The sequence below is a fragment of the Eulemur rufifrons genome, chromosome 29, assembly GCF_041146395.1.
Source record: "Eulemur rufifrons isolate Redbay chromosome 29, OSU_ERuf_1, whole genome shotgun sequence".
NCBI classification, from domain to species: Eukaryota; Metazoa; Chordata; class Mammalia; order Primates; family Lemuridae; genus Eulemur; species Eulemur rufifrons.
In genome coordinates, this window is record NC_091011.1 from 88,321,349 (window position 1) to 88,465,527 (window position 144,179).

General features: G+C 43.3%; 3 protein-coding genes and 2 pseudogenes across 3 annotated transcripts in view; 3 read left to right on the forward strand and 2 right to left on the reverse strand.

The window, feature by feature from the left end:
• The first annotated feature begins 16,807 nt into the window (after nt 1-16,807).
• On the forward strand, nt 16,808-16,883 carry LOC138377635 (small nucleolar RNA U3; annotated as a pseudogene).
• A 30,748-nt stretch (nt 16,884-47,631) lies between these two features.
• On the reverse strand, nt 47,632-86,958 carry SLC37A3 (solute carrier family 37 member 3). Its single transcript, XM_069461446.1, has 15 exons — nt 86,899-86,958; nt 79,049-79,210; nt 77,404-77,512; nt 72,774-72,866; nt 69,830-69,913; nt 67,713-67,858; nt 63,568-63,664; nt 60,943-61,027; nt 60,145-60,323; nt 57,407-57,548; nt 55,716-55,817; nt 55,065-55,112; nt 53,937-54,088; nt 49,388-49,453; nt 47,632-48,159 (listed from the first exon to the last, which is right to left on the reverse strand). The coding sequence occupies exons 2-15, from the start codon at nt 79,135-79,137 to the stop codon at nt 48,067-48,069; spliced, it is 1,485 nt and encodes a 494-aa protein (XP_069317547.1). The 5' UTR covers nt 79,138-79,210; nt 86,899-86,958; the 3' UTR covers nt 47,632-48,066.
• Nucleotides 86,959-91,939: 4,981 nt separating this feature from the next.
• Nucleotides 91,940-102,153, forward strand: RAB19 (RAB19, member RAS oncogene family). Its single transcript, XM_069462404.1, has 4 exons — nt 91,940-91,967; nt 93,831-94,054; nt 96,262-96,445; nt 101,885-102,153. Exons 2-4 carry the CDS (start codon nt 93,854-93,856, stop codon nt 102,151-102,153), a joined length of 654 nt encoding a protein of 217 aa, XP_069318505.1. The 5' UTR covers nt 91,940-91,967; nt 93,831-93,853.
• A 2-nt stretch (nt 102,154-102,155) lies between these two features.
• LOC138377017 (large ribosomal subunit protein uL16-like) lies at nt 102,156-118,417 on the forward strand (annotated as a pseudogene).
• Nucleotides 118,418-123,645: 5,228 nt separating this feature from the next.
• MKRN1 (makorin ring finger protein 1) overlaps nt 123,646-144,179 on the reverse strand; it is a 25,719-nt gene continuing 5,185 nt past the window's right edge. Inside the window, exons 2-8 of the mRNA XM_069462599.1 lie at nt 138,970-139,098; nt 130,228-130,457; nt 129,531-129,757; nt 127,267-127,481; nt 126,414-126,524; nt 125,724-125,862; nt 123,646-125,358 (exon numbers count right to left, since the gene is read on the reverse strand). Of these exons, the coding sequence (XP_069318700.1) occupies nt 125,146-125,358; nt 125,724-125,862; nt 126,414-126,524; nt 127,267-127,481; nt 129,531-129,757; nt 130,228-130,457; nt 138,970-139,098 (1,264 nt within the window). The 3' untranslated portion in view covers nt 123,646-125,145. The remainder of the gene's footprint in view (nt 125,359-125,723; nt 125,863-126,413; nt 126,525-127,266; nt 127,482-129,530; nt 129,758-130,227; nt 130,458-138,969; nt 139,099-144,179) is intronic.

The window sequence follows — 144,179 nt, forward strand, 5'->3', positions numbered from 1 at the left end:
TCCCTCTCCCCTGCCCTGCCCTTCTGAGTGCAAGGACGCACAGGCTGGACTCAGTCCTCTGGGGACAGGCGAGGCAGGAGAGGTGGCCAAGCCGCAGTAGACACCCTGACCTTTGGTCTCTGCATTTTCCTCCCTCTTTCTTTCCCAGGTGACATTTCTTGCAAGATGGGAGACTGTCCCCTTCATCTTGGGGGTGTAGAGAAAAAGCAGGCCATCTGGACAAAAGCTTCCCCTGCTGTTTTCAGAAACAGAGAAATCCTTAGTGTGGGCTGTTGGTTACAAAGACCTAACAGATTGAGTTCAAAAGCAAACCCTTGGCCCAGCCTAGACTGTTCAGAAAACAATGGGGAAAAACAGTCATTAAATGGGAGGTGGATTATAAAGATCCAGGATTAACTCTAGAAAACTAGCTGGGGAGATATAAGTTCATTTTTTCCTTCATTATTAAGTCATGATTATATCCCCACTGAATGCCATGGGCTGAACTGTGTTCCCCCAAACTCACGTGTCGGTGCCCTAACCCCCAGTGTGACTATATCTGGAGACAGGACCTAAATCAGACAAGCAAGGTTAAATGAACTAGAAGAATGGGACCGTGATTTGATAGGATTAGTGTCCTTGTAAGAAGAGACACCAAAGAGCTTGGTCTCTCCCTGTCCTGCCCCCATGTGAGGACACGGAAGAAGGTGGCCGTCTGCAAGCCAGGAAAACAGCCCTCACCAGGAACCAGACTGGCTGGCACCTTGATCTTGGACTTCCCAGCCTCCAGAGCTATGAGAAGTTTCTGCTGTCTAAGCCACCCAAGCTGTGGTATTTCGTTACGGCCGCCTGCTCCTAAGAGCGATGACTCTGTGGATCCTGCATCAGAACACTGCCTCGTCCCACAGGGCTGACCCGCCAGCCCTAAAACTCCCTCCTGAAGCTCTCTGGAGACAAAATTATAATAGCTACATTATTCTGCCTGACATGTAATATCTCATCATCCACATGACAATTCTACATGGAGATCCATTTTACAGGTGAGGAATGAAGCTGCTAGAAATTAGATAACTTGCCCATAGCCACACAACTGGTCTGTCCTCAGACGCCTCCATGCCAGGGGCTGGCTCTGGTCACTCTGCAGTCCTGCCTCCCCCAGCGCTGGGAGACACTTCTCAAGCCCCTGAGTACTTTCGTCCTATGGCAGCACCCAGACTTGGGATTCGGACACTTGGTAACAACCTGGCCAGGGTAGAAATTTCTGGGCTCCCTTCCGGATGGAGACCCCTACTGTCTGTGATGGCATCTCAGTAAGCCCTGACCTCTCAACTGCTGGGAGGCCAAACCCTCCCCAACCCCACGTGGAGGAGAAAACACTGTCTCTCTTCTAATCAATCTGCCTTTCCAGAGGCGGGAGACGGGTGACGGGTGATGCTGCAGGAGAGGTGGCTGCCTTTTAGGAAGCCTGGCAGGGATGGATCCGCAGCCTCTTCGTGGGAAGTGTGGGCAATTATGTCCCATTGTCTTCATTTGGGGGCTGGAGCTGAAAATGCAAGTCCTCATCCTACTACCTGCATGTATATGCTTTCTTCTTTAAAAAAAAATCAGAAATAGTAGCATATTATACACACTGTTCTACATCTCAATTTTTTCCCTTTAAACTGTATGTTGGAGATGATCTCAGGTTAGTCCACAGAGCTGCCTTGGTCTTCTCAATGCTTTCATGGTGTGCCATTGCATTGATGCCCAGGGTTTATCTAACCATGCCCCTACTGGGGGTTTCCAAGCTTTTGGAACACTGTAACAAATATACATATCTATTAATATCTATCTATGTCACTTTTGCATGTGTTTATCTGTTGGAAGAATTCCTAGAAGTGGAATTTCCGAGTCAAAGGGTATGTGCGTTTGTTATTTAATAGACACCTGTGTTGACAAATTGCTGTCCATAGAGTCGAATCCACTTGCATTCCCTTCGACAATGTTTGACACCACCTGTTTTCCCATGTTCCTGTATCTTCTCCAACACGCCAACAAAGTGTTATCAAACTTTGCCCAAGTGATAGGCAAAAAATGTAGGCCCTCATTCTACTTTAATTCGTCACTCTGTACCGTGAGTTAGGCTGACTGTCTTCTCACATGTTGAAGGGCCACCTGTCTCTTCTCTTCTTCTCAAGGCTAGAGTTAGGCAATGCAGCGTGGTGGTTGGCACCGTGGACTCTGGAGCTACTGGAGCGGCTGGGTTTGAGTCTCGGCGTGGCCGCTTGCGAGCTCTCTGAAAATTCCTTCCCTGTCTATGCCGATCTCTCAGGGGGACAATAACAGTGTGTACCTCATGGAGTTGTGGGAGGATTAAATATGTTAATTACGGCATGGAAAAGTGCTGTGTGTAGTGTAGGTGTTAGCCTTGTCCGTTTTATTTCCTATTAGGGTACAGAGCTGTAGGAGTTTTTATATATGTATTAGAAATATTAGTATTTTGTCTGTGATGTGAATTATAAACTCATTTTCTTTACAACACTGTCTTTTGGTTTTGTTTTTAGCTACACAGACCTTTTTTTATTGTGTAAAATACACATGACATAAAATTTGCCATTTAAACCATTTTTAGGTGTATTATTGAATGGGATTAAGTACCATAGACATTTTTTATTTTTGTGCTCAGCTTTTTTCTTCTATGATTTATGGGTTTTACTTTTTTTTTTTTTTTTTTAGAGATGTGGTCTCACTGTGTTGCCTGGGCTGGACTCAAACCCCTGGGCTCCAGTGATCCTCCTGCCTCAGCCTCCCGAGCAGCTGGGACTGCAGGCACGTGTCACCATACCCGGCTTTACATCATTTTAAAAGGCCTTCCTGCTATGAGAGCTTTTAAATCTCTCATATGTTACGGATACTTTTGTGGTTTCCATTTTTACATTTTAATATCAATTAATCTGCACCTTATTTTAGGTTGAGATGTGACAAAGATCCAATTTGCTTTCCAGATGGCCAGCGCAAGTCCAGCTCCATTAATTGACTAGTGGGATTCCAGGTGTCCACCACACATTATAAACTAATTTCCTGCTTCTAAACTAAAGCCCTGTATATTTGGTTCCATTCTGGACTTTTGAATTTATTCCAGTAAGTGGTCTACCCATTCACAGGGTAGAACCACATTTTTAAAATCAGTGTAACTTTAAAACTTGTTTAAATACCTGGTAGAGTTAGTCTCTTACCATTGATCTTCTTGTTCATTTGTTTTTTGTTTTTTTCATATGAACTTTAGAATCAGCTGGGTATTTGTTTTTCCGTATGAACTTTAGAATCAGCTGGTCAAATTTAAAAGGTTCCTATTGATTTGGGTGAGAGTGGGGAGTTTTGGCCCTGCTTAAAGGACCAAGTCCAGCCCCATCTGCTCAGCTTTTAGGTGCCTTGAAGAGTCCCTCCCCCAACACCTGCTGCTGCCATGCTCACGTCCAGCACAGGCACAGATTGTGTGGGGTGACCAGGACCTCCAGCTCATCCATCTGGGATAGATGCCGCACCCTCCAAGCAGCCTCGGACCTACATGTGGGTGGTGGCTGGAGTCAGCACGGCTGTGGGGCTGGCCACAGCTACGGCCATGGCCACAGCCAGCCAAGGCTGCAGCCCCTACAGCCCTGACCAGGGGACCCGAAGGCCCTGCCTTGCTCACAGAGTCATGGGCCTCCTGGGGGGAGGCAGTGAGACCTGTCTGGGTGCACCACACCCACGTGCCGGCCTTAGGCAGGAGAGCTGCATCCCCATCTCCACAGCCCACTGGGCGCACCTCAGGCCTCGGGTCACATGCTGCTCCTTTCCAAACGGCGGGGCTTCCCAGGGTGACGCACCCAAACTAGAATAGCACACTTTCTTTCTCTTTATGTTTAGTACTTTTTCTGATGTTAAAAGAACACAGGATCCAAACAAAAAACAATATATGAAAGAAAATTAAAATGACCATAATTGCCTGATCCAGAAAGAAATGAGTAACCATTTTGTGTATTTCCTTCCAGTTTCTTTTTCTATGTGCATATTTGCTTTTTGTTTCAAAAATCATATTTATTTTTTATTTCACTGAAATATGAGTACACATTCTCGTTTAAAAAAAAAAGTTCAGTTCAGCCTTCGAAAGGAAGGAAATTCTAACATATGCCACTACGTGGATGACCCTTGAGGACATTGGGCTAAATAAAACGAGCCAGTCACAAAAAAGACAAATACTGTTCAATTCCACCACTATGAGGTTCCTAAAGTTGTGAAATTCAGAGACGGAAAGCAAAAGAGCAGTTGCCGGGGGCTGGGAGGAGAGGGCACAGGGAGTTGCTGAATGGGGAGTTCCAGTTTTGCAGGATGAAGAGAGTTCGGGAGATTGGTTGGACAACAGCATGAATGTATTTGACATTACTGAACTGGACGCTGAAACACAGTTGAGGTGGTACGTTTTATGTGTATTTTATCACAATTAAAAAATTTTTAAACATTTAAAAAGATAGATTTACATTTCAAAATAAAAAAGATAGTACAGATATAGTGAAGTCCCCACTTGATCACTGTTACCAGCTGAGGTATATATGCTTCCAGAACTTTCCCTACATACTAGTGTGACCACATAAAAATATACTGTTTCGTTTTGTGTGGGTGCGATTGCAACTGTAACATTAATGTTTTCTGGAACTCCCAGTTTTCACCAAATACGTTTGGGAGATGCTGCCTTATCGGCACCGCACGCATTACGTCCCGTGCGTGTCGGCAGCACAGCAGAAAACCACATTCTGTTTTGCTGCTCCCGCCTTTCCTCCGTCACTGGACATTTATAGCACTATCATTTTTTTACCTTATAAACAATGCTCCAGGAACATCGTTAGGCACACTTCCTTGAGCACACCTGCAAGTAATTCTCTGAGGAAAAAGTCCAAGGAGTAAGACTGCTGGGTGAAAGGGTACGTGCATTTAAAATTTCACTGGATTTTGGCCGGGCGCGGTGGCTCACGCCTGTAATCCTAGCACTCTGGGAGGCCGAGGCGGGTGGATCGCTCGAGGTCAGGAGTTCGAGACCAGCCTGAGCAAGAGTGAGACCCCGTCTCTACTAAAAAATAGAAAGAAATTATATGGACAACTAAAATATATATATACAAAAAATTAGCCGGGCATGGTGGCTCATGCCTGTAGTCCCAGCTACTCGGGAGGCTGAGGCAGTAGGATCGCTTAAGCCCAGGAGTTTGAGGTTGCTGTGAGCTAGGCTGACGCCACGGCACTCACTCTAGCCCGGGCAACAGAGTGAGACTCTGTCTCAAAAAAAAAAAAAAAATTTCACTGGATTCTGCGAGTGGCCTTCCACAGTGGCGGTGCCAATTCCTACTCCCTAGTAAGTGTTTGCGCTTGCCCACAGCCCACAGCACTTAATTATATGTACCCCTTTCTGGGTGTGAGCATTTTTTAAAACTGATTTTAATAGATATATGTATAATTATATATATATATATGTCTAGATGTATGTATGTATATAATTTTTTAATGAAAAAAAGCCACTCCCTAAGCCTTCCCACCACCCGGATCCGTTTCCCAGACGCAGCTGTTAGCAGCTCTTCTAGCTGTTTTCTCTGGTATTTCTCTCCATCGTTGTGAACACTGTGCTTCCTCTGCTATTTGCTCATTCATCGTTTTTAGACATCACTCACTGACGTGGGTGGAGACTAACTCCCCTGCATGTACACCCACCATCACCCCCCTCCCCTAACACACAACATAGCTCTATCACATTTTTGGAGGAATCAAGAGTCAATATTCATGTTATAACGACCACGTGCGTGTTGCTCACAGCTGAGCCAGCTGCAGCATTACCTGGCTCCATTCTTCTGCAGCAATCCAGTATTCCTAAAGTTAATGATGGCCTCATTTTTTATTCACTTTATTTCCTATTACTTATCATTAGTGTCCTCTAAAATGCTTAACATCTCTGCCAAAGGCCTTTCGGGGATATTTTCCTTATGCGTCAGTTCTATTTCTGCTTTCCTGGAGCCCCCTCAAGAGGCTGCCTCCCTCCTGGAGTCTGGGCTGGCTGGGCTCTGGCTAAGGCTCCACTGTCACCCTGGGACTCACCACCCTCCGGTGTTGGATACCCAATAAATACCCTGTTTGGTGGGTCCCGTGTCTCTCTCGGGGTTTTGTTTGTTTGTTTGGTGTTTTTTTGTTGTTGTTGTTTGTTTGTTTGTTTGTTTGTTTGTTTGGTTTACTCTCTCCTTTTGATAAAGCATATGCTCTGGTAATGTCCTAATAAAGTTACTTAGGAGTGTACTTGGAACATGTTGTACTTCAGTGAAAAGCTAGGTATTATTTAGAGCACACCCTTCTCTGTTATCTGATTCTGATTATATGCGGCCTTTCATTGCCTTTGAGCTATTTTACAACTCTAAGTTGTAGATAACTGATAGAAATGCAAAATAATTCTTATCTGTAGACACGCAATAAACAATCCACAGCTCTCTCCCCATCCTTCCCAAAAAAGCCAATTTCATATCTATTTACAAATTTGTTTCACAATTCCTTTATTCCATATAAATTTGTGCTTCTTTGACTTCTATTTTAAACTGGCTGTAACATCTACTGGTTTCTTCGTTAATAGTGAGTTAAGAAAGGTATTAACATATGTTCATTTTCTATATGTATGAGAGTCATTTTATCTTTTTTTTTTTATTGCCGTTTAACAGAAGTATATTTTTGAGTCATTACAGTCTGAAAATATCTTTGCTCTACCTTCACATTTGATTGATAGGTTGGCTGGGTATAAAATTATAGTTTAAAAATCTAACGCTATTTCACTCCTGTTTCTTTGCATATGATTCATTTCCTGCCCTCCTCCAACCCCAGGGTTTTTTTTTTGGAGGGGGGGTTCCTTTATCCCTGAGATTCAAAAATGTCATGATAATATGCCTTGGTGAGGGTCTCCTCATTCATTTTGCCAAGCAATTTCATGGAGCTTTGTCTGAAAACACCTGTCCTTCAGGTCTAGAAATATTTCATATTATTTCTTTGATGATTTCTCCTCTTAATTGCCTCTTCTCTCTCTTCCTGGATTTCCTTATTTGAATGTTAAGTGTCTATGTTGATCTTGTATTTCTCTTATCTTTCATGCTGCCATTCTCATTGTTGTATTAATTTGTTTCCCTGTTTATTAATGAAATTGAGTAGCGTTCTATATTGAATTGACCATTTATCTGATTATTATTTTTCTATTATATAGAATTTTATGTAAAACAACTGAATATAAACAAACAACTTGTCAGTATATCGTTATATTTAAAAGGATACCAACTTCGAGCAAGACTTATGTTTATCGACTAGATAAAGTTGGTACCCTACCGGTCTTGCCAGTCACAGAATCCCAGCATCTTGTACAAAGTCCAGCACATAGTAGTTGCTAAATATCTCTGTTGAACCTATCAACTCATAGATTACTACTAAAATTAGTGCTTCCTCCAGGGTTAAATAGTAAGTGATCTTTAGCTCTTTGTTATAGAAAAATTTAATGTAATACTTGTTGAACATTTACTATTTGTCCCTGTTCTGAACTCTTTAGGTGTGATAATTGATTTAATTCTTACAACAATACAGGGAGATAAGTACTCTTTATTTTCTGCATTTCACAGATAAGAAAACTTATCTGAAAACTTAAGTGGCTGAGCTGAGCTCCAGAGACTACACTTTAACCACTGTGCTAGGTGCCTCTCTCCTTGGCTCAGTGCACAAGCCAATTCTGATCCATTTATAGTAGTTCTTAGGCACACACTGGTGAGAAGAATTCTGGGGCATCTAGGTCCCCAGGGGGGTGGGTGGGGGAGAAGAAATCTGCCTTGATTGATTAATGATGTCTGCCGCAGGCCCCGGAACGGGGAGTTGAGTCACTTTTTTTTTTTTTTTTTTTTTTTAATTCTATTGAGTCATTGCTTAGAGAAAAAAATTATCTTTGGGGTTATACACAGCTCTAGTGCTTTCGAAATTAGGGCATGTTGACATCCAGAGTGTCTAAAGGCTGCTCTGTTTCGTTGGTGCAGCAGGAGCATTCTTTAACTGCCTGTTTATAATTTATCTGAGGGAAGTGCTGGTAATTAGGCATCTGAGCTCTCCTCCCATCCCCTCGCTTCTTCCTTTTCCTGTGGTAAAAGCAGAAAGTCAGAAAAATAATCACATTGCATCACGATACCAGCGGGCCATATAAAGAGCCTGTGATGTTATTTTTCCGATCATTGGTTTCCTCGGCAGCCAGCGTTCAGACCATTCCAAACGCCCCTCCCCTCGGACCGTTAGAAATGACCGTGCAGTTGGTCTCTTTACTAACCTTGCCACATCCCAAACAGTTTTACAACTTGGCTGCAGCTGCAGGGCAGCCCAGCTTTTAAAGGAATTGCGTCCTTTTCCCAGAATGTCCATTAAATAGAACTTAACACAGCTTTAAGAGAAAGATATGAAGCGATTTTCCTCCAATCTCTATCCCCTTCTCCAAGTGCACTCTTATCTTACATTCAGACCCAGTCTATTTGTTTGAATCGTTCTACAAGGTGTGCAATATTCACGTTCCTATCCTTTAAAAATGTTTTTTCCCAGCTAAAGTAATACACATGTACTGAAAATTCCTTGGGATGGCTATGTCCTCTCACCACCAGGCAGGAAACCATACAGAGAAAAAAATCATGTGTCGTGGACATCAACACACAGCTAGTGACGGAGAACCAGACGTGGTCTAGGGCTGTGACAAGCGCCTTGCAGACGGTGTGGCTGCTCAGGCCGTGCCCACGTTGATGTATTCAGGGCTCTTTCTTAGCTATTCCCAAAGCAGCTCCCATCAGGCCGGAAAAAAGTGACCCTCTGGCTGCCTTCTGCACAGGAAGGCCGAAGCCCCAGGGCGGAAGCTCAGGCAGCCCCCAGAGAACTTTCTGAGTGACACCTGGACGCCCCGCCCCACAGACGGACTCCCCGCTTAGGCTCCCCAGTGCAGAACCTTCCCCAGGAGGGTACACCGCCTGCTGCCCTGGGAAGGAAGGGCACCTCATCTTCTTGTGGACATTACACCGGCTAGAATGTTGCCTGGCCCGGGATCACACGGAATGTTCGCTTGCGAGACACGGAGCTCCAGCTATCTGTGACATTCAAGTTGACCCCAGAAAGTCCCCTTCTGCACGTGCCCTACACCAGCAGACAGTGACATCCCCCTGCTGCAGTCTTGGTGCCCAAAGCCAACTCATAGCCAAATGTGCCCGTCCTGAACTTATCTCCAAAGCCCAATCACTAGATGTTCATTTTTTGCTGTTTATTTTTACTTTTGTTATTGTGAAATCATATATGTACATAAAACATGTATGTGCAGTTTAAAAAATAATAAGGCCAACCCCCCTGTACTCTTAACCCAGCTTATGAAATAGAACATTAGTAAAACCTCAGGCACCTGTATTAGATTCCTAGGCTGCTGAAACAAGATACAGTGTCACAAACGGGGGGGCCTTAAAGCAAGAGAAATTTACTCTCTCACAGTTTTGGAGGCTGGGAGTCTGCAATCAGGGTGTCAGCAGGGCCATGCTCCCTCCCAAGGCTCTCGGGGAAAATCATTCCTTACCTTTTCCTAACTTCTGGTGACAGCCAGCAATCCTTGGCGTTCCAGGTCTGTAACTACATCACTCCAACCTCTGCCTCCATCATCACATGGCCTTCCTCCCTGTGTGTCTGTACCCAGATCTCCCCTCCTGTATCTTATAAAGACACAGTCACTGGATGTAAGGCCCACGTTCATCTAGTCAGTATGGCCCCATCGTGACTTGATTACATGTGCAAAGACTGTTCCCAAGTCAAGTTACGTTCACAGCTACTGGGGCTTAGGACTTGAACATAACTCTTAGGGGGACATGATTCAACCCACTACAGGTTCCCATACATGTTCTTCCTCACTCACATCCTCCTCCCTTCCCCAAAAAGGTAACCACTTGGCTGACTTTTATGTTAATCATTTTTTTACTTTTAAAATAGTATTTTTTTAACCACCTAACTGTATATACCTAACCAAATATTATTGAGTTTTGAAAAGCTGGGTCTGAAGCACAAGGCTAGCTCAATAAGGAAAGGGCCTCATTGCCACTTCGAGAGGAAGGCTCCCAGGATGACATTTTCCAAATGGAGTCCCCAGGTCACAGACTGGCTTCGGCTTCCCTGAGGAAGACAGTGGCTAATGCAGGGCTCACCTGGACCAGGGCCCCTATGCAGACAAGACACTGAGCCCCTGGCAGGAAGACGGTTGGGTAAGCGGCTGCATTTGTCTGCATGGTTTGGTCGGCAGCCTCCAACATGGCCCCAAAGCTCCCCCTCCTCGCCCCACCCCGGGTCCCTGCTGCTGCCTGTTCCTGCACCTCTTGAGGATCCAGTGGTGTCGAGACGTTGGTTCTTTGCTTTTCCCAATGGCCACTTGTGACTCAGTTTCCCAGGTCTGCCTCTTCACCTTCCTCATGGGCTTGCATATTATCATTTAAATCCCTTTGCTGTAGTTTTAGTGGGATTTCCTCAGGAATAAGTTAGATGCACATGTTCAACTCACCATCTTCACCTGGAAACCTTTCTCTTGGTTGTACTTTTCCACTGAGCTGTGTTGTAAGATTCCTTTATCCACTCATTTGCCAAATATTTCCTGAGCTCCTGATGTCTGCGAGGCTGGGATATCAGGAGGAAGGAGACTCAGCCTTGGACAGCTCACACCCTAGCGGGGACACAGGCAAGGAAACAGGCCAGGAGCTCCCTGATGTCTGTCAGGAAGGCTGTGCCCCAGGGGTGCGCAGGAGTGAGCCAGGGCAGAGCCGGGATGGGGAGCTGGGAGGGGGAGCCGCTGGGGCAGGGGCTCGGGGCAAAGACCGGGGGAGGATGAAGCCTTAAGGTGACCGAGGGGCCATCACTATTGGAGGTGATGGGAACCTTGGCTGGGGGAGAGCGCCCAGGAAGAGTATGGAAGGGAAGGCTGCACCGGCCAAGCATGGAGGAGGGAGAGGCAGCACCTGGGGGCTGACACAGGCAGGAGACCCCAAGGAGACAGAGAAGCAGCAGCTGGAGACGCGGGAGGACGGCGGCGTAAGAGCTGACGGCCACCGTGAAGCTCTCAAAAAGTCCCGGCTTTCCAAAGGAACACAGAAACCAATATTGCATGATTCCACCTAGAGTCGTCAAATTCACAGAAACGGAGAGTGGACGGGCGGCTGCCAGCGGCTGGGGGAGGGGAAATGGGGAGCTGTTTAATGGGCACCGAGTTCCAGTTTTGCGAGGTGAAGGCCTTCTGGGAATTGGCTGGACGACGATGGGAATGAACTTAGCACTACTGAACTGTACACTTGGACATGGTTAAGGTGGTAAAGTTTATGTTGTACATTTTTTACCACAGTAAAAAATAATTTGGAAAAAAAGGTAACACAGAAACCAGAGCCTGTTTCTAACCTTCCAACGTTCCTTGATCCTTTACTGTTTTGTGATCAGGCTGGCTCAGTGGCCCAGTGTCCCCAGATGAGGGACAGAGCCAGTGTCCTGCTCATCCCCACTGCAGCATGAGCGCCTTCGCCTCCCCCACGTAGGCACGAGCACCGTCAAGCTCCACCTGCCTGGACACGGGCAGCCTAAGCCAAGCGCTGCTTGCTGTGCAGATGCGGCTCCCAGCCAGGCCTCTTGGCATCCTGCTCCAACCGCATTGCCGCCTTCCCACCAGCGCCTCTTATAAAGAAATTCTGGCACCTTCCCCGCTAGTCAACCAAAACACACAGTTGTGTGGCCGCCACGGAAGCTTGCCAATCACTAAGGGCATCTGCTTTGTCTCCAAAGATGCCAATGTTAATTTTGGGTCCCCTGGTGCAGCCTCTAGAAATTCAAACGGACTCTTGCAGCATTTTGTCAAAAGATGGACTTTATACTTGGCCTCATGGACTCTCTGAGGAGGCCTAGGCGGGGGCACCCAGCGAGGCCCAGGTGGACGTGGGGGCCCAAGGCGTGGTCTGGCTGCAGCACAGGAAGGGTCTGGAGTTTCGTCCAAGAGTCACAGACTCTAACACGGTAAAACCATCAGAGCCGGCACTTAGCGCCTTCCGTGTGCACGCACCATGAAGCTCCCAATGTACATGATCTCGATGAATCCTCCCAGCAACCTGTGAGACCAGAGCTAGGATCTTACAGATCTTACAGATGCAGGAGCAAAGGCGTAGCAAAGAGTTCTCTCTTGGCCTCATCCACTGCAAGAATGAAGACCATTGTCCGTGATCACAGAAAATGTCGACATCGCTCAGAAGGGTCGCACAGGTATCATGAAGGACCCCAGAGGAAACTTGTGGAGGGACGTCAGTCACATCGATGTTGAGCTCAGTCTCCTTGGAAAGACAAAGAAGAGGCTCCAGGCTGACAAGTGTTGGGCGTAGGAAGGAACTGGCTGCGGTTCACACTGCCTGTGGTCAGGTACAGAGCACCGTGGAGGGTGCTCCCCTGGGCTCTGTTCCCGAATGAGGTCTGCGCACTCCCTGCCCCGCCACCGTCACTACTCAGGATGGTCTCTTGTTGAAATCTGAAATTTCTCGGGCGAGAAATGCACCAGCAGGTCTGGAGGAGATCAGACATTGCTTACTCAGCATCTCAAGCCCAGAAAGATGAGTTAATTCTTTTTTTTTTTTTTTTTTTTTTTTTTGAGACAGAGTCTCACTTTGTTGCCCAGGCTAGAGTGAGTGCCGTGGCGTCAGCCTAGCTCACAGCAACCTCAAACTCCTGGGCTCAAGTGATCCTCCTGCCTCAGCCTCCTGAGTAGCTGGGACTACAGGCATGCGCCACTATGCCCGGCTAAGTTTTCTATATATATATTTTTAGTTGTCCATATAATTTCTTTCTATTTTTAGTAGAGACGGGGTCTCGCTCTTGCTCAGGCTGGTCTCGAACTCCTGACCTTGAGCGATCCACCCGCCTCGGCCTCCCAGAGTGCTAGGATTACAGGCGTGAGCCACCGCGCCCAGTCAATTCTTGAAGGAAAGGACATTGAACATTGTTATCCAATTGAGGTTGCTACTTTGATTTCGTAAGCAACAGTAGGTGGAAACAAGGACAGCAGGACACTTTTGGGTGGTATGTGAGTCTCTGAAAAGGGACCAGGTCAGCAGGCTGATGAAAAACATCTCAGAGTTGTCCAGCTACAGAAACAAGACAGCAGGTGATTCTTAAGACCTATTTGTATATTTTAACGACACAATTAAAGCCCTCTGTTGAAGAAAAAAAAAGCACAGCGAGGTTAAACTACTTGCCCAAGGTAACACAGCAAGTGTGTGGCAGAGCCAGATCTAAACCAGGAGGTCAGGCTCCCAAATTGGCACCCTTGCCACCATGCAACCACTACCCTAGCAGCTGGTCTTTGGGTGGCAAGTCAGACAGGTGGCCAGGGAGCCAGAAGAGTCCTGAGCCTGGCTGGGGTCAGGCATGGTTCCAGATAATCTCACTGCGTGAAGCGGGGCTGAGCAGCCAGCGTGTGGGTTGTGGGCTGGAGTTCAGTAGTGGCAAACACAGCAACGTGGGTGACCTGGTTGGCACCTGGCTTCTGGGTTGATGAGGGCAACTTGATGACAAGGTCTCGTGGGTTGGTGACGATCCAGGAGCAAAGGGCAAGCCTGCAGGAGACAGCGCTGACGGGTTTAGAGTGGGGAGAGAAACGGAGAGCCAGTTCCAGGCACAGCCCTTAACCAGCCTGGCAGCCTCTGCTTCCTGCTGCTTGGAACACTCGCTCTCCCGGAGAGCTCCTTCCAGAACCCAGCTGGCATGCTGAGAAGCCCAGGCCACCTGGAGAGGCTACAAGTAGGGGTCCCAGCTGGGCTCCCAGTGGACACCTGCAATATCTGCAGCCAAGTGAGTGAGCCACCCTGGAAGTGCAGCCCGCAGAATCTTCAGGTGACTTCAGGTCTGGCCCATGTCTGGCTGTGCCCACATGCAAGGCCCCAGCCAGAACCCAGTCAACCAAAGAACCAGGAGAAGTAATACTACATTTTTTGTTTTAGGCCATTAAGTTTCAGGGTGGTTTGTTTCACAGCAGTAGTTAACTGGTTAATTAATTTTTCATAGCACCGATCATCACTGGTCTTTATGTCATAGCTATTTGTTTCTTGTCTCTCTCCCTCTTGGTTTTGCTCATTGCCTGCCCTCTCACTGACAGCAGTACTGGGCACGTAGTAGGCCTTTAATAAATATCCTCTGGCTGGGCAGGGTGGCTCTCGCCTGTAATCCTAGCACTCTGGGAGGCCGAGGCAGACGGATCGTTTGAGCTCAGGAGTTTGAGACCAGCCTGAGCAAAAGCGAGACCCTGTCTCTATTAAAAACAGAAAGAAATTAGCTGAACAACTAAACATATTAGCCAGAAAAAAATTAGAAAAAAATTAGCCAGGCATGGTGGCGCATGCCTCTAGTCCCAGCTACTGGGGAGGCTGAGGCAGGAGGATCACTTGAGCCCAGGAGTTTGAGGTTGCTGTGAGCTATGATCACACCACTGCATTCCAGCCTGGGTGACAGAGCTAGACCTTCTCCCTGGGGAAAAAATAGAAGTCTCCCTTCAACTTAATTTTGCTGTGGTGCACTGCTCAGCCCAGTGCTGTTTATAACCTGAAACTCAGCCAACTCCAAGACCCCCCCACAGCCCATTCCGTGTGTGCAGAGTGGACCAAAGGACCCCCACTCAGTCTGACCCTTGTTCTTGGAATCTGGGGTCCTGTGTTTCTGTGGCTCACTCCAGGCCTGGCCTGACCCCAGTAAGAACCTACTTTCATAATAATAGGAACTGTTTATGATATACTGACATCATAAAAGAAGCAGGATGTAAAACTGTCCATTCAATATGTTCCCAATTTCCTAAAAAATTACATGGGCCTAGAAACACCAGGGAGGAAATACACCAAAACGTTAACAGTTTTCTCTCTGGTGGTGGTGGTATTTTTGTAAATATACTTTAAGCTTTCTATTTTTTTTACACTTTTGCAATAAAAAGTCATTTTCAAAATGTATTTATGAACTATTATGCTTAGCTTGAGTGCAATGAAACAGTAGAAATCCCATTAGGTGATAATCCAGGTGGGTACAATGCTTGACATTTGAAAACTCAGGTTTTATTCACATCGCGAAAGGACTTCTCTGCATTGCTTTCTAGAATTTCGTTCAAGGGCATCAATTTGGGACCCCAGTGACTGCATAAATCAAGACTCCCTCTAACAAAATTGCTTTTGCTCATGCCACTCACCCCACCCCACCCCTACCCAGCTGGACTTCAGTTATAGGCTTTTAGGACGAGAGCCAGGCTTAGCACCCATTCCAGAAGAAGTCTGTGTGTGTGTGCACGTGTGTGTTTGTACACACAGAACACACACACCCTATTGGTTCTGCCTCTCTGGAGACCCCTGACTAGCACAGGCTCCCAGAGGAACACTCCCTGTCGGGGGGGTGTTCAGGCAGAGCTGGACCATGTGTCAGGGCCATTGCAGAAAGTGCCTTCCGAGGGACTGAGGGACAGTACAGTGTGGTGGCCAACAGTGGGCTGGGACCAGACCACCCAGGCTGGAACCCCAGCTTGGCCACTTAGCAGCCGGGTGACCTTGGCAAATCATTTAACCTCCTGCAGTGGGTGGCATAATGGCCCCCCCGAAGAGTTTCGTGTTTAAATTCCTGGAACCTGGGAATATGTTACTTTACTCAGTAAATGAATTAAGTTTGCAGATAGAATTATTGTGGATTATCCAAAACTTCACTAGCAGGAAACCAACAGGGAAATGAGAATGACATTAACAATTTATTCTATAAACAAGTGATGGCCAAGAGGGAAAAGGATGCTAAGGCAGAGCAGGGAACCCCATCCCCACTTCCAGAAGCTCTACTGGGACGAGTAGGAAAATGGAGAAAGTCTGGAGCAGTCTCGTGGGCCACGCCCGATCCTGATGAGGCAGGTGCAGAGGCACCTGCAGCTTGGCCCAGAGTCAGGAGGGCGCCCTGCAGGCCAGAACCACCCAGCCTTGCCTTCCACCGGAACCGCATGCTGAATGGGGGGAGTGGCTGAAGCCCACAGACGCCCCGTTTGTGTGTTGCCCTGGTTAGGGACGGTGACCCAGTTATCCACATTTCACAGGGCCACGAGAGGGACAGCAGCAGCTGCAATGTCTCGCTCGCCGCTAACGCCCAGTGCCTGAGACAGTGCCTGGCAGAGGATCAGACACGGATGCCCAAAGTAGTGGGCAAAGCATGATGACAGACAGGATATTTGCATAGTCCCAATGAGTCTCCCCACAAGGTGCTTATTGAGTCCAAAGGGGCAGAGTGATGACTTCACAGGCAGGAAATCTGAAAGATGCCACCTTGTCCAAGGGACCAAAGTCAGCGAAGTCCAGGAAGAAGACACATCCAGGCCACGCACCTCCTGACGGAGGATGCACTGAGAAGGGAACAGCACTACTGCCGTGGTATTCTTGCCAAAAAGGTATAACCTGAATTTAATCATAATGAAACATCAAAAAGTTAAGCAGAGGGACATTCCACAAATTAACTGGCCAGTACTCTCCAGAAGTGCCAAGCTCATGAGAGAGAAAGGCTGAGGGACTGTTCTGGACTGGAAGAGACTAAACAGACATGATCACTAAATGCAGTGGGGGTTCCTGGATGGACTCTAGAACCCAAAAAGACATCAGTGGGACAATAGGCAAAATTCTAAGGTTGCCAGATTGGTTGATGGTATTATATCAGTATTAACTTCCTGATTTGGATTCCAGATTATGGAAGAGAACATTTGGGGGACGCTGGGTGAAGAACACACGGGAAGACTGTACTTTCAGGGATCATTTCTGTAGTTTGTTACTAGATAAGTTTCTCTGACTGTGTACAACACTGAAAAAAAAAAAAAAAGAAAAAGAAACAAGAAACAAAAAAGAAACCAAGAATATATGGGACCTCTGTGTACTATTAACGTAACTTTTTTCTAGGTCTGAAAATGAAAATTTAAAATCTTGAAAATAAATAATAAAATAGCGCCCGGCACATATGTGATAAGTACTCAATAAAGGAATAGACGACAGCACTCGGCCCCAGCCAAACGCTTCCCTTCTCTGCCTTCAGGCAGCCAGCACTCTACCCGGTCCCACCCCGGAATGAGAATGTGATTAAAGAAATTGGCTTATCAGCAGGAATAGAACACGTGGATGGAGCAGCTGAAGGTGGTTGTGAGAAATAGAAAAAGACATAACTGCATGGCAACCCCGGAAATACACTCCAGCAAAATTAAATGAACGAACGAACGAAATAGAGCTTCATTGAAGACATTTTTAAAAATACGAAATGTAACACAACCCAAATAAGAGAGACAGATTCTCTGCAAGTGTTTTGCCTTTTAGAACAACGTAATATTGATTTAATCTAATAAAATAAACACTAAAAAATGATATAATAAAATAACAGAATGAGATAAAAAGGGAGGTTGCAGAGTTCAGAAAATAAATGAAAAACCAAAACACTGTGATTATAGATCAAATAAATAAATTAGAAAAGAAAAGAATAAGACAATCATGACTAAAAATCAAATTAACATCATGGAGAAGAGATTTAAGATAGTGGCTATAGAGGGAAAAGAGAGACGGAAGCGATTAGAAAGAATGTGACCGATATAAAAGTCAAAGGTGTTCTAACTTAAGGATAATTGGTGCTCATCACTACACATCTCAACAAAAGGAACTGAAAATTATTCAGAGATATAGAAAAATTTCTCTGACTTGAATGAAAAAACCAGTCTAAAACTTGAAAAGATGCAGTACATGCCAGGAAAAATTGTTTTAGTATAATTGACACTGACGTATCCTGTTTAAAATTCTGAGACTCATGTCCAGGTGTGGTGGCTCACGCCTGTAATCCCAGCACTCTGGGAGGCCAAGGCAAGAGGATCACTTGAGCTCAGGAGTTCAAAACCAGCCCTGAGCAAGAGCGAGACTCTGTCTCCACCAAAAATAGAAAAAATTAGGTGGGCCTGGTGGCACATGTCTGTAGTCCCAGCTACTCGGGAGGCTCAGGCAGGAGGATAACTTGAGCCCAGGAGTTTGAGGTTGCTGTGAGCTAGGCTGATGCCACAGCACTCTAGCACCCGGGCAACAGAGTGAGACTCTTGTCTCAAGAAAAAGAAAGAATTGTTCAGACATACTAGGAGTGAAAAATAAAAACAGGTCACTTTTAAAGCAACAGGAAAAAATTGAATTGATTTCAGACTTCTCTCACAGCAACTGAGTTCATCTAAAAATGTCTGAGGGAACAAAATGTGACCTAAGAATATCATAGCCAGTCAAACCAACGTGTAAGCAATAGGCAGACACTCTCAAACATGAAATAATTTAGAGACTACAGTCACCATGAGCCCTTCGTTAAAAAAAATAAAAAAGGATTGACGATGAAATCTAGCCAAATGACAAATCAAAATAAAGAACTCTGGAAAGGAGAAACTGCATAGAGGAATAGATAGTGGGCACTGAGTCCACTTAAATAGACAACCAGGACTAAAGGAAAGTTAAAATAAGCAAAAATTGGGAGGTGGGGGAGGGGAGAGGGTAGGCAATGGAACAGCGTTCATCACTTGGTCCCTTATAGCTCGGAATAACTCAATTCTGTCTAAAATTGAAATGTGATTTCAAAAACTATAATGAATTCAACCTGTCATGGTTTTCATTATCTTTTTCATTCTCTCTTTTTTTGCCTTTTTATTTTTTTAGCTTTAGAAGACTATTTTAGGAACTAGCATCTCTTGTGGTGAAGAAACATTTAAGTTCGGCAATGTCTTCAGTTTTACATTCTTCTGTTAAATTCAAATAAATTGAATGGACTTTGGATTTAAATTAGTATAGGTGGTAGATGCACTAGTTTTCCCAGTTCTTCAATCCTCCCTGCATCCGTGCCTGTTACCTTATAACTATATAGTTCCTCTCACTAGAGGCAGAATGTCTTCCCCCACCCCACTGGCATCTGGCTTGGCCGTGTGCGCCAGTCGGGGTCCAATCCAAGAAGCATACCCAGTATGACTGGCAGGGGTTCGTAATTTTTTTCAAGTGCCAGACAATAAATATTTTAGGCTTTGGGGTTATATAGTCTCATCACTCCCTACTCCACTCAGCCATTAAACAGCCATGGATAATAGGTAATAAGTAGGCGTGGCTGTGTTCCAATAAAACTTTATCTACACAAATAGGTAGCAGGCTGGTTTTGACCCACGGCAAACCCATGAGCTAAGGTTTGCCAACTCCTGAGTTAACACGTAAGATATTTGTATGTGGAGTTAGACCTTACATTTGGGGAAGTGAATGCAGGTCCAGGAGGGACGTTGGAAGAGTAGAGATGGGTCACCAACTAGTCAAACTGAAACCCAAGCACATCCAGCCACCAACATGGGACGGCAAAGGGGAGTTTCCTGGGGTTGTCCACGGGAAGCCACGCCTCTGAGCAGCTGCTGCCTTTGCGAGTCTGCCGCCCAGTGACCGGCGGGGGGGCCTGAGGCCAGTGTCGGTCAGCAGGGTCAGCACCACCCACACTTCTGGTGTCTGCCATTGCATCCCATTTTTCTGTTTGTTTGTTTGTTTTTGCAAACTCCTTAGAGCTGGGTACTAAGGCAGTATCTTCTTTTCCCCCAGAGAAGTGTTGTCTACACCTGTGGTCCCTAGTCCTTTAACTAGTTAACTTTCTAAAAAAGGAAGGGGGCTGAGGGGCTGAGGGTCACTTACAGTTGCCAATTTGTTATTTAATACACAAATGTGCTTTTTGTTTTTAAATCCCAAATATAATGTTACTATCACCAACATTTCATTAAAATGCTATCAAAGGGAAGGGCATCTTACCACCAAAAAAGTAAGAGGGGCAGAATCTCAGAAAAAAATGTTCTTACAAAAAAAGCCATAGTTGGCAACTTATTCTGACATATCAAAAAAAATTCTCAAATAACAGAATAGCCTTTAAAAAATGTCAAGCACAAGGAAATCACAACATAAAATGTTACCTTAAGATATTACATTGCATTTTCATTTTTAAATTGTGAACACTGTGTACAAGTAAAAAAAGTGCAGCTGATGTGTATATATACAGTTCAAAGAGTGATAATAAAATGCACAGCCTTGTACCCTCCACCTAGCATAAAATATGGAACTTTCCTGGTACCTTGGAAAGCCTTAGTGTCCCTCTCCCCACCCTCCTCTCCTGCTCCAGCCTGTGTATGTATTAATCATTTCCTGTCTTCTGTTTACATTTTACTACCTATGTCTCCATCCAGGAACAAGGAATTGATTAGTTTGGCCTGTTTGTACTATTTTTGATTTTAGAGACAGGGTCTCGCTCTGTCACTTAGGCTGGAGTGCAGTGGCTCGATCATAGCTCACTGTAACCTTGAACTCCTGGGCTCAAGAGATCCTCCCACCTCAGCCTCCTGAGCAGCTGGGACTACAGGTGTGCACCACCATGCCCAGCTGATTTTATTATGTGTGCACAGACAGGGGGTCTTGCTATGTTGCCCAGGCTGAAAACAATGGTTTTCTTGATACGAGTTTGGTGTTTTGGGATTGTCTTAGTCCATTCGGGCTGCTCTAACAAAAATACTACAGCCTGGGTGGCTTAAACAACAAATATTTATTTCTCTTGTACTTCTCTGGAGACCAGGAGGTCCAAGATCAAGGTGCTGGCAGATTGGCTTTCTGGTGAGGGCCATCTTCCTGGGTCACAGATTGCCACCTTCTCACTGAGTCCTCACATGGTGGAAGGGAGGAGTGAGGGAGCACAGTGGGGGCTAGGATCTCAACCTATGAATTTGGGGGGGGCACAAACACTGAGACATTACAGGGATCTATATCTTACAGAGTCCTGCATAGAGGAATGTCCACTTCACTCATGCCACATCATTGCTGCAAACCCCGTTTCACCCACGCCGTGGATGCAGAGGGAAGTGAGGCTCCTAATGCGCTTGTCGTGCTCTTTGGCCTAACAGCCTTCAGGTCTCCAGTGGTGTCTGAGGGGCAGCCAGGCAAGGGGCCCTAATGCCGCTGCAAGGGCTGGTCACCAGCCGGTCACTTCACTGTGGTGGCCCTATCCAGGCTCTGATCATGACCCAGCAGTCAGAAAATCATCCTTGAAGGTGCTCTGAGCCAGTGAACTTCACAGACCCACAGGAGAGCATGGGCTGGCCTTGGAACCCGCTGCCCTGCCAGTTAATAACCCAGTAGGTTGACGTCCCTGCATGCAGTGTCCCTAGCCACATGCCAGGATAGGCCCAGGGTATTTTCATCAGACCCCTGGATCTCTCTTTAAAAGAGATCCTGAAGATACCAGTCTCCAGGTCTTTTTAGAAGTATAGAATCTCAGGCCAGGCACAGTGGCTCACGCCTGTAATCCTAAGCACTCTGGGAGGCCGAGGAGGGTGGATCGTTTGAGCTCAGGAGTTCGAGACCAGCCTTAGCAAGAACGAGACACCCCCCCGCCCCCCGTCTCTACTAAAAAATAGAAAGAAATTAGCTGGACAACTAAAAATATATAGAAAAAATTAGCCAGGCATGCTGGCACACGCCTGTAATCCTAGATACCCGGGAGGCTGAGGCAGGAGAATCGCTTGAGCCCAGGAGTTTGAGGTTGCTGTGAGCTAGGCTGACACCACAGCATTCTAGCTCAGGCAACAGAATGAGACTCTGTCTAAATAAATAAATAAATAAATAGAAGTATAGAATCTCATGCCCTACCCAGGAACAAATGAATCAGAATTTTGCATTTTAATGAGATCCCAGGTGGCTTGTACATGTGATCAAGGCTGGGAAGCCCTGGCTTACATCCTTCATTATGTGTGTGTGTGTGTGTGTGTGTGTGTGTGTGTGATTTTTATTTTATTATTATTTTTTAGAGATAGGGTCTCACTATGTTGCCCAGGCTGGTCTCAAACTCCCAGCTTCAGGCAATCCTCCCGCCTTGGCCTCCCAAAGTGTTGGAATTACAGGTGTGAGCCACATGCCTGGCCTCTGTGTATGAGATTTTTAAATAAATATTTTGACTGAAGTATAACCCACATAGAGAAAAATGCTATATCATAAGAATATCAATTGATGAATTATCACAAAGTAAATCCACAGGGGTACCCAGCACCTAGATTAAGAAATAGAATAGGGTTACCAGCACCCTAGAAGCTCCCTTTCCTACATATTAAGCCCACTGCTCACCAAAGGTAACCAATATTCTCATGCATAATTTGGTCCATATTCATTCTTCGTATAACGGAATCTTATTGCATGTATTCTTTCGTGTCCGGCTTCTTTTGTTCAATACCTTCCACAGTGGTACTTACACGTTGTGTGCTGATCCCTCTCCAGTTTCCTATGTCTTCTGTCTCCAGAAAACTGTAACATTAAAGAAAGCCCATTTATTCCAATAAATATTTAGTGAGCACCTAGACTGGGCCAGGCCTGTTGGCAAATTGAGAGCTCTGATTGAGTGAGGCATCTTGCCCAAGTGGTTTTTGGGGATGTGGGAGATTCACGTTGGTAGGTGAACTCAATCTTTGAAAGGAATTTATTACCTGCCCTAAAAACACCCAGGCTGCAGTTTAGCACTCAGCTCCCAAGCAGAGCAGGCTGTCCACTCATGTCTTTTGAATATATCATAAAAGCGAGGTCCAAGAAGTTTCTGTCTCAATTATTTCTACTTTTCTTCCAATGTTATTTGGATAAATATTGGGATTCTCCCAGCTAAAAGTTATAATTCTTTCAAAAAGCCCTTGACACTTGTTGTTCTCAGGGCTTCGAGGGATAAATTATGTGCAGATACTTTCCCCGTAGACAACTGTGGTGCTTAAATCCTCCTGTTTCATGGGTTCAGGCAGCGTTGCCACGAGATCAGTGGTCAGTCACCGTAGTTCTGGGCCTTGATTTTTTCACCTCTAAGAAGGAAATGTACATTAGAGGTGTTAACCTGGAATCTGAGGATCCCCTAGGGAATCCTTTAATCCCTGGAAATGATGTGGACGATAATGTGTGTTTTTGAGGGGAAGGAGTCGAGTATACTCCCTGAAAATTAACCCCCACGTGCTTGACGATCCGCAGGAACATTTCTAGCACTAACATTTGGCGACTGTGAGATGCTTGTGCCAACCCGAGAGCTTGTGTCAACCCAAGAGCTTGTGCCAACCCCTTGTTTTTTGCTAAGCGTCCGGCTCTGGCTGAATCTTAGAAAGAAAAGGTGTTTTTGCCTTGCCTTTTCCTTCCCTCAACTTTTCTGCCCTAACAGAAAGGGTACTGTAAAACTGCAGCAGCTCTCGCTGACCTCTGCAGGTGAGAAAACATCAAGGGTGATTTCATTTAAAAAGCAAGGCCCGGGATCAAGTGCCTCCGTTTTCATATGACCTCAGTCTGGGTCCTATTGTATTTGGCTGGCTTGTTTTCTAAATGCTGTAGCTATTGCAGCCCTCAGAACTTGTTTGCAGGTCTGGTTCTCATAACCAAACAGATGGGAGCATTCCAGTACATTCTGAATAGTTCAACAATCCAATGTTCTCTACCCAGAGAAACAGCTCTGCAGCGCCCCGAATGGCTAAACGCGCCGGGTTGGCCTGGCCGGACATGGTGCCAGCCCACACCTGAGTAAAGGAGGGAAGCAGAACCCTCCCCACCTGTCTGAGCTCATTAGTTCACACACAATAATATTAGGTTACAATTCCCTCTGTGTGGCTGGTTCCCCTGGCAGCACCCTGGCAACGACTCGAGCCAACAGTTTTCATGACAAACTGCCTTGGTCAGTGTAAAGGAGCCATCTTGCATTGCTCACGGACAGCAAAACAAGCTGGACTCTCAAACTGTTTATAATATTATAGTGGTTTCACTGCAGATGAAAGAGGTGGCTCCAAAACTCATCCCCTTCCTAAAAATATATTCCTCTGTTCTTCGTTATCTAAGGAAATAGAGCCACGTGAGCCACCCTGGCCACTCCAGGTGTGGTCCACGGAACAGCAGCCGCACTTGGAGCATGTTAGAGATGCAAAAATCTCAGCCCCACTCCAGACCCCCTGGACATTCTAGAATCTGCATGTTAACCAGACCCCCAGGTGATCCCTAAAGGTGGGCACGTTCAAATTTGAGAAGCACTGCTGAGGAATCACCCAAGACCACACTAGCAGCCAGACCTGACTAATATCTGTGACCTTCTAGCAAATAATTAACAATCAACAAATGCGAGCCTCTTTCCCTCTCCCTCCTACAGCCCAGGAGACCACCAGGGAAGCTCACGGGAGGAGGGGAGGAGAAACAGGCCCAGAAGAGGAAGAACTCAGAGAGGAAAGAGAGAGGGAGTAATGAGGAAGGAGAGGAAAAGGAGAGAGGGCGAGGGTGGGGTGGGCGTCAGAGCCCCCGTCAGGGACAGACCTGAGGCACATGCGCTCCACCTTCAGGGTCTTCTCCATAGTCACACGCCGCCTCCTAGATGTACTTAGTTAATAGCTTCAAAATACGACTCATGTTTTAACTTCGATGACTTTTGAAAAGAAAGTCCATGTCTCAGGTTTTATGTGCTTGTTATACTTTTTCTAATACACATTAAAATAGATTCACAGCTATTAACATTTGGGCAAGTGTTGTTCATCCCTGGCGGCGTGCCCCACACCTGGGGACACCTGCTCCAGAGAAAGGACCATCCAAGTGGCGCAGGCAGCCCCGTGAGAGCTCGCACGAAACATTTGAAACTGCGTCGCAGGACACAGGGGTGTGGCGTGACAGTTGTGGTTCCGGCAGGCTAGAGTGGCAGTCGACTGCAAATCAGGCTCTTGGAGGGCCACCCACCTAGAACCTGCTTAATTCTAAAGGGTAGTGGCAAGAACTTGGGATAAAGACCGCAGAGTAACGAGCAAAGGTTCACCAAATACTCCAAGTTAACCTGAGGGGTATCAGGGGGTGGACTACACTCCTCGCTAGAGCTGCCGTCTAAGACCACACGCTGGGTTCAGAGCAGGGGTCTAAAGCGAGCGAGAAGCCCCCATCTGGACGCTGCCTGGCCAGAAGGAGCCTGGAGCCTCTGAGCTCCTGTAAGTTATCACAGCTTCCTTCACTTAGCAGCTGGTCTCCACGGGGTTTTTAGCAATTTGTAGAAATTATGCTTCCCTTTATCCTTTGAGAAATGGGAGATGCAAAACAAGCCAAAAATGTTATAATGTCAATACACCGAGGTGCTACTTTTTAAAAGAAACATAAAGCAACCCCAAATTCCAATAGGAAACAGAAAATAACTGAGAGGTCAGACACAAACACTAGAAAAGAAGGTAGCGACGATTTAAACGTGAGTTAACAGCAGCTGCCGGGAGCCAGCCGGCTGTGTACACCGTGAAGGGCGACTCTTTTCCGTCTCCCCCGAGAGCACAACATAAAAGGAATCGACTCCAGCCATCGCCAGGGCTCAAAAGGACAACTTTGACTTGTTAGGGATATCAGGCTCTGATCCAAACTAACAAAGGAAATAATGTGCTCTCCTTGGAAAACCTTTTTTTAATGGATAGCTTTAAAAAAAAATCAGCCTGGCTCTATTGTGGGTGAGGGGAGGTTCTGGTTGGACGTCAGGGGAAGAGTCTATGGTTTCTTTCAACCCAGTTATAAAAAGCTCCTAGGATGTCAGTCCAGTCTTGTACAATTAATTCTACTGCACTAAATATTGTCTGTGCTAAGTGGGCCATCAGTGGACTCGAGGCTTTCTGTTATTTCTGTTTCTGTGCTTTAAAGAAAAGGGGTCCTCTCACAGAGCTCTTTGTAAACAGACTTTCTGCAAATTGTATACAGTATATTAATTGCACCATAGGAGAAGGGAGAACTTACAATGTACAGCAATTCTATGACACGCTTTACCATAAAACTGAGAACCTGTTGTAAATCTGGATTTTGAAAAGCAAGATGGGACCAGGCCCGGTGGCTCACGCCTGTAATCCTAGCACTCTGGGAGGTCGAGGTGAGAGGATTGCTTGAGCTCAGGAGTTCAAGACCAGCCTGAGCAAGAGCAAGACCCCATCTCTACTAAAAATAGAAAAATTAGCCAGGTGTGGTGGTACACACCTGTAGTTCCAGCTACTCGGGAGGCTGAGGCAGGAGGATCACTTAAGCCTCTGAAGTTCAAGGCTTCAGTGAGCTATGATCATACTACTTCACTCTGGCCTAGAGGACAGAGTGAGATCCTGTCTCCAAAACAAAACAAAAAAGATTTCATCTCATCAATATCTTATTTTTAAAAATTTTTCTATGTAGAGATGGGGTCTCACTCTGTTCCCAGGCTGGCTTTAAACTCCTGGCCTCAAGTGATCCTCCTGCCTCAGCCTCTCAAAGTGCTGGGATTACAGATGTGTACACCGTGCCTATCCTCACCAATCTCTTAAATCTCTGTTCAAGAATGCTCAGTGGTTCAAATCCAAGTTCCCCACACAAGCAGCCACAGTTCTCTCTGGCTGCCCTCCAACTTCTGCCCTCCTCTCCCTTCTCTCCCTCCATTTGGGTCAGGCCAACCTCCTCCCTGTCCTCTGCAAAACTTCAGCTTCTTCCTGCTCGTGTCTTTTCCACTCTCCTGAGAGCAATGAAATGAAAACAAATGGGTTGAAAATGACTCCCATCGATTGGAGCTGAAATACAGGTTGAGGCTAACCTTGGAGGAAGTGCAGGTGAATAAGCCCAAATCTAGCCCCTCCTCCCTGCCTTCTGCTCCCCCCACATCCTCTGGAAGGTGATCAACAGTAAATGGCCCTCAAAGTTCAGGAAGTAAGCAGTTTGCACTTTTTCCATGAAACTCTTTAAGTGATCATCTGAAAATACATTGAAATTATCAGACATCTGGTTTACTAGAATAATATTATATATACATATATATATATATATATGTATATATTTGAGTACCATTTAATATAGAAATCAGATTTTATTGCTTTTGGTCAAAAGCCAGAGTAAGATTAAAGAGCAAAGAACAGCACAATGTAATGTCAAGTTAGATTGGTAGTGAATAACATTTCAGAGGAAATTTCAAAGGAGGAATTATTTCTGGGTCAATTTAACTGTAGAGTCTAAAATAACTTCTAGCAGCCAGTTCGAAAGATAAACTCTTAAAAGTAATGTGCATGTCTGTGTCAAAGAGTAACCTTTTCTGAAACATCTTAAGTGAATACTTGTTAGAATTATCCCCAAGAACTTCCTGGTGAAAAGAGTTGATAGACTGGAAGAGTCTAGATGTGTCACTTACCAGACTAGGCGCCATGTGGAAATGGGTTCCATAAGAGGCTTGTCTCAGTTCAGAAAAGACAACGCTGGCCAGTGCGTGATGCATTACGGTCAAGTCTAATCACTGTAAACCTTGTGTCCACACAGCCTGCTGGTGGGACAGCCGGAGGTGGGCTAATCAGATTTATGCTGCTAAGAATCTGTCTTACGTGCCTGCTCATCCTGCCCCGCGCCCTTTTGTGGGTTGAGCTGTGTCCCCCAAAAGATATGTTGAAGCCCAACTTCCACTACCTGTAAACGTGACCTTATTTGGAAATAGGGTCTTTGCAGATGTAATCAAGCTAAAATGAGGTCATATTCAATTAGGGTGGGCCCGAATCCAATATGACTGGGGTCCTTTAAGAACAGAAAACAGAAACAGAGACACACACATACACACACACACACACACACACACACACACACAGGGAAGGCGATGTGACGTGATGAGGGGGGCGGAGACTGGAGTGCTGCTTCTACAAACCAAGGACCACCCAGGATTATGGCAACAACAGTGGCTGGAAGAGGCAAGGGAGGACCCTCCCCTAGAGGCTTCAGGGGGAGGCTGGCCCTGCAGACACCTTGATTTCAGACTTCTAACCCTCTAAATGAGAGAATCCATTTCTGCTGTTGCAAGCCCCCAGTTACACAGCCCTGGCAAGACAGTACATCCTCAAAGTGCTTTGGCCGCTGCTTCAGGTAAACCCTTGTCCACAGAGATCCACGTGCCTAGGGACAGCCACGTGCAGGCCACCGCCACCATCCTCCACACAGAGTTCCCTGCACAGGCACACACACGTATTTTGTGTGCAACTACTGAACTGCAGATGCTTTAGCGCTCTTTTTTTAACTTTTATTATGGAAAAAAACATTTTTAACATTCACAAAAATAGAGCAGTAGAACGAACGCCCATGTGCCGAGCCCGGCTTCAACAATTACCCGCATTTCGCCCATTGTATTCGCCAGGCCGAGCCAGGGTTGTTTGCAAGGGGGGGTGTGCGGAGCATTTGAAAGCAAACCCAACACTTCATGCCAGGTCATCTGTAAAGCTTTAGTCTACACTTTTTCAGACACATTTTTTTGGTCACCTTTGAGCATTGTGTGTTTTATTATTTATGTAAAAGGAAAGAATAGCATTTTATATCTGGGTCTTCTTTCTGTTCTTTTCTTTTACAGTTCAGTAATTTGGGGTTTTTTTTCAATTTTTTTATTTAGTGGTTTTTAATATAGTCACAGAGTTGTGCAACCATCACCACATTTTGTAATTGTAGAACATTTTCATCACCCCCAAAAGAAACCCTGTACCCATGAGCAGTCACTCTCCATTTCCCTCCTCCCCGGCTTCAGACAACCACTAATCTGCCTTCTGTCTCTGTAGATTTGCTTATTTGAACATTTATATGAATGGGATCATACAATATGTGGGTTTTGTGACTGGCTTCTTTCACTTGGCATAAGGTTTAGAAGGTGTGTCTATGCTGTAGTGCACATCAGTACTTCATTACTTTTCATGGCAGAATAATATTCCATTGCATGGATATACCACATTTTATTTATACATTCACCAGTGGATGGATATTTGGGTTATTTCTACCTTTTGACTGTTATGAACAACCCCCCAATGAATACTTGTGTACAAGTGTTTGTGTGGACATATGTTTTCATTTCTCGTGTGTGTATGCCTAAGATTGGAACTTCTTGGACATATGGCAACACTATGTTTTAAACATTTTGAGGAAATACCAAACTGTTTTGCAAAGTGGCTACACCACTTTACAATCCCACAGGTATGTTTGAGGCTTCAAATTTCTCCATAAATTCACTAACACTTGTTATTCTCCATCTTTTTAAATTATAACCATCCTAGTGGATGTGAAGGGACATCTCATTGTGGTTTTGACACATTTCCCTAATAAGTAATGATGCTGAGTTTTTGATGATGTTGTATTTATTGGCCATTTGTAAATCTTCTTTGAAGAAATATATCTTCAGATCCTTTTTCTGTTTTTTAATTGGATCATGTCTTTTTATTGTTGGGTTGTAAGAGATCTGGATACAAGTCCCTTATCACATATATGATTTGCAAATATTTTCTCCCATATGTGAGCTGTCTTTTTACTTTCTTGGTGTCCTTTGAAACACAAAAGTTTTCAATTTGATAAAGTCCAATTTGTCTATTTTTTCTTTTGTTGCTTGTCCTTTTGATGTGTATCTAAGAAACTGCTACCTGATTCAATATCACAAAGATTTAGTCCTGTATTTTCTCCTAAGAGTTTTATAGTTTTAGCTCTTACATTTAGGTATATGATCCATTTTGAGTTACTTTTTGTATGTGGTGTGAGTTAGGGGTCCAAGTTTACTTTTGCTTGTAGACATTACATTTTAATTATATTTCTTATTAACTTGTCCTATGATATTGTATCTGTTTTCCATAAGTTACCTTTTAGACGATTTTCATCAGATTACAGGCAAGAGTAATAAAAAAAGAAAACCCTAATGAAGAAATATTTCAAATGAGGAAGTGGTTTGCCCTTCCCCCATTTCCTGTAATCTGTAACTCATTTCCCCAATTTTAGTTTTTCTTCCTTTCTTAGAATATTTTACAATGCAGTCTAGTACTTGGGTGATTCATTCAGTTGTAACTGTACCAACTAGTTCTGCCCTTAACCTCAGCTATTCAATCTGAAACTTCAGTTTGACAGACTTGGTGAACCAGCAATGTGTCTGTTGGTCTCTTGTAAATCAGAGATGAAAAGGCAGGTCCCCTCCCCTGAGACAATGACATCGTAGATGGAGAGAGGTTCGGCATGTAAACAAATAACATACAGTGAGTACAAACACAGGAGGGAAGGAGTGATCATATGAGAGGGCCCGGGGGACCTCACGAAGGGAGGGGATCAGAGCAAAGGCCAGAAATGGGCCCAGGCAGGGAACATCAACGCCTGCTGCTGGCCCCGTCTAGAGGAGCCTGTTCCCACTCATCCCTGGCAGATCATGTCCCTACAGAGAAGTGGACCCAGGAGTGCCAGACTTCTAATTTTTTTCAAGAGAAGTTGAAAAAAAACCTAATTTTTGTGTGTAATTCCTCATTTTTGAAAGTTAACTAATATGAATTTTAAAGATGCTACAGTGGGTTCCTCAAAAAGCTAAACATAGAATTACCATATGATGCAGCAGTTCCACTCCTAATTATTTCCCAAAGAAGTGAAAACAGGGACTCAAACAGGTATTTCCATGCCAATGTTCATTGCAGCCCAAAGGTGGAAACAACCCACCTTTTGATAGACCCAGGGTCTATCAAAAGATAACGGATAAACAAAACTATCAACAGATGAATGGATAAACAACCATTGTATATGGTATTTCCATACAATGCAATATTACGCAGCCGTTAATAAAATGAAGTTCTGATACAGGACACAATGTAGATGAAAATTCAAAACATTCTCCTAAGTGAAATAAGCCATACACAGAAGGACCAATAGTGTATGATTACACTTACGCGAAATACCTAGAGAGGCAAATTCATAGAGACAGATGGTAGACAAGAGGGTACCGGGGCTGGGCCGGGGTGGGGGTGGGGGTGAGGACTTATTGCTTAATGGTGCAGAGTTTATCTTTGGGATGATGAAAAAGTTTTGGGTGGTTGCACAACATCGTGAATGTAATTAATGCCATTGAATTGTATACTTAATAATGGCTAAAACGGCAAATTTTATGTTACATTTATCTTACCACCAAAATAAAACAAAACACACCACCTCTAGAGTGGCGGGCAGAGCACATCAGGAGTGGCTACCTGAGCTGTGGGCTCCGCAGTTTGGGCCTTGAGCTGGGAGTGATTAAACCCGACACCTCATCTACACTGAGGACCTCTAGGTGCAAGGACTCAGTGACCACCTAAAGCTCTACATTGGCGAGGAATGGGGCTGTGAGGTGGGTAAAATTAAAAAAATATATATTCCCAATCCTCAAGGAGATTAAGGCGAGAAATAGACCAAACAGTAGTAATATGGCAACATGCTTTCAGGAGGTGCCAAAAAGTCCCTCGGGAGAGGCGGAGAAAAGATCATGCCTGGGTGCGGGGGTCCCTAAAGGGTTCCTGACCTGAACGGCTCCAGTTGAGCACTGAAGGACAGGGGAGAAGGCGGATGCTCCGGAGAAGCAGCAGCTGGTGCAAAGGCTGGGGAGGCTGCAGAGGGCACGTCTGACTACAGTCTGACCAGAACGGAATGCAGGGAGACAGGCAGCCGGGAAGGGGGAAGGGCACTGCCACTGCCAAATCGAGGATTTGCCACCTTGTTTTGAGCAGACAGCAGAGTTCTCAAAGCTGTCCCTGAGCGGGATTCGCCGGGCGTCCGGGTTAATACGGATGAACAGAGTGATGCCAGAGGTGGGGTGGGGGCACCTGAGCAGTGGCCCAGAGCGGGCCAAGGGGCTCTTGTGGAGCAGTGACAGACAGAAGCTGATTGCCACGAGGGCAGGGAGTGTCCGGATGGGGCCTAGGGTGGTGGCCACAAAGGTGAGGAGAGGCGGCTGGCTGTGGCTTCCTCCTGACATGTGGTTTTGTCTGTGTTTTAGGTTAGAGGAGACTGGAGGAGCAGAATCGGGGGAGCTGGGGGCAGCGGAGATGGAGCGAGAACGTGGGGCGAGCCGGAGGGCGGAAGGCACAGGAGGGCGCAGAGCAGAGACCTGGCAACGGCTGGGAGGCCGCGGATAGAGCAGGGGGAAGGGAGGGCAGAGGGAGGAGAGGAAGGAAGGTGGCTTCATACTTAGTAAGATAAGAGAGGGAGGGCACCTGGAGTGACTCTGATGGCTCAGCGAGGGCGCCTCACAGAGGAAGAAGTCTGTGGGGCCCGCCAAGGCTGGAGAGCACATCTGCCGTGGCCGGGTGTCCACGCTCGGCACCCTAAAGGGGCAGAAGGGACAAAGCTTACCACCTGGGGCTGGTGGCCAGCTGCGCTCAGGGCCAGTGTAATAAAAGCCCAGGACGGAGGGACTGTCCAGCAGAGAAGGCACAGCTTATGGAATAGTTTGTTTAGGTTCAAAGTCTTTTTTTCCCTGAAATGTACTTTTGTTAAACTGACAAATGATAATTGTACACTGTATATTTATGGGTATAATATGATGTGTTGACATATATGTTGGTGAATGATTAAATCAAGCTAATTGACTTATCTGTCACCTCTAATATTTATTTTTTGTGGTGAGAATATTTAAAATTTGCTCTTAGCAATTTTCAAATATGCATTATTAACAGAGGGCACATCTTTAAATGGCTAACCATGGGGTTTTCTAGGCTTTGCAGAGAAACGAGAGAGGGTCGCCTCAGAGTCACCAGGAAGATGAGAGATGGAGATTTTGAGCTGAACGTTTTAGAGGAGGAACAGTCCCGTGTGACTATGAAGTCAGGAAGCCTAACTGCCCCGCAGACTGAAGTGTCCTGTGGGTGGAGGCACCGCAGCTAAGAATTGGACATGACTTTGACAAGGATGGCAGTGGACAGGACAGGAGCATAGCAGTCCAGCACTAATATCATTATAGGAAGAGAGCTTCCCAGAAGTGTGCGGATGGATTAGACAATGAGCGATGACACAATCACAATTCAGAACTTGCAAGGGAAGAGGTTGTTGAATAATGGTGATGGAATCCAATTTGTTTCCAACACTAAACTCTAAGTCCTCAAGGGCAGGACCTATACCTTCTCCCATCCAAGTACTAACCAGGCCCAACCCTGCTTAGCTTTCAAGATCAGACACGTCCAGGGTGGCACGGCCATAGACCTGTGCCTTCTCGTTATATCTTCAGACCTAGGAAAGAATCTGATACTTGGCAGGTGCTCTGTAACATGCGGGATGGAGGGATGCCTCTAGGGAACATGGAGCAGACCATTCCCCACACATCAGGGAGCTGGCAAGAAAAGGAGACATTTGATAGGAAGTGACATGAACAAGAGAAAGCCAGTGGATGCCAGCAGGAATGGTCTGGGAAGGTGTGGGCAGCGCCAGGGGAGTTGAGGCCTGTGCAGCTGCAGAGAGGAAGCCTGCTTCCAGGACGCAGTATAAATTCCAGAGGAAATATACATAGTTCTAGGGAAGAGCGTATGGGTAATTCAGTGAAACCCATTTCTACTTTATTTTATTTAAAAAAAGTTTTTACTTGTAGACACTGATAAATAAATTTTTTTTCAGAGAGGGGGTCTCCTCTGTCACCCAGGCTGGAGCGCCGTGGCACTATAATAGCTCACTGCAGCCTCAACCTCCTGGGCTTAAGTCATCCTCCTGCCTCAGCCTCCCGAGTAGCTGGGAGTACAGGCAGGAGCCACCGCACTTGGCCCCACTTCCACTTTAATAAACCAACTCAGAGCACTGCTCCTATTGGTGGTGGATAAGTTTCATCTCCTATGTGAAAAAGGTTTACTGAAAAAAGAGCAGTGTGCTAGAATCCAACACGGATCGGGGGCCAATCCCAACTGTGCCAACCAAGTCTGTGCGCTTTGGCATCGATGCCGAATGACCGCCTCGTCGTGCCTCAGTGTCCTCGCTTAACCACAGGGCTGAAGCTCTGACCTGCCCATTTCCTGGGATTGCTCTGCTGAGAAGAATGAAAGATATTCCAACACATTTCACATTTAAGTGCCCCAAATTATCCCATGGCCGTGAATCTTAGATAACTATCCCTTGTGCTTTAAAATGTTATATAACACGTTCAAAATAAGTGGGTCATCCGCTGGGGTTTGGGATTCGCTGTGATCTGGAGACCTGGTCGTATTTATCCTAAGTTTTGACTCCTGTATGAAAGTGAAGCATTATTCACACCCAGCCTCCTCCTGCTTTCTATCCGCATGCAGGACACAATCTCCCCAGCACGCAGCGCTTCATCTCGAGTTGCTCTTTTTGGATATAAGTATATTTGGATGCTTTGTCTCTAAAGCTGCCTTCTCCCCAGAGCGTGCGCTGTGCGGCTACAAGGAAGGGAAGACAGGAAACCTCCAAAGCACTCGCTTCTCACTGTCACGCAGACAGGGCCCCTCAGCCTAGACGAGGCCCCCAGCCTGGGTTTCTGCAAAGCGTCCTGGAACTGTGCTGGTACCGATGGCCCCATGCAGAGCTACAAGGCAAAGCTCCTTCTGTGAGGGAGGAACGGGGACAATTCACAGATTTAACTTCAGTGGATCCAAGAAAACGAGTTTTGTGAACGTGGCAAAGGAGGTAAAACGGCTTGTCACACAGGTAAAGTGGGACACCCAGCAAGCACTGTGCACGGGTCCGTGAGTGCCCAGCTAAAGGAAACCGTTCGACCTGTGGCCCGGCTCTGGCTGGGCAGATGAAGAATGAGCCATTTCTAAGCACGATGTGGCACTAGGATAATTTTTCAACTAGTGATTGCATGGCAGGTCAAAGGGGGTCAGATGTGGCGACCCGTGGGCCTGGATCCACACTAAGGGGTCTGTCGTTGACAACAATGGGCCACCCTCTTCAGCACTGGCCGGCAATAGACGAGGACCAACCAGGAGGCAGGGACGCACCTGGCTGAAAAATTATCCCAGGAGGCAAATGACAGCTGTGATGTCGTAAATAAACATAATTCTTGCTGAGCAAGGGAAGAAAGAAAAGAATAAAGAGAAAAGAGTGGAACAAAGAAAGAGAAGAGAATGCAGATTAGATTTCAGAGGGGCAGAATATGGCGAAGAGGGGTAGTGTGATCGGAGGAGGGGCTCTGCAGGGCTAAGCAGGCCCCACGTTGAGATCAGTCCCTAAAGCTGGCAGAGAGGATTCCCCTTCTCCCCCACGTGTGCCTAGGCCTTAATGCAGAGGGGAGCAGGAAGCCCTTCAAGAAGCCACTAAGGCTTTACCCAGCACAGACTCAGAGCAGGCACCCTCTCCTGGCTGGCACCATCTCCCGAGACATCGCCTCCCCTCTGCTCAGTGGCCCGTGGAGCCTGGGCAAGGCACAGAATGCAGCCATGGGAGGAAGATGTGTGTGGGGCGGGGGGGCTGCCTGACTCACCCCGTCCTCAGTCACTCGGATCACGGGTGGGCCGGCCTGCGGATGATGAATCACCAAGAGCTGTGAACGCTATTCTGGGCTCTGCCAAGGACACGGGTGCTCTTGTTGGCACCCTGGCAGCCTTCACAGTTTCTCTCCTTCCTGGTCTGGCTGCCAGGAGACAAGCATTGCAGGAACCGGGTATTTGAGTATTTTTAGCCCAAGACAGAAAGCATCTAATTCTTTCTATTCTTCCTGCTTCCTTCTCAGTTCCTGGAAATCACTGATGGATGGGAAACCGGAGCTGAGAGCCACGTCCTTCCCAGCCCACTTGGGGCAGCCACGCTGAGAAACCCGTGCAGGGCAGGGCAGGGCAGGGCAGACCTTGTGGAATTTACCAAATGAATCACCTACCTAGTTATTTGACTGAAAGTACCCAAGAAATACGTAAGTTTAAGTTCTAGATTCTATAAGGAAAAATCATAGTGGCACCTACAGTCCTGTAAAACTGCACGCCACTTGGTTAATTTCTCCATCTATCTGGCTCCCACACAGTCCATGACGATGTTTGTCCACCTGAGCCACATAGAGTTAGGTGCTGTAGAGATGCTATCAAACCCACCAAATGCTGCTGGGCTCGGTTACCAGGAATTTAAGTAAGAACCTGTCTGCGTAACACCCGCACAATGCTGCATGCTAAATTGCAAGAGGACTCATAGGGGAAAGTCGCTGTCCTCCATCCTCTCACTGTCCTGTGTCACAGACCCTCCTGGGTGGGCACTTGGGAAAGCAAAGGTCGTGCCTGTGGGCTTAGGAAGACAGAGAACGGAATACACTCCGTTAACAAACATTTACTGAATATGAGAAAGGCATTTTGAGGGTTACAGAGATGAAGGAGGCCCCCCGAAGGAGATTAAATCCAGTAGGAGAGATAAAGTATGTACACAAATCATTTTAAATAAGCGCTAAGTCCTATGGGATAGGAGGAAGGAGAGTTATCGGGTTTGATGAAAGGCAGGCAGGATGCGCGTCGTGTGCCGTGGAGAACAGCACGATTTCCACAGAGAAGGCACAGAGGTAATGCTAATGATGCAGAGGACTTTGTCCAAGGATGTGGGGGATGAACTGGACAGGCACATGGGTGTGGACACGCCGTGCCCTAAATGACAAGCTTAGGCACAATCAACATGGTGATGAGCTAATCAGAGCTTCTGGAAGCTCGGTCTGGCAGTTTCACGCAGAATGGTACAAAAGCAAGAGAAACCAGAGATAGAGAACCAGTGTTTTAATTCAGACAGCAGTAACGGAGGCCTGGACACGGGCAATGACAACGGGATAGAAAAGTAAACTGGTGTGTATGATGTTATGGGGGTGATTGAACAGAGGTGGAATATTCACTGGATGTAGGAAATGAGAGGAGAGAAAGGCATCAAATGACTCTGAAAAACTCAAAACCACAGAGGGAGATGTCTTCTTCAATGCGAGATGCTGCTGCTAAAGCTGTCCCGACTGAGAAGATGACAGTGCTGTTAATAGGCACATGGACCTCAGGAGGAGGAGGAGATTTAGGGATGGCTCTCCCCTGGGAGAGTGAAGGCCCAGTAGATGACGAGAGCACAGTCGAAAATGCTCACGAGATTGGGGCTGGAGAGAGGGATCTGGGAGTCATCCAAACAGGGACACAGTGGAAGGTGTGGGATACAGCAAAGAAAAGCATCCCAGAGGTAGAGCCAACCAAATGAGGACCTACACTGCGAGAATGGAAGGAGCAGAAATAAAAAGGGGCTGGGAGAATGAGTATTTATTGAGTCACAACCATATGCCTGCGCTAAGAGATGTGCATATGTTATCTGTATTTTTTTCATTTCACAAATGAGAAAACAGAATCTCAGCTAGTCAGGTTAGTCTACTAAACCACCCAGATCCCTGCATTAGAAACCCAAGAGTCATTCTCTGCAAATCTATCTCTCTTTGCCTCTCACAGTCAATTGCAACATACCTTGTTAATTCTACCTCCTCATCTTCCTTGACTCTATTCTCTCCTTCCAGCCTTAATTGAGGGCCTCACGTTAGGTCCTCACTTGCTCCCTGCTTGGGCAATAGCTTCCTATCTCCAGGTCTCTCTGTTCACATTCTCACACACTACCAATCCATCCCCCCACCAGCTGGTGTTCTGACACACAAATCCAGTTCTCACTAGGCCTTCACAAGCTGGCAAGGTCCTTGGTGAGGTAGCTCTGCTCACTCTCTAGGATCACCTCAAGTCCCTCCCTTGCAGGCACTTCACACTCCAGCCTCAATGACCCACCTGTGGTTCACAGAATACAGCTACCTTCCCATCTCTGCACATGTTCCCTCTCTTCCAAGACGGTCTCCCTTTTTTAAAGAGCAATTCAGGCATCATATCCTCAAGTTGTTCTCATCTTCCCAGGGGCCTACTTTCTGTGCCTTTCACTCCCTGGCTGTACCCTCATCACAGCCCTTATCACACTATGATATTAATCCATATGACAGTCTCTCTCACTATATCATCAGCAGTTTAGAAGCAGGGATTTTCTTTTACACATTGGTGTCTAACATTCAAGATTTCCTGGTAGAATTAATGAACTAATCAATTCAAACCCAAGTCTGATTCTGAGGTTCACATCCTTTCCAATAAACAAAGTAGAAAGAACAACAGGATAGTACAGAATGACAAAAAGGCAAGGCCATCCCCAAAAACTCACAGCTAACATCATATTTAATGGTGAAAGACTGGACGCTTTCTGCCTAAGATCAGGAGCAAGACAAGGACGTCTGCTCTCAACACTTCTATACAACACTGTTTCAGAGGTGCTAACCAAGGAAATTGGGCAAGAAAAAGAAATAAAAGTCACCCAGATTGAAAAGCAAGAAGTAAAGCTGTCTCTATTTCCAGATGACATGATCTTTTATATAAAAACATACTAAGAAATCCACAAAAGAATTATTAGAACAAATAAGTTCAGCAAAGTTGCAGAATACAAGATGCATATTCAAAACTCAATTGTGTAACCCTTTATACTAGTACTGAACAATCTGAAATGAAATTAAGAAAATAATTTCATTTACAAGAAAACCAAAAAGAAAAAAATACTTAGGAATAAATTTACCAAAAGAAATAACAAGACTTATGCATTGAAAACTACAAAACATTATTGAAAGAAATTAAAGAAGACATAAATAAATGGGAAGTCATCCCATATTCATGGATTAGAAGGTTTATTAAGATGAATACTCCCCAAACTGCCTTGTTTTGTAGAAATTAACAAGCTAATGTTAAAATTCATATGGAAATGCAAGGGATCCAGAATCACCAAACCAAAGAACAAAGTTAGAGAACTCACACTTCCCGATTTCAAAATTTATACAAAGCTACAGTCATCAATACTGTATTCACATAAAGACAGACATAGAGATCAATGGAATAGACTTGAGAGCCCAGAAATAAACCCTGACATTTATGGTTGATTGATATTCAACAAAGGTGCCAAGACAATTAAATGGGGGAAAGAATAATCTTTTCAACAAATGATGCTGGGACAACTGGATATCCACATGCAAGAGAATGAACTTACCTCCCACCTCATTCATACCATATACAAAAAATAAGTCAAAATGGATCATAAGCCTAAAAGTAAGAGCTAAAACTCTAAAACTCTTAGAAGAAAACACAGGAGTAAACCTTTATAACCCTGAATTAGACAAAGACATATGTGATACCAAACTCAAAAGAGACAAAAGAAAAAATAGACTAGACTTCATCAAAATTATAATTTTTTGTGTTTTAAAGGACAGCATCAAGAAAGTATAAAGACAACCCACAAAATGTAAGAAAATATTTGCAACTCATACATCTGATAAGGGAAGAGACTGTCGCTTTGTATCCAAAATACATAAAGAACTTTTACAGCTCAACAATAAAAAGACAACCCAATTTAGAAAATGAGCAAAGGAGACATTTCTCCAAAGAAGATGGCCAATAAGCAAATGAAAAGATGCTCTCATCATTAGTCTTTAAAGAAATGCAAATCAAAAGCACAATAAGGCACCACTTGAAATCTATTAGGATTATTAAAATTTTAAAAAGACAGGCAATAACAAGTGTTGGTGAAGACACAGAGAAATTGGAACCTTCACAGACTGCTGGGCGGGATTGTAAAATGATGCAGCCACTTTGGAAACCAGTTTGGTGGTTCTTCAAAATGGTAAACATAGAATTGCCACATGACCCAGCAATTCCACACCTAGGTATATACCCAAGAAAATTTAAAACATACGTTCACACAAAAACTTGTATGTGAATGCTCAAAGAAGCATTATTCAAAATAGCCAAAAAGTGAGAGTAACCCAAATGTCCATCAACTGATGAATGAATGACAAAATGTGGCCTATTTCACATAATGCAATATTATTCAAGCCAAAAAAAGGAATGAAGACCTGATACACGTTACAACATAAACAAGCCTTTGTCTCAATTGTACCCGCAGGATTTTAATTTATGGAGGTGACTGAGCGACAACACGGGAGGTCAATGCCACTGAAAGTCGGCTTTTGTTACCCACAGCCTGAGAGAGGAGGGGCATGCCCTGCCACGCAGGGCCACGTGGGGAAGCACCAATTTTGGTTAGAAGGCAGAAGGGGCGAGGGCAAAGCCAGGGCCACAGACTTTGTGTTTTCTGCTGGGAAGGCAAGCAGGACAGGGAGGCACTTTAGGATTGGCCAGTCTGAATAATTCCAGCAGGCTTTGGGGCATAGGGGCTGTCCCTAATTATCTGGTACCTGTCCTTGGGTTGATTTAGGGCTGGGTATATGAGAGTTTGATAGAGTAGATGGTTGGTTTAGTTCACGTATGAAAGGCGTTCTCCTGGGCACGCCCACTGCTATCTCTAAGAATTGGCTAGCCCTGGAGGGATAGTCTCTTCCCAATCAGTGAGGCCACAAATGACAGAACATCAAGATTACAGAAAAATAAGAAAATACAGTTAATACAGTTGGCTGTGTGATGAGTGGATGCCAAATAGACAAACATAAGAGTCAAAGAAAAGACAGATCTCACTGGAGTTCATCAGGAAAGAAGAAAGAAAAAAAAAAGAAAGAAAAGAACGAAAGAAAGAAAAAAGAAAGTTAGAATAGCCTTAAAAACATGTAAGTAAAAGCAGCCCGTCACAAAAGACCACACACTGATGACTCCATTTACATGACATGCCCGGAGTAGGGAAATCCGTACATAGGGAATGTAAATCAGTGTTTGCCGGGAGCAGGGGGAGGGGAGAATGGAGTGACTGCTAATGGGTTTGGGGTTCCTTTTGGGGATGATGAAAATATCCTAAAATTAGAAAATGGTGATGGTTGTACAACTCTGTGAGTAAACTTAAAAAAAAACAATGAAAATTAGCTGGGCATGGTGGCGCATGCCTGTAGTCCCAGCTACTTGGGAGGCTGAGGCAGGAGGATTGCTTGAGCCCAGGAGTCTGAGGTTGCTGTGAGCTAGGCTGATGCCACGGCACTCTAGCCTGGGCAACAGAGTGAGACTCTGTCTAAAAAAAAAAAAAAAAAAAAACAGTTAGAATGTAGTCCTAACTTTCTAGAGCTTTGTAGACTGGTGAGGACACTGGGGAGGAAGCAGATTGAGCTCCCTTTTAGCTCTAAACTCCTAATTCAAAGCTGGATTCCAGGTTAGGGAAGGAATAGTTGGTGAGGGAAACAATGAGGTTTGCACAGACAGACCATCCACCTGAAGAATTTGTTCACTGTTCAAAGCAGAAGGATGGCAGCTGCAAGGGGTGGGGCGATGACCGAGGGTCTCCCCTTTCCTCCACTGCTTCAATTTAAAGGCCTGGAGACTAAAACTGAAGAAAAAGGGTGGAGAGAAACTAATTCAGTAGAATGGGACTACAGCGAAGCGAAGGCATCGGTTCCTCTGGGATGTCAGCCCAGGCTGAGACCCGGGACTCCAAGCTGACAACCTCCAGATGATCTTGATCCTTCAGAACAGCAGGCTGGGGGGTCGAGGCCCGTAACAGGCAGCTGAGGACGGAGAGAGGGGGTGGAGAGAGAATAAATAACCAGGAGGGCTTCAAAACAAACAGACACAAATAACGAAATGAAGAGCATGTGGCACTTTCCGTGGGGACAAGTGCAGCAGCGCTGTCTCTGGAACTCTGTCTCCCCCTGCTGAGCCAAGAGGTCTGAACGGCCCCGTGACAGGGAAAGGGCCTTGACAGCGCAAGCAGTTTCTTTCGAGGGGAAAGAGGGAGGCAAACAAAACCGATGATATGAAAATCTCCTTACAAATTGGAAACGCCACAATCCCACAGCGTTAAACGGTAGAAAATGACACAACTTGATCTGCAGCTGCAGACCAGACACAGGCGGAAAGACGACAGCACTGGTTGTCCCCATGGGCCACCCTCGCTGGGCTTCTCTCTGAAAGGCGCCTTTCTTAACCACAGATCCCATCCCTTTATCCAGAGGCTGTTTCAAAGGCCTGTAATTGATTGCAGAGGCTGGGGGTGGGGGTGGTCTTGTTTTAACTTAATTAGGGATCTTTCCTTCAGGCACAACCCAGGCTTGTTTCCGAAAAGATCTGTTAAATGACAAATCTGAGGATTATGCACCACTGATATGCTCGCCAGGAGCTTGTTCATGGATTGAGCCCAACAGCGATGGAACCTCACTCACACTCCAGGTCCCTCTGCGGCCGCCCACTCCCCGCCCCTGCCCTCCCAGCCCTGCCTCCCGGCTCCAGAGTGGTTGCTCCAGTTTACAACCCGATTAACATCTTCCACGAAACAGAGGCAAGTTATGTATGCTATTTGTTAGGTACTATTTTTTAACGGAAATCAACTACAATGGTGTTAGGTTCTTGAAACGTTCTATCACGAGTCTAGAAAAACAAACAAAATGCTATATAAACAAAAAAATGCACACACACCAAAAAACCTAGGACTACAGTATCCTGATGTCCCTCTCTAGGGTGTGATAATAACTATTAAACAAGGTAAAGGTCTTTGAAGTCCTCAGATGAAAGGTTCTACCTAAACACAATTATCCCATTAAATCCGTAACAACATTCCTATCAAACAGGGTGGCCCCTTTTATCTGCATTTCTCTGATGATGAAGTCTTCAGATGACAACTTCCTTGAGAGCCACAGTGATAAAGGAAACTGAAAAGTTTCAAATGTTTTTGCTACTTTTAATCTAATTTCTGAAAGGACAGAAAAAATAATTATTTCCTTCATCAGAGGCCAAGAGCAAGCAGTAAAAAGCTAATGGCATTTTAGAAGCAAGAACCTCATTCGAAGTTAGTCAAACATTCATTAGGAACAAGGGTACCTGAGCAGGGACCCTGGCAGAAGCAGCAGGTCACACCTGGGTCAGGTGGGCACATGAAATGACCACACGTCCCCTGACCGTCCAGGGACACGGAATGAGGGGAGAGATTACAACACAAGAGTCTGTTAGGGGATGGCATTCTCCTCAGACTCACACAGAAGGATCAGGAAAAAGAGTGAAGAGGTGCTTTTTTAAAAAGGCAAACCTGGTACAGAAGGCCACTTAGAGAGAGGCTAAGACCCTGGGGCAAGGCCAGCCAGCTGGGGTGACCCAGGTCTCTGCAAGGCCGGAGCCTGCAGCAGGAGCCCGGCTGCAGGTGGCTTCCACACAAAGCCTCGGCGTCTGACAGTTCTGAGACTCCGGCCCTTGAGAAAGATGAGAGTGGCCGTACAATGTATTCCTTGGAAGTAAGCCTAGGGTAAGACTCAGTTAAAAGGGAGGCCACGTGGCAGAACGGAAAAAAACACTGGAGTTAAGTCAAAAGAACTGAGTTTTAATCGAGACCTAGTTCTGTCATTCAGATGACGTGATCCTGGGATAACCACTTAACTCCTCTGAGTCTCAATTCTCACGTGGAAATGACAGAACCACGTGCTGACCTCACAGAATCTGGAGGGAATAAGAGTGGGCAATGAGGGGACAGCAGTTTTGAAAGACTTACACACATATGAAGACCTATTTTACTAATGATCGAAAGGCCACACCACTGGGCATCCAGGTACATACTTTTCAAGTACAAGACTTGTTTTAACTATATATATATATATATATATATATGTGTGTGTGTGTAACTATGCTATATGTAACTATATGTTGTTACATATACATGTAACATGCATGTTCTTGCTTCTAAAATGCCATATAGTAATAACTGTGTTACATATAACATACACATATATAAAACCCTTTAAGTGATTTGCATTATATATGGTCACATACATATATTTTGTATTTAATCTCATTTATTCTAGCTATATGCTGAACAAACTTTGTGTCACGGGAAATGATCAGGGCAACAAGGAAAAGCAAAAGGAGGACGACATTGACTCTACAAGCACAAAAAAAGCAATGTGGGAAGCCTGTCTTGATTAAATGGCTGCTGTGTCCTTGGACGTGGTGCTGACTCTTGTGACTCTCATGATTTAATTGAGGAAATCACAATCAGAAACAACCAGAGAACAAAATAAAACCAGTGCGCCTGGGGCAGACTGTGTGGTCTAAGGATAAGGGCTCTAGAAGTTTCCAGAAGGAAAAGAGCATTATACTAACAGGGTAATCAAGAAAAGCTTCATGGAGGTGGGGCAGCAAGGGGGACTGAAATGAATGAAGAGAATCTGAACAGCTGTGGGAAGAAGGCGGTCCGGGTGAAAGCATGCAGCGGAACTGGAGACAGCAGCTTGGACACCATGGAGATTGCACGAGTGAAGCAGCTCACTGTTCGCGGTTGCTGCGCTCTCTGGGAGGGCTGACAGGGCTGACAGGGCTGCCGCGGAGCCAGAGGAGGAGAGAACGCACTCTGAAGCCACAGTCTGAGAACCTGGGCGGCCCTGACAGTCTGTGGCCATCGGCCGCAGGAGGACGGTGTCATGTGTACAGCACGTGGAAGAGCAATTGCAGGGCCAGGAAGCCACGGCCTGCTTTGCCCACACCCCACTCTCTCACCTTCCTTCCACCTTTTCGGACGTGATCCACATTTATTCAGCACCAACCATGCAAGGAACCAGGCACTGAAGAGAAGAGCAACTATTTCCTTGGGGCGTTAGATATAAATAGTTAAGGCAGAAACAGCGAAGCAACAAGTAAGTAAAACATTACTACCAAGGAAAGGGAGAAGGCAGAGAGTTAGTAAGGCTGGCTGGGAAAGGTTTCTCAAATGAGATGGTGCTTGGCCAAGCCTTGAAGGAAAATTAACATTCAGAAAGCTGAGAGCAAAAAAAGGGTACTACAGAGAGGCGTGAAGACACGAAGGTAAGAATATGCACTGCCATTTGTGGCGAGCGACCCAGTCTGAGTCTGCAGAAGTTTCATGTAGGAAGGAAATGGGAGAGTCAGTAAAGAAATCAACTGAAGCTGGACTGTGGAGAACCTCAGTGCCAGGCACTTGACGCTCCTGACCAAGGCTTCTAACCTTGTGGTCCAACAAGGGGCTTCAAGATTTGGCCCATGAAGACGCAATATGAAAATTCGGAATGTTTTTTCATATGTGCATTTTGATCCGGGGAGAGGATAAGTGGCTTTCAGATTCTCAGAAGATTCCCTAGAGAACTATGAATGCAGCAATTGGCAAGGCAGTCTGTGTGGGGCCGGGAGTGGGGCTGAGGTTATACAAATCGAGCCTGTTTCTCTCCCTGGAGACCTGCTCTTAACCGTACACCGCACGGTAGTTGAACTGATGCCATTCCTCTGTTAAGTGGTTTCCTATTCACAAAGTATTTAGTAGAGCTATTGGTAGGTTACAAAAACAGTTATCAGGGAGAGCAGAAAGGAAACCAGCAGAGGGTGAGCAGATAAGAGAATCCAGAAAAACGGACAGGAGGTAGGAGATCCAACAAATTCAAATGCCATAAAAGCCAAAAGGGAAAAAAAAGTCCTGGGAAAGAAGTGGTTACCAGTGTCAAGTACAAGAGAAAGCTTAAGAAAGAAAAGGAATGAGGGAAGAAAAAAATCTCCAAATTCAATGACATTCGGATGCCTGGTTTCTGTAGGGTGATAAGACTTCAGAGGTTAAGATGTCCAAACCAGGGCACTTGGAGAGCAAAAGGAGGTGCCATTGATAACAAAGGCAAAACGACAGACACAAATCAGGACTGTCCTGGGCAAACAGATAAGTAGTTACCTAGATGAGAAAGAAGTGAATATAGTAGTATTGCCAGGAAGGCAGCAGATACCGCCCATTAACTCAAAGGGTTTGGCTGTGAAAAGAAAAATAGGACATTAGTCAGAAGAACTAGTAGGCATAAGAAAGGCTTTATCAGTTACTGATCTGGGAGGCAGGAGGGCTTCTGGAAGTTTTAAGGGGAAGGGAAGGAGCAAAGGCTGTTTTCTCCACCCCGACGCACAGCGGGAGGCTCAGAGGGCACTCTGCTCCCTCAGGAAGCAGGAAAGGACAGAATACCCAGGACAGGGGAGAGACATTTCCTCCTTGGAAACTATAAGGAAGGAGTAAAGAAAACACCTTCTAAAAAGAAAAGACAGGCCACAGCATTTTATCTCAACCTATCAAGCATCAGTGCTCTAGCTGTCAGGGGAGGACGCATTTTGAAATTAGTTTTCATTATAACCTTTTCTTCAAGGGAAAAAAATTAATAAGAAAGTGAACTCTTAGATGTTTGTTAAAGTTAACTCCTACATAGATTGACAGAACTAGAACACTAAGGAAATCTATCCATAGGGCAATATATCATTTTGTCCAGTGCTAAGTACTTATTTATATTAATAATGTCATTTCAGGTATAGCTTGAGGACCATAGAGAGGTCAAGGGAATACTCACCCACCTAAGGTTAAACTGGGTATAAAACACAGGTTGGTGTCAGGACACAAACACGCAACCATACTGACGGTGTGAGAAACAGGAAACTCTGAACCGGATGTCAGCACGAGGTCCGGTGATAAAATGGGGTTCATACACAGATAGTTCTTAAATTACAACTAAGCAATTCACCCAAACTGAGCACCATCTTCCACAAAGAAAAAGGGCTGGATTTCACAGAACAGAAACGGAGCCATCCCAGCATCTCAGGTGGAGCAGCTGTGTGACCCAGCAGTACTGTGGGGCCAGTGCGAACCCGCCCGGGGCCCTCAGCATCACTCCGTACCAGGAAACCTAAAGCACTGATCACATCTCGATCTCAAAGCTCACAGTATAGATTTAAATAACCAAATGGACAGAGATTTATTATAAAAGTCAGTTTATTTTCCCTTCCTGTGTTTCATATTTTCCCTTTTTGTCAGTAAATGAACACCACACTGATTGGAAATCTGCATGATTAAATAACAACTTCATAAACACACCGCATTTCGGAGTATAAAGCAAGAGGTTGAAAAATATTCCCCAATCTAATGCAAATTAGGTATCCCTCAAAATTGCACACTTTCCTCCCAGTTCACTTAGATAATTTAAAATATACATACAGAATGATCTTAAAATATTGATAATTGGTATAGAATTCACAGCCTTGAAGACACATACTCTACAATCTTCTAAAGAACAGATACCCCTCAGGCCCTAGTAATCCACTGATTCAATGTTATGTGCAGACGGTCCCTGACTTTCAACTGTTTGACTTTAAATGGTGTAACATTGCTGCAATTTGGACATAATATACAATATTCAATAAATTACATGACATATTCAACAGTTTATTATAATATAGGGTTTGTGCTAGATGATTTTGCCCAACTATAGGCTAATGTAAGTGTTGTGGGCATGTTTAAGGTAGGCCAGGCAAAAGCTGTGATGTTCAGTAGGGCAGGTGTATTATCCGCTTTTTCAACTTGTGATATTTTCACCTTATGATGGGTTTACCAGGATGTAACTGCATCATCATTCAAGGATCATTTATACTTAACACTAGGATAAAAGTTCTTTCCCTTTTCTCTAATTCTAGTCTCCTACTGAGGTAACTCCAGGAACCCGGTTGTAACAGATCAATCCTCTAAAAACAGGACTAAGCAGATTAGCTTCCTAGAGGATCCTAAAGTTCCTAGACAACAAATCGGGGTTGAGTATTTCAGTTGTGAGTTGTGCAATGGAATGTTCAAGATAACTGATGTACCTTATGGTCCTTGAATGGAAGACTAAACACTTCCAGGAGTCAAAGTTAATCTTGAAGGAAGACGGAGGAAAACAAGTTGACAGTAATTTGAAGATATTTCCGTTTCTCGAGCTGAATGACTTTTAGATCAGACAGAGTGACTTAGCCAACAGGCATGTAGTGTGATCTTTCCCACCAGAGTTAACAGTAGGATTCTTTGTCCAAGGCAGGCTCACAGCTTGATCCAGCTTGAGCAGTTTATCAGGGTTTGATGCTTCAAGGATGAGCCACTCTCTGCAAGCACATTACCAAAGCAAAATCCAACGGTCCTTTCTGTTCGTGGAACACATTGTCAGTACAGACCATGCATGGCTCTGCCTTCTGTTTACTCAACTTTCGAGGCTGGAGAACAAGAGTCCAAGTCCAATACAACATTTAAGGTTAAAGGGATAAACCTCAATAGGCCAAACAAAGGCCATTCAATACATTCATGAAACAATAAAAATCATCAACAATAATTCCTATAGTGTAGAAAAATAGCCCAGCCTTCATTACTGGTCAGCATCTTGGGTGGCTGGCAGTGTTGAAAGAGGCCTGACAACCTGAGGTTATGTTGAGCTCTCAGCCCCAAAATAGAGTGAATTAAAAGCCCTAATAGTCCTGATGTGTCTCCCATTGTTCTTTTTGTCTTGTGGACACCAACCAGTCACTCACTCACTCAATATGTGAGCTTGTCTCCTTCGCACAAGATAGAGTATTTCCCTCACTATTAACGGTGAGATAAATAGAATTGTACAACTTGTCTGTGAAGAGAAAAAAGTATTAAATACACAGTGACAATTTAATTACTTTTTTTTAGAACATCACGTTTTGAACATAATAATGGATATGGACAATTACATTCATCTTGACTTCATACAAAGATAACTTTTAATCTTCAATGAACTAGAAAATGATTTTGAAAATTATAGTTAATATTACAAAATACTTAATGTCACATTATAGATGTCAAAAAAAGAAAAAAGTACACAAATAATTTGCCATAGGTAGAGCAAAAAATTGATACTGGAGCTCAGATTAAAAACAGTGATTCTTATAATCGATCCAGTTGTCTTTCTACTACAATTCCTAGTGTGGTCACACTAGCAGGTTCATCAGAAGGTATTTCCCTCTACTTAGCGTGGATGTCAGAAATGGAAAATAAGAGTTACATGGCCCAGTCTTCGGAAGCGAGATGGCAATTAGAAGAAAGCTCCAGGAAATTCCTGGAGTTGGACCGTCCCAGGGCTCCTTGGACAAAGCAAGAGGACAGCTGCCTGGACTCAGGGTAACTGAGGCTGCCTCCAGTTAGGAGGGCCTGGATTTAAGAACCGGCTACTGAATACATTCCTGGTGGACAGGGCCATCACCAGACTCTTTCAAGTAGAGAGTCTCAACACGTCTTGAGCACTGTCCCATCAATAATATGATTATTCAACAGACAGCAACCTTTGAAAAGCACAAGGCCACCTTCTGTACTGGCTAATTCCCAGAAAATACAGAATCCCAGCCAATGTCTAAAGCATAATAAATATTTCCTCAAGAAGCTATCACCAGTTTAGAACCTGCACACATGATGGTGTTAATTATAGCAATACTTCTTTCTTAACTCTACACTGCTTTTTTTTTTAACCCTGTGGTGCTTGGCGCACATTGTAATTTCCTTCAGAGTTCCCAAACTATATTTAACAGATAGAGAGCCTGGAAGAGTATACTGATTAATGGTTGGCAATGCTTTAAATAAGTCTCTTGTTGTTCTTCTGGAATTATAAATGGCAATTGCTCATTAAACTCAGGCCACGGGCAAACTGAGGGCCCTTTTCCTCCTTGAAAAAAGAACGTGTCTTTTAGACTAATAAAATGTTACTTTTCACAAAAAGAGTCTTTAAAAGCAATCAGCAATTCTGCTGGTTTCAAGAAGTGACTTAAGTAAATGCTTTGAACTAAATTAATAGAAAAAATGACTACTTAAAAAAAAAAGCACACACTTACCATGAGAATAAAAAAATAGAAAACCCACATCCATCCTAGCTTGTCCTGGATCAAAGACACTAAATACTAAAAGGGAGAAAAAGAAATTACAATATTATAATTCTTTATAAGTTAATAAAGCAGCCAAAAAGTAGATTAAAATGTGGCTATTTTAGAGAGCAAGAAGGGAGTTAAGGATTGGACCACGTTTTGCAGATTGCAAAGCTCTTCCACATACATGTTCCCATTTCAGTTTTATTAACGGCCTCATTTTGTAAGTTTGCAGAATCCAAATACAAAAAATTGTATACTAGAAGCTGTACATTCAGAAGGGCTTTTTTCTTTTTCCTTGGGCAAGTGAGCTGTTACACATTCCATAGTGGATTCCGACTTCCATGGCCACCGTCCTGCTCAGAAGGTTTGTTTCTATTCACTTTGCTATTTAGAGAGGAAAATTAACATCCGCAGGCCACTCATGTTTAATCATTCTTTCTTCCAATGAAAGGTACTATAATTGATGCTTCAAAAGTTTGTCTTTTAAGTATGCCGCTCATTTTTTCAATTATGCTATGTGCTCGTAGAATTGCTGTACTACCTTAGCATTCTACAGCAAATTTTTTTACTTACTTTCAATTACTGAAATGGATCTAAAAGCATATAACCCATTTTCCTTTTTTCTATTATGGTAAAATATATCTGACATAAAATTTGCCATTTTACCAGCCTGAGCAACAGTGAGACCCCATCTCTACTGAAAAAAAAAAAAATAGAAAAAACTAGTTGGGCGTGGTGGCATGCACCTGTAGTCCCAGCTACTTGAGAGGCTGAGGCAGGAGGATTGCTTGAGCCCAGGAGTTTGAGGTTGCTGTGAGCTAGGCTGATGCCACGGCACTCTATAACCTAGGCAACAGAGCAAGACTCTGTCTCAAAAAAAAAAATGTCATTTTAACTGTACAATTCAGTGGCATCAGTTACATTTCACAATGTTGTACAACCATCACCATTATCTCCAAATTTTTCATCACCCAAATAAAAACTCTGTACCTATTAAGCAATTAACTCCCCATCACTCCTTCACTCCAATCCCTGGTGATCTCTTATCTACTTTCTACCCCTATGAATTTGCCTATTCTAGATATTTCATGTAAATAGAATCACAACAGTTGTCCCTGTGTGTCTGGCTTGTTTCACTAGCATAATTTTTTAAGGTTCATCCATGTTGTAGAATGCATTGGAACTTCATTCCTTTTCATGCTGAACAGTAGTACTTTGTGTGGATATACCGCACTTTGTTTATCCATTCATCTGTTGATGGACACTCCAGTTGTTTCCACCTTTGGCCACTATGACTAATACTACAATAAACATTGGCAAACAGGCCGGGCGCGGTGGCTCACGCCTGTAATCCTAGCACTCTGGGAGGCCGAGGCGGGTGGATTGCTCAAGGTCAGGAGTTCGAGACCAGCCTGAGCGAGACCCCGTCTCTACTAAAAATGGAAAGACATTATATGGACAACTAAAAATCTATATAGAAAAAATTAGTCGGGCATAGTGGCGCATGCCTGTAGTCCCAGCTACTCGGGAGGCTGAGGCAGTAGGATCACTTAAGCCGAGGAGTCTGAGGTTGCTGTGAGCTAAGCTGACGCCACGGCACTCACTCTAGCCTGGGCAACAAAGTGAGACTCTGTTTCAACAACCAAAAAAAAAAAAAAAAAAAAAAAAACATTGGCAAACAAATATCTGAGTCCTTGTTTTCAATCTTTTGAGGATACACATAGGAGTGGAATTGCTGGGTCATATGGTAATTCTATATTAAAATTAAAATTATCAATCCTTCATTCCTTTTTAATTGCTGATTAATACTCCACTGCATGGCTATGCCACATTTTGTTTATCCATTTATCAGCTGATGGGCATTTGGGTTGTTTCTCCTTTTACAGCTATTGTGAATGATGCAGTTATGAACTTTCACTTACAAGTTTGTTGGGTTTTTTTTTGTTTGTTCGTTTTTTTGAGATAGGGTTTTGCTCTATCACCTAGGCTGGAGTACAGTAGTATGATCATAGCTCCCTAGCCTCAAAATCCTTGCTTTAAGCGATCCTTCTGCCCCAGTCTCCTGAGTAGCTGGGAGTACAGGCACAAGCCACTATGCTCAGCTAATTTTTCTATTTTTTGTAGAGACAGGGTCTCACTATGTTGCTCAGGCTGGTCTCGAACTCTTGGCCTCAAGTGATCCTCCCACTTTGGCCTCTCAACTTGCTGGGATTACAGGTATGAGTCACTGCATCCAGCCACATACAAGTTTTAACATGGACATTTGTTCTTTTTTTTTTTAATTTTTTTTTATTATTTCAGCATATTATGGGGATACCTAAGTTTAGGTTACGTATATTGCCCTTGCCCCCCCCACCCCCTGGACGTTTGTTCTTATTTCTCTTGGGTAGATACTGCAATTTAATCTTACAGAGCCCCTAGTGTGTGTCAAAAATGCACTAAGCATTGGGAACACAAAGATAAAGAAAATAGCATTCTGTTCTCAAGGAATAGAGTCCAGAGGACAGACAGATAAACGTGTAAAGGTGAGACATCACGATAAGTGCTTTGCTAGAGGTGTGCACAGCAATGGCAACCAGGAGGAAAAACAATTCTTTTCTTGGGAAGGCAGGGCAAGGTGGGGGCAACAAAGTTATTCAGGGTGAGTAAGGCAAGTGGCCGAGGACAAGGCTGATAGAGTTTTAATATTAAGTTGCAGAGTTTGAGATTTTACCCCTTAGGCAATGGGAAATTATTTAGAAATCAACATGGAAGCAGAATGAGTAAAGCTAACAATGATTTGCTGTGGATATGCTTCCCCAACCATGAAGGTCAGTCTAACGTTGGCCCAAGTTCACAGGTAGGGGTCTGAACACTGGCAGAGAGGCATTCTACATAAAAGTAAACTCCCTGAAATGCTCATAATCCACCCATTTAGTTAATAAAGAAAACATTCATGAGGAAGGATAACTTAAAATCCCATAATGTCAGAAAAGGATGCCCAATACAGTCACCCTTTACAGTACACCACATATGAAGAAGACATGTAAACTGGTGGCCAAGAGCATTTTCTGATTCCTAGTCAAGAGCATGACCAGGTTAGCAAACTTCAACTTCTGCTAAGTATTTTTTTAAAATTTTTGTCCTTTAGTCTTATAAACAAATATGCTAAGCATATCAATCATTCACTCTACAATCATTCAACAAATATTTGAATGTCTGTGTGCCAGGCACTGTTCTGGTACCAGGGCTACAGCAGAACACACGAGAAAACGCTGCTCTCATGAAGCTTACGTTATAGTGGGAGAGACAGACACTAACAAATGAATATATACTACATGGCCGCGTAGCGATAAGTATTAGGATAGTTTACTTTACTTTAATATTTGCTCTCTCATTAGCCACTAGCAATCAGACAACAGTGATCTACCCCTACTAAGCAAGCAAAACAACAATCTTCAAGGCCACTGCTGATCTTCTCAATGTCAAAACTAAGAGCCCTTCGTCCTTCAGTTCTCCTTCCCCTGACCTCTCCATCTGTCACCTTACTAACACCTTCTCAAATGCTATTCCCTTGTCTACGTGTTACTCTGCTGGCTTCCTGTTTCTTTGACCAATGGGCGTTCCCTGAAGTTCTGCTCCATTCTTTTTCCCCATTAAATAACTCATCCACGTCATGTTTTATCCATGCAGATGATTCCAAAATCCGTATTTTTGCAAAATCAGCACTCCATGACCTGGAGTGGTAGTATACCCCAGAAAAGGTATGACTCATGACTGTCCCAGACAAGAGATACCTTTCTGAGAGAAGGCCTGAAGTTATGCAAAAAAGGTCAATTCTGACTAGGTATAGCGCAGGTGATCTTAGTTCAGAAGATCTCAAATGTCAGAGTGTATAAGAATCACCAAGAAGGCTTGTTGAACATACAGATCCCCAGGCTCTAACTCAGCAAGTCTGCAGTAAGCTCAGTGCTGTGTACTTTAAAGAGTATCCCAGCTGATTCTGATACAAGGCATTATGAACTACCCTTTGAAATACAATCACAGATTTTTGGACATGGAGGAACCAGAGAAAGTGACTCGGGCAGTTGCAGAGTCCATGGCCATGTCTGATGGGGATCCATGTAAAGAACGTGTGTACACATGAGTGCAAGAGAGAGGCAAAAAGGTGGGGTTTGAATGCCAGGTGGGGATCATGAGAAGCATGTGTCTCACCCCTGCCCTGAGGAGTGCCAAGTTCAGACTGGAAAAGGGGGTTGGTGGGCTGGTGCAGAAGGATCTATCTGTGTTACAAGGTTTAGCTTATTTGCAGACAAGAAGAATCTGGAAGAAAGAATGGAAAGAAGAAAATGGTACAGGGCCCTTCCATATTAGGGCACATCAGCTGGACCTCAGAGGAGACTAAAACCCTCAGGCTTTTGGTACAGAATTCTATAGCACAAGAGTGCCACCTACTGTGGGCCAGCAGGCAGGTGTAAATTCTTCCACCTTTGCAGGAGACAACATTCAAATTCCTGCCCCACTCCTGTTCTCTCACCTGGCCCACGGCAGCTCCAACGCTCCCAGTCCCATCAACAATTCCTGTGACAGTCGCCAAAGCCTCACTGCTCCCTTGGATCAGCTCTTGGCGACCCAGGTCCGCAGAAATAGCAGAGCTAATCATATTAGAAGGTCCACCAATAAAAAATCCTGAAGTCATAACAGAACAGGTTCTTATTAAAACATGATTCATAATGCCAACCAGGAATCTACTGGACAAGGCAAAATATTACCCCAATATTTTACTTAATATGTTGGAGAAAAATGAAAAAAGGGGGGGAGAACTCTCCCAGATAGTATCATCTTCAAAGTAGTTAGCATTCACTTTTCCAAAATCCCTTCTTGAATTATGTGACACTTTAGTGTATTTTACAGAACCCAAAGATATAAAAACTATAGTGAAACACCAGCCTTTCTAATCCTGTGAAGTTTGCATTCATTAATAACTGATTGCACTAACTTGTCAAACAAATTCTATTATGGTAGAGTTGCATCATATGAGCATTTGATTATCCAACTTAACCAAACACTGAAAAAAAGAGAGAAGAGGAAAAAGCTATTGAAACGGTGCAGGTGATTCTGTCTGCCACTGTGCTCAGTGAGGCTGCCCCAGAACGGAGCATGGGCTGGCCCGTGTGAATCTGGGCCACCGCTGGAGCTACTTCCATGTGCCTCATGTAGCTCTCGCAAGTATGATCTAAGGCATAAAAATAAGTAATTTTTCTACAAGACGATCCCTAATTGCACCCAACTATTTCATCACGCGACAAAATACTGACTAATTCCAACACAGGAGGAAAAATTAGCTCTACTGTTTTGAAAGCTAGTGAATTGGTTTCCAGCATGGCATCTTTCTAAGTGACTTCCAGAAGTAATATCAGAAGCTGGAGCAGCAATAAAAATTTTTAGAAAACCTCTGTCAACAGGGACTGCTTCTGCCACAACAGGACTGACAAGGTCATAAAACAGCAGAGAAAAAATCTGGAAAAGGAGCTGTCTTTCCTTTTACCATTTGAGTTCTCTATAATTAAGGTTTTAATGTTACTCAAACTGAGGGAGAAAACAGCTTCCCTTTTTCCGCTGAATTTATAGGAATAGCACAGTGAAGCAGAGCCATATGTCATACCTGTAACAGTCATCAGCAGCGCATTAACGGACTTATCGTCTGGAGAACCTGCCAAAGAAGACACAGACATGCACAGTGACTTGAAAAGCGGATCACATGCGCCTTCACTGAACAGTACACAAAGATCTGAATCTCTGTGGCCTCACAAATCACTCTCAGAGACAACAAAGAGACACAACGCTTTCACTGCCTCTTCCAACTTTTATTTGTAATGTCTGTTTCTTGCTGGTGCTCAAGCTAATGAGACTTCTAAAAGCTAAAGAAAAACTCTACTCCCGTCACAGCAGCGTCTTAAGGGATGTATACCAAACCTACTAATTACCATCTTTCCGCTTTTGAAACCTGTCCCCCTTTTATTGTTTTATTGGCTATAATGCTGTCCCTCTGGAGCCTCCCCTCAAACAAAGCATATACACTCCCAAGCAAGCTTTTAAACAAATCAACAAAGCTGTAGAGATGCCAGTTTCCTCCCGACACAAATAAAACGATGTGATGACAGTTTTCCCAGGCATTCACAGGACAATACAAAGGGAGCACATCATGCCTTGTAGCTGGTCTCAAGGCGCTCCCCAGGGCTGATCACTGACTCCAGGCAAAAATGCCTATTCCTAAGAGATCAGGGGAAAAACATAATTACACAGGAATACTCACGACTATACCCGACGAGGGACCCAATCGCCAGAAGCAGACTTAAAGCTAAAACTGGAGCTCTCTTCTGTAATATGTCAGAGATGAAGCCTTGCAAAGTTCCACCTTCAAGCACAAAGAGCATGTCATAATCAAAATCATTTCTAATTCAGCTCAGTGACCCAAGGCACGCTTCCTGTGTACCCTTTAGTCTCACTAGCAGGATCATAACACTGGTCTTTCCAAAAAGATGGCTAACTCTCCAAAAAGTTTCCTCCATAATTTCCTTTTAGCAAGATGAACTATTATATCTCCATGATGGCCAGTGGGGACAGACTACCACAAATAGGAAAAATCATCAAAACGATCCACTATCCCTTCAGAGGACACAGAAGTATGGGCAGGTCCAAAATGGCAACCTCACCTTTGGCTCTGGATATAAGAATAAGGACAGCCAAACTGAAATATAATAATGGTATATCACCTAAGGATATGCTGTGTGCTTTCATGTGCTCAGAGCAGTTTGAGTTACACCACAGTTCTAAATGTAAACATTATAGAAAGGATATTAAAGTGTTACCAGAGACATATGAATAATACCCACAAAATGTATTGTTTGTCTTATTTAAGTTTCTTACTTCCTTGTTCATATTTCTGGCTACAGCAAAAAGTCATTACTAAAATTTGTTGTTTACAATGAAGCAACTACAAAACACTCACAAAAATTAATCCCTACTGTTATTCCTATCTCTATGATCTGACAATCTATACACTAAGGTATGACAGTAGACCCCCCCATCCACTGGGGATATGATCCAAGACCCCCAGTGGATGCCTGAAACCATGGATAATACCAAACACCCTACATATGTTTTTTCCTATACATGCACACACATGATATAGTTTAATTGACAAACTAAGCATAGTAAGAGATTAACAACAAAATCAAAAATTATAACAATATACTGCAATAAAAGTTATGTGAATGGTTTCTCTCTCTCTCTCTCTCTCTCAAAATCTTACTGTACTGTACCACAAGTAATGAAGCTTTGGAAAGCAAAACGATGGATACAAGGGAACTACTGCATTTTTTCCCATCTTTGGCTGGGGGTGGTGGGGAAGGTGGGAGGTAGATAAAATGAACATATTCGAATTCTAACTTGGATCTCTGTTAGAAGATTCAGAGCTAGGATATCAGTGAAAGGGTATGAAAGGGTTGCATTTAAAGAGATTCCCATATATATATACAAAAAATTAGCCGGGCATGGTGGCGCATGCCTGTAGTCCCAGCTACTCGGGAGGCTGAGGCAGTAGGATCGCTTAAGCCCAGGAGTTTGAGGTTGCTGTGAGCTAGACTGACGCCACGGCACTCACTCTAGCCCGGGCAACAGAGCGAGACTCTGTCTCAAAAAAAAAAAAATAAATAAAGAGATTCCCGTGTGCTTTCCAAGAAAAAAAGAAGTGATCCATCAACAAAGGACTGAGAAAAAAGAGCTATATAAATCACAGCCCTGCCTTGGGTTGAGTCTTCCTTTCTATGGACTTCTATTTTTTTTTTTTTTTTTTTTTAAGAGTTTGGCTGTGTACTAGTAGGACAGTTTAGGAAAAATGGCCGTGAAATAAGTAATAAAACTTTAAATGAAGCCAGATTTTATAACCCAGTAAAAGATGACTAGTGAGTCTTTCTTATGGAAAAAGATTCATCGCCGGCATACCTATGATTCCCCCAACGTCGTACCAAATGGACAGCTTGTCAGCTTCAGCCTCCTTCCATCTAAAGTTGTTACTCAGATAAAAGGGCAACCAGAAGAAGAAGGAGTAATTGACTAACTTCAAGCAGGCATAGGCCAGTGAATACTACAAGAGAAACAGTCAACTATCAATAAGAGACAAACAGCACAGGATGACCACAATTTTTAATGTCATTAAAAAGCAAAACAAAATGAAGGAGCTTGAGATGAATGGTACCTGATTTTACAATTAATCATCTCTACAAATTCCCACGTGCCTGACTTCACCTACTCTCCCCGGCTCCTCATCCCCGTTAGCTTCTAGACCGACATGGACAGCAGGCCTTTGAAATAAAAAACACAGATGGCTATTTTTTAATTGTCCCCAGTTTCTTCTCCTATCAGTTCTCTGGTAGAAGCAAACCAGTGTTTTGAACCTAGAAGGCAGGGCACATACCCATATTTCTTTATTCACACAAAGATAATTGGTATTCATGCCACCAACCAGCATTAGCCACAGAAAATAAGTCCAGGAAACATCACGGCCTTTGTGCTGCAGGCAACCAAACTTGGTTATTCTACTTCCTGCAAAGTTAATAGTGTGAACAATGAAGAGCAAGGTGACTACAGTAGAGTTTCAAGGTCTAAGAAAGGCATGGCCATTGAAACTAATTTCACATCAGAGTTTCCAAAAGCCCTATATTGCCCCATGCAGTGGAAAAGAAGACAGGATCTCCGGTGAGTCAAAAATGACAGAGCATGGCCGTCACCATCCTTGTGGCTCTTTTTTGAGGAAAAAAAAGTTGCAGCTGCCTTAAGATGGTGGTGGGGCTGAGACTCCTGTATTCAACACATTATTACCAGGAAATCCTGACATTTAGCATCAAAGGCAAAAGGGGGAGGAACAGAGGGGCTGACTTCAAAGGGTGTCTGGCTAGTATATTCTTTTCCCTGGAGCTGCCAGTTATTCCCTACGTATCACTTGTTTTAAAACAGCTTCCATGGCAGGCAACAGCTGCCCCCTAGAGAGCCGAATCCCAATCAGGAGTGCATTTTGTCCAGACAGCCTACTACAAAGACAAAAGAATTAAGTTAACTAGATTTCCTTTACATCCCTGCCTTTGTTGGAGAACAATAGCTTGTGAAGAACAAAGGAACAGCAAAAGATTTCCATATTTAGTCATAACAATTTTAAGTTCTGTCTCAAAAATCAAACTATTGCCAGAATATTTTAGTAACTAGTTAAAAAATAATCATTAGCACAAGAACAGGCCTAAAAGAACCTGCATTTCCCTTGTATTAGATATCATCTTTGGGTTAAAGAATTGTGGAAAATTACACTCACATTTTAACTCATACTTAAACTCATATATCTATTTGAAATGTTAGTTCTTAGCTTGGAGGCACAGGCAGAAGGGAATTGGTAAGTATGAGATAAGACGGCCTGCAGACTTGGAACCTACCTGAGGGATCACATTCATAAAGCACCATTCAAAAGTGAAATGACAAAAACAGGTGCTTGCTCACAACACAGTAACCCAACGTTACAGACCCCAGGGACGACAGGCATGATTTCTATTCCACAGGAAGGGGAACTGAGACACAAGGACGGGTTGAATGACTTACCCCAGGTCTCACAGAAAGTTAGTGGGTAAGCTGGAAACATAACCTAGGCCTCTTAGCTTCCACTCCAGTGCTAGAGCACCCGAAACACCAAGACAGAAAAACTGCAGCAGAAGGGATTCAGTTTAGACATGAGAAAGTTTTCCTGACCGCAAAGGTTGTAGAAACACTGGAATGCATTACCAAGAAACACTGTGGAGTGCTCGGTTCTAGACCTTTTTAAAAAAGGGCAAATTTTTTTCCCCTGGAATGATTAGAATGTAGGCAAATAATGCAAACTTAATGAACCATTCAAAAGCCTTCTTGGTCCATATGTAATTCTATAATACATTAACAGGCCCCAAAATATGTATTTAAGAATATCAATTTTGGCCGGGCGCGGTGGCTCACGCCTGTAATCCTAGCACTCTGGGAGGCCGAGGTGGGCGGATCGTTTGAGCTCAGGAGTTCGAGACCAGCCTGAGCAAGAGCGAGACCCCACCTCTACTAAAAATAGAAAGAAATTATATGGACAGCTAAAAAAATATATATAGAAAAAATTAGCCGGGCATGGTGGCGCATGCCTGTAGTCCCAGCTACTCGGGAGGCTGAGACAGGAGGATCGCTTGAGCTCAGGAGTTTGAGGTTGCTGTGAGCTAGGCTGACGCCACGGCACTCACTCTAGCCTGGGCAACAGAGTGAGACTCTGTCTCAAAAAAAAAAAGAAAAAAAGAAAAAAATAACAGAATATCAATTTTGCCTTTTTAGTCACATGCTAGATCAAGGTCATCAAACCGGGGCTCAGGGGCCAAATCTGGCCACACTCATCTGTCCCATATTGTCTTATGGCTTCATTCGCTCTACAGAGCTGAGTAGTTGTGGCAGAGATTGTACAGTTCCCCCAAAGCTGAAAATTATTTACTCTGGCTCTTCATGGAAAAGGTATGCTAACCCCTGGGTTAGATATCAGATAAGCTGGGGGGCACTACACAATATTCCTCTGAACATATATTGCTAAAATAAAAAGCTAAATACTTAAAGAAGCTTTATCCCAGGCAAAGTAAATATCAAGGGCCATAATATCTCACTGGCTGTGTTAAGGAGATTTGAACAGTCCTTACCGGTATGACTCCAGGAAGGCAACAAGCCTGATAAAAGCTTATAGCCTTGACTTGGGTAATAGCACTGCCTTCTTGGATTGAATAATTAGGCTCATAGTCATCTTCATTTTCAGTACCATTAATTAATGGCCTGTGTGAATCTTCTTCAAAATTTTCTTCTGCCTCAGTGCCTGAGAGACCTAAAACAACAATGACAGCTACCTTTTATAGAGTGTCTATGTGCCTGGCACTGTGCTAAGGGCTTTGCATCTATCGCTACTTATGGGGTCGATATTACTTTTTTTTATTTCCATTTTACAAAAGCAGCAACGAAGGTTCAGAGACCAAGGTCAACTAAGGTCAATTAAGTTCACATACCCTGTTTAAAAATACTCAAAAGATAAAAGAATTGTACATCTCTTTGCTTCCGTGGTTTGCTTGTACATATTCTGTATTTAACCATAGGTAAGTATTAAACTGAATCATTTTTATGAATGAAAAAAAATTTATCTCAAGAAGTGAAACTAGAAATACATCCATGCTAATTCCTAGCCAGGGTGACAATTACAAAAATTTATAAATGCTAAGTTTTTCCTATTACCTATAAAAGGAGGGCACCATTCCCTCAAATATGTGCAGCTGGGCCAGGAGTTGGCTACAATGTAGACAGGACACAAACAGCAATACCATTCTCCTTTAATTCACTAAAAGGAGCACACAGTTTTCCCAGTGAAAAAAGAAATTTGATTTTCCGGCCTCACATTTCCCTTTGGCCATGACAGTAAGACATTCTGAATAGAAAAGACAGCTTTTCCTCACCAATTTCTTCTGGTGACACCAGGAGTCCAAAGAAGATAATGATCCCACCAGCAAACTGCACAGACGCTGTCACCAGAAAGGCATACTGGAAGAGAGGGAGGAAACGCAGTTCTTACACATCTAGGGACAGTCATCACTGGCACAGTCATTAAAGGTGCACGTGTGGGAGGTGGAGGGTGGGGTGAGAAGGACAGGGAGACTGGGAAGGAAATGAGCACTGAGTGCTTACACTGAGCCACGCACTATGCAAAGTGTTCTACTCGTGTTTTCTCATTTAATTTTTCCCAGTGACTCTATGAGGCTTAGAGAGGATAATTAAGGTCCCCTGGATACTAAGTGGCACTATTACAACTGTGAAACCAAGACTATCTCCAAAACTCTAGCTCTTTGCATCACACAGCCTCCCACGAAAGACATAGCGTCTGCCCACAAAGATATTATAACTAATATCTTTGAGGGGATTAAACAATACGCAAAACAGGCTGGGTATGGTGGCTCCGCCTATAATCCTAGCACTCTGGGAGGCCAAAGCACGAGGATTGCTTGAGCTCAGGAGTTCGCCACCAGCCTGAGCAAGAGTGAGACCCCATCTCCACTAAAAATAGAAAAAACTAGACGGGCATGGTGGTGCATGCCTGTAGTCCCAGCTACTCAGGAGGCTGAGGCAGGAGGATCACTTGAGTCCAGGAGTTTGAGGTTGCTGTGAGCTAGGCTGACACCATGGCACTCTAGCCTGGATGACAGAGTGAGATTTTGTGTCAAAAATAAATAAATAAATGAACAAACAAACAAACAATACACAAAACAGTATTATAAAGCTGCATGAAGCTGAATAAATGGGAAGGCCCAGTCCTAGTAAGAAACATATAGGAATTCATAAGGAGGAAACAGCTAAAGAGGCTGAAGCAACTAGACAGTGTTTCAGGGAAGAATGGAAAAAACAATGGTCCATCTTTCTGGGCACGGCGTGAGCAAAAGGCACAGGGTGGGAAGGAGACAGAAAGCCCGCTGCATGATGGAGGCAGAGGGCTTCTGCTAGGGGACAATAGGGAATAAAACTGATTTCAAAAGGTGATAGCAAGATTAAAGATGCTCAACAGGCCGCACAGCTGTATTTTATTTAACAGAGAATGGAGCCTGATGTGGACAGTCAGTCTGAATTTTTAAACAAGTGAGTGACAAATGAAAGCAGTGTTTCTAGAAGTCAAATCTGGGAGCAGCACAGAGGGTAAAATGAAATTCTCAACTGAAGTAATTAGTACAATACAGGTGTGAGGCTAAGAAGCCTAGAATAAAAGTGACCATGAATAAAGACTTCTTATTGACTGAACGTAAACCAAATTCTAGGTGAGCTGTTTAAAAACGTATCTACTTTTAGAAAGAGCAACTTAGTTTTAATTATTTAGCTTTTCAACTAGGCAATACATTCACATGATTCAAGCAACAGAAAGTATAAGGATGTATACAGTGAAAACTCACCCTCCGACCCCAACCACTCAATTCTCCCAATTTTCTCAACAGCCTTGTTATTTAATTTTGACTATCTAGAGATTGTTTTGGGAACACACAAGCTAATACAAATGCATACTCTTTCATTCTTCGTTTTTAAACAAATGGCATCATTCAATACCCAGTTTGCACCCTTGCTTTCTTCACTTAACATGCCTCTGAGACCATTCCAGTGCACAGGTCCCTATCAGTAGTGCAGAGAGCTTCCTGATTCTACTTTACAGCTGCACAGCACTCCTTTGAACAGGTATACCACAGTTTATTTCCCTATTGGTCAACATTTGTTTTCAATCTTTGGCTATTACAAACAATGCTAAGATACAGCACCTTGTATAATAGATACATCATTTGTCCATTTTCAGTCTATTCACCTGTGTGATTAATTCCTGGAGGGGGAACTGCTCAGTTGTAATTTTGATAGACACTGACATATTGAACCCCTCAAGGGGTCATTTACTCTCCCAATTTCAATGCCAGTTTCTTCAAGTCCCCATAAACACAACACATTATCAAACTCTTAGACTTTTACCCATCTAGTAAGTACACAGTGTAGTCACGGTATAGTTTTACCTTTTTTTTCAATAGTGTAGCTTTAATTTGCATTTCTCCTCCAACTCAATAAGGAAGAGATTTTTGTCTCTTTTGGCCAGTTCTATATTCTCCAGTGCCTGGGGGCACACAGAGGAACTTAAAATATTTACTGGATGAATGAATAAGCTATGAGTGAGCTGAGTATCTTTTCATATGTGTATGAGCCATTTCTATTTCCTTTCCATGAATTATACATTCAAATTTTTCACCCTTCTTTCTGTTGTTGGACTTTTTCTTATCAATTTGTGGGTGCTCTTCATATATTAGGGATTTTAGCCCTTTAACTGTAGCATGAGTTGCAAATTCTTCTTTTCAATTGGTTATATGTCTTTAGACTCTCTTATGGTGTTTTTGTCATGAATAATTTTTTTATGTGTTTGAATGTATCAGAAGTTTGTCCTCCTTTAATACAAGCCTTGCCTACTCAGACACAGCTTTAGGTAGTTTTAAATGGCCACAATCTATAAAAAGCAACACACACACACACACGCACACACACACTAAAAAGCCAGAAAAAGTACCTACCTCATAGCCATACTGCAGGACGGAAGAAGCTAGGCACGCTCCCAAAATATTGCCCACTGAAGCACAGGCGCTCCAGAGACCAAAAACAACTCCTCGTCTAAGATGCAGAACAAGAGAAGACAGTAAAGTCAGAAGGGATTCTGTATGCAGTTCAAAACACAAAATGGCCAAAACAGTGAAGGTTCATATTACAAAGAATACAAATTCTGTTTAAAATTTCTTTAAAATACACAATAATGACAAAACATCAGGTCTCCTCTAAGATTTTGTTATATTAAAGTTCAATTTGAAGCTCACAGGAAGACACTATTAAGAGAACTTAAAAAGACAAGCCACAAATTGAAAGGAAATATTTGCATATCACTTATCTGACAACAGACTTATATCTGGAATACAAAGAACTCTCAAAACTAAATAAGAAAACAGACAATGCAATAGAATGCTTAAAAGCATGAATCGATAATATAATCATCCCAAAATAATGTTTTTGAAAAGGGAGCAAAAGATTTTAACAGATACTTCACAAAAAATATATGATACAGATAAGCACATGAAAAGATGGTCAACATCATTAGACCTTAGGGAAATACACATTAAAATCACAATGAGATATCACTACACACCTATTAGAATGGCTAAAATCAAAAAAGACCAAGCACACCAACTGTTGACAAGGATACAGAGCAACTAGAACCCTTACACTCTGCTGGTGGGAATGTAACATGGTACAACCACTTTGAAGAGATTGCCAGTTTCTTAAAAACGTGAACACACACCTACCATATGATCTAGCCATTCTAGTCATAGGTATTTTCCCAAGAGGAAAGAAAGCATATGCCCAAAGATTTGTACACAAATGTTCACAGTAGCTTTATTTGTAGTAGCCCCCAAACTGAAAACAACCCAAATGTTCAACAGGTGAACAGATAAATTATGGTACAATGGACTACTCAGCTATAAATAAAAAGGAATGACCTACCAATACATACAACTTGAATGAATCTCTAATTATGAATAAAAGAAGGCACAAAAAAAGAGTACATACTGTATGATTCCATTTATATAAAATTTTAGAAAAAAAGTGGAAGAAAAACAGATTAATGGCTACGGGCAGCAGGAGGGGACTGCAGGGAGAGGAGGGCAGGAGGAACTACCAAAGGACATGAAGAAACTCTTGGGGACGATAGATATGTTCACTATCTTAATTATGATGATGGTTTCACAGGTATACAAGCCAAAACCAAAGTACACATTTTAAACACGTGCAGCTTATCGTGTATCTCAATAAAGCCATTTAAAAAAAAAAAAAAGAATGGGATGTGCAGAGGAAGAGTCTGGTGGAAGGGAAACTAACTATAATAATAATCCTGGAGAGAAATGATTAGCTCTGAATACAGACAATACCAATAGGGCTGGTGAAAGAAAAGGGATTTAAGAAAAGTTACTTTTAGGAAGTTCAAATCTGGATTTTATTCTATTTGACATATGTAACAATGAACTGTGTTAGGTCTACATTTTTTAGCTCTTTAAACAATTTTCTAACCATACTGAGATAGAAGGAATTTTCGAAATGAACAGGGAGACAACATTACACAGTGAAAAAGAAAGTGTTTTAAAGTTCGAGGAGCCCTGGTGAAACTGTGTAATTGCATACAAGTCACATGAGACTTGGAGTTCTCATGTGTAAGAAGTTATGTTCTTCAAAGGATAGGGTGCAATAATATAGATGAAAAGGCTTGATGCTATACAAATGGAAGCATTACTATTGCCCAGTTTAAATTTGTTTTAAAAAACCACGACCCTGGCCAGGGGCAGTGGCTCACATCTGTAATCCTAGCACTCTGGGAGGCCGAGGCGGGAGGATGGCTTGAGCTCAGGAGTTAGACCAGCCTGAGCAAGAGTGATACCCCATCTCCACTAAAAAAAAAAAAAAAGAAAAATCACAACCCTGACAACCAAGAGCAGCAACGTGATGCAACCAAGGTAACAGCTATTTAGGAGCAATGTCCTCAGGAGGACACTTAATTTCTCTGGACCCCAGCTCTTCTCATCTGGAAAACAAATGAACTGAACTAGATAGTGTCTAAGTTCCTCTCCAGTTCCAAAATGCCCCAATTACTGTGAAATCTTAAAGCCTATCAAGAGGGTCATGGAGGGAACAGTCAGAAGGTCAGGATCTGAACAACATTGGCTGACCAAAGACCTGATTTTAGAAAAAACTGGCTTATATCAACTGTGATTTTAAGCTGTCTTTATTGCTACAGTTCACAGGAAGTCACGGTGTCCAAAGCATTGCATTTTGATTTCACTCACTAGTGTCACTTGTTTAAAAACAAACTAACTTTCAAAATTTAACTATAATGGCTTTCTTTTTTCTTTGTCACTGAGCCACAGAAATAATGAAGCAGATTGCTCGGTCATTGCTATCAAAGATCCAGTGTTATCCAATCTATAAAAGCTCAGAATTCTCTAAAAGGATACTTGTTAAAACTAGTAATTATATTTGAGTGACAGGATTTCAGTTGGTTTAACCTTTACCTCTCTTTGTTCATTTATAATTTCTGGCTTGTTTAAAATAAACAACCACCCTTTGTATAATTTTTTAAAATCATGAATGGAAAAAAAATTACCTTAAAAATCTTAATGAAAAACAGCACATGAGCAGACAGTATCATCTACTCCAAATGAAAACTAAAGCCTCATAGGGGAATGCCTTTTACAATGCAATTGTTAAGCAGGGACACTCGAGTTAGAATGAAATAGAAATCACTAGCACGCTGAAATGTAATCGGAGCATTCTTATTAAGTGGTGCTTATCCTACCCACAGACATTTTATGGATGAACTTTCACAATGTTGCAGATCATTAACGAGCAAGTTAACCCTCATAAGAAACTGTGGAAGCTGGAAAACTGACAGGAGTCAGCCAGCGCGTGCACTGCTCACTGAGGTGGGTGGGTCATGTCTGGTGCACACCTGGGTCCTCACATTAAAGAGTAAACATTCAAAAGAAGACAAAAACACCAATGAGATAAATATGCATCTGATAAGACATAAATATTTATCTAGGAAAAAAAATCCAAATTAATAACATTCCTGAAAAGAGTATCACAAACAATGATAAACAACAAAATCTCTGGTTATTTCAACTTGTTTTCCACCCTATAAATTAAGTATGGCTCTTCTTCCTGAGTGGCCTAGAGGACACTTTAGTAGGTACTTATCTTCATCCCACAGCCCCCACACACAAAGTCAAATACAATCTAACAACTATTTGAAGCTTTAGGGGTAAAAAATACTCAATTTTACTAAGACCCAAAGTTTGGCACTCTTCATCTGAATCTTATTAGAGCCCTTGTCATGTGGCCTTAGACAAGCCACATGGATAACTTACTTTTGGCCTCAATTTCGTTATCCTTAATGTAAGAAGGTGAAACTAGATCACCAAGTCTCAAAAAAAGAGAAGGGAGGGCCAGGCGTGGTGGCTCACACCTATAATCCTAGCACTTGGGGAGACTGAGGCAGTGGATTGTTTGAGGTCAGGAGATTGAGACCAGCCTAAGCAAGAGAGAGACCCTGTCTCTACAAAAAATAGAAAAATGAGCGAAGCGTGGTGGCACGTGCCTGTAGTCCCAGCAACTTGGGAGGCTGAGGCAGGAGAATAACTTGAGCCCAAGAGTTTGAGGTTGCAGTGAGCTATGATGACACCACTGCACTCTAGCCCAGGTGACAGAGTGAGACCCTCGGTCAGTCAGTCAGTCAATCAATCAATATGGGAAGGGAAGGCAAACCCAAAGGAAGACACAGGATAGTACATGAGATTTTTATGTTCTCTAAAAAGATGATGAGTTAAAAAAAAAAAAAAAAAAATTGAGACCTACGGCCTTAGCCCACACCCAGAATCTAAATATGGCAGACAGGGTGTTAGAAATGTGTCTCCTGGGCTGGGTCATCCCTAAGGTCCACACCATTTCCAACACACACGGATGTGAAACCTTTTCCCTCCCTAAACTATGACTTTCTCAAATAGAAGGAATATGTGGGTAGTGTCTAGGGCATCAAGTTAATTGACTTTGACAAGTCTGAATAATCCAAGTCTGTTAAACCACTTAAACACAGAAATCAGAGAGGAAGGAAGTGGCATACCCAGCTTTCCCAAACCAGTTGCCCATAACAGCAACCACACAGGGCCAACCAGTGGACTGTAGCAGGCCATTGACAATCCACAGGCAGCAATACAGCCATTTGTTGTAGAAATGCAGCCATTCTGTGACAGTGCCAAAGCCAAATACCTTAGGGAAGGAAGAAATAAAAAGGGACATGTGACATCCACATAGACACTTTTAGTAGACTCAACTGCCCACCACACTTATGTTTCTGAGCAAAAAGACTATATGAAGAATATATCCAAACAGCAAGTCCCCAGGAGACACGTGGCCGACTCTTACAATGCTGCTGCTCAGAGCCGGTGCTGAGGCAGCAACAGCCAAATCACTGCTAACCCGAGAGGCGAAGATGTCAAACAACATAAAAGTCATTAAGTTATCGGCCCTCCAATTTGTATCTCCAATGCTAAAAAGTTAATTCCTCATTTTTTACCTCATTTTATATCTATTTCCACCTTCTCGCTCTCAGACTGTGCGTGTGGAGGGAAGTGGCACTCTCCAGAGGGCTTCAATGAGGGCCAAAGGAGCCCACGCGGGAAATTCCCTCTGGACAGCACCAGGCGCTGCTCTGGGTGAAGGTACCAGGTAAGTGCTAGTCACCGTCAGGACTGCAGCTGCTAAGTTGATTAGGGTAAGTGCAATCTAACTTGTGATCTGCTCAATCATTTAGTAGCTTTCATCAAGTGGCTGCTTTTTTTCCAGGCATTTTGCTCAAGTGGACATGTTATTTGCGGTCAAAGTCTAATCTGCATGATTAAAAAATAGTATGTATAATAGTGTCTGGTTCTAGTTATAAGACACTGTAAAATAAGCAAAACTGTAAGGACAGAAAAACTATGGTCTGTGGTTGCCAGAGGTGGGAGGAAGGGGAGGTAGTTACACGACCATACTGAGTTGAAAATCAGTTCAGAACTATACACTAAAGAGGGTGAGTTTATACACATACTTCAATTTTTTTTAAATATATATATAAAAAAGATATATATGTATCTATCTATCTATCTATCTATATATATATATATATATAGGTTTAAAAATAGTATGTATATATGTGTGTGGGCAAGCAGCTTATAAATAAATAAAATGCTCCGATCTTTATAATTTCAAGGAAAAACGGTTTTTCCTGCATTCAAATGTCAGACATTGAAAAACAATAATAAATCAGGGTCTTACTAAAATAAACTCCATAGTTTTATTCAATCAACAAAAATTCCTTACTAGAAGCCAGTAAGTAAATAAAGATGAAGGAGATACGGACCTTGCCCTACATAGCACTTACTACGCCAGGCATTGTTTCAAATGCCTCACACATACAAACTCATGTAATCCCCACTACAACCCTAGGAGAAGGTGACGTGCACACCCTCTTTTGCAAATGAAGGTGAAGCACAGAGAAATCATAAGCTAGGAAACTACAGAAAAGGAACAGAAACCCAGGCTGTCCCGGTGTAGGGAAATCTGTGATCTTAACCACCATGCTACCCACTCCTGGGGAAAGCAGGACTGAAACAGAAATAACTAGGCTAAGCGGCAATCTCAAGTGCCTGCAAAGAAACACAGGCACTGGAGCTTAGAAGAGGGAACGACCGATTACTTCCAGAAGTGGGGTTGGTAAGGTCAGGCATCCTGAAGGAGGTGTTACTTGGCCAATGACTTGAAGGAGACAGTAAGGTGGGCTATGCGGAGCTGAAAAGAGGGCCATTTAAGGCAGGAAGAACAGCAGGAACAAAAGCACTGAGAGAGCAGGGAACAGGATGTTAGGGGCATGGAAAGTAGTCTCATTTGGCTGGAACAAAGGAGTGAAGCAGAGTGTCAAGTATGATTATAAAAGCAGGCTGGGACCAGGTTCCAGAGAGAACAGAATGCCATGCTACTTATTCAGACCATTTATTAGACTTTGCTGGTGCCTGACAGTCAAGGAAGGGACCTGATGAGAATCACACTTTAAAAAGACTCACCTAAGTAAAAAGGCAAACAAGAGATTAGAACACTGAAGAATTTTACTATTCTATCCTACATAGAGAGGTAGGGGGATTAGTTGGATTCTAAAATACCTGACCAAAATAATAAAGTAATTATAAGACCTTTCCAACTTACCACTAATGCAGAAGAGCACATGCCAAAAGACAGAACCCATCGTAAATTCAGCCGATCCCCAACGATGCCACTGATGAAAAGGCCCTAAAAAGGAAGCATTTTTACAGCTCTAAATAATAACACAGTCTGAAAAAAGTAACGTGTTGCAAAGCAAATGAGGCAAACAAAACACTGAGATTATTTAAAATTCAATCTTATTCACATGCCTAGACTAGCTGTCTATATGAGTTGCACAAATGTTTCATGAAATGACAATGGGCTTCTGCACACTGTACTGCAAAGACACTGCAATTCAGAGCAAACTTTGGATTTACTTGATTCCCTAAATGGAAAAAAAAATGACTCTAATAAAACAAAAACACACAAATATATTTCATTTTCTAGAATAGACTGATTTCTAAACATCAGTTATAAGCTTCCCAAAGGGATTCCTCTTAGCCATTTGCATTGAGTTAAGCTGTTACCACATACCCTGCAGTTTCAGTTCCGACCTTGTAAGAAGTGGAACAGAAGCTTCTAGGGCACATTTGCTGCCTGTTTAATCTGACTCTTGGGTTTCATGATATCCCAAAGCAGGAAGAGTAGGGAGGCAGAGATGATAATTAGTTGGAGACAGGTACAAAAGTTCTGCCTCCTGCTCTCCCCACCACTGAGTGGCAGGAATGAAAACATTAAGATCATGGCATGAAGGGAGACTGAAGACCTTAAGGCAACACATTTAGGTTTCTTCCATAAGTACATAAAGTGAATTAAATGTCTTGACTTAAAAGCCAAAATTCAGATAGGACCAGGTTTTTCTAATAAATTGTCTATATTAGAGAAAATCTAGATGATGTCATCATAAATGTTTCTCCCTTGTTATCATCAAGCTTTCCCATCCTCAAAAGAGGCACGCAAGCAAAGCAGATCCATCCAGTGTTTTCTAGCTGCCCCTCACTGTCTTGCACTGCACAGAACAAAGGAGATGAAGAAACTCTCTCAATTCTGTTTACATGAGGAAATCCATTTATTCTGCGACGCTCCAGAAAGAAAAATGCCTGGATGTTACAGAAGGAAATGCAACTCAAGATGAAGAACTATAACCATTGATCTTTCAATGGCACTTATCATTTATCTCTCTACTTAATCCTGCAGGTAGGTATTGTCATCTCAACTCTACAGATGAGGAAACTGAACGTCAAAAAAATTCCATTTTGAAACCAGTTTAACATAGCTAGTTAACCATATCAGAGCTGGTCTTTCAACTAGACTGCACTGCCTCTTAAAACAGCCCCTGAGAGGAACCGGTGGCTCTAAGAGAAGCGAGCACTCCATCGCTGGAATTGCTCCAGCCAAAGCCCTATGACTCTACATTGGGATTTTGTACTGAAAACGTCCAAGGTGAGGAGTTAGGCTAAATGAATGAATGACCTAAATCTGTTTCAACTGTTTCCGTGAGTTTCCTCTTTGAAGAAAAGATACTCTAATAACTACCCAATTAAATATTTAGAGATTACTTTGGGACCTTCACTCAGTATTTCACATTGCCTGGACATTCATAATTAAAAGGCTTTTTTATAAGTGGACAAACTTTAAAGATAGGGCACAAGATAAGATGTTCAGGGAGAAAAGGACACTCCTCCCACTACTCGTGGTTCCAGCTGTTGCCACCATCAGTCCCTCAACTCTAATGTGGCAGCCACCACAGACGTTCCTACAGCCAGAGACCTGAACTGCCCAATCTAAGACTACTACAGACACTAGCCTACCCTTTGCCGTCTTGGTAGGAGCCCAGCACACCACTCTCTCGGTCTCCACCTCCTTACTACTCCATCTCAGCCTCCCGGCCCATTCCTCACGCCCACCTCTGAAGACTGGAAGCCCCAGGGCTCCGTCTTCACACCACTTCTTCATCCTTACCTATTTTCTTGATAATTTCATCCAGTCTCACAATTTTGAAAAATTTCTATGCCATCTATGTGCCAAGAAATCTGAGATTTGTATCTCCAGCCTGGACCTCTACCTTGAACTCCAGGCTCATATGACCAAACATCTGCTCTTTATCACTTGGGCAGTAACAGGGATCTCAAATATGACATGCCCAAAAGGGATTCCTCCAAAACCTTCTCTTCCCATAGTCTTCCGCTCTGCCATGACATTTCCACCTTGGAGTTGTCCTTGATGCCTTTCTCTTATATTCCACATTCAATAGGAAAAAAATATTATTGGCTTTACCTCCAAAACACAGCTATAATCTCCTTCCCCCACCCCATTACTGCTAGCCTGTACCTAACCACCACCTTCCTCCCCTTCAAGATGAGAAGAGCCTAACTTGTCTCCCATTTCTGCCTCTGCCCTTGAGCCTCATCTCCCAGAGTGGCAAGCGCACCTGTCCAGACCTAAGTCAGATGTGGTCACTCTGCACAAAACCTTCCAGTGGCTCCCATCTCACTCAGGGTTACAGCCAGAGCCCCAACAAAGGCACCAAAGCCCTACCGATCTGAGCCCATTGCCTCTCAGCCTCCCTTCCAGCAACTCTGTTCTAGCCACACCGACCTCACTGACCTACCTCAGCTCTCCACTCAAACACCCTTCCCTTGTGCCGTCCTCCCCAGCCGTCCTCCTTAAAATGATGAGCCCTCCCAGGCCTATTTAGTCCCCTGTCCCTGCTCCACTTTTATCCATAGCACCTATCACCTTCAAAAATATAATGTATTTATTTTTAGTATTTTGTAAATATAAGCTTTATAAAGGTAGGGATTATTTATGTTATTCATGATAAATTCCCACTGATGCCTGCTAGATGCTCAGTAAACATCTATCGAATGAATGAATGGAAAGGACATGAAATATACACTTCAGAAACACTGAAACTCCTCCTCAGTCAGAAAATTCAAAATCCCTGACAAACTCCATAAGGTTTACATTTTTCCTGAACTTAAAACCCTAGAATTCTAAAACTTACCACAGCATAGGAGAAGAGGAAAATAGTATCCAGCGTTCCAAGGAAAAGGGTGGCTTCCTCTGCACTGGGAAACAAATGGTTGCTGCTCCAGATCTACAGAAATACAACAAGAACAAGTCAATTCTTGTTGGTATCTGTCAATGCTTTGTTTCTCAAATCCTCTTCACAAACACTTTGAAAAGATCAGTAATGGCAAAGACCAACTTTTTTTTTTTTTGAGACAGAGTCTCGCTCTGTCACCAGGGTTAGAGTGCGGTGGTGTCATCATAGCTCACTGCAACCTCCAACTTGGGGCTCAAGTAAGCCTCCTCTGCTAGCCTCCCAAAGTGCTAGGATTTATAGGCATGAGCCACTGGGTCGGGCCTAAAAACCTATTTTACTTCAAATGCATTCAGAAAGTTCTTAACTAGTGTACTTATGTCTTTTCTTTTTTTTTTTGCTTTTATTATTTTTAATTTACACATAATAAATGTACACACTTGTGGGGTACAGTGTGGTATCTTGATACATGTATACAATGTGTAATGATAAATTGGTAATTAGCATATCCATCACCCCAAACATTTATCATCAAAATGCTCAAATGCTAATGACTAAGTCAAGTAAGTGAGAAAGCTGGAGAGTAAGTATAAAAGTAGATATTTAGAAGAAATAAATTCTGATTATAATCTTTTTTTTTTTTTTTTTTTTGAGACAGAGTCTCACTCTGTTGCCCGGGCTAGAGTGCTGTGGCGTCAGCCTAGCTCACAGCAACCTCAAACTCCTGGGCTCAAGCGATCCTTTTGCCACAGCCTCTCCAGTAGCTGGGACTACAGGCATGTGCCACCATGCCCAGCTAATTTTTTATATATATATATATATATATATATATTTAGTTATCCAGATAATTTATTTCTATTTTTTTTTTTTTAGTAGAGACGGGGTCTGGCTCTTTCTCAGGCTGGTCTCAAACTCCTGACCTCAAGCGATCCGCCTGCCTCGGCCTCCCAGAGTGCTAGGATTACAGGCGTGAGCCACCGCGCCCGGCTTCAGCCCATACATGTTATAGGGTTTTGTGCTGTGCTGGTGGGACTATACTAAGCTACCACACTTGCTAGAGGTTGAGGTACTTCCTGTGTACATACTAAAAAGGTTTCCTAAATGAGAAATGTTTACAACAGCTGAGGGCTATGCACGAGGACAGGGGAGCCCACTAACACAGAAGGGCCTCCTCAGGGCAGTGAGCAGAGGGCGAGGTAAAGGCTGACTTCTGTCCTTTGCATAAGGTGAGTGCTACAGGTTTATGTGCAAATCTACTAAGCTTACTTAGCTTAGTAGCTGTGGATGAGGTTGAGATGGAATGTTCAAGACACCTTAAATCTTGCTTCCTTCTTCTGGAGATAAGTTTAGATTCTCTTGCACTATTATCATGGAAGAACTGTACAAATTTTTGTTTATTATTTCAGCCGAGTTAATCTCAAATAATAGATCCAACCTCTTATTATCTATAAACAGATTTTATGTTCTTATGTTCACTTACTATTTTCAACATTTGTTCATGTCAGTGGAATCCATATAAATTCTCAAGGTACACAGACTGTCTGCTCAATTCTTCCTGTAAGGCACCTACTATAGCTATGCATAAAAATGAAAGCTATAATAAGTACTTTTTGAGGATACTATTCAGAGTACTTAAGAAATGTTTAACAACATATATAAGCAAAATGTTTTTTAGAGTTCAGACTAATATACTTCTGGTTCTAAGAACCTTTTCCACTTTGGACAAGAAAAAAGGTCTCAAAGGTAAGCTAGAGTTACACACCGTTACAGACCCAAAAAAGCATAGGATGAGTGGGAAGTACACGGCACCCTAACCATTTCACTCCCAGCAGCAGGCCTCAGGAAGAAAAACACCTGCATTTAAAGTGTAAAGAAAGGGGCTGGGTGTGGTGGTGATGCCTGTAATCTTAGAACTCTGGGAAGCCAAAGTGGGAGGATTGCTTGAGGCCAAGAGTTTGAGAGTAGCCTGAGCAAGAGGGAGACCCTATTGCTACAAAAAATAGAAAAAATTAGCTGGGTGTGGTGGTGGGGTGCACCTGTAGTCCCAGCTACCCAGGAGGCTGAGGCAGGAGAATTGCCTGAGCCCAGGAGTTTGAGGTTTCTGTGAGCTGTGATGACACCACTGCACTCTAGCCAAGGCAACAGAGAGAGACCCTGTCTCAAAAAGAAAACCATATTGCTATTTTGCCACATGAAACAATAAAAAGTAAAAAAATAAATAAATAAATAATAAAAAAGAAACCAAAAACTAAAAATAAAGTGTAAAGAAAGGAATAGAAAGTCAGCACAGCTCTCCATGAGGGCAGGTATATAAGGAAACACAAAGACCTTCAGGGCAGGTCAGAATTTTACATCTACACAACAAATCTACCCAAACTACTTAATGTGTAGTTCTAAGAAACCAGAATGGTGAAACCTATTTTAGCAGCAATCAAGAGTTAAGTAAATAAACAAGTACCTGAGCAGAAAAGCTAATGCACATTCAATAAGAGCTAACAATGTGACATGGTTCCTGACAGAAAAGTTACCAAGACAGGCCTGAGACTGCTCTCCTTAGAAAGTACTGCTTGTAAGGTTGGCCCTGGCTGGCATCTGGGAACCTGGATTTCCAGAGGGTTCCCACCATGCCCTAACAAGTGTGGCTCAGTGTGCCTACACTGTTTGTACACACAACGTGGTTTATGGCAAACCCCTGCTTTCCTTCTGAAAGCCTGGAATTTCCATACAAGCCAGTCAGAGGGTGCCTGTGTGACCAGCCCCAACAAAAACCCAGGGCACCAAGTCTCTAATGAGCTTCCCTGATAGACGACATTTCACATGTGCTGTCACAGCCTGTTGCTGAAAGAATTCAGAGTCATGACTCCACTGGGAGAGGACTCTTGGAATCATGTGCAAGGTTTCCTCCAGACTTCACACCTTGGGCACCTTTTCCCTTTGCTGATTTTACTTTGAATTCTTTCGCTGTAATAAATCACAGCTGTGAGTGCTAAACACTGAGTCCTGAGAGTTCTCCTAGTGAACCAGCAAGCCTGGGGGTGAGACCGCCCCAGTCACCTTAAAAACAAAGGTAGCCTCAGGCAGTATAACCAGTAATTTAGTGCCTAAATTCTATCCTGTTTTTCTGTATATTGGTCAGACTGTACCTGAAATACCACATTTAGTGTTCAGTGTCACTAAGCTACAGCTGAAGGAGCCAGGGATGTTTTGCCTAAACAAGAGAAACTTAGAGAGACAGGTAAGCATTTTCTCTAAAGAACTGAATAAAAATGTAAGTATCCACCTTAGAAAACAATGAGTTTCTTTTCCCTAGAAATATTTTTTTTCTTCTTTGCAAAGCAACTATGTTAGACCCCTAGAAATATTAAAGCAGAAGCTGGAAGATTATATTTCAATAGTAACAAAGAAAGATTCTATCCTAGCTAGGAGGTTAGGGTGCATGACCTCTCTAAGGCCACTTCCATCTTTAAGATTTGTGATTCTAAATAAACAGTCTAATGAGTCAGTTAACCGTCATTTAGAATCAAGTCTAAAATCTAGCCCTCTAGTCCCAATATCTTTCCTTTTAAAAGTTCCTGATAACTTAAATTCCAGAAAAATTGCACAGAAGCACTAGAATGAAAGCTCTAAGAAAATAGGCTCTTTTTTTTAAATCTCTTAGGCTGTTTTTTTGTATCCTCAGTGCCTTACACTGTTTATGTAAGAGAGATACTCAAGAAGTAATTGATTGAGTATCTTATTCACATTTTGGGAGGATATTCAAACAATCTTCAAACCTATGTCAACTTTGAATTGGTCCAAACAAGGGAAATATTTTTAAGACTATTAATAGGATAGCTATAATTCCACGTAAGTAGAACTTGAGAAATGTGGTGAAGACTGAGTGGGGTGGATGTGCGTGCTGAGAAAGGGCACTGTAAAGGATGCATCTCTGTGCCAAACAATCATCAACGAATTTTCTTGGTCCATAATGAAAATAAGGAACCGTGATATACACTCCCTGACTTCAAAGTGCTTAAGCAAGATACAAACAAATGAAACAATGAGAAAATATTCAAATACTGAGACATTACACTATTACAGTGTGCAAAACTTCAGGAAAGAGAAAAATCAGTAGAAGCTGAAAAAAATGGCACTTTATCTTGACACAAAGGGAAAGGCAAATTTAGGTAGATGGAAAAAGGCAAAAGAGCATGTAAAAGATAATGAGTAGGGGGCATGGGCAATATATATAACCTGAACTTTCGTACCGCCATAATAAGCTGAAATAAAAAAAACAAAAAAAAAGATGATGAGCAAAATCTCAAGACAGAAATGAGCACAGTACTTGGGAAACTCAATGAAAAAATAGCCTCGCCAGGTCTGTGTGATTCCAAGACAGAGAAAAGCAAGCTGGCTGGATAGGTAAAATGGCCTGCGTTGGAGCAGGCTTTGAAATTGGTAGAATAGTTTGGATCTTATGCCATAGGAAACAGTAAGACATGTCAAGAGTCCTAAGCAGGTAAATACTATTAAAAAAAAAAAAAAGAACTTAAGAAGAATTCAGGGGTGGGTATGGTCCCCTTCTTAAATCCATCCCCACACTTCTGCTTACCTCGACAGGCAGTTCAGCTGACGTGTTAAAAGCACTTGGGGTCCACTGCTCAGAGATACTGACTTTGACATTGCTAAATGTTTTTCTTGAAGCATGGAGCAATGAATAACTGCAAAATAGAAGAAATACAGCTGAAGGAATAGAAAAGAAAACAGCACTCAATAAAATTACAGAAACATGTCCATTTGTTTTGTTCAATTTTAAAATTCTTCTCTTAAAAAAAAAAAAAGAAAAAGTACTGCTTTGTAAGAACTATCAATTGAGACAGTCTCTGCACTAAGCAAAAGAAAAAAATACCAGTCATCTTCATTGTGAGTCCATGCTCACTCATTACTTTCCTGGAACTAGAAGATGGATTTGTGACTGATCCGAACTCACTTTAACTCACGGTTGCAATTCTGTGAAAATTTTAAGTCTGTAGCAACCACTGGTCACTCAATGCGTTTGCCATTCAAGTAGCTTTTTCCTTGGGTCCTTACCTTTTCCTTATCTAGATGCCTGCCCCCACCCCTCATAAATGGAGAGCCCCTAAACCAAGCATCTAAAATTACATACCAACTCTTACATAATTAGATAACCATTTTCCTAGGTTTTGCCTTAAAAAAAAAAAAAAAAAAAAAGAACATCACATTTGTGGTACCTTCAATAAGGATTAATAAGAAGATCTACTCAGCAAAAATACCAAAATAATTGAGTAACAGGATTACATATAACTTGCCCCTAACACCAATGGCCTGATGTATGTTTTTTTTGTTTTGAGACAGAGTCTCACTCTGTTGCCCAGGCTAGAGTGAGTGCCGTGGCGTCAGCCTAGCTCACAGCAACCTCAAACTCCTGAGCTCAAGCGATCCTCCTGTCTCAGCCTCCCGAGTAGCTGGGACTACAGGAATGTACCACCATGCCCGGCTAATTTTTTCTATATATATTTTTAGCTGTCCATATCATTTCTTTCTATTTTTAGTAGAGATGGGGTCTCGCTCTTGCTCAGGCTGGTCTCGAACTCCTGAGCTCAAACGATCCGCCCACCTCGGCCTCCCAGAGTGCTAGGATTACAGGCGTGAGCCACCGCGCCCGGCCTGATGTATGTTATGTTACTAAAGAGAACACACAGGACTACAGAATCACAAACACGGACGATTTCTTTGGTCACATTGACTAGTTAGGCAACGGCTGCTAACATTCAGGCATCCCGCAGGAGTTAACCGAGTTCCTTATAGTTGCCTCACACCACCTTTATTGCTCAGAGGGGCACAGGGCATTCTTGAATGTGCATATCCTTTGTTCTCAAGCCTCTGGTTTTAACAAATAGAGGACTTTACATTAGATCAGGGCTTCTCAACCTCCACACCATTGATATTTTGGGCCAAAAGATTCTTTGCTGTGGGGGGCTATCCTGTGCATGGTAAGATATTTAGCAGCATCCCTTGTCTCTCCCCACATCGTGACAACCACAAATATTTCCAGACGCTGCCAAATGTCCCCTGGAGGGCAAAACAGCCCTTGAGAACTGCTAAAGTACAACAGAAGGAATAACTAGTCATTTCATCATAAGCCTATGCCCATCAGCGCATTAGACACTTACCATGAAATATCTCTCTCAAAAGAAAAAAATAAAACAAGAGAGCAGTTTTAGCAATCTGCTTACCTGAAGAAGGTGAGCAGGAACACAACAACATGATGATGGCTGAACCGGGAAAGCAGAGTTCCTCTCTGAAAAATACTTGGCCAGGCCATGTTCTTCTGGACCTTCCTCCTCACTTTTGATCTTAAAGTTTGGACAGTGAATGATTTACATCATTTCTTCTTTCTGGAAAGATAAAACACATTATTAATATTATTCAAAATAGGCAGATTATTCAAAAACTGAATTAATGAGATTTATGACCAGTCAACATATAATCAGGCCTTAGGAAAAAAAACTCACAGGCCATTTGACACCAGAAAACTGGATTGATGATTATATTTTATAGCTATTAGCTAATCCTAAAAATAAAACAAAAAAAAAAAACCTTGACAAAAGACTATCATAGGGCCGGGCGCGGTGGCTCACGCCTGTAATCCTAGCACTCTGGGAGGCCGAGGCGGGTGGATCGCTCAAGGTCAGGAGTTTGAGACCAGCCTGAGCGAGACCCCGTCTCTACTAAAAATAGAAAGACATTATATGGACAACTAAAAATCTATATAGAAAAAATTAGCCGGGCATGGTGGCGCATGCCTGTAGTCCCAGCTACTCGGGAGGCTGAGGCAGTAGGATCGCTTAAGCCGAGGAGTCTGAGGTTGCTGTGAGCTAAGCTGACGCCACGGCACTCACTCTAGCCTGGGCAACAAAGTGAGACTCTGTCTCAACAAAAAAAAAAAAAAAAAAAAGACTATCATAGAAAGAACTCTCTTACAAACTGATAAAAAAATCACTAATTTTTACAGAAAAATGAGTACAGGTAACAAACAGACAACTCAGAAGAAATGAAATGACTATTAAACTTAAGAAATAAAAGTTCCAGGCTGCATGTGATGGCTCATTTCTGTAATCCCAGTACTTTAAGAGGCTGAGGCAGGAGGATCACTTGAGGCCAGGAGTTTAAGACCAGCCTAGGCACCTTGTCTCTACAAATAATAAGAAAAATTAGCCAAGCACGGTAGCATGCACCTGTAGTTCTAACTACTAGGGAGGCTGAGGTTCTTTCATAGCTCACTGTAACTTCAAACTCCTGGGAAGAGGCTCAAAGAAAAGTTCAAAGTTATAGTGAGCTATGATAGAGCCATGATACTCTAGCCTGGGTGACAGAGCCAGACCCTGTCTCAATCAATCAATCAATATTATTTTAGCCATTGATCTGCCCGGAATTAATCCCAAATCAGTAGAATATAGCTAATTTCATATTTCATTTTACAATCATTCTTCCTGAAAAATGTTAACAAAATTACAAGCAGAGTAAGATTATAAAATTCCACTCGCAAAATGTAAATAAACTTTCTGTCTGTACTTCCAGGAAGTCACAAAAACAAGAGCTATTAGTGTGGCTACCAACTTTACCTCCATCCTGAAAATGAAACATGAAACCCAAGTGGAACAACTCAAAGCTTTAACCATTCTCTATAAATCAAAGCTCTTTGAACATATACTTCAGAGAGTATAGGATACAAAATTCAATAATTTATCAGGTAAAATAATAATTCCAAAAAGGTATGCACCAACAGATAGAGATTACATTGTTTTGGCAATAATAGTTGCATAATTCAGGGCTGTACAGTGATAGTAATAGCTTTAAATGACTAATAAGATATTTGAGACCATGTGGATACAGTTTCTAAACAGACCACCTTTTCCTAAGCTGCAGTGGTAAAGGAGAAAAGGCTTAATAAGTACGTTGGAAAAATAGTTTCAAATATTCACCTGGTGTGGGCAGAATGCCATTTAAGCTAAATAGTATCATAACATTTGGTCCTATGTAATTACGATAATTAATAATACCTTGCACATATATCCTATATATCACAGAAGTCATTTCCAATCATCTGTGAGCTAAGGGGCTCTGGGGTACACAGGAGTTTCTGCCTAGTCTGAATCCATCAAACACACCCAACTTTCTGAAGACCACTCTCTTTCCTGTTCTAAAGACAGACTGAACAAATGTCTAACATTTTTTGAGCACGTGTAAATGCTGGTATAATAAAGCCAAATTTCATGTCAGTGTTTCTGAATTCACAGTAGCTTGTCATTTAGTATTTTCTCAATCAAGGAATTTTTTTTCAAGCCTACAGCACCCAATATTACCAAGCAGTATCCAATCAAGTACTAACTAGACCCAACCCTGCTTAGCTTCCTAGATCACCCCAGATCAGGCGTGTTCAGGGTGGTATGGCTGTAGACTTAATCAAAGCATACTCAATACACAACTTCCACCTGATAGTTGATAATGACGACAATTAGTTTCTTTAACATTACAGTATTTTTTATCAACAAATAACAATTGTACATACTTATCACATACAACAGGATTTTTTTTTTGGCGGGGGCGGAGACAGAGTCTCACTATGTTGCCCAGGCTAGAGTGCCGTGGTGTCAGCCTAGCTCACAGCAACCTCAAACTCTTTGGGCTCAAGCAATCTTTCTGCCTCAGCCTCCCGAGTAGCAGGGACTACAGGCATGTGCCACCATGCCCAGCTAATTTTCTCTATATATTTTTAGTTGTCCAGCTAATTTCTTTCTATTTTTAGTAGAGATGGGGTCTCGCTCTTGCTCAAGCTGGTCTTGAACTCCTGACCTCCAGTAATCCTCCTGCCTCGGCCTCCCACAATGCTAGGATTACAGGCGTGAGCCACCGCACCAGGCCAGGATGTTTTAAAATATATACATATTGCGGAATGGCTCAATCAAGCTAATTAACATATGCATTACCTCACACATTGTTTGTGGTGAGAACACTTAAAAATCTCTCTTTCAGCAATTTTCAAAATATGGTACATTGTTATTAACTACAGTCATCATGTTGTACAATAGATCTCTTGAATTCATTCCTCCTGTCTATCTGAAATTTTGTATCCTTTAACATCTCCCTAACTTCCCTGTAAGAATTCTCTTTAAAAAAAATCTTTGTTAAAAATAAGATCCTTGCCATCAAATAAGATCCAGAACCACTGAGTCACCTTCTACTTTCCAAAGCAAGCTCATGATCTCTAACTCATGATTCTGTGGTGAAGCTTTTTCAATCCTAGAAGACCATCCATTAAAGATGATACTTTCCAGAATGGAACACAGTATTGTGCAATCAATGCTGAAAAAAGGCAACTTCATAGGACAGCAACATGTCCAGGTAGAAGGCAATCTCACCCTATTCAAAGCTGCTTTGGGATATAAAATTTCCCTAAATTATTATTCCTAAAATTTCACTTTCTAGAGATATTTAGAGTTCAATGCAAGCCAAATATAGTAAGCTTTTAAAGCTGCCTTGTATTAGGAGCACTCTGAAGAAAGCCTGCTGCAAAGTGGAAATGGGAGCGACTGGTAGGAAAAGAAAGGACATACATAAAGCCACCTCAGGCCCACTCTGCTCCGTCCATCTCATCCGCCCTATCTGCCCACCCAACTCACCCCAGCCATTTTGACCACGCTCTCTGGAAACCCATATATGTGGTTAAGACACTCTACATCCTTACCAGATTCCTGGCTGTCCCCTGAGGCCTCTCAGGGAGAAGCAATCTTTCCTCCCCCGACCTACATGCCTCAAGGACACAAGAGGTCCATGTCCTCCTTGTTCCTCGTGGCCATTTTCAAATCTTTTTCCTCCTTGCAAAACCCCAGCTTCTTTCAAACTCATGCCCTGGGCTTTGCTGCCTGCTGCCCACTCCCAGATGTCATGGGCTCATCTCCCCAGCCTGCCCCTTCTGCTGTCACCTGCCCTCCCATCCAGCAGCCAGGGAGATACACTTACTCCCAGCTTCTCTGTTCCAGTTCTCTTCATCACCAAACCTTCTGTATCCCTCAGTCAAAACCCGCTCCAAGGCCGAAACCTGGTCCTTGTCATCACCTCCCAAAGCCAGATTCCAAACACCCTCCCTCCTTTCCCTGCACTCCACACCCAACAGTCATTTCACCTCAACACGGCTCCCAATCAGTAACCTCAATGTTTCCATTATTCATCCCCTGCCTCTTGTCCTCATTTCCTTTCTTACGAATTTAAAGTCTGTCCTGTCTCCCTTGCCTCTGTCCTCCTTCCCAGTAACCAAGCAGCTAAGTTTTGCCAGAGAAAAATCACACAAGCAGGCTGGTTTCACATTTTAGATTCAAAACCACAAACCTCAATGGGCACGCAACACTGCCCAGCAAGCCTACTTCCCTAATAATTTTGCTTTCTCAACCTCTGAGACAGCTGTTTCACAGTTCTCCTTTTAAACTTCAAACAACTTTCTCTCCTTCACCTAGTACCATGCCTTTATGCCAGTGACTCCCAGATTCATGGCTCTAGCTCAGATGCTCCAGGTTCCAACTGACCACCTGATATCCCTCCATGGATCCAAAACAGAACAGTTCATTTCTCCTTCGAAATCTACCCCCTCCCCCCGTATTCCCCACCGCAGTAAAGGGTACTGCCTCCTGCCTAGTCTGCCAAGGTAACTAGGAGATATCCTTTATTTTTTTTTTTCTTTCAGCTTCCATATCCAACCTATCACTAAGTCCAGTCCTTTTCACCTCCAAAATAAAATCCAAATCCACCCACCTCTCTCCACCACCACTGCCACCAGCCTAAGATAAAGCACCAGCATTTCCCAACTGCCTAATGTGACAGCCACCAGCAGGGTTTCACCATTTCCATGTCTACCCCACCCCAACTCAGTCTCCACCCACCAGCCAGAAATATATCTTCAAACATAAATCGGCCCCTGCTTAAACCCTTTGCTGGCTTCCCAAGACTCAGATAAAAACAGACTCTTTGCCAGGGCCTTCAAAGCCTGTCTAACCTGGCCCTCTGCAGGCAAACAGGACTGCTGAGGGTTGGGGGACAGCATCTGACAGCTGAGCTGGTAGAAGGAGGCTACAGATGGAGGAGAGGACTGCCTGGGCCCAGGACTGAATTGGAGAGGTTCGTTTTTGCGTGTTTTCATGTCTTTTATTAATTTTCAATTGGTAATATATGCATAAGGTAGAAAATTCAAAAGACAGTAAAGTCTCCCTCCCCTGTTCTCAGTCCACCCTGTTCCCCTCCTACCAGTTTCTTTCATTCCTTGACCAATGTGTACCTCTGCACATGTGCCAGGTTAGAGCCACACACACACACACACACACACACACATAAAGATAGCACATAGCACACAGTATTGATTATGCATCTTTTTTTCCTTCACTTATCAGAGGTTCAAGGTTCATCCGTATCAGCACCTACAGAGCTGCCACACTCTTCTGAACATATGCCCGGTCTTCTAGGCATGAACAAATATTGAGATATTTAACCGATCCCCCACTGTGCAGCTGCATGGCTCCTAATCCTTTGCCAGGCCACGTGGTGAGGAGCTAGCCTGGCTCCTTTCTACTTTGCCCACCCACCTCCCAACCTCCCATCACTCCTCCATGCTCACCACTACCTCCCCACGCTTGATCCCCCTCCTGTCCCTGTCCCTGAGCCCACCAAGCCCTCTCTCACATGGGGCCTTTGTGTCTGCTGTTCCACAGGAGAAATGCTTTTCTCCTGGTTCTTAGCAAATGGCTTGCTTCCTGGCTTGTCACTGAAATGTCACCCCCTACAGTGGCCTGCCCTGACCACCCTATCTAAAATGATCTCCCTCAGTTACTATCTCTTTCATCTCTGTTTCTTTCCTTCAGAATATTTCCCTCAATATAATTGTCTGGTTTCACTGTTTACATGTTTTTATGTTCATCCATAAAAGCAGCGGCTTTCTCTATCCTAAATGCATAGCTATATCCCCAGGACCTAGCAGGGCATTTAGCATGATCAATAAAGGTTTCTGAATGAATAAATTCATTGACTGATAGCTGAACTCTGAATGCTTACGAGGTGCCAGGCATTGTGCTAGGTACTTGCCATGCATTATCGAATTTAGTTGTCCCAACATTTTAACAGATGAGAAAACCAGATATTAGAAAGTAATCTCTCATGAGATGAAGTACGCATTCAAACCTAGCTCTGACTCTAAATCCTATGTTATATAGTGTAAGAGGAAAGATTAAGATTGAAAACATCCCAAACTAAGTAAAACACAGTAATTATTAATGGAACTATCACACCTTAAACTTAGAGGTATACATCCGGGATGGGGGGAAAGCCCACCTTATTGGTAACAGTGGTTCTCTTACACACTTAAATGAGAAGGGCACTAGCAGGGCAATTACCTCACTCAGACTTCAGTTTTTACATCTGCAATAAAAAGATTATGTGTATTCAAAGTGTAAAGAGGTAGGTGGGAAATTATTAAATGGGTAGTTGAGTTCACCATTTTTACAGTACTGTGTATGTTGTAATTTAGTATCTTAATGCTCAACACTGACACAGGTATCTTTTTGATCCCATGTTATCTCATTTGAAGCCCTTTACTTGTACCACATAAATCCTTTGTATTCAAAACTCAAGTCTTCCTGTACCTTTTCTCTCTTCTTAAACTGTCTCAGTACCACAGATGTGAATACCCAACATTTATCTGTAAAATTCTTTTGTCTTATTCCAGGATTCCAAAAACCACATTCTTCCTACTTGTTTTTGAACATGTTCCAAAGACAACTAGTTTTGAAGATAAAACTCTGTCCCTCTTCTAGACAATGGACTTATAATCAAATTAATGGTCACTGCAGTGACATCTTATCATTGATGTACAGGAAGAAATCAAAACCTTTAACAATGCACTTGCTCCTCACAGCTAGTGAGCAACAAGACATTGCACAGACTTTTTTTTTATGAAGCACTGTTTCCAGGTCATTTTCTTATGCAGAGACTGGAAATCAAAGATTAATAGAAGAATGGTGTCATTCAAGGGACCCCAAAGAGGCATTAAAGTTCAAGTTGGAATCCAAGACCCTCCACTTAATTAACTTTTTTGGACCTCAATTTCCTCGGTTAAGGATTAAACGAGATAATTTACATGGAGTTCTTAGTTTAGAGCCTAGTATACAGAAAACATCCAACAAATTAGAAAGAAATAGCACCAACGTACTGTGGACATTCCTTTCAACATGTTACATACACACACATATATATGTACATATTTATGTGAAGGTAGAAATAAAACTGTGGACAAAGAAGATAGCAATTAAGAGTCAAAGTCTGCTCACCCCGGGAACTATTTTTGTCCTTATAAACATTTCAGTAAAGGTCACCGCGAGATCGCCTACAATCTTATATTTCAGGAAATACAAAAAAAACCCCGGGGGCCTTTTCTCATTATTCCCTATCAAAACTCAGAATAAACAGAACGCACGCTGCAAATAATACTGAGGGAATGCCGAACAAGTAGTTTAACCAAACAGCTCGATTGAGATCATGGTACTCGCCAAAAAACAAAACCTGTTACTCCACTAAGACCATTCTCCCTTTTTGACCTCTGTACCTTTTTTCCAAAGAGCTTATCCAGGTGAAGCATCCTTTCACCTGGCCTAAATGGTACGCTCTTTTCTTGTTAAATCAAAATCTCCCAGACTCAAAGACCGGCCGGCGTGCTGGACGGCCGAGGGCACAAAGCCTCAGCCGCCGCGTGGGCTCGGGCGGGCCGCCGGGTCTCCCGGAGGGCCCGTCCCCTCCTCCCGTCCCCTTCCCGCCGCAGTCCTCGCAGACCCCGCAGCGCCGGGCGGCCGCGCGGAGCAGCCCAAGCCCGAAGCGCGGGGTGGAGGGGAGCGAACAGCCGGCCGACCCTGCCCACCGCTCCCACCCACCCGCAGCCGCCACCTCCATCTCTGCACCGCCCTCCCGCCCCGCGCAGCCCCTCAGACGCGCCCCCTGTCCCCAGCCGGGCTCCGGCCCACGCCCCGCGGCTTGTGCACCCGAGACTCACAGTGGTCGCCGTGCTCCCGCCTGCCGCTCCGCTCGCCAGGTCCGCTCAGGTCCGCTCGGCTCCGCTGCCCGCCGGCCCAGCCGCCACCTCAGCCCCGGCGCCGCGGCCAGGGTTTCCGGCCGCTCACGTGACTGCCCGCCCCGCGGCACGCCGGGAGCTGTAGTCCGCCGGCGGCTCCACCTGTGCGCCGCCAGGGCGGGCCCGGGAGCCGGCTGCTGTGGGGGCGCCGCCGGCAAGGTCCCCGGGGAGAGAGAAGATAGACTTTAGGGAGCACTGATGTATAGATCTTTTTTTCAAAATATTGTTATTCCTTTGTTTGTTTTTGTAGAAAGTAACATGCAACTGAGTGTGCTACTGACCTGCCTAAACTTTAGGGTTTTGTTTAATGAAATGCAATTGCCCAGCAGGCAGGGCCTTTAGTCTGCCAGTATCATTCACGGCAGCCTCAAGCAAAAATTAAAGACTTTACAACACGGGTCTCTAAAGAAGGGTGCTCTGCCCTCCTGGGCTCTCTTTCAACTGTTGGGGAAATATAATTAAAAAAAAATTCTCCCGGCCAGTCGCAGTGGCTCACGTCTGTAATCCTAGCACTCTAGGAGGCTGAGGCAGGAGGATTTGAGGCCAGGAATTGGAGACCAGCCTGAGTAAGAGTGAGACCCCATCTCTACAAAAAATAGAAAAATTGGCGGGGCATGGTGATGGCACGGGCCTGTGGTCCCAGCTACTGGGGAGGCTGAGACAGGAGAATGGCTGGAGCACGAGAGTTCGAGGTTGCAGTGAGCTGTGATGAGGCCCCTGCACTCCAGCCTGGGTGCCAGAGTGAGACCCCCAACTCCAAAAAGAAGGAAAAAAAAAATCTTCTAGCTCAGAAAAGCTCCACAAAGGTAGTAGAGAAAGCAAATAGTTTTATTATTGAATAAGCATTGAACCAGAATGGGATGCGCATCACAGGCAATGTGCTGCGCTTGCAAAGACAGAAAGGAACCTCACCCCCTTGTGTAGCCCAGTGGATACATTACATACATGTTTTCAAGATAGGCAGTCACTAGTCCTCAAATAAGAGGACTTGACAACACTTTTTGTCACACATAGTTCCTCCTAACTTTACCACAGTGATTGTGGAGACCGCTTAGATTGTTTTTTTCTAGAGAAGAAACAAACTTCTCCTATCTTTACAGCAGGAGGTAGTGTTGCAAAATGGAGGAAGGTGTCCACCAAGTGACGCTGTTTGGCTCCCACGGGAACTGGGAGACAGGGACACTAACTCCCTTCATGTTTGTATTTCAAAAAGATCGCTCACAGGTCCTTTGCAGACACATTTCTGTGTTGTGAGACTGGTGAGAGGCTTACTTAGCCATTATAAAGATTTACATACATTTGAGAAAGACAGACAAATTTTGAAAGAAAAGGGAGGGTAGGGAGAAGTCTCTTCCCTTATTTTCAATGGGGCAATTAAGCTCTTATTTTTCATTTGTTTTTGCCTCTACAAAACACAAGGTAGTTTTGTCTCTAGCCATGCACGGGTGTGGCTGAGGAACTGTGATGTCAGGGTTGTAACAGGGGTAAAGGTCTGAAAGGACGAAGAAATGTTTCATGGATTGTCTCTTTAAAACCCCTCCCTTTGGGGAATTAAAATTGCATTCCTTCCCAAGGCCAGTGATCAAAGGTGCAGAAAAATCTTTTTGCTGATTGTTTTCTATTATTTTAAACCATAGGAGATGACTCAGAAAAATTGTCCAGACAAGGGTCATAAGATTGTCCTCACCAGAGATAACCCAAGACCAAAACTGATTGTAGTTAAGCAACAATAGCCTGACACCACAGCATGTGACACCACTCATGTAGACCGGAGCTGGACCACCAAAAACTCCCCTTTTAAAAGCCCTGTTTTTCTGCTTAAAGGCAGGATGGTGGTCTTTGAGATGGTAGTCTGCCGCCCTCCTCATTTTCCTTTTTCCTCAAACTACTTGTCCTCATTCTTCATTTTCATTGGTTTGGCCTTGGGGACAAGTACCAAGCTTTCAGTAACAGGGTGAGCAAAACTAAAACAGCCAGACATGTCACTTTTATTCTTAAAAATATATCATGAGACTCCGTTTCTATTTTAAAAGAAAAAAAAGTCCAACGAAGTGGCTCATGCCTGTAGTCCTAACACTTTGGGAGGCCGAGGCAGGAGGATTGCTTAATGCCAGGAGTTTGAAATTGGTCTGAGCAGCATAGTGAGACTCTGTCTCTATTTTTTAAAAATAAATAATTAATTAAAAATAATGAAAATAAAAATATATTGTGGAATATTTTTTAGCCTTAAAAAAGAAGAAAATTCTGACACATGCTACAACATAGATGAACCTTGAAAACATGCTAAGTGAAATATGAAATAACTTACACACAAAAGGACAAATACTGTATAATTCCACTTAAATGAAGTACCTAGAATAGACATAAGCATAGAGACAGAAAATAGTATGATAGTTGCTAGGGGCTGGCGGGAAGAGGAAATGGGGAGTTGTTTAATGTAGTTAACTTGTGTAGAGTTTCAGTTTGTAATGATGAAAAAGTTCTAGAGATAGATGGTGTTGGTTGCAAAACAATGTGTTTAATGCCATTGAATTGTATACTTACAGGTGGTAAAAAATAGTGAAATGTATGTGTGTATGTATGTTAACAAACCCATAAAGGAAGTGTTTTCCTAGACTTAGTTGCTCACCACACAGAAAGCCAGTTACTGAGACAATTAGGATTGTCAAGGAAGAAAGGAAGTTTATTGTGAAGGACATCAACTGGGAGGCAGAAGGACTGCCTAAAATCCACCTCTCCAACTGATAGGGTCGAGGGTTTGTAGAGGTGAAATGAATAATGTATGAAGTGAGTAAGCATCAATACATGTTTGGGGTGTCATGTCAGGTACTCAAGCGCAGTGAGAAATCACACTGGCATGTACATTGCATGACCAAAAACTGGTGGATAAGCCCCTCCCAGAGTATTTAGTAGTATAACGAATGAGGCATTAATATTGGTCATCCTTTTGGTCTTGTGCCCATGCAGGTTGGGGGAGTAGGTGCCTCAGCAGGTCCTTGGGCTAGATTTGTGGTGGAATGCCACTTATCTAGCCTTATCTTGACTTCTCCGAACAATTGGGTAGTGTAAGGGCTTGTGGTTATCCTGTTACTGTAAGGAGGGTCTGCTGTTTCTGAAAAACAACTCAAAAAGAAGGGGATCAGTGAAACAGAAAATTACAAAGTTCTGGTCAACAAATCTTACTGGCCTGGGAACTTGAAACATAAGAGAACTACAAAAGGCATTGTTGTTCATGGAGCCAGTTATATGTACATATATGTATGTGTGTGCATGTATGTATTTATGTATATAACCTGTGTCACACCACTCAGGTCAGAATGCCTTTTCCCCACAGCCCAAGCTATGCTCTTTGTACTTACAGCGACTTGGTAGAGAGGGTCAGGTGGGGAGAGGCACATCTCTCTCTCCTTGACTTCCATAACCGTCTGACATTTTAACATCTGATTTCTACCTCTAGATGCTCTCCAAGTGCTGGGTCTGATCTGAGTCAGCAGATCGTTTTTTTTTGTTGTTGTTGTTGTTGTTTTGTTTTGTTTTTTTTTAACGGTAACTATAACCAGAAGAAAGGAAACATCTGGACACCTAACCTCATGCCGCTGACACCTAACAGGTTTGATTTCCTGCCTCGTTCACACATTTGGGGTGGATCTTGACCTACATTCGTTTCTAAGTCACAGAAATGACAGCCTGCAGCAGTATTTAGTAGTAACTTTTGTTTTCTGGCTCTACCTGCTTTCATTGAGTTTATCTTACCCAAAAGAGAGGGTCCTGAAAATTAACGTGTAAATGGAATTTGGGGTAAGACAAATATTTTAAAGGGCATCTGAAGAAATCGCAGAAACAGTATTCTTGAACAGTGACTAACTCGTCCTCTGTTTCAGTGCTTCTCAAATTTTTTGGACCCCAAACTGCAGTAAGAAATACACTTCACACCACCCCAGTACAACATGCATATGTTACGACATGGGACACATTCTGAAATTTTTTCCGAATCTCTTCCTGTAAAAATGCTGGTTGCAAACCACTAAAACTGATTTCATGACTCCTTCATCAGTCTCAGCTTACAGTTTGAAAACATTAATACTAATCTAAATAGTTTATTAGTCAGGACGTTTCTGTTTCTATTTTGCTTATTTGAGCCTATAATGCTGCTTAACTGCCTACGCGTCGCATCCTGTCTAGTGGAGAAAATCTAGTCGCTCTGATAGACACGGAGAAACAGTTACTGTTCTAGACTCTGTGGTGGGAAAATAGTAAAGGAAAAGTCACCTCAGCTTTGTTTCTGCTGCCAGCGCTGGGGACTGATAACCTCTGGGTTTCCCCTAGAAATTAACCTTCCCTCTGTGGTAGTATTTTTGAGGGAGTGAAACAGAAGTTTTTTTCAGCTCTTTCTTCCCATACCCCTTCTAAGTTCTTTTAGTTGTTTTCTTTTTTTGCCTTCTTTTTGCATCACTTCCTTTCTCTCAGTGACTCTTCAAAAAGAGGTATTCAAATCTGCAAAACAATTAAATTACTCAAGACCCAGATCTAGATCTTCCTTTTAAGTTGATGTTCTCTCAACTAACCACCTTCAGCCCAGCCAAACAAGGGACACCAGGAAAAATTTAGAGTGAAGCATGCACAAGAAAAGGTAGGTATTAGCAGAAGAAAGGGACAGAGGCAACTTAATATCGGTTGGTATTGGTTGAGGGAACCGGCTATTCCTTTTCGGCAGGGCTTTCCACTAGGCTGACCGATGCGGGGTAGCAAAGCCAGCCAGCGCCTCACCTGGCGCTTTGAACCGTGCGGCAGCTCCAGGTCCAGGGGACGGGGAGGGATTGCGCCTTTCTTTCGCTTTCTCAGGCCACAAACCTGACACCTGGGGCCAGAACTACACTTCCCACCACGCAGTGAGGCAGGAGGAAGAAGGGGCAGAGAGGTCTGAAAAGAAAAAGGAGGAAAGAAAGAAAGCATTACCGGCTTGCTAGCAGAGGTGAGAGACAGCGAGGCAGGTAAGCAACAGGTGGACCAGGAAGGCGAAGGCTGCAGGTTGCGGGACGGAGGGGCGGCACCGGGGTGGACGCTGCTTGTTTCTCAGCGTGCAGGCTGAGTTAAAGGGGGCTTTTGTGAAAGTCTTTGGGAGTGGGGGGGAGGGGCGGCGCAGGCAGGGAAGACATGGAAATAGGATCTCAGCTCAAGTTACGGTGATAAGGCACCGGAAGTGGAATGACTTTATTTAGTTGAAGTCAGAGGGGGAAAAAAGTGGTTTGATTATGTCTCTTGTCTGCTGGATGATTTAGCCATATGGGATTTCATAGGCATCCTCAAGAGGTATAGAATCCTCCTTCGTCCCTTTAAAGCCCTGGGTTTTTACTTGCAGATTGGATATTTGTGTGCATTTGACTTTGTGTGATAATATAGACTTGCCCTTTTCTATGGCTTAAGAGAGAACCAAGGAGTAAAACGGGGGGCGGGGGAGGGGGGAATGAAGAAGGGTGTTATAGCGCAGGAGCGGTTTGCAGCGCATCACATTTAATCATCAAATGGGATACGGTTTCAGTTACTTACACCAGCTATTTGATGAGAAGACCTAACACAATATCATATGAAGAGCAGTTAAAGTGTCTGGGGACATTTGCCTTGAGGGGATATGCTTGCTGCTCCAAATATCTGACGGGCTGTCATGTGGAATGGGAATTTGACGTGTCCTGGCAGAGTGAGCATAGCACTGGGCTCCGCAGATGCAAACCCCAGGGAGGCAGGTTTCAACCCCACAGAAGTGAGAGCTGCCCAGTGCAAAGCGGCATTTTTTTTCAGCTGGTAGTGAGCTCCTTGTGAGCAAAAATATTTAAGCATAGGTGGATATATAAGCAAGGCTGCTAAAGGTGGGAATAAAGTTTCAGGTGGGGGATTGTGTTGATTACTGTTTTCCAAACCTGGATGGTCATCAGAATCACCTAGGGAGGTGGCAAGAGAGCAAGAGAAAGAGTTTGTTTTTTTTTTTTTTTTTTTTACTGTTTTTAAAAAAAACACTTCTGGGGTGGGCTCCAGGAATGTATTTTTTAATGATCTCCCCAGATATTTCTGATAATCTGTTTAGGAAATACTGTCATAAGAAACAGTGACATTATTTCTAACCTATGGCAAAATATGCCGTAACATTTTTTTTGGTAAGAAGGGGGGTCTCACTATGTTGCCCAGGCTAGTCTCAAATTCCTTGGCTCCAGCAATCCTCCTGCTTTGGCCCTCACTGTGCCTGGCTCTCATAACATTCTATCCCAGTTTTAATTTTGAATCTTCTCAAAATCCTGACTTCCTGGTCAAGAAAAATTAGATGCCAACCAGAATAAAAATGCCACATCACCCATCCCCAAACTGACTTAACAGTCAAATCTTGTTGATTCTTGTTACTGATTGCCTGGGCTGTCAGTCTTCTAGTAGTTCTTCTAGGAGACTCCCCATGTGAGATCGACACAGGCATCGACACAGGCAGGTCCTCCAAAGGCAGTTGAGTCACTGTTGTGGCCATCTCCCCCCATCGTCCTGCTCTCTGGGCACTCTGATGGAGCATGGAGCACCTAGTCTCTAGGACTAGGGTTTCATCAATGCTTTTATCTGATAGTGACTGTCTACTGGGCCCACTAGAGAATGACAGTAGAACCTCTTCATTCTGCGGGCACCTGTAAAGTAATGTCAACACACCTAGGGCAGGTGTGGGCTTGTGGGGGCAATTCCCCTGTGCCTGATCAGTCATTAGCATCTTTCTCCCCTGAGGATGTCAGTACTGGGTCTTGTCTTCTTCTACTGGATCCCCAGTGCCTGGTGGCTGGTAGGTGCTCACTAAAGAGAAGCTGAATTCCTTCCTTTTCTCCTAGGTCTTTTCTAGGTGGCAAGAGCCATGCAGTTCTCCAGCTCAGCCAGGGCAGAAGATGAGAACTTTGACTATTTGTTCAAGATTATCCTCATTGGGGATTCCAATGTGGGGAAGACGTGTGTGGTGCAGCATTTCAAGTCTGGGGTCTACACCGAGACACAGCAGAACACGATTGGGGTAGATTTCACCGTGCGCTCCCTTGAGATCGATGGCAAGAAAGTGAAGGTCAGAGGGGCACCGGGGCTGGTTCCACATCTTTCAGCCAGAGTTTCCAACTCGGGAACACATGGCTGAGTGATAGAAGATGCCAATGTAAAACATGAAAGGAATCATAAAAGTACCAGAAGAAAACAAGGGAGTATTCATTTTTATCATCGTGGATTGGGGAAATCAGCCCCTTAAGTAAGACACGACATGACCCCAGAAGCCACAAGGGGAAATATTGTTAAATCTAACTATAAAGGCCAAATTTATTTACACATTTCTATGTAACCTATATAAAGGTTAAATTTTCTACATATTCAAAAGATGCCATAAACAAAATCAAAAGACGAATGATAAATTGAAAGAAATATTTGCATATATGGAACTGACAAAGGGATAAAGGATAATTTCTTTTCTTTTTTTTTTGGAGACAGGGTCTCACTCACTCTGTCGCCCCTGGCTGGAGTGCAGTGGTGTCATCACAGCTCACTGCAACCTCAACCCCTCCTGAGCTCACACAATCCTCCTGCCTCAGCCACCCAAGTAGCTAGGACTACAGGTGCATGCCACCACACCTGGCTAATTTTTTTTTTTTTTTTTACAGATGGGGTCTGTATATTGTCCAGGCTGGTCTCAAGCTCCTGGACTCAAGCAATAGTCCTGCCTCAGCCTCCCAAAGTGCTGGGATTACAGGCATGAGCCACCACATCTGGCTGGGATAATTAATGTGAAGAGCTCATAAATATCTAAGAAAAAAGACCAACAACTAAAGTTAAAAAGTTGGCAGTTCACAGATTGGACAAAACTGCTTTTCACAAATTATATGAGAACTAACTCATAAATACATATAAAGATGCCCATCTTCAGTCTTAAAGAAGTGAAAATTAAAATAACAGTGAGATACTATATCTTTTACCAATTTGATTAGAAAAGATCGGGGCTGGGTGTGGTGGCTCACACCTGTAATCCTAGCACTCCGGGAGGCCGAGGCAGGAGGATCGTTTGAGCTCAGGAGTTCAAGACTAGTCTGAGCAAGAGTGAGACCCCATCTCCACTAAAAAAAAAAAAAAAAAAAAACACAGAAAGAAATTATCTGGAAAACTAAAAATATATAGAAAAAATTAGCTGGACGTGGTGGCGCATGCCTGTAGTCCCAGCTACTCGGGAGGCTGAGGCAGAAGGATTGCTTAAGCCCAGGAGTTTGAGGTTGCTGTGAGCTAGGCTGACGCCACGGCACTCTAGTCCGGGCAACAAAGTGAGACTCTATCACAAAAAAAAAAAAAAAAAAAAAACAGAAAAGATCTAAAGGTGTTGGTGAAAATGTAATAAATGGATCTCACTTGGGATTTCGGGAATCCCAAACAGTTTGGGAAAAACAACTGTAAAAAGACATTTTGGAGACTATCAGGAAAATTTTCATGTGGTCTGGTTATTAGATGATAACAAGGAATTGTTAAAAAGTTTATTATCAGTGATAATGGTATTGTGGTTATGAAAGAAATGTCCATTTATGTAGGGATGTATATTGATGGGAGTACAGATGAAATGACATGAAGTCTGAGATTTGCTTTAACACAGTATCTCAAAGAAATCAGCAGAAAAGGCTAGATGAAGCAAGTGGCAAACATATCAATAATTATTGAATCTGGGTGTACGAGGGTTTGTTTCTCTATTCTCTCTAGTTTCATGTATGTTTGCAAACTTTCGTTTTAAAAAATAAATTTTGTATAAATAATGTGAGAGAATAAAGAAGATGACACCCTAAGTGTTGGAGGGTGTATAAATTGGTGCTATTGCTTGGGATGGTAATTTGGAGGGTGTCATCATGAGGACATTCCAACACATAAACAGTTGGAGCGGTCCCTTAAAATCAAAACACTTCAGCCAATGCTATCACCTTTGCCCGCATTCACGTCAATAGGCAGGCCCCAAAATCTGGCACAAGGGATGACTGAGGTGAAAAGTCAGAAGAATACAAGACCCCAGGATAAAAGGGGTCTACTTCTCCGAGGAAAGTGTCCCTTAGGTGGTGGTTCCCAAACCTGAAAGCACATCCAGATCACCCAGGGAGCAACGGAAAGAATGTTCCTGCAACCCACCCCAGACCTACTGAGTCTGAATATCAAGACGGGAGACCCGGGAAACTGTATTTTTAAGACGCTTTAGGTCAATGAGTTCCTATCACACATGGGAACTCCTGGTGTGACTCTCTTTCCTGTCCCCTCCAGATGCAGGTGTGGGACACAGCTGGCCAGGAGCGCTTCCGCACCATCACCCAAAGCTACTACCGCAGCGCCCACGCGGCCATCATCGCCTACGACCTCACCCGGCGGTCCACCTTCGAGTCCGTCCCTCACTGGATTCACGAGATAGAGAAATACGGAGCAGCTAACTTGGTCGTTATGCTGATCGGTAGGGTGTTGTCAAAGTGTTTTAATTTTTCTTTACTCCTCCTTGCCGATGCTTTCGATGGCAGTAGAAAATGGTATCTTAAAAGTGCAAGCAGTGGATGGGACCTCAGAAAGTGCCTTGCCCAGAAATTCCCATCAGATTCACTTGAGAGTGACAGTGGGATGGTGTGAACTTGTTAAAAATACAGATTTCAAGGTCCACCCCCTAGAGATTCTCAATGGAGAGATCCGGGAAGGGGTCCAGGCACCCCAGCGGATTCTGTGCCCCTGGGCTGTGTGGACAGCACAGGAGGAGGTACTGTTGAAGTCTGATGTTAGCAAGTCAGGTGGCTCCAAATCCCCAGGAAGCCATTCGGATGAATGTGACTGGCTATATCCTTGAATGACTACTTACGCCCTTTAGGAGCCTAAGCAAATATTAACAACAAACTAATGTCAAAATTAACAGAAACTTCGATGACACAAAGTGAATGAACAGCTTGGAATATGGGCAATCCTATTGTACATTTAGAAAAGTGTAATGTTTCTGCCACTTCTCTATAGTTTTAGTTTTGCACGCAGGCCTGGCTTGCCCTGGCTCATAAGTACTCTACTGTTCACCAAGTGCCTGCTTAATTGTGGCAGGTTGGTTTAGGCTCTCGCTACTCCAAGTTTGGTCCATGGACCAGCAACATCAGCATCACTTTGGAGCTTGTTAAAAGTGCAAGGTCTCGGGTCCCATTCCAGACCTGCTGAATGAGATTCTTCTAACAGGATCGATCCTAGCGCAATTCACACGCAAGTGAAAGTTTGTAAAGTGCAGGTCTGGACAGCTCTGGACTTTGGAGTCAGACAGATTTAGGTTCAAATCTCTCTCTCTGTGTCCTTCCTGTCTGAACTTGGGCTCATTACTTACTCTCTAAATTTCTGCTTCCTCATCTGTAAAACTGGTATTATAGTGCCTGTTCCAAAGGTATTGTTGAGTTGAAAGGATTAAAGAAAGTAACATATATAGAGCACTTACAGTGCTAAGAACTCAATAAAAGGAAGCTGTTATTTCCTAGTAGAGCAAAGAGAGCTCTGCCGTGATATATGGGGGGTGCTGAGTGGGCAGGCAGGGACAGCCTGTGACCTCCAGGGGCGGAAGGAACCCTAGCAATGGTAGCTTTCAGAGAAGGGCAGAACAGGTGTAGAAACACCTCTCACGGAGGGAGTGAAGCAGTTCTAAGCCATGTGAGGCTTCCCCGGGAATGTGGACTGGATCTGCCTTTCCGTTAGATTCCCACGTGTCCCCGGGAAGCACTGGAGGCAGCTCTTCCTCCGGGCCTCTAGGCCTGCATGGAAAGCCGCCCGGCCTGGCAGTGCTCCCTCGGACCTGTCTTCCCAGGCAACACCCTGTCCCCCGCCCAGCCTTCCCAGCTGGCTCTGCCAGACGCCCGCCCTTAGCTACTAATTACTCTGGGGAAACAGATGGGTAACGAATGCCAACACCCTGCAGGGTTTAATCTCACTGTGTTTTCTTGGTATTTACACCCCAGTCTGTCTTTCATAACAACCGTCTCTGCCCCACTTCTTAATTGGTTCCGGAAGTGCCCCCAAAGGTAATCTGGAGGTGCCCCGTCTTCCAGTTTCTGAGGCGTCCAGTCCCAAGGCCTCCTGTTTTCTCTTGGCGGCCCCTCACTTGAACCCAAAAAAGTTAACTGTGGTGTTCCCTCACAGAAGTGTCCCTGCCCCTTTTACTATGTTTTCCCCATTCTGTCTCCACATTTCTTCATACAAGTGTCTCTTTCTGTCTCAAAAGTTTACCCCCAGCCCCTGGCAGCCACTTCACCCCCATATGGATGATCCACTGGGCACAGTTGATTTGTACCACACTCTTCCTCCTTCCGCCCTTCCCTAGAGGCCCAGCTCCTCCATAATGTCCCTGTTTAAAATCCTCCGTGATGCCGGATGTGGTGGCTCATGCCTATAGTCCCAGCTACTCCAGAGGCTGAGGAGGGAGGATCCCTGGAGGCCAGGAGTTCAAGACCAGAGAGCCCGTCTCTGCTATAATACCAGAAATTTAAAAAATACATCTTTTTGGCCGGGCGCGGTGGCTCACGCCTGTAATCCTAGCACTCTGGGAGGCCGAGGTGGGCGGATCGTTTGAGCTCAGGAGTTCGAGACCAGCCTGAGCAAGAGCGAGACCCCATTTCTACTAAAAATAGAAAGAAATTATATGGACAGCTAAAAATATATATAGAAAAAATTAGCCGGGCATGGTGGCGCATGCCTGTAGTCCCAGCTACTCGGGAGGCTGAGACAGGAGGATCGCTTGAGCTCAGGAGTTTGAGGTTGCTGTGAGCTAGGCTAACGCCACGGCACTCACTCTAGCCTGGGCAACAGAGTGAGACTCTGTCTCAAAAAAAAAAAAAATACATCTTTTTATTTTTCCCCATTGCCCTCAAGAAAACGCACAAATTCCTCAACATGGCTGACGAAGCACTTGGTGACCGAGCCTTGCTTTCTTTCTGGGGGTGGCTGGCTCCCTGCCTTTCTCTCATCTCCCCTCTGTTCTGTTCTGATCTCTCAACTCCTTTATACCCTCCCTCCGAGTAAGGGCTTCAGGAGCCCGCTGCTTTCTGTAGGTTATACTGGATGTTCTGTCTCCTAACTTTCTTCGGCCTCTGATATTTGCCCCTTAGGATCTCAGCCTAAGTTTCCACTCAAACTCCTATTCTGTTTATAGGTTCGCAGTCTCTCAACAAGAACCCTGAGAGCCAAATATTTCAGAGTTTGTCAGACTTTAGAAGCGTGCATTCTATGATATGTAAGGCCCTCAGCAGGGTCCAGACCGATATCCATGGCCAAATACATTACTGTCTATGCAGTGACGTGTATGGATAGTCATATAAAGTGGGTTGAATAAAAACTTCAAATGGCCAGTTAGGTCAGATTTTATTATCAAATGAATTGCCAAAAAACTAGGGGTTTCAGAGGTTTTTGGATTTGGGGATTGCTGATAAGGGAGTGTACACCTGTACGACGGACAACTTATGCCGTTCACCTGGTCCTTAGTGTGTATCATTTCGTGGCCTTTCTCTGCTTGGTAAGTTCTTGTGTCGCTGTTTAACATTCTGCGTGTCTCTCTTGCCTCCCTAATGAGATGAAGAAACCCTTCCTAGGGACGGAGGCTGTCTGTCTCTGGGTGCCGACACCATACACTTAGCCAGCGTCAGCTTCTTTCCCTCCCTCTGGGCGCTGGGCTCACCCAGGCAGGCCTGTGGATTGGCTATGGCGGAGGGGCAGGCGGGCGGAGCGGGTTGTAAAGTTGGAATCCACAGGTCAGGGCGGGATGTAGTGGGCAGGCCAGACCCCCACCTCATCCCTTTCTCCACAAGGGGTTCCCCAACCTTTCCTCTAGAAGTAGAGCACGGCCCTGAGCTTCAGCCTCCCTGGCTACAAACAGGCATATAGTTCTTCGGAAGGTACGTACCTGTATGAGTCTCCTGTGGCTGCCACAACCAATGACCACAAGCTGGGAGGCTGACAACAGCAGAAGTTTGTTCTCTCACTGTTCTGGAGCCCACAAGTCTGCAATCAGTATCACTGGGCTGACATTAAGGGGTCAGCAGGGCCTTGCTCCTCTGGAGGCTCTAGAGGAGGACCTGTCCCGTGCATCCTCGAGCCTCAGAGGCTGTCAGCATTCCTGGGTGTTGTCTGTCTCTGTCTTCATACCACCCTCCCCTCCCTGTGTGGGGTTTAGACTGTCTCTACGCATGATGGCATTTAGGGCCTGCCTGGCTAATCCAGAATAACCTTCCCAGAGATTAGAACCTGATCTATCTGGGGGCCAGTTTTCAGCCTACCGCAATACCAAGTGTGGTGATGTCCACTGAAAACATTCTTGGATTTAAACTTCTTTGGAGATCGTCTAAGTCCAGCTGTCTCACTGAGCAGGTTGTTGGCTGTGACTATGGGAAAGTTTTTTTTAATCTTTTTTTATTGGGACATACTAACATATATAAAGTACACATTAGGCCAGGCGCGGTGGCTCACGCCTGTAATCCTAGCACACCAGAAGGCTGAGGTGGGAGGATCCCTTGAGGTCAGAAGTCTGAGATCAGCCTCAGCAAGAGCAAAACCCCGTCTCTACTAAAAACAGAAAAAAATTAGCCAGGTGTGGTGGCACACACCTGTAGTCCCAGCTATTCGGGAGGCTGAGGCAGAAGGATTGCTTGAGCCCAGGAGTTTGAGGGTGCTGTGAGCTAAGCTGACACCACGGCACTCTAGCCCAGGCAACAGAGCAAGACTCTGTCTCTAAATAAAAAATAAAAATTAAAAAGACTCCTGTGGAGACAATAATGAAAAACAGGCTGAGGAACATTGGTCTAGTTTGTCTTAATTACCATAGTTTTACAATAAATCTTGATGTCTGGTAGAATAAATCCTGTGGGAAAGTAATTTTACCTTTAGATTTCTGCCTCAGGGAAATCAAAGTTAAACAATTTGATGAACGTAGGGATTGAAGTGGAGGGGCAAGAGAGATGGGTGCTTTTCCTCCTGCAACCGATCCTGGGCTGTGCTTGCAAAATCCCTCGTGGAACTTTCTAGGGTGATTGGAAATGTGCTATATCTTGAGAGGGATGGTAGTTACAGAGGCATATACATTTGTCAAACTCATTGAACTGTGCACTTAAAGTCTGTGTACTTTATGTCAATTATAGCAAAAAAAAAAAAGTCCTTCCTTATGCATCTCCAATCCAACAAATCCCGATCACAATCTCCTCAGCCAGACCGGGCCCATCGCACACCACCCAGCACTTGTAGTTGGGGGGAAAGACTAAAAAGAAGAGCAAGGCCAGGTGCAGTGGCTCTTAGCACTCTGGGAGGCCAAGGAGCAGTGGAGGCCAGGAGTTCAGGACCAGCCTGAGCAACAGCTGGTGTATTTTCTACAAAAAATAGAAAAATTAGCCGGATGTGGTGGTGCACACCTGTAGTCTCAGCTACTTGGGAGGCTGAGGCAGGAGGATCACCTGAGCCCAGGAATTCGAGGCTGCAGTGATCTGTGGTGGTACCACTGCACTCCAGCCTGGACCACAGAATGAGATCCTGTCTCAAAAAAGCAAGATTTGAAGGAAGAAGAGGGAAGACTGAGAGAGACACTCCTGTACCTTGACAAACTCAGAAGGGAGGAATGACGGTCCGTGCAAAGAATGCAGGGGCTCCGCTATGCCAGCCAATAACACACACACCTTGGCCCATTCCTCAACAGCTCCTAAAGATCTTCCAGAACAGCAAATGAAGAAAATGGCTCCGTTTCCATTCATTAGTGGTTTAATTTTCAGGAAATTTGCCCCCCTTACTATTTGTGAATAATGCATGCATGCCTATTGCAGACCAAAATGCTCTTGTTAAAGTTCATCTTGAAATAATCAGATTAAGTTACTCAATGCAATATCTGCTTATGTGTTACTTCCAGGAAACAAATCTGACCTCTGGGAAAAGCGGCACGTCCTGTTTGAGGATGCCTGCACGCTGGCTGAGAAATACGGCCTCCTGGCCGTCCTGGAGACATCTGCCAAGGAGTCCAGGAACATAGACGAAGTCTTCGTGCTCATGGCCAGGGAGCTGATCGCCCGCAACAGCCTGCACCTGTTCGGGGAGAGCGCCCTGGGCAGCCTCCCCCTGGACTCCAGCCCCGTTCTGATGGCCCAGGGGCCAAGTGAGAAGACCCACTGCACCTGCTGAACATGTTCACGCGGCCAGTCGCGCCCACCGAAGAGGCCATCTCTGAAACGAAAGGTAGCCAGAGAGTCTCGTGTCTCCCGAGCTGCGCTTCAGACCCAAGTGCAGTCTCACTGCTTGACCCTAATCCTTCCTGCCTGGTTGGGCAGCACCCACGAGTCACAGCCTCCGACTCTGAGGAAAGCGGACGTCATCATTGTCCTTCCTCGGTTCCTGGTGAAACCAGGCCTGCAGGCCTGGGCGTGGGAGGACGAGCTGTGCGCTTCTCCCCTTTCCCTTTCTGTCTCCCCAGCACTTTCCCTGCTTCCTACTGAATTTTCCTTCTTGCCTGAAGAGGGTAGTGATGGAAAGAAGGGAGGAGGAATATCAATCAAGAGGTGGGGAGAACGTTTGGAACGTTCTGGAGCAGTTTGAAACAATGCAGGCAGGGAGGATGGGACAAAAGCCTGCAGTGAGAAGCCAAGATGCCATTGTCACTTTGTTTCCTGACGTTCGCTCGGGTGTTCACTTTGAGGAGCAAGGCCTTTTGACATAAACACTGGACATGCCGTCTCGCCAGACGGTCAGGAACCCTCTCATGGAGTTGGAATTGGATTTCACTTTATCTGAGTGGGGCTGATTTGGCCACCCTTCTGGGGATATAAGAGATGCCTACAATTTCTTTCTTTCTTTCTTTGGGGGTCAGAGGACAGAACAGGCTCTCGCTCTGTCACCCAGCCTGGAGTGCGGTGGCACGATCATAGCACACTGTAGAACCTTGAATTCCTGGGTTCAGGTGATCCTTCTGCTTCAGCCTCCTAAGTAGCTGGGACTACAGACACGAGCCACCACACCTGGCTATTTTTTTAAATTTTTGTAGAAACGGGTCTCGCTATTTTACCTCAGACTGGTCTGGAACTCCTGGGCTCCAGTGATCCTCCTGCCTTGGCCACCCAAGTGCTAGGATTACAGGCGTGAGCCACCATGCCCAACCTACAATTTCTAAAACATCAAATTATCTGCTGAATCAGAAATCATTTTTGGCCGGGCGCAGTGGCTCACGCCTGTAATCCTAGCACTCTGGGAGGCCGAGGCGGGTGGATTGCTCAAGGTCAGGAGTTCGAGACCAGCCTGAGCGAGACCCCGTCTCTACTAAAAATAGAAAGACATTATATGGACAACTAAAAATCTATATAGAAAAAATTAGCCGGGCATAGTGGCGCATGCCTGTAGTCCCAGCTACTCGGGAGGCTGAGGCAGTAGGATCGCTTAAGCCGAGGAGTCTGAGGTTGCTGTGAGCTAAGCTGACGCCACGGCACTCACTCTAGCCTGGGCAACAAAGTGAGACTCTGTCTCAACAAAAAAAAAAAAAAAAAAAAAAAAAAGAAATCATTTTTGAGTTGAAATTAAATTGGCTCATAGATGAATATCAAGCCCTTCTCCAAAGTGTGGCCAGAGGGTGGCTGGAGCCTGCTGGGGGCAGGGTAACCCCACCTTTCGGAAATAAAAACATAAGAGACTAGAAGGCATGAGGCGCCCCCATCCTGGGACTGTGTTAGGGGACTTCAGGGCAGGTAGCAGGTAGTGGGCAAGGGAGCCCCTTTGGGCCCTGAGGTCTGGGCCCACCGGGAGCAGTGGACGTCCACCTGGCAGGGACTCCGGGAGGATGAACCCTGCTCACTGCTGTTTACTGGGCTGCCCTGAGCGTCAGAAGTTGTGCAGGGCCCATGGGGAATGAATGATCCCTTGGTTGCCAACTCCAGTGCAGGAGAAAAGAGGCGCCAACTGCATTCTGCCGCTCTCCCCTGACACCCTCGGCCTTCCCGTGTCCTCTCGCCTGCTCCATTCTCGGCGTCCTGGGCTGGTATCAGGGTACCACGCGGCCCCAGACATGGCCCCACTGGCCTCCCGAGAGAGGAAGCCCATTTCTAAGCCCTCCCGCTGCCCTTCCCCTTGCCCTGCGCTGGTCTCTGCTCACCTCACGTTATCTTCCTGCTCCTCAGACAGTTCTTGGTCTCCAAGGAGTCCTAGGGAGGAGGCAGAATTTAAATCCTGTCCTTCGGGACCCATCTGCAAACTAAATCAACCACGGAGGTCAAGGGCAAAGCTGGAGAGTGGACAGCGTATCCCCGGCTCCTCCCCGTCAGGAAGCACTCTTGGTTCTTCCCAGTTAAGGTCCCTTGTAGAGACTCCTTGTCTTGCAACAGAGTCTTCATTCCCTGTTGGTCTATTCCTGAGGAGCGGGTGAACCAATCTGTTCCGTGTGTGTCCCAACCCCAGCACGGGGCCAGGGACAGGCACGGAGCAGAACATGGGCCTGCCAGGCTCACCTGTGGGGACAACTCTCTCAGACCCCAGGCCTCCTGCAAGCAAATCTCCCTCTTTCCTGCTTTCCTCCACCCCCGCAAGGAGATCTGAGGTCAGAGATCAAAGACAGCCTGAAGTACTAATCTTCCCTGAGGCATTTGCATTTAATGGGAATCAAAGACTAACCTAAAGAAATAAAGCTCTAGGCTGGGACTCAACCCACTGGGAGAGAAAGGCCTCTGGGGAGAAGGTGGCCTTATGGTGACCCCTGAGATCACCCACTGGGACAGCTCCACTGGCAGGTATCTTTCACTCTAGGTCTCAGAGATGGTCTTAAGAGGGGACAGAGATGGCTGCATAGTGCAGGGTGGGAGGGGACAGTTCCAGGGCTGGCTCAGGGATGGGAGAGCTCCATCCACACTGGACACTGGCCACCCGAGCAGTTCCACTAAACAAGCAGCAGTTCCATCTGATGACCTCATTGTTGCTGGAGTTTCTGCCCCTTCCCAACAGGACCCTCCTCCTCACTCTGTTCACAGAGGAGAAGCCATGAGACCAGCTGCAGAACCCTGGCTTCCAAGCTAATATTAGGAACTTGCATTGAAGTTCTGAGAGTGACCTCAGCCTTGTCCACGGGCACTTCCTCCCTCCCCCAAACCATCTCCACCCAGGACAGCTTCTAATGGAAAGACCAACTTCCGAAGTCTGTCACCAACACAGAGCCCCCTGTGTTCGGGTGCACGGACTTGGCAGTGTGTGTGCGTGTGCCCAGCCCCACCCACTTATTCAGTCAACAAGCCAAGGCAGGTGCTGGCAGCTCATTGTCACCCACTGGGGCAGGCCTGGCTTGTGGTGAATGGTGATGGTGATGGGATGAGACTCAACCCCCTGGGCATGGACATGTCTTGTCACTGTGTGTCCTTGGGCAAGTCACACACCTCTTTGAAGATACAGTTGCTTAAATGAACTCTTGTGAGGAGCAAAAAGGAAATGGCCCTCAAAATGCTTTAAAAGTGGCCAGGCGCGGTGGCTCATGCCTGTAATCCTAGCACTCTGGGAGGCCAAGGTGGGAGGATCACTTGAGCTCAGGAGTTCCAGACCAGCCTGAGTGAGACCCCGTCTCTACTAAAAAAAAGTAGAAAAAATTAGCCAGACTTTCTCTGTTCCTCAATTTGGTTTCTTCTAACCCACCGCAAACTAGCTTCCTTTTTCCTCTAAAATCCTTCTCAACAAAATCTCCAACCTCTCGCTAAATCTCATGTTTGCTTCCTGGTCCTTATTTTCCTTCTCTCCAGACAGCATTGGGTGGTTCTGACCGTTTCCTCCATCTTAACTTGACCCTTGACTTCCCTAACACTCAGGCTGTCCTCCTGCCTTCCGGCCCCTCCACCTCCATCTCCTGGCCCCTCCTCACCCTGTGTCTGGCCTGTAGCTGCTCTCCCGTCCCCACCACCTTCCCCAGGGGCTCTCACAAACACTCTCTCAGCCTCTGTGACCCTCTGGGCGCTGAGGACACCCACGTCCCCACCATAGCCTAGTTCTCTCCCACAAGCTCCAGGCTCCCATGGCCACTATGACTCCCGGGCAGCATCATCACTGGGGCCCTTCCCTCAAAGCTGCCCACCCTTTCCTGGCTCCAGACGTCAGTATGACACTGTCCATTCTGTGGTCTAAGCTAAAAATCTCAGTGTCTAACTCTACCCCTACCTCCTCGGCACCTTTCGCATCTGATCAGTTGCAGGGTCTTTTCAGTCCTAACTGGATAGCTCTCAAATCTGCTCATGGCCACGGCCTTAGCTGACCATCAACATCTCTCGGCTGGATTTCTGCCACAGCCCCTACCAGAGGTCTTGCTCCTGCCAGGGAATTCTCCACCCAGCAGACAGAGAACCCCAAACAAAGGAGGCTGATCACATGGCTCCCCTGATGAAGACCCTTCTGCGGCTCTCCAGAGTCCTAAGGACTCCAAACTCCTCGGTGTGATGTCTGCCTTCTCCTCTTTCCTTCCTCTCTCTCCCTCCTACCCAATGGTCTCCCAATGTCCCTGCTTACCCGCTTTCTTTCCTAACAGGCCAGTGTGCCCTGGCCCCCACTCTCCACCCGACTGACTCTAGCTCACTGCTGGGACTTGCCCAGGATATTCTGACTTCCAGAAATCTCCCCAGCCCCCCAGACTGAGGCAGGGCCTCTGACAGCGTGTTCCCAGCCACCCTGGGGCTCATGAATAAATGGAAGAAGGAAAGAAGAATCCAGTTTTCTCAAAGGCCACATGAATCGGCCCTATTAAAGAGCCTTTTGGGGGGGCAAGGTGGCTCATTCCAGTAATCCTAGCACTTTGGGAGCCTGAGGTGGGAGGATCGCTTGAGCTCAGAAGTTCAAGGAGGTCAAGACCAGCCTGAGCAACAGCAAGACCCTGTCTCTACAAAAAAATACATAAATTTGGGCCAGGCATGGTGGTTGATGCCTGTAATCCCAGCACTCTGGGAGGCTGAGGCAGGAGGATCACTGGAGCTCGGGAATTGGAGACCAGCCTGAGCAAGAGGAAGACCCAGTCTCTACTAAAAAAAAAAAAAAAAAAAAAACTAGAAAAATTAGCTGATGTGTGTGTGCGTGTGTGTGTGTGTGTGTGTGTGTGTGTGTGGATGGTTGAGAACTTCAAAGGTCCCCAGCTCCTCAGTGCTTTCTGCTGCTATGGGCTGCATGGCTTCCCAAAGCCTCTGCCCTACCTGACTGTATTCTAGATGCCTAGTGGGACCTGAAAAACTAATATTTTTCTCCCAATTTTTATAATGAAAAATTTCAAACACACAGAGAAATTGAAATAATATAACACTTAATATCTATACTCCCATCACCCACATACCTAGATTCAAAATTTGTTAAAATTTTTCCATATTTGATATATAGTAGATACCATACTTCAGCCCCCCAAAAGTTTAGCATGTATTTCCTAAGAATAAGAATATTCTCCTACATACAGTTATCACACCTAAGAAAATTTACAGTGATTCCTTAATATCATCTAACATTCAGTCCCAAATATCTTGTATTTGTAAATTAAAAAACCTTTTTGTAAATTAAAAAAAAAAGAATCCCACACTTGTCAGAATGGTTATTATCAAAAAGGTAAAAGGTAACAAGTGTTGGTGAGGATGTGGAGAAAAGGGAACCTTTGTACGCAGTCGGTGTGAATGCAAATCAGTACAGCCACTATGGAAAATGTCATGGAGCTTCCCGAGAAAACGAAAAATATAGCTACATGATCCAGCAATCTTATTTCTAGGTATGTATCTGAAGGAATTGAAATCAGTATGTCAAAGAGACATCTGCACTTCCATGTTCACTGCAGCGCTATTCACAATAGCTAAGATACGGAAGCAACCTAAGTGTCTATCAATAGATGAGTGGATAGAGAAAATGTATATATGCACGAATAAAATACCATTCAGCCATTAAAAAGAAAGAAATGCTGTCCTTTGTGGCAACATGGACGAACCTGGAAGATACTATGCTGAGTGAAATAAGCCGGGCACAGAAAACAATACCACCTGATCCCACTTATATGTGGAATCTAAAAATGTCAAACACATAGAAGCAGAGAGGGGGTTACCCAGGGCAGGGAGGGAGGGAACGGGAAGATGTTGGACAAAGGGTACAAAGTTTAAGTCATACAGGAGAAATAAGTTCTTGATAGATCTCTTGCATGGTGTGGTGGCTAAAGTTAATAATAATGTATATTTCAAAGTAGCTAAGAGTAAATCTCAGATGTCTCACCACAAAAATAAGTGAGCAGATGGATATGTTAATTCATTTGATTTAATCATTTCAAATTGTATACATATACTAAAACAACACATCGTACCCCAAAACGTACACAATTATGATTTGTCAATTAAAAATAGTATTAATAAAAATAAATAAATATCCAGCATGCAGTCAAGTTTTTCCACATTACATTTAGCCCTCATGTTCCTCTAATCTCCCCACTTTTTTCCCATGACATTGTTTGAAGATAAAAGGCATTAGCTTTTATTTTTTATTTTTTTAGTTTGTTTAATTTTAATTTTATTGCTGGGAATTGAACCCGGGAACTTGTGCAAGCATTGTCTTTTAGAATTCTGAATCTGTCTGTTTTTTCAAGGTTAACTTCTAGCCTCTCTATCCCCTGTCTCGGGGAAGTGAGTGTAAAGGCTTGATGAGATCAGTTCAGGGCATAACATTCTGGGGAGGACCACGCCCCGGGGGAGCTGGTCAGGCCAAAGGCCATCTCTTCTCTGAGAGGCCCTTGGCTTGATCACGTGTGGAAGGTGGGGCCTGAAGACCTGTCCATGAACAAGCGCATTTCCTCCCTCTCAACGAGATGCACTCTTCAGGCAGATAGTTGGCACCGTGCAAATACCAACATTTCACTTACTGGCTTTGGCACCCACTGATGACATCTGTCTGAATCAGTTTCATCAGGTGTTATAAAATGGTGCTTTGCAAATTCTAGTATTTTTTTCTACATTTATGAACCATCACTCTCCTGTAAAGAAGAGATTTCCCTCATCAACAGGGACTGAACTACAGAGGCACGGATGTAATATTTGCGTGCCTACTCGATGTAAAGCTCTCTTTTCATTTTCAAAACTGTCACTTGAGATAGTTGCTATTGTCCACATTTTACAGGCAAAGAAATTAAGGTTAAATAATTTACCCAAGGTAACATGTTCAGTAAGTGACAGGAGACCTTTGGCTGCAGTATTATACAGATTAGGTAACCTGAAATCCTCTTACTATAAATACCTGGAAACACTGGATAAAATATTTATAAATGATTGTAAATTCATAGTCAAACTCACAAGAAAGTAAAGACAATCTCTAGGGGCTAAAAATGAAGAGGTAACTAAAAACTAAAATCACAAGCGCTTCACTCACTGTCTTGAGGCTGGGGGAGGACGATTTGCCATCTAGGAAACTGGGGCTTTGAGGTTTGTTGCCCATGTGGGGACGGAAGAGGAAGCTTCCACCTCTATGAGGCAGACAGTTGAAACTAAGACCCACCCCCCGCCCCCCCCACAAAGAACTCCAGATTATTTAACAATCTGAGAGAGACTAAAATGTATATTTAAAATGATTATACACTTAAAAGAAGGAGCACAAAAACTCGAGAAAAGAGTATAACGCTAATGATTCACACCAATTTTCCTTCATTTCTCTGCACATCAATCTCAACCAATACTCTGCAAACCTCATCAGCTTCTGGGATTATGCACTCTGGAGGATTATCTGGAATTGAAATTGTACTGCCAACAGGTTACACATGGTGAGAACAAGGTCATCTGAATACCTTCAACTTGTAATTAACCCACCTGGGCTTCTGTTGAAATTGCACTGCTACACTTGAAAGGGACCCATAAAATTTACCGACTTGGAGTGGCTCCCCTGGCTTAGAGCCTGCAAGGCTCTTGTCTGCTATTAAAAGTGGGATGGCTTTTGCGAAGCTTAGCACAGACTCAGCCCACGCTGGAAGCTACCTCGGGCAGGCTTTGCTTTGTAGATGTGGTTCCAGGCAGGCTGACTATTAATTGAATTCTGGCATTTTTCTTATATCCCCCAAATTGTGTAGTTGCTAACAAGTGAGTTATATGAAATTAAGTTCCAACAGGGACATTTTGGAAGAATGAAAAGATTATAAAACAACTCAATATTTTACCTTGTCTGTCGCGTCAAATGCATTTCTTTTGTGAGGAAATCTTTCAGTTAATATTTCATTGTTCATAAATTGTTTCTGAATCTCTTCCCTACTCTATTACTGATTAGATCTATTGGTAGTAATAGTAATATTACTATGATAGTAATAATAGTGGCAGACACATATAGCAATTACTACGTGCCCAGCACCACAGCAAGCACTTTATTTATCCTAGTTCAATGAATCCTGTCAAGTATCTTTTGAAGTAGGTACTACTTATAATTCCTATTTTTAAAATGAGGATATGAGGCCGGGCGCGGTGGCTCACGCCTGTAATCCTAGCACTCTGGGAGGCTGAGGCGGGTGGAGCACTCGAGGTCAGGAGTTCGAGACCAGCCTGAGCAAGAGCGAGACCCCGAGACCCCGTCTCTACTAAAAATAGAAAGAAATTATCTGGCCAACTAAAATATATATAGGAAAAAAAAATTAGCTGGGCATGGTGGCGCATGCCTGTAGTCCCAGCTACTCAGGAGGCTGAGGCAGTAGGATTGCTTAAGCCCAGGAGTTTGAGGTTGCTGTGAGCTAGGCTGACGCCATGGCACTCACTCTAGCCAGGGCAACAAAGCGACACTCTGTCTCAAAAAAAAAAAAAAAAAAAAATGAGGATATGAGACAGAGAGATTAAGGTCACACAGCTAGTAAATGGCAGAGCCAGGATTCAAACCCAAGAAATCTGGTTCCAGAACCCACTTTTAACAATTATGTTACACTCCCTCTCAGAGAATGGGCAGTGTTAGATTTGAATTCAATCATGTTAACCCCTCTTCATCCTCTACACACAGACACATAGAGAGACAGGGAGGGAGAGAGGGAGAGAAATGTACCCTTTCCAAGGTACACTCTCATATATACATTTCAGTGTCCTCCAAAATAAGTTGTGCAGCTTTCTTGGTAAAAGAAGCTGGGGGTGGAGGAGAAGGCAGTAGGGAGTGGATGCAGGGTGGAGGAGGGGTAGATGGCTGGGTGGATTAGGCTAGACCCATCTAACTGCAGGGGAACCACAGGGAAGCTGTGCCTATAATGTGCCAGGCCCAGCCTGAGTACATTCCCTCTTGGATGAGGAAGAAACTCCAGTTCACTCATGTGCAAAGTTATACAGGTGAGCTGGGTGAATCAGGCTGGGCTCCAGCCTGCCATTCCGGTACAAGGGTTACAGGTGTGAGCCACTGCGCTGGAGGCTGGGCACGGTGGCTCTCGCCTGTAATCCCAGTACTTTGGAAGGCCGAGGCAGGAGGATTACTTGAGGTGAGATCCCGTCTCTGCAAAAAGTTGTTAAAAAAATTAACCAGGGGTGGGGAATGGTGGTGCGTGCCTGTAGTCCCAGCTACTCGAGAGGCTGAGGCAGGAGGATGGCTTGGGAAGAAAGCAGCCGAGCAAGCACATACCAGGGCTGCGGGCAGGTGGTCTGCTAACCTTCGGTGGTTGAGAAGAGGTTCTGGGGATTCATATCATCAAAGGCAATAATAACGGTGTCTGCTTCAATTTTTCATTTTCAAAGATATCAATATGGGAGCTGTTCAAGAGCCGTGATCCGTTACTGAGGGGACATGTACAAATGCTTGGGAGATTCACTTAGATGGTTTTACTTCAACAGAAATACAGCTAGCTGCTAAGGTGGTTTGGACATCATACAGTTTCTTTTTTCTTAACCATACATTGTTTAATTTGTACTCAAAAATAATTGCCAAATACTGGAATCACCAGGAATGCTGAAGTTAATACACATTAATACAAAGCACAATAATTGGTGATAATTCTGCAGAATCATCCAAAGATTGATCTTCACCTGATATGTAAGTTGCATTCACTCATCAAAATTCTTATACAGTGTATCAAGATGTTTCCAGAACTTGAAAGACCAATATTTAAAAGAGATGACATAGTAATAACTGCATTCAATTAGTTTTTCACGTATTAGGATTAAAAATGATCTATACAAATGTTACTTAGAAAGCTGCTTGCAAAAAAGAAAACCAAAACAAACAAACAAAAAAGAAACCTTCTCATCTAATTTAGAAGCAAAATTTCAATTATAAAAATAAATGTGGGCCGGGCGCGGTGGCTCACGCCTGTAATCCTAGCACTCTGGGAGGCCGAGGTGGGCGGATCGTTTGAGCTCAGGAGTTCGAGACCCGCCTGAGCAAGAGCGAGACCCCATCTCTACTAAAAATAGAAAGAAATTATATGGACAGCTAAAAATATATATAGAAAAAATTAGCCGGGCATGGTGGTGCATGCCTGTAGTCCCAGCTACTCGGGAGGCTGAGACAGGAGGATCCTTTGAGCTCAGGAGATTGAGGTTGCTGTGAGCTAGGCTGATGCCACGGCACTCACTCTAGCCTGGGCAACAGAGTGAGACTCTGTCTCAAAAAAAATAATAAATAGGCCGGGCGCGGTGGCTCACGCCTGTAATCCTAGCACTCTGGGAGGCAGAGGTGGGCAGATCGTTTGAGCTCAGGAGTTCGAGACCAGCCTGAGCAAGAGCGAGACCCCATCTCTACTAAAAATAGAAAGAAATTATATGGACAGCTAAAAATATATATAGAAAAAATTAGCCGGGCATGGTGGTGCATGCCTGTAGTCCCAGCTACTCGGGAGGCTGAGACAGGAGGATCCCTTGAGCTCAGGAGTTTGAGGTTGCTGTGAGCTAGGCTGACGCCACGGCACTCACTCTAGCCTGGGCAACAAAGTGAGACTCTGTCTCAAAAAAAAAAAAAAATAAAAAAAAAAAAAATAATAATAATAAATAAATAAATAAAATGTGTAACATTTGGAAACCCTCTGAAAACCAGTTCTTTTTTGAAGCAGGGAGTCTAGGTATTTGCAATACCAGAGCAGGTGTTTGTGTTGCAGTTGCCTACCTAGATATCATTGTCCATTGCTTTCCAAATGCAAATATGGGTCATTTTAAAACTCTAGCAATGCTGTAACATAAATTAAAAATAGCCTAAACAGTGAGCATCACCTTAAATGGGAAAACGTCAATACATCTTAATATCAATTAAAAATTGCACTCTTGGTAATGGTTGCACAACATCATGAATATAATTAATGCCACCAAATTGTACATTTAAAAATGGTCAAAATGGTAAATTCTGTTATATATATTTTACAATTTTCAAAAATTAATAATGCACCAAAAAGCACTGAATTATACACTTTAAGTGGGTGAATGGTATGGTATGAATTCTCTCAATAAAGCTGTTAAAAATGTTTTTAAATGAGCCTGAAAGCCTAAGGAGAAAAAAATGCATTTTAAATAAATCTTATAATCTTTAATAATTTATCAGGCAAAAGTATTTATTTTTATCTTTAACCATTATACACCATGCCAAAATATTGGAGTGATTTTTTTTAAACCCTAAGGGAGTTAACTGAGATCATATATTACTAAGAAACTGACATCTTTTCCTCTGGCTCGGTGAGTAAGCGCGGCAGTAAACTCCGTACCGACTCTTGTATTTCCGTGGGCCGCCGCCCCGCGCGGTGTCACAGGTATTGCAAGAAGCAGATGTACCCACAGTCTCGCTTCCGCCGACGCGGCACTCGTGCCCAGATTCGCCTTTTTGACCTGGGGCGGAAGAAGGCAAAAGTGGATGAGTTCCCACTCCGCGGCCACACGGGGTCAGATGAATGTGAACAGCTCTCCCCTGAAGCCCTGGAGGCTGCCCGCGTTTGTGCCAACAAGCACACGGTAAAAAGTTGTGGAAAAGGTGGCTTTTATATCCGAGTGCGGCTCCACCCCTTCCTCGTAATCCGTAATCCATCAACAAGGTGTCATCCTGTGCTGGGGCGGACAGGCCCCAGGCGGTATGCGCCAAGCCTTTGGAAAGCCCCAGGGCACCGTGGCGAGGGACACAGGGCGCAGTCCCCGTGTCCGTCCGCACCAAACTGCACAACACGGCACATGAGATCGAGGCCCTACGCAGGGCCAAGTTCAAGTTCCCAGGCCGCCAGAAGCTCCACATCTCAAAGAAGTGGGACTTTACCAAGTTAAATGCGGATGAATTTGCCGGGCACAGTGGCTCAGGCCTGTAATCCCAGCACTCTGGGCGGCCCTGGCGAGAGGATTGCTTGAGCTCAGGAGTTGGAGACCAGCCTGAGCAAGAGTGAGACCCCATCTCTACTAAAAATAGAAAAATTAGCCGGGCGTGGTGGCACGTGCCTGTAGTCCCAGCTACTTGGGAGGCTGAGGCAGGAGGATCGCTTTAGCCCAGGCGTTTGAGGTTGGAGTGAGGTAGGCTGATGCCACGGCACTCTACCCCAGGCAACAAAGCCAGACTCTGGCTCAAAAAAAAAGCATAAAAGCAGATGAATTTGAAGACATGGTGGCTGAGAGGCGGCTCATCCCAGATGGTTGTGGTGCTTCCACTGTACTGCCCGCTCATTCAAGCCCACCAATAAATCCTACTTCCTGGCAAAAAACAAACAAACAAAAACAGAAAAGGATTTGTCATTTGGGAACACTGGCTTTAGAAAAGCTGTTTTTTTCCCCCAATGTAGCATTTTTTAGAACTTTTTTCTTATGCTGCTCATTGCAGAAAATTTTTCAATTACAGAAAATCTTGGCTGGGTGCAGTGACTCATGCCAATAATCCCAGCATTTTGGGAGCCGAGCCAGGAGGATCACTTGAGGCCAGTTCAAGACCAGCCTGGGCAAAAAAGAGAGACCCCAACTTTTAAAAAGAAAAGCTTAAGAACATTAAAATCACCTGGGATCCCATGTAAAGGGACTCTCTCATGCTGCTTTGGTACAAGTTCTGACTTTTTCTATAAACATTTAGGCATGCACAGGGATATAGCTGTTATTCACCCCCTCAGGGGGTTTATTTAAGTCCTGCCCCTGCCATTTACAATACGAACCCGCCAAGTCATTTCTGCTTTGGGGGGACTTAGTGCTCTCAACTGGAAAGAACTGAGTCTAGACTAGAGAATGCTTCTCCACCCCAGCTGTGTACTGATGGGCCACAGTCGTTTGCTAAATGTACAGATTCCTAGGCCCTAGCCCTGGAGATAAGCCAATTTGTACCTTTTCACAAGTCTCTTCACAAGCACAATTCTCATGAGCCAATCCACAGACTGACTTTTGGGAATCTTTAGACTAGAACTGACCTGTTTTATTTATTTATTTATTATTTTTGAGACACAGTCTCGCTCTGTTGCCCGGGCTAGAGTGCCGTGGCATCAGCCTAGCTCACAACAACCTCAAACTCCTGAGCTCAAGCAATCCTCCTGCCTCAGCCTCCCAAGTAGGTGGGACTACAGGTACACACAATGCCCGGCTAATTTTCGTATTTTTAGTAGAGACAGGGTCTCACTCTTGCCCAGGCTGGCCTCAAACTCCTGAGCTCAAGCAATCCTCCCACCTTGGCCTCCCAGAGTGCTAGCATTATAGGCATGAACCACCATGCCTGGCCAATGCCAATGGATCTGATCCTGGCCCTGTAGACAGCAAAAAGTCCCCAAGGATTTTGAGGAAGGGAATTATATGATGCTATCAATAGAAATACACAGTATCAAGGGAGGTGGGTGAAATCTAAGGAAAAGGCAGTTTCCAGGTGCAGAAACTGAAGATGAGGTGAGAACTGGGCACCCCAGAGGAGGTGTCCAGCAAGCAGTGAGATACTGGACCAGCACTGGTTAGAAGGCCAGGGCTGAGGAGAATGTGAAGTCAAGAGGCTGTGTATTACCATTATCATTTTGGTGAAAACATCACATGACATAGCTATTTGTGCTCTTTTTTTTAAAAAAATAATTTAAAGAGGTTTATTCTGCGTCAAATTGAGGACCATGACCTGAAGCCATGCCCAAGAAGCCTTGAGCAAGTGGACTCTGTGCTTTTTTTTTGAGACAGTCTCACTCTGTTGCCCTGAGTGCCGTGGCATCGGCCTAGCTCACAGCAACCTCAAACTCCTGGCTCAAGTGATCCTCCTGCCTCAGCCTCCCGAGTAGCTGGGACTACAGGCATGCGCCACCATGCCCAGCTAATTTTTTCTATATATATTTTTAGTTGTCCTGCTAATTTCTTTCTATTTTTAGTAGAGATGAGGTCTCGCTCCTGCTCAGGCTGGTCTCGAACTCCTGACCTCGAGCTATCCTTCTGCCTTGGCCTCCCAGAGTGCTAGGATTACAGGGGTGAGCCACCGCGCCCGGCCTAACTTCTGGATCTTGGTTTCTTCATTTGCAAAACGAGACGAACACAGGTCTTAACTAGTTTACAGACTTGTGAGGATCAAATAAGAGAGCTGAAAAACTGCTTTATAAAGCATCATGCAAGTTTTCATTTAAAGATAGTGGCATGGGCCTGGGAATGGTGGCTCATGTGTGTAATCCCAGCTCTTTGGGAGGCCAAGGTGGGAGGATCGCATGAGGCCAGGAGTTTGAGACCAGCCTGGGCAAAAGAGGGAAACCCTGTCTCTACAAAAAAAAAAAAAAAAATACAAAAATTAGCCAGGCATGGTGGTGCATGCCTGTCGTCCTAGGTATTCAGGAGGCTGAGCCAGAATGATGGCTTAAGTCCCCAGGAGTTCAAGGTTACAGTGAGCTATGATCATGTCCCTGCACTCCATTCTGGGCAACATAGACCCTATCTCTAAAGAAAAATAAAAAAATACAGTAGTATGGTTAGATGGCTTAGACTTCCAATTGTGGCACAGGTGGCCCAACAGTGTGAAAGTGGCTTTATAATAGCAGAGGTCCTTCTGAGACAAGATTCTGGGGGTACAGTGACTTCAGGGGAGGACATGGGATAGCTACTTTGAAAAATAGTTTGGCAGTTCCTCAAAATGTTAAACACAGTTACCATGTAATGCAGGAATTCCACTCCTAAGTATATACCCAAGAGAACTGAAAACATTAGCTTCACGCAAAACCTTTACATGAATGTTCACAGCAGCATTATTTATAATAGCCAAAAAGTGGAAATGACCTAATTGTCCATTAACTGATGAACAGATAAACTAGTGGTATATCCATACAATGGAATATTATCCAGCCATTAAAAGGAATAAAGTACTGATATATGCTACAACATGGATGAACCCTGAAAATATGGTTAAAACAAAAAAGCCAGTCACAAAAAGCCACATATTACATTACTACAACCCCATTTATATGAAATGTCCGGCATAGGCACATCCGTAGACATAGAAAACCTATCTCTATGGAGTAGCTGCCAGGGGTCAGTGGTTTCCAGGGGCTGGGAAAAGAATAATGTGAAGTGACTGCTAATGGGTATGAGGTTTGTTTTGGGGGTAAAATCTACTCATTTGGCATGATACTACTCATTTTGGAGTGACAAAAATGTTCGGGAATTAGATAGTGGTGAGTGGGTGAGTGTTGCACAACACTGGATATTTTTTTAAACCACTAAATTGTACTTTTTTTTTTTGAGACAAGAGTGTCTCTCTGTTGCCTGGGCTAGAGTGCCATGGTGTCGGCCTAGCTCAGAGCAACTTCAAACTAATGGGCACACGCCACCATGCCTGGTTAATTTTTTCTAGAGACGGGGGTCTCACTCTTGCTCAGGCTGGTCTTGAACTCCTGAGCTCAAGCAATTCTCTAGTCTCCGCCTTCCATAGTGCTAGGATTACAGGCGTGAGCCACCGCACCCCACCTTAAATTGTACATTTTAAAAGGATAAATTTTATTTATTTATTTCTCTTTTTTCGAGACAGAGTCTCACTCTGTTGCCCCGGCTAGAGTGCCGTGGCATCAGCCTAGCTCACAGCAACCTCAAAGTCCTGGGCTCAAGCGATCCTCCTGCCTCAGCCTCCCGAGTAGCTGGGACTACAGGCATGCACCACCATGCCCAGCTAATTTTTCCTATATATTGTTTTAGTTGTCCAGCTAATTTCTATTTTTTTTTTTTTTTTTTTTTTAGTAGAGACGGGGTTTTGCTCAGGCTGGTCTCGAAATCCTGAGCTCAAAGGATCCTCTGTCTCAGCCTCCCAGAGTGTTACGATTACAGGTGTGAGCCACCGCGCCCGGCCAATTTTAGAGTGTATCAATTGGATCTCAATAAAAAAGAAATAATGACATGAGAAATGGTTCAAGATTAAGGATTTGCTCATAGATGGTCTTTAGGACGAGATGAAAGGAGGCCTTGGGAGGGAAGGCAAGAATGGGATTGAAGGGGGTATATCTATGACCCCCACAGTATGCACAGGGGTAAAGTGATTAAGGGTCCGGGATCAACAGGTGGCACTGCTGGAAATGGTGGGCCTATCAGATGCTGAAACTGACTGAGCAGCACGAACCACAGCAGCAGTTTGGCACTGTTAGAATGTAAACACCAGAAAGGGCAGGGATCTCCTTTTTATCCTCCTGTATCCCAAGTGCCTAAGAAAAACAGGGACTCAATATGTGATGAATGAACTCAGGGTAAAGGTTAGAAGTACAAGTATATTTAACTGGACCTTTCCTGCTAAAAACATAATTGGTAAGGTGGGAAAATTTTATATATTAATTTTTTTAAATAAATTTTATTGCATACGGTATATTAATATATATTAATTATATATTGATTATATATTAATTATATTAATATATTAATTTTTTAAATACATTTTATTGCCTAAGGTATACAACATCACATTATGGGATACATGTTGATAGTAAAAAGATCACTATAGTGGAGCAAATTATCATATCCATCATTTCACATAGTTACCCTTTTTTTGTTTTTGTTGCAAGAGCAGCTAAAATCTACTCATTTGGCATGAATTACACAAGACAATTTTATTACCTATAGTTCTCATGTTGTACATTAGATCTTTAGGCTATACATTCATTTATCAATGTTAAATTCTGGTAGTTGTATTGTGGTTACACAGGATAAATAATTGAAGTATTTAGGGATAAACTGCTGAGCTACATGATACCGATATTAAATTCTTTGAGCTACAAAAACGGAACAAGCATCTGGGCCAATCATAAACTCCAAGTCAAATGCTTTTGAAATTACACGGGTCCTCTCAAACGCAACCACTTTCAACACCCATCATAACAAAAATATATTCGCTGAACACTTAATAGTTTAGCTACTAGTATAGCTGTTAATAGAATATTTCAAAGATCTAATTTAGACTGAGGAAAGGATTTGGCCTTTCAAGTTGCACATGTGATGGTTTATTGATCTCTAACTTGCGAGATTACCGAACACGAAGAATGGTAAAATGGAGTTTGTAGTTCTTTTAATAGTATCCTTGATACACCCCCTTACTTCTTAATACAGTCTGCAATTCCATATGCTCATATTCAGCTGGAAATTACTGCAAGCCGTTTTATCAAAATTCCACTAAATGTATTATGTTTGGCCTGTGGGATCTGCTCTTTACAAATTTTGGACTATGGAACCAAGTTTAAAAAGGAAATTCTCCTCCACTCCCACTGCTTCACTTGACCAGCCTTAAAAAAAAAAAAGGAAATTTACAAAACCAACCAATCAATCAATCAACCAAACAATATCAAATCGCAACAAAGCAGTGTGGATAATTTCCAGGTGGTAGGGAGAGGCTAACAGCAACCTCCTACCTGGGGTATTTGATTTATACTTCAGTCTACTTCTCATGCTATCCAAGTATGGACTTGCTAGATTGGCATCATCTTGAGAGATTGTTAAAAATAGTGTCTGGTGCCCATTCCAGACCTACAGAATCAGAATCTGCATTTTAACAAGACACCCCCCATTCATTTGCATATTAAAGTTTGAGAAGCACTGCTCCTAAGACTTCTTGCAGCTGCAGCAAGTCATGATCAGTTGGGTGTGTTGAATTTGGTAAAGTACTAAAATTTAGAGAGAATGTCTTTGATATATTAGGGCAATCCAAAATTATTTCTAAAAACGTTACTGACATTGTTAATGATGTTACTGACTTGCACTGATATACTTTTCTAAAGAAAAAAAGCTAAGTTATAGCTAATACAGGAAATTAGGCATCATTAATGACGCCTAATCAAGCGTCATTAACAGTGGTGTCCAGAAAAATGTGTTCTGCCTTTGCCTGCCTCAGGGCTGTGACACATGAGATCATCTGTATGAAGGACACCCTTTCTCCCCTTCGGATCTCAACTCAAATGAGCCTTCCATGGCCAGAAACTGGCCCAGGCCCCACCTTTGAAGGCTCTCATTTTACTCTACTTTATTGTAATTATCAGTTTATAATCATCAAAAATAATCATAAATATCTATAACTCCATGAAGAAAAGGATCACAACTATTGTAATAGGATGTTTCATACTAGGGTATGATGGCAAAAAACAAAACAAAACAAAACAAACTCTCAAATCTCAATTTACCTCTTCTTGAGGGATAATCTGATTTTGGGGGTGAGGGAGCTCTCCCCCATCCATGACTCAGGGATCCAGGATCTTCCCATCTTGTAACATTGCCAACACATGGCTTCCAACACCTCCATGGCACACAAAGAGAACAAAGGAGGCATGAGGCACATGATGGGAGTTAGCCACACGGTGCCAGCAAAGAGGTCTAGACAATGGAGTGGGCCACGTGGGTCAGTTTGACGAGTGCTGTTTCTGCCACCTCTGTCCCACTCACTGCATCTCCAGCACTAGCATGTTCATATGTGCAGGGACTCAGATATCTAAAATAGATGGGTACCTTCATTTTATTAAAAATGTCATCTTTTAACAGTTTTAACACAGAAGGCAAGGATGGGGGAAGAAAGCAAGTTAGTGCATTTGCATCTATAAGTAGAAACAAAATAAGCCCTTCTTTAGGAGGCAAACATCAGAAATGAGGCTTCCTTTAAGGTTAAATTTTAGATTATGCTCACTGTCAGCAAAGACAGGAGTAGATAGAAATCTGCAAGTCAACGTCCTAAGTATTTATGGAGCTTTTCCTTCAAAGCACATAATTTGAACCTAAAAATACTTTTATTTGCTCAGGTACTGTGTGGTATATTCACAAGAGCCCTGGTTATTTCTGGTGAAGTAAGACCTGAAGTGTATTCTACTATCAGCAATGGATCTCTTCCTGTCATTCAATACAAATAAATAAGTGTTGTCTTGTTAAAAGGATTTACAACAGAGCAATTCTTTTATCTACAAAGTAAACCTATTTAAAGGTTTCTGCAAAGTCCTAGACACTGAAAAGTAATAAACCCCAGCCACTGAGTTTGTGTTAACCACTTCAGATGAAACAACTTACAAAAGGACTTAGTGTTCAGTTTTTTACAATTCTTTCCCCACTTAGAGTTAAATCCCTTTGCTGCTCAAACCTATGAAACTCTCAGAAACTACTTCTGTTTGAGATACTTAAAAACTGGTCTTCTGACTGTTCATTTACAATTGGATTAAATAAATGCTTCTGACATATTTTATAACTCTACAGTACAAAGTCTCATTCTTCTAAAAAAAATATACCTATTTCTGGCTGGGTATGGTGGCTCATGCCTATAATTCTAGCACTTTGGGAGGCTGAGGCAGGAGGATCACTTGAGTCTAGGAGTTTGAGATCAGCCTGGGCAACATAGCATGACCCCATCACTAAAATATATGTATTTTTTTAATTAAAAAAAATTGGGCATGGTGGCATGTGCCTGTGGTCCCACCAGGAAGGGGAGGCAGGAGGTTAACTTGAGCCCAGGAATTCAAGTTTACGGTGAGCTATAATTGTGCCACTGCACTCCAGCCTGGGTGACAGAGCAAGACCCTGTCTCTAAAATTAAGGGAAAAAAAGAAAAATACACACACACACACACACGACCCTATTTCTACTGATAATATTTACAATCAAAGGGAAAACAAAAAAACCAAGCAGTTTATAACAATACATACTACCAATACCTATGTCAATTTCAAGCTATAAAATAAAGCTTATTTATATTTGCTCATCAATATTTGCTTCATCATGTTACAATTTACTTTTTACTTAATCTCCTTGAATGGGGTAACTAAAAGATTAAAAGAATCGAATGCTTTAAATATTAAAATAGTCTTTCTTTAGTCTTCCTTACAAAATGACAATTGTTCTCTAAACAGATGATTTCAACGCAGAACAATCAGTGACCCTGCCCATGTCCCAGGTCAGCTGAGTGTTTTTCTCAAGGTGAACCAGGCTAGCAGGACAGCTGCCCTCTCAAAATTTACTGATTGCCATGGAAAGTGGGAGAAATGAGGTAACTCGTGTGCTGGTTCTTAAACCTTCATCAGGAAATGACACACGCCCCTTCACATTTCACCAGCCCAAGGAAGTCAGACGGGCCTTGCGACTGAACCATGTACCCAGAAAGCAGAGACAGACGTGGCAATCTGCTCAACAGTGTGAACAACTATGACTACCAAACACCTTTATCACTGTCACGCCTCATCTCTCCCCCAACCTTTCACAGTACTCATTTCGGCTTTTCTTCAAACTGTAAAAAGAAAGAATCTGTATGTCCATGATGTAAACATTACTTATCGCGAGTGGTGGCAGGAAAGAGATTGAAATCATAGTTTTGCGCAAATGAGAAAGTGGGAAGTTTCACCCATCAATGTTTGTACCAACTATTTTTGCAACTGGCAACCACATTTGGGGAAAGAAGGGAACTAGCTCTCAAAGCAGCCAGTGACAGGGTAGTAATATGAATGATTGATTACTTGCACTAATACCTAAGCTCCCATGGTCTTTTCAAAGACACAAAGGAGTTGCTCAAAACATAAACCTACCTAAACCCTGAAGTGAGCTATCAGCATCACTTGGACCTTGCCTATACCACTCTCCCCATCACAGGACAGCTGATGAGGATCTGCTTCCTCCTTTCCAGGGGCTTTTAAGTCTCCCTCTCCTTTATATCCAACAGTCCCATCTCCTCCTCTGAGCCCTTCAGCAGTAGCAGCCGAGGGTGGACTTTTCACTCTTCTGAAGGGAGCTGCTGGAGCTTACAGAAAGACACTCAGTGGATCTACAGCCGTCACCATGACTAAAATAAGCATTTATACATGATTCCTAAATGTGAAAACATTTTCAGTGGCATAAATTCTTAACATTTAAACCGAGAAAATTATTTTTACAAAAAAATACAGCAAAAGGGTCATGTGAAGATATTCCGTGTGAGTGGTAGAATGACTCTCAAACATAAAAAAACTTTGCAAAATAATTATGAACAAAAACATCCTTTCAAAATACACTTATGCTGTGGCCTGCACCTGCCTGTTGTTGGAGGACACAAAGCAGGTTCAACCACAAGAGCACAGAGCCTTCTGCCTGGGTAAGTTATTCTTGCCTGGGCAGAAGAGTTCAATGATCCGGCTGGTAAAATTCCCCTTTCCTCTAATACTTCTCAGCAGGCTAGATGTTGTGTAAAGGTGTCACTTTTCTCAACGAAACTATACCCAGAGAAATTTGACTGAGGAACTGATCAAAGAGTCAATGAAAGACACATTAATTTTCAACATGTGCACATTTCACAACACCTCATTACACAAAACAGAAAGCCAACTTTTTTTTAAATTGTTTTATTTGGGAAAAGTGCTTCTTACAAAAGGGCAGCTGCAAAATACAGAGACCTCTGCAACAATTATTTGTTTTTTTCTTAAAGTGAAAGAATGGGTGGGATCCAAGGAATCAAAGCAGTGGATGGACAAACCAGGAGCATCTCCAAGTTATTTTCAGGAAAAAGAGCAACAAAATGCAAAGGTAAAATTTCTGATCAAGGAATTCTTCTAACTGAACTTTAGCTTGTCTTATCGATTACCATCCCTCCCCTTTAGTGGAAAAGTGTGACTTATTACTGCAAACCAATTATTCCACTATAATAAATACCTTAGAACATAGTTTTGAATCACATCTGTCAACCTGCAAAGCTCAGGGGTGGAATGAGCCAATACCCACCAAAACAAACAAGAGAACCCAACAATAAGACTCCTCAAATGAGGACAAAAGTTTTTCCAAAAGTGCCTGGATTGGAAAGGCTAGATCATCGAACGTTAAATACAACTGTGTGTCCAAGAGCCAGTTTGTGTTAATATATGGGATAACCAGATAGTTTTAACCTCTATGGCTAACCCCAATTTCTCTAGGCATATAGACAGACAGAGCTAGCACTGCTATATTAACAACTACCAATATACCGCTTTGTCCTTTAAGATCTATCTGCCACACAAGGCTGAAACCACTAAACCAAGTTTTTCTACTAAGGCTAAGAATACTGCATCTATGCAGGGATGAGAAGCTTGTCACACACACACACACACACACACTCGCACACACACACACACTCTCTCTCTCTCTCCCACATTCACACACACATCAAGCCTACCAGCCCTTGGGAGTCAACTTCCAACTCTGCATTGATTTTGTGACCCTATATCTTTTATATGTATTCTCTCTCAATTTTCCTATCATGCAAAACACAGTAGAAATCTCAACACATTCACACCTGGTTCTGGTTACCCAGTAGTATTACTTATGTGCAATTAAACAAGAGATCAAAACCACAGAACAAGTGTACATGGTAGGGATTCCGGGGTAGGAGACAGGTATAAAAACACAGATGTGCAGATTTCACCGGAAACCCCAAGGAGCCACCTCCTAGTCTGTAGCAGAAGGCTACTTGCCAGCTCAGGTCCCTTCACCCGACACTCCTATTCTTAGACCCCAAAGCAGGGCCAGTGCTTTTACTTTTGAACCTGGGGGGCGGGGTCCTCAAAGTGAGTGTGAAAAGTCCACAAACACAATCTGGTTGAAAACAGATGACGCAACAAACCTACACTAACTGTCTGACAGTTAAACTCGTGTTACAAAAAAAACTAACTTTAAGATTTATTTTCGTAACTTTTTTAAACAGAGAAAACAACACACTCCTTGGGGAAAGGTGAGGGATTGAGAAGACAGGCCCTGGGTAAAAGTTACGACAGCACCTGGAGTTGATAGGCCTGCCTAAGAGAGAAACACAGGCACTGCCACGCCAGCCCAAGGGACAGCTACTGTCTGAGGCTCGGCAGCCCAGTTCACGCACCGCGCAAGGTTGCTATAGATCCAAGTCATAAAAATCTTCCAGCTCATCATGAAACAAGTCCCACTCATCTTCAGAGTCTGTCAGTTCGTCGTCCCCACCTGCAGCCAAAAGCATAAGCAACATCTCGCCCAGCTCAAAGGTGACAACCTCTTCGTCGTCGTTGTCAAAGGGACTGCTGTTCTCTCTTTCCTCAATGAGCTCCCAGAAGTGGTTCCTTCGTTGGGCCTGTAAGAAACAAGGCCATGATAGGGGTGGCACTGCCGAGCAGTATCTTCTATTCTGTCGTTTACAAGGCAAACCGTCCAGCACACCAGAGGGCATGACGAACCAGACTTCTCATTTAGAGTTTCCATCTTACCAATTCCTCCCCTCTGGGTACTCGATGTAAACAGTTTAGGCTAGAGCTTTAAGCATTTTATTTCTTCCTTTCCTATCCCTCCCAGTTTTCCAAGGTTTGTTTCCTCCTGTAATATACTCTAGTCTCACTCCCAGACCTGAGTGTTAATCTTCTCCTTCCCCTACCCCAATATGTGCAGGACTCAACTGATATCGTGGTATTTCCCCTCCTTTAAAAAAACAGTGAGAGTTACCCGGTATCTGCTTGATGTTCCCACTTTCTGTCTCTGTGGCTCCTCTCTACGGCCATCAGGGTACGCATGCTTGTAAAAACAGTTCCCTCCAAATGGGCAGCTCCCACGTCCTTCATCAAAATACCTGCACGCCTTGTTGCTGGAAAGGAAAATATCGCAACCCTTACTCACAGTGGATTTCAGGTCTGTATTTGACTATCATCCGGGGTTTCTTTAAACAGGTAGGGATAAAACCAGTATGTCTGTTTACAGCCCTCCCCAAAGTGTGTTCTTATAAGCATGTGTGTGCCAATGCATGAAACACTAGAAACAGACACTCTGTTCAAGTCCATGCTGTTTAACAGCTCTTGTATAACAGATCTCGTAGAGAAAAAACCTTCTAGAAAGCCAACACACAAGAATTAACACAGGACAACTATAACGTGGATTCAGAATAAGGTAGAACCCCATTCATGGGGCTTTACCTATAAGTAGGACAGACTTTATTATAACACAGTCCCTCGGCATGCATCCCAAGGACTGTGTTATAGCAAGAGACATATTGGGTAAGTGTTATCAGGGGTGACGAACTGTACTGGGAAGTAAAAGGGTAGGAAGGAGGTAGGAGTGTATAATGCAGCACGGTTCTTTTCAAAGTGAGCCCAAGCTATGTTGGGCTCTTGGCTTGAGAAAAGGCTGCAGTGCTCATACCTCATTGCCTCCTTGTATTTCTGAATGAGTTTCTGCTTCTCTTCTTTCTCCTCCACCCAGTACTCACTTGGAATGACAAAGTTAGATGTGATCCGGCATTCTGGGCAGGACCTGGGAAACAATGAACAGGCTGCAATGCACATTCCCTTTACAGGCCCACTCTTCAAGGACACACCCTGGTGTGTTACCTCCAGACTTAGCTGAAAGGCACGTGGGCATTTCCTGAAAGGGTTCCACACACTGTCACACAATTGCCCATTTCTTTTGAGGCAAGACAAACTCCTTTATAAATCCAACTCAATGGCTAGCCAGTTCATTTTATAAAAAAATAACTTGGGTCAAGAACAAGAACAAAAACAAAAGAAGACATTTCACACAGACTCCTTTTTCTTTCGTTTAAATAAATTTATTTCTTGTAACTTTGCTCTGTTTAGATTATGTAGTTTTTGTTCAGTTATGAGAACAATCTTTAAAGGATGGTGGATTATTGGCTAGCTTAATGGATGGAATAGGAAAGTGGAAAATGTAGAATGTCAGGAAACATACATTCAGAGCTAGATAAATTTGTTGACTGAGCCTAAACTGGCTAATAATCCATTAAACACAATCTCCTCAGAAAAAGCACGAAGATTCTACTAACTGATACATAGGACTTCCTCATTCAAATAAAAGTCGATAGACCAACTAACCTAGAAGCTAGCTGAAACACAAACAAGAAATCTCAATTAGAACACCCAGTTTCAAGATAAAATGCATGCACTTAAATGCGGTCCAGCTGGTTCAAAGTTGGCACAAGTTACTAAATTCTTCCCCAAAATAGAAAGCACAAACGAAGACTGGGGAGGAGTCTCACTTTATGATCTTGCTCTCAAATTGCTTTGCACTCCTCCACTTGCGAATACACTTGAGACAGTAGGTGTGGTTGCAGTTGGAGAGGATCCCGAAGCGGCGCTCGCTGGGGTTGGCTTTCTCATAGACCACCTCCATGCAGATCCCACACACCATGTCCTTGCTGCGCTGCACAGCAAATGAGAGCTCCATGTCCTTCTCATGGGCCTCAATGCAAGACTAGAGAAAGTGGAGAGAAGTGTAATCAAGTCACTTGAATCCTGAAAGACTTAAGCTTGTTAATGACTCATGTTCAGAGAATCAAATAGTCAACTGAAAAATGCTCCCAACCTGACACTAAAATAAGCTTTGTTCACAAGTGAACACAGATGCAGTGACGTGGGACTTTGCAATACTGTAAAAACTAACCTACAAGGACTTAATTTAGGAACTGAAAAATGACCCAATTTTCTCTGCCCTAAACCTACAGCTCAACTCCTACTGTTATCCACATTCAAGACAGTTTTTCATACTAAGTTTGTTGTATTTCTGGTTTCTAGATGCAGAATGTAATTAGGATTAAGGTCCTAATTTAAAACCTGCCAGAAAATAAGGGTGAAGGAAACTAACATTTATTATGTGACAGGAACATAATTCTCATATCTTTTTTAAATAACAGTTTTAGAGATATAATTTACATACCGTACAATTTACCCATTTAAAGTGTACAATTAGATAACTTTTAGTATTTTCAGTTCTATAATCAATGTGGATTACCACAATAAATATTAAAATATTTTCAATATCCTGAAAAAGAAACCCCATACCCATTAGCAGTCTCTCATTTCCCCCAGAAAACCCCAAAGGTAGGCAACCACTAATCTGTGGATTTGCCAATTCTGGATATTTCATGTAAATATGTGGCCTTTTGTGACCGCATTTGTTCACCTAGCATGTTTTCAAGGTTATCCATGACATCCTGTACTTTTTTAACCTATTAAAAACATGATTATAAGAAATACCAGGGGGGCAAGGGTACTATATGTAACCTAGACCTTTGTACCCCCATAATATGCTAAAAGAAAAAAAAATACAAAAACATAGAAAACCAATAGGAAAGTCACCCATAATCCCACATAATCACTTGTTTCAGTATCTTTCCTTCAGAGGTAGGCATTGCTATCCCCTATATAGAAAGATGTATAGGGATTTAACTTGCCTAAGTTCACACTAATATGCTGTGAAACCAGGATTTCAAACTATATCTATCTTACACCGTGTTTCACCTCCCACAACAAAATTAATTTTATTAAACAGAAATGATGATTAGAAGCAAAATTTGCTCCAATACCCATAAGGTTTATAAATCGATGTAGTCAACAAAAAATTCATGCTGCAAGTGGGCTTAAAACTATAGTCTGAAACCTCCCAGGTTTCAAACTGGAATGTAAAATAGTGCAGCCACAAGTTTTGCAGTTGCTCAAAATGTTTAGCAGAGTTAGCATATGACCCAGCAATTTCACTCCTACGTATATACCCAAGAGAACTGAAAACATTACCTTCCCATAAAAACTTGTACACAAATGTTCATAGCAGCATTATTCATAATAGCCAAAATGTGGAAATGACCTAAGTATCTAGCAACTCATAAATGGAAAAATGTATGTGGTCTAGCCATGGAATAGAATATTATTCAGCCATAAAAAGGAATGAAGTACCGCTACATGCTACAACATGGAGAACATGGAAAACATGCTCGGTGAAAGAAGGCAGTCACAAAGGACCACATATTATATGATTCGTTTATGTGAAATATCCAGAGTAAGCAAATCCACAGAGACTGAAAGTAGATTAGTTGTTGCCAGGAGCTAGAGGAAGGGTAAAATGAAGAGTGACTGCTAATGGGTATAGGATAATCTTGTGGGGATGATGAAATGTCCTAAAATTATAATAGTGGTAACGGTTACACAACTCTGTTATACTAAAAACCAACGCAATGTGCATTTAAAAGAGTAAACTGTACAGAATGTGAATCTCAGAAATGATGTTATTTAACCAAAAAAAGAAGATGATGAAAAAGGAGGGGAAAAAATTTAAAGCCCATAATCTAAAGTTCTGGAAGTATGACTTCTTGATAAAGCATTCAAGAAGCCCAGGTAAGAAATCTTCCCTACTCTCTGATAACCATTCAATTCACCAAATGTTTCTCTGAAATGAACCAACAATATTGTGAAAGGACAAATTTTGTTTCTCACACCTAATAACATATACATCTCCCTAAAGACTTACTTTTATATGTTGTGATCTCTGGGCAGCATCCATTGGATGTAGGACCTGCAGCCCACACATATCACATGAATCTCCGTGGAGATACACACAGTTCTCCCCATATCGGCACTCTCCCACTGCAGCATAGGGGCAAAGCTGCTTCTTTGTTTCCACAGCGGTTTGCTCTTTCTCTGATTCTTCCTTGGTCACTGAGCCCTGCAGGGGTGCGTCAGTGCAGGAAGGGGCAGCTGAAAATGTTTAAGAGGGTGGTAAAGGTCCAAATGGATAAGGCAAATACATGAACTATAAGGTAACTGAGAACCTAACTGAAAAGAAAAAAAATAAAAAGAACTTCAATTAAACTCTAGAACAGTCTACTTCCTCTTGCAAGAAATGGAATTTTTTCTAATGCTGATATTTCCACGTTTAGGCTTGTTTGTAAAAAAAAAAGCTTCTTTATGTATTTCTTGGGCAATTGAAATTTAATTTTTAAAAGTACTGATTAAAGAAGAGAGGCTTCAGTTTTTCAAAACATTCTGAAATCATTACTACTGGGATTCAAAAAGTTTCTTTCACTCCATCTGTAAATCTTAGGTAATCCAATTTAAAGTACCATATTAAGATTAGGCTAAAAATGAAGCAGGAAAGTTGTGAAACAGCTAATTGATGAACTGCTGTCAAGCCCTCTAACTTTTATTTTATTCTTCAGAATACTTACTACGGCCACAGTAGGGCTGTCCAGGAACAAACTCGATAGCATTCACCCAGTCCTCTGAACCTGCTCCCACAGTTGCAAAGTTTGAATTTCTTGACTCAGCTTCACCTGTATCCATTTCAGCAAGTGGCCCTGCTGCTGAAGGGAGACTTGGGGAAGCAGCAGGAGATGATTTTGCAGTTAGGTCTGTAGCAGTTGCTTCTTCCTGTTTCAATGGCTTGCTATGGTCATATCTAAAGAAAATTTTAAAATAAGCAGTCACTGCCTAATTTCATATATTCCCTGACTTTCCTTGGACCCTCTTCAAATTTTAATGTGTATATGAATCACCTGGGAAACTGTTAAACAGGCAGATACCTAATTTGTAAGTCTGGAGTGAAGCCCATGATTCTGCATGTCTAGCAAGCCCCCATATGATGCCAGACCAGGGTTCAGCAAACTTTAGAGGGTCAAATACATAAATATTTTAGGCTTTGCAGGTCATGCAGTCAATCACAACTAGTTAACTCTGCAATTTAGTGCAAAAGCAACCATAAGCATTATTTAAATGAATGTGTGACCACGTTCCAATAAAACTTTTTCCCCCTAACAAAGCAGCCCTTGGCCAGGTTTGGCCTGAATGTCATCTAAGCCTGCTGTAGATAATTTATTACTCTTCAAATTCCACTCTAATCATGCTAACTCTGCTAAAGAGACTGTGTAGCCAAAACTGACTGACTGATTAATCAAAGCAAGGTTGACACTCAAGTAGACACTGTAACAAGTAGAAGTGCGGAATATTTTACCAACACATAAATTAAAATATTTAATATTTTAATTTGCCAATATTTAAAAGGCAGAGACAGTATTTACAAAATATACAATATGTATTTTCTTTTTCTAAACCCATCTATTCACTAATTACTTTCCTTTCCAAGTTTTTGCCTTAAAAACATTCTCTCCTTCCTTTTTCTTTTCTTTTTTTGAGACAGTCTCGCTCTGTTGCCCTGAGTAGAATGCCGTGGTGTCAGCCTAGCTCACAGCAACCTCAAACTCCTGGGCTCAAGCGATTCTCCTGCCTCAGCCTCCTGAGTAGCTGGGAATACAGGTGCACACCACCACGCCCAGTTAACATTTTTGTTTTTGTTTTTGTTTTTCAGTTCATTATGGGGGTACAAAAGTTCAGGCTATATATATTGCCCATGCCTCCCCATCCCCCCGAGTCTTAGCTTCAATTGTGTCCATTCCCTAGACAGTGCACATCGCACTCATCATGTAGGTGTGCACCCCTCCCCTCCCCCCACCCCTAATTTTTTCTATTTTTAGTAGAGACAGGGGTCTCACTCTTGCTCAGGCTGGTCTCAAACTCCTGACCTCAAGTGATCCTTCCTGCCTAGATTAAAGGCGTGAGCCAACGCTCCCGGCCTCTCCTTCCTTTTTCATCTGTAAACAAATCACATCTCCAAATATAGAGGGGGAAAGTATTTTCTTGAAGAAGCAATTTTCTGCCTAAGAAAATGGTCTCACAATCCTGTCATCATTTTACACTTAAGAGTTTTATTCACAGACAGTAAATTAATTACAGCTCTAGTAAATCAAACTGTGCTATAACGTATAGTATGTATCTAGCAGTTCTTTCAATGAAGCAGTACTATCCCCGGGTTACATATGTTACAGGTATCTATGCTTACATCTAAAAATGAAGCAAGATCTAACTAAAAAGCTGTCCTTTGGCTTAGGATAAACATTTGCTGAGCTGGTCTTTATTTAATGATATTACCTCAAACTGTGTTGATATACCTACCCTTAAGTATTAGTTAACCTACCTTGCAGTATAAGTAATATGAGAATCCTGCTATCAGCTACAAAAACCCAAAGCGCGCTGTGCTGTAACGTGGAAACAGGTAAGCTCAAGGATGAGGAGAGGAACTATCTTTTTTTTTTTTTTGAGACAGTCTCACTCTTTTGCCTGGGCTAGAGTGCTGTGTAGCGTCAGCCTAGCTCACAGCAACCTCAAACTCCTGGGCTCAAGCGATCCTCCTGCCTCAGCCTCCTGAGTAGCTGGGGCTACAGGCATGCACCACCATGCATGGCTAATTATTTTTTTTCTCTATTTTTTTTTTTTTTTAGTTGTTTGGCTAATTTCTTTCTGTCTTTAGTAGAGATGGGGTCTCACTCTTGCTCAGGCTGGTCTCGAGCCCACCTCAGCCTCTCAGAGTGCTAGGATTACAGGTGTGAGCCACCACGCCCGGCCAGAAGGAACTATCTTGATTATGCTCTTTCACTTTCATCATCTGACTTCATCCAAGTACAGTCAGGAAGTATCTTCAGTATTCTCTCAATGTTTTAGAAAAACTAAGTCTGCAGCAGTTACAGATCAAATGTGATTCTAAAGCTGCTCTGTACAATGCAGCAGCCTCTGGCCCCATCTAGTTATTTATACTTGATATTTAAAACTCAGTTTCTCAGTCCTTGCTGTAGCCATATTTTCAAGCGTTCAAATGCTACATGTAGCTAGTAGCTACTATACTAGACAGCAAGATAAAGGTCATTTCCATTATTGCACCAAGTTCTATTGGAATGCACTGTTCTGAAGTTTCTTTTAGAGCCATAAGGATCCTTAGAAATCTAGACCCAAAGCCTCACTTTTCAGATTAAGTAACTCCCCAGTTTGAAAGAGAATTTCGAAAAATGTTATTAATTACTTTCACAGCCTTTAAATTAGAAAACTTGGGTTTTGGAATTAAGACAGGTTTGAATTAAAAACACCAGCTCCACTGGCATGCAAAGTCTTTAAGGCTTTGGGAAAGTTTAAAAAAAAATTAAATGAAGATTAAATGACATGATGCATAAAAGGTCTAAGAGACTTATATGACACCCTTTCTTTTTCCTTTGCACACTCACTTTAAGGATTTCAGGGTTACAATCCCCCACTGCTAAATTTGACTGGCTTAAAAAATAAAAAAAATTTAAAAAGGATTTCAGGGTAAATGACTTTTAAAAAATTGCAAATACTACAAACTTTGTGTTTCTTTTGTTTTTTTGGCAGAGTCTCACTCTGTTGCCCGGGCTAGAGTGCTGTGTAGCGTCAGCCTAGCTCACAGCAACCTCAAACTCCTGGGCTCAAGCGATCCTCCTGCCTCAGCCTCCCGAGTAGCTGGGACTACAGGCATGCGCCACCATGCATGGCTAAGTTTTTCTATATATTTTTAGTTGTCCAGATAATTTCTTTCTTTTTTTTAGTAGAGACGGGATCTCTCTCTTGCTCAGGCTGGTCTCTGAACTCCTTAGCCCTAAGATCCACCCGCCTCGGCCTCCCAGAGTGCTAGGATTACAGGCGTGAGCCACCTCGCCTGGCCCACTACAAAGTTTTTGAAAGAAGTGCATTTTGGTTCCAGGGTAAATTTATCAAGGAATCAATAAGGTATATTAGTTAGCTAGAAAACCCACAATTAGGCCGGGCGCGGTGGCTCACGCCTGTAATCCTAGCACTCTGGGAGGCCGAGGTGGGCGGATCGTTTGAGCTCAGGAGTTCGAGACCAGCCTGAGCAAGAGCGAGACCCCATCTCTACTAAAAATAGAAAGAAATTATATGGACAGCTAAAAATATATATATAGAAAAAATTAGCCGGGCATGGTGGTGCATGCCTGTAGTCCCAGCTACTTGGGAGGCTGAGACAGGAGGATCGCTTGAGCTCAGGAGTTTGAGGTTGCTGTGAGCTAGGCTGACGCCACGGCACTCACTCTAGCCTGGGCAACAGAGTGAGACTCTGTCTCAAAAAAAAAAAAAAAAAAAACCCCACAATTATAAATAAATAAATAAATAAATATGCATGTATTGAGGTAAAAAAAAAAGATATATAAAGAAAAGAGAAAAATAAATAAATAAATAAAAGTTTTCTTGCTTTCAAATATTCTACAGTTGTCTATGGTCATAAAGAGTCTAGTTTTTTTTAAGAACAGACTAAAAAACTGAAATAAACATTTTATATACAAGCAGTTAATTTTCTTGAACACCTGGTAATAAACATATACCATGCATTAAGAACTGGACCATCTATTGAGAAGTCAATATGAATAAAACAAGATCCCCACTAGCAAATGAGAATCTATTTTTAAAATTAACTTTTGCAATTAAAAGATCCTCTAGAAGAGGAACATATATCAAATAAAAACAAATAACTTTAAGAGATTATATTAAGAAATAAATACAGAACTTAAATTTAGAGAAAGACACTGAAAAACACATGTTCTCAAATCTGTCTATTGAGGCAAAGTTATTTCATTAGTGCAGAGTAAAGCTATATAAAATATGCCTCTGAAGTGAGGATTTGTGAATAAGCACTAGTAAGGATAAAGTACAAAGAAAAAATTAATAAAGCAAGAAAGAAAAGAAAAAGAAAAACCAAGACTCCCATTGTGAAAGGTATTTACTAGAAAAATACAGTTCACTGATGGACCTCCATAAGGGCAGGGATTGGCAGACTATGACCCTCAGGCCAAATCCAACTATTGCTAAGAATGGTTTTGACATTTTAATTTTAAAATGGTTGGGGGAAAAATGAGATCATTTTATGACACACAAAAGTTACATGAAACTCTGATTTCAGGATCCCAGAATAAGGCTTCAATTGGAACGAAGCCGCATCCATTAACCTATGTACTGTCTATGGCTGCTTTTGCACACAAGAGATCACAGAGCCTGAATCACCAAAAATATTTATATTCTCTGGCCCTATATGAAAAGTTTGGCACCCCTGCTTACTAGGATTCTATTCTCACATCTGTTGGATTCATTGCCCATGACAGTGACTTTGCTACAGTTACTAAATTAATTTTTCAACGTATTGTCACAGCATTGCTGATCCTTTTAGTAAAAGTGTTAGGTGATAACTAATGCTGAGGCAACATTTAAAGAAATATTAAGCTTTTCTTTCATACCCTGCAAATACTTTGATATAGTACAAACTTCTATCTGAAGAAGTATAATCAATTTTTCTTCTCCCTCTGGCTGGCTTACAACTCCCTGCCCCCACTGCTTCCATGGCCCAACACCTGCCTTTACAGATTCTAATTTATAGAATTCTTCAGTATGAGATTTGCCTTTCAAAGGGCAAAACTCCTCCAAACAAGTCAACTAAGGCAATACTGCCCCTTTCCCCAAGGAGTGTCCAGAAAAAGGAGTTCTAATGGCATTTAGGAGGTGGGGCAAAGGATGCCAGATGTCCTATAATATGCAGAAAGTCCTGAACAACAAAGAACTGCGCCCTGTCTCTACCAAAACAAACAAAAAGGTTGGAGGGAGGAGGCTACCTATTCCCTCTATGAGGAGTTAAATTATTATATGAAATCTCTAGGCATTGGGCAACTTATATAAATGGATCCCCATATAGTAAGAGTGAGAAGTAGGTTCAAGTCCCTAGGTATAAATTTAACAGAAAGGTCGGGTGTGTACCCCTCCCTAAGAGTTTTTTGCTAGTCCATAATCAAGCTTAATTAATAATCACCTGTAACAGCCAGTCCTAAACAATTAACACCAAATTGTCAGGCAGACTATTACAGGTTTCCCAAATTCCTTTCACCTAATCCTAAAAGGTCTAACCTCCATTCAAATCAGAATCAATCCCCAAGAGTTTTAGAAAATAGGGAGCTACATCCTTTAAAGTAAACTAAAGTTCCTTTATTAGGCAACTCACATCTGCCTAAACATCAAAGCCTCACGAAAATAGGGTGTCTGCCTCATTCTCTAGTCTCAAACCATTTGAGGCCGGCAAAACTAAACAAAAATAAGCTGATTAACATGTAGAGCCTACGCCTTAGTACAGACTTTTCAGTTTACCCTTCAGTTTTCCACTCACTCTACATACACAGTCCAATCAGATGAGTACCTCTTCTGAAATAAGAGGCCCATCTCTTAGTTAACCATACGTGTTTTCCCCATTTGCCTCGCAAGCTATTTCCACATCTCTCTGCTGGACATCTTAGGTTCTCTGCTCTTAATATTCAATTCCTCCCCATCACAGTTGGCAATAACTCTCAAATGACTGGAACCCAGCTCCCCTACAATTAGCCTAGTCTAGAAGACTTGCAGGCTGTCCTACTACAAAGGATTGTTCATTCATTATAAGGTGAAGTTCTGACAACTTTCCCCCCCTTTAATATTGTGACTGACAGAAAGACAGGTCTGGTGTGTTTTTCTTTTTTTCTTTCTTTTTTTTTTTTTTTTTTTGAAACAGAGTCTCAATCTGTTGCCTTGGGTAGAGTGCAGTGGTGTTAGCATAGCTCACTGCAGCCTCCAACTCCTGGGCTCAAGCAATCCTCCTGCCTCAGCCTCCCGAGTAACTGAGACTATAATATAAGTTTGAGCCAGGATGCCCAGTTAATTTTTCTATTTTTAGTAGAGACGGGTCTCACTCTTGCTTAGGCTAGTCTTGAACTCCTGAGCTTAAGCAATCCTCCCACCTTAGGCTCCCAGAGTGCTAGTATTACAGGCATGAGCCACCGAGCCTGGCCCATCCGGTGAATTAGAGGAGACTGTTGTTATTTTTTTTTTTCCTTTCAAGAAATACTGCAATGAAAAAATTGGCAGAGAGCAAAATGATCTGACTACTAAACTCAGATATCAGGGATCTATCTCTGAGCTCCTCGTCAGATGAAAAAGATCTTTCCCCACTCCATCCTGACTGGATTTCCTATTATATAGATGTACTACTTAACATTAATATACCATCCATCCATCAATAATTTCCTATTCTTTTTAACTCTAAGCATTTAAACCTAATAGTTGACATAATTTTTTTCCTGATAACAACAATATAATTGGCTATGGCACTGCCAAAAAGTCTTACCTAGGACAGTGGTTTAGGTCCAATGCCCTTTGACAAGCCTCCCTTCAAAAGGTGGAACCCAATTCCTCTCCTCATGAATGTGGGCTGGGCTTAGTGGCTTAGTCCAGCACTGGTGAAGTGACAGTATGTGACAACTGAGACCAGGTCATAAAAGGCATTGTGTGGCTACTCCTTGCCTCCTCTCTTGATTCCCTTGCTGTGGGGAAACCTCGGGGCCTGGCCCTAAGAACACTAAGGCAGCCCTATGCAAAGGGTCACATGGTGAGACTAAGGTGGTCTCCCGCCACAGCCAAATGCGTGAGCCCTCTTCTTTTTTTTTTTTTTTTCTTTTAAGACCAGTCAAGTGCAGTAGTGAAAGGAGGGAAAGAGTGAGCCCTCTTAAAAGCAATCCTCCAACCCCTATCAAGTCTTCAGATGACTGCCACCCTGGCTAAAATCCTACAGACATCTCATGAGTCTCTGAGCTAGAACCACACAGCTAAGCCACTCACAGATTCTAGACCCCCAGAGACTGTGTGATAATAACCTTGGGTTTTTTGTTTTGGTTTGGTTTTTAGAGACAGGGCCTCACTGTCACAGAGGCTGAAGTGTGGTAGTGCAATCATAGCTCACTGTAACCTCAAACTCCTAGGCTCAACCAATCCTTCCACCTCAGCCTCCCAAAGTGCTGCGATTACAGGTGTAAGCAACTGTGCTCAGCCTATTCACTGTTTTAAACTGCTAAATTTGGGGGTAACTTGTTTAGCATCCATAGATAATCAATATATCTAAACATTTTCTGAACTGGGAAAATAAAAGGCTCTACTCAGTTTTTAAACAGTATCCAAACCCACTATTGCTGAATTGCAATTTAACAGGATTATGGTACCGATTCAATGAATAATGCTAGAGCTTACTTAATAGCTAATCCTTGTTGGTTCTCTAATATTCTGAGATAGACACTAGAAGCATTCTCGAAGCATTTTTCCTAGATCTTGGCTGCCCTTGGGCCTTATTAGTTCCGTGAGCTCAGGGGCATCAGACAGAATGACAAGCCCCCTAGCAACCTAATGCACCATTCCAAATGCCTAAGATCCCTTTCTCTGTATAGTAGAGAATGACTGAAACCGGTCCAATTTGGTCAACTATGTACTTCATTCTTTGGTTTTGAAAAGGAAATGCTATATGTAAACATACCTTCACCATACTCTTCCCCTAGGTTTGCAGAAATTGTTCTTCAGACATCAATTAAATTTAGGCATTACCTAAATTTCTCCAAGTAAAGACACTTCTGTCAATGTACTAATATTCCTAAGGAGTACTTTTTTTTTCTTTCTAAATTTTTTACAAAGATGGCATCTCATTATGTTGACCAGGTTGGTCTTGAACTCCTGGCCTCAAATCCTCCTGCCTTGGCCTCCTAAAGTGCTGGGATTACAGACAGGAGTACTTTTCAAAGCATTAAGTATTTCTAATCTATTATGTATATATAAAGCTATTAGAATTATGCATTTTGGCCAGGCACAGTGGCTCACGCCTATAATCTTAGCACTCTGGGAGGCAGAGGCGGGAGGATTGCTCAAGGTCAGGAGTTCAAGACCAGCCTAAACAAGAGCAAGACCCTGTCCTCTACTAAAAATAGAAAGAAATGATCTGGACAGCTAAAAATATATATAGAAAAAAATTAGCTGGGCATGGTGGCGCATGCCTGTAGTTCCAGCTACTAGGGAAGCTGAGGCAGAAGAATTGCTTGAGCCCAGGAGTTTGAGGTTGCTGTGAGCTAGGCTGACGCCACGGCACTCTAGTCCGGGCAACAGAGCGAGACTCTGTCTCAACAAAAAAAAAAAAAAAAAAGAATTATGTATTTTGCCCTCACTTTTTCTCCCAACCTCTCCCAACCTATCCCCTGAACAAAATGAATTCATAAACAAATTCTTACCTGCAGTGGTCTCCATAAATACAGTACCCTCGCTGAAAATACTTGCACACTACACCATACGGACTGTCAGAGAGATCATGCGAGTACCGACAGTTATCTCCTTCTTTACAAACCCCGTGCATAAAATACCTGTGAGACAAAGGACCACAACACTGGATTAAAAAAAAAAAAAAAGATTAAAGCCAGTCCTCAGTGAATTCATGACTAACACATTCTCCCAATAAATATACAAACACAAAATAACACAAAGAAAGTGGAACTAGACTGGATGACCATAAAATGATCCACGCAAGTACCAATCTCGGATTTTAAACATTCATCTTGTTATTAAGTTTGATCACTGGCCTCAGTTTACAGTCCGAGAGGTGGCTTCTTATTTTCCACTAACTTTAGCCATAATAGCAACTCCATTTGTAAAAACAACAATCAAAGATGAAGAAGCATGAAACAACATAGACTAGGAAAGGCCCAGAATACTGTATATATTTCACTTCCTCAAGAAACCATTTTAATTCTTTCAAAGCCACATGAAAACAAACAAAATTGGCTGCAAAAGTAAAGACAAAGGAAAAGACCCCTGCTGGCTGCCTTAAAGGAATACATGTGTTGTTTCCAAAAGCCAGGTATGGGAATACAACTCAATAGCTTCTATTATCTTTTTTTTTTTTTTTTTTTTTTGAGACAGAGTCTCACTCTTTTGCCTGGGGCTAGTGTGTAGTGTGCTTAGTGTGCCCTGGCGTCAGCCTGGCTCACAGCAACCTCAAACTCCTGGGCTCAAGCAATTCTGCCTCAGCCTCCCAAGGAGCTGAGTAGCTGGGACTATAGGCATGTACCACCACGCATGGCTAATGATTTCTATTTTTAGTAGAGATGGGGTCTTGCTCTTGTGCTCAGGCTGGTCTTGAACTCCTAACCTCAAGCCATCCTCCCGTTTCAGCCTCCCAGAGTGCTAGGATTACAGGCATGAGCCAGCATGCCCAGCCCAACTCAGTAGTTTCTAAGCTGACCTGGACAAGAAACATCACCTGAGAATCTATTAGAAATGCAAATTTTGAGACCCTACCTTGGACCTACTAAATTGGAAATTGGAGGTGGACCCAACCAATCTCTGTTTCTCCAAGTAAAGGTGTGGGTTAAGAAAATGATAAGAGTCTTATTTTTTGGTACACAACCTTGATCCTGTAAAGTGAGTAGAACCCTTCTGCCTCCCTCCCATCACAAACTTCTGCCAGAATTTTTAATTCTGTGGTCCTTTATTGGTCTCTTTCTTTTGAGCAGGGTTATGAAGTTTTAGTTTCGACAGACCACAACTCTCAAAACATCTATTTACATAAAACTGGTATAGAGTAAGGAAAAAGTATTTCCTGGGTGTAAATGTGGTTGGTCTTGTAAAGCAGCGGTCCCCAACCTTTTTGGCACCAGGGAACGGTTTCATGGAAGACAATTTTGCCACAGACTGGGGGATTGGGGGGACATGCTCAGCGGAGATCTGCGGTCCAGTCCCTAGTCCCTAACAGGCCACAGAGGCTGGGGACCCCAATTGTAGTTGTAGCAGACACTGCTGTATCCAAGAGCACAGTTATCTGGAGATGGTGTGCAGAATAGTTAAGTACATTCCACTTTGCCCTCTGAATTTAATGACACATAGGAAATAGATTTACAAGAAGCCTTGAAGAAAGCTGTCCCCCAAATTGAAATGTGAAAGGTTCTATTGAGACATTACCTGCAAATGAACCTTCCATGTGACAGGAGATAACATGAAAAGAAAAAACATTAACATCTTGGTAGGAACAGTTACTAATTATCAAGATCCTAAATGCCCTAGGGTTGAAGTCCATAACAAAACATAACATAAGAGGAAGTCAAATTATAGCCTCATTTCAACTGTTATTAGGTTTAACTTTATCTAACTCAGTTTTGAACTTTTGCTCAACTGCAGTGCTATTAATACTTTCTGCAAGCTTTGAAGATCGTTGAGCTCTACATAACCCCAATTTTTCTATTGCTTATTAAAAGAAACTTTTTTTAGACACAATTTGGCTTTGAAAAATTCACCTGCTAAAATTGTACCAACAGATAATTTCTGGCTACATAAATAAATGAACAGATTAGAAGATTTTTTAAAAAAACACAACTAAGTCAATGATACATTGTAATCACCACTATGATAAAACATGCTTAAAGTGTCCATGAAAGTATCTTCAAAGTATAAAAGTTGATACTAGGTTATTCAATTGAAGCAGTGTCACTGTTTGAATACAGTTGCTTGCTGATGTATCCTCAGTGGAACACTCTTTACTCTCTCAACATTATACATACACAAGACAAAGGTGTTTATACCTTCAATATTTGAGTTTCATTTGAAGTCAGAGATAGAGATACTGACACAGTGTAGTTTTGTTTGTTTTTGAGACTTGCTCTGTAGCCGAAGTGTCATCATAGCACCCTCAAACTCCTGGACTCAAATGATCCTCCTGCCTCAGCCTCCCAAGAAGCTAGGACTATAGGCATGAGCCACCAGGCCTGGCTCATGGCTAATTTTTCCCCCCTATTTTTGTTAGAGATGGGGTCTCACTCTTGCTTAGGCTGGTCTGGAACTCCATATCTCAAGGGATCCTCAGAGTTCTAGGATTACAGGCATGAGCCACCATGTCCAGCCACTGACAGAGTTTTCAGGCTTGATAAAATATCTCCCTAGAGATCTCAAGCTGGGAAGGCAGCTCCTAAATCTCCGGCACAATACTTAGGAATTTAAGGCTTTCTTAACTGGTATTTTGCATGCTCTCATTCACTCCATTGTTGCACTCTGTTTATGACATTATTAATTATGTGAAAGCACTTCTTCCACTATCACTACATGACAGCTGCTGACCTGGTTTCCTCGACTAGCTACTACAAGGTGCTCAACCTCCAATACCTGCACTTTTAAAATTCAGCATGTCACTCTTTCTGAGCACTTTTGTAACACCTACACCACTATTGCTTTGTGACATCCATGATCAGTGAAAACTGTTCTCTAGAATCTAAAATGGCAGAGTGAAATTGAGACAACAAATAGATTGGCTAGCCTAGGACAGTGTGGACAGCCTATTAGTACTTTTTAGCAAAAAGCATACTATAGCATATGACCAAGTTAGTTCTCACTGGCTGAGAACACAGGATAGTGCTCTACCTTTTACATACTTTTATATAAAAATTTGGGGGGAACCCAGGATTATATAATGAATCAATGCCATACAAAGCCACACTAAACAAGGTCTGCACTTCCAATTTTACAAGGAAGGAAAATGGAGATTAAACTATTCAAATAGGGTCAAATTCCCAAAGATGTGAATGGATCACGTTTGTAACCCAAGGCACCCTAATCAGTATTCAGCAAAAGGAGCTCCTACTATCTGTCTACCCTGTGCGGTAGGTAGTAGAGATTTGATGGTTGACTAAAACCAGGCATGGTTCCTCCTTTCACAGAACTTGAATATTTAGTGGAAGAGACAGGCAGCAGGTCAAATAATCCTACTGATAGGTATAAAAATATACAACTACTAAGAAAAGTTAAATTGTGCAATGAAAAGGGAGAGATGACTCGACCAGGTAGCTTAAGGACATCTTCACCAACAAAGTGATGTTTGCTCTAAAAGTGGGTGGTTGAATAAGTCCCAGTTAACCTACAATAAAAAGGAAAAGAATATTCTAGGTAGACAGTCAGCATATATAAAGGCCCTATAGTAGGAGAGAGGTACAATCACTACAAGGAACTGAAAGAAAGCTAGCAGAATGTGAAGAGAACAAGAGTAATTTGGGCGAAGATGAGGATGGATAGTTAGGGAACAGATTCTTCAGGGCTTTGTGAGCCAAGTTATCTTAAAGCACTGAGAAACCACTGAAGGATCTAAAACAGGGAAATGTCAAAATCAAGTTTAAATTTTAGGCCGGGCGAGGTGGCTCACGCCTGTAATCCTAGCACTCTGGGAGGCCGAGGCGGGAGGATCATTTGAGCTCAGGAGTTCGAGACCAGCCTGAGCAAGAGCAAGACCCCGTCTCTACTAAAAATAAAAAGAAATTATCTGGCCAACTAAAAATATATATAGAAAAAATTAGCCGGCATGGTGGTGCATGCCTGTAGTCCCAGCTACTCGGGAGGCTGAGGCAGTAGGATTGCTTAAGCCCAGGAGTTTGAGGTTGCTGTGAGCTAGGCTGATGCCACGGCACTCACTCTAGCCTGGGCAACAGAGCGAGACTCTGTCTCAAAAAAAAAAAATTTTTTTAACATTATATTAAGCTGCCTTCCAGATGACCTGCCTTGGCTAACTGATTATGCTTAGGTCTAGGGACTTCACTTGATCGCAAGTTTTAAAAGCCAACAATGAATGCAGCCATCATAACAGTCAATACAATCAGGCTGTAATTAGTAGCAGCAGACTGTTGAGTAGTAATAAATAAAAAGCACAAAGGTTTAGAATTAGGAAGATTTTTTAAATTCCAGCTTACTTCAAATTCACTTACCAGCTGCCTGATCCTCAAGAAACTATTGAATCTGAGTTTCAACACTCTCTTAGATTTAAGAACTTAAAGAAAAGCAGCCAGTACGTGTGAAGTAACTGGTGCTCATGTTCATCCTCATGCCCTTCCTCCACATCTCTCCTTTGCTCTGCCAGACCCTAATCTAAATACATTTGCTTCTGACAATGCATTTTAAGAGGTACACATGATAAAAAAAATAAATAAATAAAAATAAAAAAAGAAAAAAAAATAGAAAAAAAAAAAAAAGAGGTACACATGAACAAATCAGTTAAGGAAGAGTAAGGCAACCAAGAGGGCAGGAGGGCTAGATATCATGGAATAAAGATTCCAAGTTTACAAGCAAGCCATCCTTAAACCATTGTAGTTTAGCCAGAAGACAAAGGAATAACCTTTTCCAGCACTGTTTTGACAAACTGAAAATATGTGGGAAGCTGGCTCAACATAAGGACTGAGAAACAAACTACCCAACAATGAAATAAGTTCCAGAACTAGCATCATCAAAGGAATTCAAGCAGACACTTAATCACCCAATACTGCAGAATCAACCGAAACACTAGAATACAAGCCCTAATTAGATACTGCCAAATACTAAGCATTATTTTACATGGTTGTTTGGTATGTTTGGTTTTCTGGTTTGTTTTACTTGCCTTGCCTCTCTGTGATACAAACACTGTTGGTTTACCCAGAAT

What these genes read in the sequence shown, in the direction of transcription:
- SLC37A3 (XM_069461446.1), bottom strand. Translation starts at nt 79,137, where the DNA reads ATGGCCTGGCCAAGTATTTTTCAGAGAGGAACTCTGCTTTCCCGGTTC. An exon ending in CAGCTGAACTGCCTGTCGAG is followed by an intron (nt 72,867 to 77,403) that starts GTAAGCAGAAGT and finishes GTATTTCTGTAG; the next exon opens with ATCTGGAGCAGCAACCATTT. An exon ending in TGTGCTCTTCTGCATTAGTG is followed by an intron (nt 67,859 to 69,829) that starts GTAAGTTGGAAA and finishes TCCTTCCCTAAG; the next exon opens with GTATTTGGCTTTGGCACTGT.
- RAB19 (XM_069462404.1), top strand. Translation starts at nt 93,854, where the DNA reads ATGCAGTTCTCCAGCTCAGCCAGGGCAGAAGATGAGAACTTTGACTAT. An exon ending in TCGATGGCAAGAAAGTGAAG is followed by an intron (nt 94,055 to 96,261) that starts GTCAGAGGGGCA and finishes TGTCCCCTCCAG; the next exon opens with ATGCAGGTGTGGGACACAGC. An exon ending in CTTGGTCGTTATGCTGATCG is followed by an intron (nt 96,446 to 101,884) that starts GTAGGGTGTTGT and finishes TGTTACTTCCAG; the next exon opens with GAAACAAATCTGACCTCTGG.